We start from the raw sequence: 143813 nt of genomic DNA on the forward strand, positions 1-143813 counted from the left end.
TTCATGTTTCACTGTGGCACCGCCACGTGGTGCACGCTAGCGGGAGTGGCGTGGCCAGAGCACCTCGGGGCCCACCTAATCTCCCTCTGTGTGCAGCAAACATCCAAGCCGCAGCAGCCTGGCACCCTGCACGGTCAGGGTGAGCACAGCCCCTCGACAAAGCTTGGAATGGGGGGTGTTGTCTGTTACTGCATCATTAACCAGCCTGCGCCGACTCAGATTCTTCCCAACTTTAAGTCTTTGATATACACAGTCTTGCATGAACTTAGGCATGGAGAGAAGAATCTAACTTACCAATAGCTATAGGTCTCCCAAACACAAATTGTGCCAAAGGCAAAACATGTGTTGTGAGTGCTTCTGAACCTGGAAGTGGAGGGGCTAAGAGACACCAGACAGGCACTTTTTTCACCTAGAATCCACGGGTGCAGACCTCGCCAGGTGGTCTCCTTAGGTTCCTATTGCCTGTCTTGCACATCGTCTCGAGGGAGGAAGTGCATCCTCCTTAGCCAATTGTGCTAATGCAGCAGCCCATTCTACGTCTCCAGTGTCCAGAGAGGAGTAGACAGGCCCCCGCTGCAGGGACCCAGGAGAGGGAGTTTCCTGCTGTCATTTACTGCAGCCTGTTTGGGGCTGAAGTGTGTCCCCAAGATTCCTGTGTTGGAGGGCTCACCCCCAGCATTTCGGAATGTACCTGGAGATAAGGTTGTCCAAGACGTAATTAAGGTAAGGTAAGGCCATTAGGGTTGGCCTTGGTTCCATACAACTGGTGTCCTTAGTAAGAAGAGGCGATTAGAACACAGACACCCACAGAGGGACGACCATGTGAAGACTTGGGGAGATGACCTGCCAGGGAGAGAGGCCTCAGAACAAAGCGACCCTGCTGACTTGGCCTCCGGACGGCAGAAACAAACGGCCGTCCAGGAAATTGAAACACCGTCACGTCTTTCTTCCTAGAAGGCTGCAGTACTGGTTTCTTATTAAATCATTCTGTTGAGTTTATCACAGAAAAGCAAGGTGGTTTATAATTTAGTTCTTTTTTCTTACTTTTCAAGATTAATTTTATAGTACCAGATATTCTCTACAGTTTGCCCTCACAATAATTAAGTCAGTTATTTAAATGTCGTTCATTTATTCACTTCATCCTTTCCTTTATCCATCCACCCATTCACACGTGTACCCACGCGACCATCCATTCATTTATTCACTCATCCATGCATCCCACCCACCCGCATAGACATCCACCCATCCATCTGCCCATTCATCCACCTGCCCACTGATCCATTCACCCATCCCCCCATTCAATCATCCTTCACCTATCCATCCATTTATCACCCACCCACCCACCCATTTATTCATTATCCACCCAGGCACCCATCCATCATCCACTCACCCATTCATCCATCTGTCCATCCTCCCATTCAATGATCATTCATCTATCCATCCATCACATAATCACTCACACATTCATTCATCATCCACCTATTCATCCATACACCCACCCATCCACCTGTCCACCCATCCACCCATTCCTCATCTATCCACCCACTCATCATCCACCCGTCCACCCATCCACCCATTCCTCATCTATCCACCCAGTCATCATCGACCTGTCCACCCATCCACCCATTCCTCATCCATCCACCTACTCATCATCCACCTGTCCACCCATCCACCCATTCCTCATTCATCCACCGACTCATCCACCCGTCCACCCATCCATTCCTCATCCATCCACCCACTCATCATCCACCCATTCACCCACCCACCCACTCATCCATCCATTTATTACTCACCCACCCATCCATCCATTCTTCATCCACCCATCAATCTACCCATTCATCATCCATTCATCCATTCATCTATCGATGCATCCACCAGTTTCTCCACCCATCCATCCATTCACCCATCCATCCGTCTATCCACCCACTTACCTCCTCACCCATCCATAATCAGAACTTACCCCTCTTTCCCATCCATCCATTCACCCATCCATCCGTCTATCCACCCACTTACCTCCTCAACCATCCATAATCAGAACTTACCCCTCTTTCCCATCCATCCATTCACCCATCCATCCGTCTATCCACCCACTTACCTCCTTACCCATCATAATCAGAACTTACCCCTCTTTCCCATCCATCCATTCACCCGTCCATCCGTCTATCCACCCACTTACCTCCTCACCCACCCATAATCAGAACTTACCCCTCTTTCCCATCCATCCATTCACCTGTCCATCCGTCTATCCACCCACTTACCTCCTCACCCACCCATAATCAGAACTTACCCCTCTTTCCCATCCATCCATTCACCCGTCCATCCGTCTATTCACCCACTTACCTCCTCACCCACCCATAATCAGAACTTACCCCTCTTTCCCATCCATCCATTCACCCGTCCATCCGTCTATCCACCCACTTACCTCCTCACCCATCCATAATCAGAACTTACCCCTCTTTCCCATCCATCCATTCACCCATCCATCCGACTATCCACCCACTTACCTCCTCACCCACCCATAATCAGAACTTACCCCTCTTTCCCATCCATCCATTCACCTGTCCATCCGTCTATTCACCCACTTACCTCCTCACCCACCCATAATCAGAACTTACCCCTCTTTCCCATCCATCCATTCACCCATCCATCCGACTATCCACCCACTTACCTCCTCACCCACCCATAATCAGAACTTACCCCTCTTTCCCATCCATCCATTCACCCGTCCATCCGTCTATCCACCCACTTACCTCCTCACCCATCCATAATCAGAACTTACCCCTCTTTCCCATCCATCCATTCACCCATCCATCCGACTATCCACCCACTTACCTCCTCACCCACCCATAATCAGAACTTACCCCTCTTTCCCATCCATCCATTCACCTGTCCATCCGTCTATTCACCCACTTACCTCCTCACCCACCCATAATCAGAACTTACCCCTCTTTCCCATCCATCCATTCACCTGTCCATCCGTCTATCCACCCACTTACCTCCTCACCCACCCATAATCAGAACTTACCCCTCTTTCCCATCCATCCATTCACCCGTCCATCCGTCTATCCACCCACTTACCTCCTCACCCATCCATAATCAGAACTTACCCCTCTTTCCCATCCATCCATTCACCTGTCCATCCGACTATCCACCCACTTACCTCCTCACCCACCCATAATCAGAACTTACCCCTCTTTCCCATCCATCCATTCACCCGTCCATCCGTCTATCCACCCACTTACCTCCTCACCCATCCATAATCAGAACTTACCCCTCTTTCCCATCCATCCATTCACCCATCCATCCGTCTATCCACCCACTTACCTCCTTACCCATCATAATCAGAACTTACCCCTCTTTCCCATCCATCCATTCACCCGTCCATCCATCTATCCACCCACTTACCTCCTCACCCACCCATAATCAGAACTTACCCCTCTTTCCCATCCATCCATTCACCCATCCATCCGTCTATCCACCCACTTACCTCCTTACCCATCATAATCAGAACTTACCCCTCTTTCCCATCCATCCATTCACCCGTCCATCCGTCTATCCACCCACTTACCTCCTCACCCATCCATAATCAGAACTTACCCCTCTTTCCCATCCATCCATTCACCCATCCATCCGTCTATCCACCTACTTACCTCCTCACCCACCCACAATCAGAACTTACCCCTCTTTCCCATCCATCCATTCACCCATCCATCCGACTATCCACCCACTTACCTCCTCACCCACCCATAATCAGAACTTACCCCTCTTTCCCATCCATCCATTCACCTGTCCATCCGTCTATTCACCCACTTACCTCCTCACCCATCCATAATCAGAACTTACCCCTCTTTCCCATCCATCCATTCACCTGTCCATCCATCTATTCACCCACTTACCTCCTCACCCATCCATAATCAGAACTTACCCCTCTTTCCCATCCATCCATTCACCTGTCCATCCGTCTATCCACCCACTTACCTCCTCACCCACCCATAATCAGAACTTACCCCTCTTTCCCATCCATCCATTCACCTGTCCATCCATCTATTCACCCACTTACCTCCTCACCCATCCATAATCAGAACTTACCCCTCTTTCCCATCCATCCATTCACCTGTCCATCCATCTATTCACCCACTTACCTCCTCACCCATCCATAATCAGAACTTACCCCTCTTTCCCATCCATCCATTCACCTGTCCATCCGTCTATCCACCCACTTACCTCCTCACCCACCCATAATCAGAACTTACCCCTCTTTCCCATCCATCCATTCACCTGTCCATCCATCTATTCACCCACTTACCTCCTCACCCATCCATAATCAGAACTTACCCCTCTTTCCCATCCATCCATTCACCCATCCATCCGACTATCCACCCACTTACCTCCTCACCCACCCATAATCAGAACTTACCCCTCTTTCCCATCCATCCATTCACCCATCCATCCGTCTATCCACCCACTTACCTCCTCACCCATCCATAATCAGAACTTACCCCTCTTTCCCATCCATCCATTCACCCATCCATCCGTCTATCCACCCACTTACCTCCTTACCCATCATAATCAGAACTTACCCCTCTTTCCCATCCATCCATTCACCCGTCCATCCGTCTATCCACCCACTTACCTCCTCACCCATCCATAATCAGAACTTACCCCTCTTTCCCATCCATCCATTCACCCATCCATCCATCTATCCACCCACTTACCTCCTCACCCATCCACAATCAGAACTTACCCCTCTTTCCCATCCATCCATTCACCTGTCCATCCGTCTATCCACCCACTTACCTCCTCACCCACCCATAATCAGAACTTACCCCTCTTTCCCATTCATCCATTCACCCATCCATCCGACTATCCACCCACTTACCTCCTCACCCACCCATAATCAGAACTTACCCCTCTTTCCCATCCATCCATTCACCCATCCATCCGTCTATCCACCCACTTACCTCCTTACCCATCATAATCAGAACTTACCCCTCTTTCCCATCCATCCATTCACCCATCCATCCGACTATCCACCCACTTACCTCCTCACCCATCCACAATCAGAACTTACCCCTCTTTCCCATCCATCCATTCACCTGTCCATCCGTCTATCCACCTACTTACCTCCTCACCCACCCATAATCAGAACTTACCCCTCTTTCCCATTCATCCATTCACCCATCCATCCGTCTATCCACCCACTTACCTCCTCACCCATCCATAATCAGAACTTACCCCTCTTTCCCATCCATCCATTCACCTGTCCATCCGTCTATCCACCTACTTACCTCCTCACCCACCCATAATCAGAACTTACCCCTCTTTCCCATTCATCCATTCACCCATCCATCCGACTATCCACCCACTTACCTCCTCACCCATCCACAATCAGAACTTACCCCTCTTTCCCATCCATCCATTCACCTGTCCATCCGTCTATCCACCTACTTACCTCCTCACCCACCCATAATCAGAACTTACCCCTCTTTCCCATTCATCCATTCACCCATCCATCCGTCTATCCACCTACTTACCTCCTCACCCACCCATAATCAGAACTTACCCCTCTTTCCCATCCATCCATTCACCCATCCATCCGACTATCCACCCACTTACCTCCTCACCCATCCACAATCAGAACTTACCCCTCTTTCCCATCCATCCATTCACCTGTCCATCCGTCTATCCACCTACTTACCTCCTCACCCACCCATAATCAGAACTTACCCCTCTTTCCCATTCATCCATTCACCCATCCATCCGTCTATTCACCCACTTACCTCCTCACCCATCCATAATCAGAACTTACCCCTCTTTCCCATCCATCCATTCACCCATCCATCCGTCTATCCACCTACTTACCTCCTCACCCACCCATAATCAGAACTTACCCCTCTTTCCCATCCATCCATTCACCTGTCCATCCGTCTATCCACCCACTTACCTCCTCACCCACCCATAATCAGAACTTACCCCTCTTTCCCATCCATCCATTCACCTGTCCATCCATCTATTCACCCACTTACCTCCTCACCCATCCATAATCAGAACTTACCCCTCTTTCCCATCCATCCATTCACCCATCCATCCGACTATCCACCCACTTACCTCCTCACCCACCCATAATCAGAACTTACCCCTCTTTCCCATCCATCCATTCACCCGTCCATCCATCTATCCACCCACTTACCTCCTCACCCATCCACAATCAGAACTTACCCCTCTTTCCCATTCATCCATTCACCCATCCATCCGACTATCCACCCACTTACCTCCTCACCCACCCATAATCAGAACTTACCCCTCTTTCCCATCCATCCATTCACCTGTCCATCCGTCTATTCACCCACTTACCTCCTCACCCATCCATAATCAGAACTTACCCCTCTTTCCCATCCATCCATTCACCCGTCCATCCATTTATCCACCTACTTACCTCCTCACCCACCCATAATCAGAACTTACCCCTCTTTCCCATCCATCCATTCACCTGTCCATCCGTCTATCCACCCACTTACCTCCTCACCCATCCATAATCAGAACTTACCCCTCTTTCCCATCCATCCATTCACCCGTCCATCCATCTATCCACCCACTTACCTCCTCACCCATCCATAATCAGAACTTACCCCTCTTTCCCATCCATCCATTCACCCGTCCATCCATTTATCCACCTACTTACCTCCTCACCCACCCATAATCAGAACTTACCCCTCTTTCCCATCCATCCATTCACCCGTCCATCCGTCTATCCACCCACTTACCTCCTCACCCATCCATAATCAGAACTTACCCCTCTTTCCCATCCATCCATTCACCCGTCCATCCGTCTATCCACCCACTTACCTCCTCACCCACCCATAATCAGAACTTACCCCTCTTTCCCATCCATCCATTCACCCATCCATCCGTCTATCCACCCACTTACCTCCTCACCCACCCATAATCAGAACTTACCCCTCTTTCCCATCCATCCATTCACCCGTCCATCCGTCTATCCACCCACTTACCTCCTCACCCATCCATAATCAGAACTTACCCCTCTTTCCCATCCATCCATTCACCCATCCATCCGTCTATCCACCCACTTACCTCCTCACCCACCCATAATCAGAACTTACCCCTCTTTCCCATCCATCCATTCACCTGTCCATCCGTCTATCCACCCACTTACCTCCTCACCCACCCATAATCAGAACTTACCCCTCTTTCCCATCCATCCATTCACCCGTCCATCCATTTATCCACCTACTTACCTCCTCACCCACCCATAATCAGAACTTACCCCTCTTTCCCATCCATCCATTCACCCGTCCATCCATCTATCCACCCACTTACCTCCTCACCCATCCACAATCAGAACTTACCCCTCTTTCCCAGATTGCTTTCCACCTACCTTTTATCTCCCCCAGAACATTTCCTCATTATGTCAGTTGTCAGTTGCCCTCTTTTGTGTTCTCACAGATTCACCCCCAAGATTTTCGTGGGCACTGCACAGCCACCTGCCACTATCCTGAGACACAGCAGGTACCACTGCTGAGGACGGCTGTGCCGTGGCTCCACTGTGTCCTCACAGCTGAGCCACGGGGAGCCCAGAGCTGCTGCAGTACCTTTAATTTAAGTCTGTCTCACAATGGTGGGAGGAGGGAGAGCAGGTGGTGTCCATCTGGGCCTCTAGTGGAACAAGGGGACTGAGTCCCCCAAGCATCGCCAGACTGCCCGGGCATGGCTGGTGTCAAGCAGTGCCCCCACTGGTGCCACACTGCCCTGCCCTGCACCCAGTCACTTTCAGATAAGCTCCTGCACATCCAGAAGAAGAGCTGGGCAGCCCATCTGAGGGTTACAGAGAAACACAAAGTAAAGGCAGACACTTAAACACACCGAGATTCTGATAGGGTATGTATCTCACTCCAAAGAAGTCATTTGCTTCTTTATCTGCCTAACTCAACTGCAACTGTATAAAGTTAGGAAGAACATCTTATTCATGTTCACGCTTGTCAAGCACAGAACTTGACCCTAAAGAAGTTCTCAGTAATTACTGGGTTTATTCAAAAAGAAATAAAAGAAATACGAGTCATTTATTTTCCTTAATCAATATGAGGGATATCCACTGGGCTGTATTATCCGGCTTCTTTTTAAACCTTTGTATTGGTTTATTTTTCCATCACCACACAATACAATCCCAAATCTAGCTAGAAAGAAAACATGCGTTCTTTCCAACGTAATTGGGTCAGAACAACGTTATTCCATTGTTTGCTGAGTTTTCTTGTTGCCCTAGATTGACTGAATTAGCTACTTCGCCCTCTTGTAATCTGTCTCTAACTAAACAGGAAAGCACATTGCATCGTTTTCTGGGGAAACGTCGTTCCTGCAGGTTGGGAGCTATTTGGCAATATTCACATCGTCCTCTAGAAAACACCCAAGTGTGTTTACCGACCTTCGCCACTCAGATCAGGGAAATCCACCTGGTGACGGAAACCATGTATTCTAATGTGTATAGATCCTACAGCTTTTTATAGAAACTAGTGATTTTGAACCTAATTGAAGTATTGGGCTTAGAAACGTACCATTTTTAAAAAAAATTATTTTCCTAGGGAAACTGTGTTACATTTTGCTATCTTTTTGTGACTGCCTATTTTGAGACACAAAGAACTTAGCTTAGCAATCCTATTATCCACGTGGGTAATGTCCACCAACCAGGTCCTTCTCTACTTCCAGACGTGGTCTGGCTTGGACCTGCCATGCCTGGCTTGCAGCCCCGCCGCCCCTGAGCATGACACGGCCCTGGGCCTCTGATGTGCTCTTGCTGGCCTTGTGTTTTATACAGCTCATCAGCCTGAGGGCATCTTCCCGTCTATGAATCTCACTGGAGGGTCACAACTCTCTGTGAAACAAAGGGCCAAATGCCATTCAGAATACCCCCCCCCCGCCCCGCCAGAAACCCAGTGCAAGGACTAGAGTCATTTTCCTTTCAGTAATGTAAGTACAAGCTCCCATTCTGCCGTTAGCAGGTGGAAGGTGAACACTAGGGGAGAGGCCAAGAGTTTGGAATGAGATGAGCTGAGATGAGCTTGCACCTTAGGACATTTTCAAAGGAAGCATCTTGTTTTGACCAGATCATTACTGGAAAGATCACAGGCCTGCAGGGAACATGAGTGTGTATTTACTCCTCACCGCATTGTTTCCCGAGTGCATTATGTGCAGGACAACGAAAAATCCATTTTGCTGCAGATGGAGGTTGAGAGGCAGACACGGGCACTGGACACTGACAGAGAACTGAGGGAGGGTGAGCGATGTGGGTGCTGTGACTGCCGGCCTCGTGGGGAAGATACGGCAACACAGACGCGCGGCCTTCAGGATAACGTGTCTGCCGGGTTTTCTGTCTGGGGCTTTCGTTTCTGCTTATGTTAATATTGACGAATCGTGTGGGTACCGTGACTTTCCAAATACCCTTAGAAATACACTCAGGCCAGCAGAGCATCTTTCCAAACACCACTTAGTTCGGAAATGAACTGAGACCTGTACCTGAGGAAGGTGCTAGAACCTCACGCTCGTTCCTGGTGATTCTGGAATATTCTGTCAGAACATGGAGTAAGCCTGTGCGTTACGGGGCTTGTGGAGACAGCGGAAAACCGAGGAATCATTTTTCAGAAGTGCGGCTCTTGAATTGCTTCTCAGATTGACCAAGCAGATGGGTCCTTTGTGTATTTGTCACTTTTACAGAAGTCAAAGGTTTCGTTTTATTTCTTTTTAGAAATGGCACATTTATTTCTAACAAGTCTTCCAAACTGCCCCGTTTTCTTGTCTTTTAGCAGGTTGTGAGATGATGCGGGCATTTCAGAAAAGTCACAGTTATTTGTTCATAACTCACCAAATATCAGTATTCTTAACACACAATATAGAAGTGAAGTTAGCAGAATATTTAATCAGATGAGCACAATATCCTCTTAACAATCACTCAACTTTCAGTTATCTCTCGTGGCAATTTAAATTCCCTAAAATAAGAATACTCATATGATTATTCTTGTTGCTTACATCAAGGAAGATTTTATTTCTATGAAACCCCCACCTTCAACATTACACTGTAAAGAAAACTTGTACTAAAACTTAGGAGATTTCTACACAGATGCAAAGAATTCAGTTCTGGGACTCCATCTTTCACTGTAATGCCTACTTGATCTGGTGACATTCTGAATCCTCCTTAAAGGAGTGTGATGTGGACTGACAGGTAGTTTGGAAACTACTAGAAGGCTCTTGAGTGGAACCAGGGATTCTTCACACTTCATGGAGCAGCTGAAAGGGGCTTGAGCACGGCTTGGGCCTTCTGACGCCAGAGTCATCACGGGTGACCACTGGAGCACACGGATGTTCAGGACCCCTCGGCCCCTGGTGCAGACCGCCCTGGGGCTGGATGCCGTCTATGTGAGTTGGGCTGATAGCTGAGACCACGTGCATGCACACAGCCATTAACTAAGTTAATGACTGAGATCAGAGCTCTCAGGTCACTGCTGTGATCAGCTCCTCTCCCGGTGAAGCAGTCAGCCGTGGTCCAGATCTGCCCTCTGCACTGCCCAGTGAGTCGCACCGGCTTCCTGTTTTCATTTGGGGAGGGCATGTGCACCCTGCCTTGGAAGCACTGACGTTTGAGGAGTTCTGCGTGGCTCCTGATTAACCCTGAGCCAGTGAGCTCAGCTGCCTGGGTGGGTTGGTAATTAGCGGCACAGAGGTTTACAGGAGAATGTACTGCATAGGTCATGAAGAAACTCAAACTCAAAAAAGATGTGCAGTTAAAGCATGTGCTCCTGAAAGTGGGTGGGCACGTGCGGTCACTCTGCCTGCAATAGCAGTGGTCGAAGAGCTGCAGGGACCCCTACAATCCCTTGTGCTCAAGAAGAGCATGCGGTGGGTTGATGTCACACAGTTCAAAAGCACAGCATTAATTTTATAACATAAAAAACTTCCGGTGTTCCAGTCGTCCTATTCATACATTCCCCACAATATGGAATTAGGAGGGACATGGGGAAATGCGAGTCTAGGAAAAAGCAACTTTTCAACGCTGCATCCATCAGCAATTTAACGCCTCGCTCTGTCCAGTCTTCCTTCCTGTGAAGAGTGCAATGTTGAAGTTAGAGCCACGTCTCCACCTTTAGAAAGACGTGGCTGAAACGTCTGAAGGTCAGGAGAGTTGACCCCTGGTGAGAAGATGGCTCTTTGCCGGCACACGTCACCCCTGCTGGCGTGGGTCCCTGGTCAGACCGTTCCACGTCATTAGCTTATAGAAACGCGAGGGACAGGGGATGGGCATCGCGCCCCTCGGCAAGTTCGAGAGTCACATGGAGAAGTGACTCATTGTCAGCAGTGCCCTGGAAACCAGTCCCTTCAAGTGAAGCGCAGCTGTATGCCGGGCCGCTTCGGACCGGAGCACCCGTCTTGGCCCCACACAGCCAGCGTTTCCAGCAGTGCAGGGACTCGCCTGGTTGTTTTTAGTTGCAGCCAAGCTGAACCTGCCACACTGTGTTTAGGGGCCTCGTTGTGTGAAGAACCTGTTTCCTTAAAAAGGAGACTCCATGAACCACACGGTCTGGTGCTCACAGCCTGACAGGAGCCTCGCCAAGGGGACAGACTGCGGTCCCCAGAGCCCAGGCTCCCACTTCTACTCAGAAACAGTGGGGACGTTAAAATGGTTACTGCTATCTGGGGAGTTTATCGGGGTGTGAGAGAGATCCATGTTTATTTCTTAAATTTCAATTCACGAAATGCCTCCTATACTTGGTTTTATCTGACTTGTATAAACTGGCAAATAACCTACCTGAGTTTGAACAAAGATGGATAATTCTTCAAATTTTACAGGGGAATTTAATTAAGTTTGAATTACAGCCTTTTATTTTCAAAATGTGTTTGTTTTAAAATGACTTGAGCTCTAATAAGAGTTGGAAGGTAACACAGGGCTCCCGAACACCCTTCACCCACCTACCTGGTCAGTGTTAAGACCCTGCACGGCCACAGCACGGCCACCAGAACGAGGACAGGGACGCGGACCTGAGGCTGCTGACGACGTCTCAGGGCTCATCCCGGCGTCGCCAACTTTTCCATCTGTGCCCTTTCCTGCTCCAGGATCCAGTCCTGGCACTGTGTGTGCCCTTGGGGGTCATCAGGCCCCTGAGTCTCCTCTTCCGGTCCGTGTTGTTCTCTTAAAAAATAAACTTATAAATTTAAAAATACAAAAAGTAAACAGCACACACACACATACACACACCAGGCACCAAAAGATAAACACTTCATGATCTCCCTCCTGTATGGAATTTTTAAAATGTTGAACTCATGGAAACAGAGAGTGCATGGTGGACACCTAGGGTAGGGGGCAGGTGTGGTGGGGGAAGTGTGGTGGGGGCAGGTGCGGTGGGGGAAGCGTGGTGGGGGCAGGTGCGGTGGGGGAAGCGTGGTGGGGGCAGGTGCGGTGGGGGAAGCGTGGTGGGGGCAGGTGCGGTGGGGGAAGTGTGGTGGGGGCAGGTGCGGTGGGGGAAGTGTGGTGGGGGCAGGTGCGGTGGGGGAAGCGTGGTGGGGGCAGGTGCGGTGGGGGAAGTGTGGTGGGGGCAGGTGCGGTGGGGGAAGTGTGGTGGGGGCAGGTGCGGTGGGGGAAGTGTGGTGGGGGCAGGTTCGGTGAGGGAAGTGTGGTGGGGGAAGTGTGGTGGGGGCAGGTGCGGTGGGGGAAGTGTGGTGGGGGCAGGTGTGGTGGGGGCAGGTGTGGTGGGGGAAGTGTGGTGGGGGCAGGTGTGGTGGGGGAAGTGTGGTGGGGGAAGTGTGGTGGGGGCAGGTGTGGTGGGGGAAGTGTGGTGGGGGAAGTGTGGTGGGGGAAGTGTGGTGGGGGCAGGTGCGGTGGGGGAAGTGTGGTGGGGGAAGTGTGGTGGGGGAAGTGTGGTGGGGGAAGTGTGGTGGGGGCAGGTGTGGTGGGGGAAGTGTGGTGGGGGCAGGTGTGGTGGGGGAAGTGTGGTGGGGGCAGGTGCGGTGGGGGAAGTGTGGTGGGGGAAGTGTGGTGGGGGCAGGTGCGGTGGGGGAAGTGTGGTGGGGGAAGTGTGGTGGGGGCAGGTGTGGTGGGGGAAGTGTGGTGGGGGCAGGTGTGGTGGGGGCAGGTGCGGTGGGGGAAGTGTGGTGGGGGCAGGTGTGGTGGGGGAAGTGTGGTGGGGGAAGTGTGGTGGGGGAAGTGTGGTGGGGGCAGGTGCGGTGGGGGAAGTGTGGTGGGGGCAGGTGTGGTGGGGGAAGTGTGGTGGGGGAAGTGTGGTGGGGGAAGTGTGGTGGGGGAAGTGTGGTGGGGGCAGGTGTGGTGGGGGAAGTGTGGTGGGGGCAGGTGTGGTGGGGGAAGTGTGGTGGGGGCAGGTGCGGTGGGGGAAGTGTGGTGGGGGAAGTGTGGTGGGGGAAGTGTGGTGGGGGAAGTGTGGTGGGGGAAGTGTGGTGGGGGCAGGTGTGGTGGGGGAAGTGTGGTGGGGGCAGGTGTGGTGGGGGAAGTGTGGTGGGGGCAGGTGCGGTGGGGGAAGTGTGGTGGGGGAAGTGTGGTGGGGGAAGTGTGGTGGGGGAAGTGTGGTGGGGGAAGTGTGGTGGGGGCAGGTGTGGTGGGGGAAGTGTGGTGGGGGAAGTGTGGTGGGGGAAGTGTGGTGGGGGCAGGTGTGGTGGGGGAAGTGTGGTGGGGGCAGGTGTGGTGGGGGAAGTGTGGTGGGGGCAGGTGCGGTGGGGGAAGTGTGGTGGGGGAAGTGTGGTGGGGGCAGGTGCGGTGGGGGAAGTGTGGTGGGGGAAGTGTGGTGGGGGCAGGTGCGGTGGGGGAAGTGTGGTGGGGGCAGGTGTGGTGGGGGAAGTGTGGTGGGGGAAGTGTGGTGGGGGCAGGTGCGGTGGGGGAAGTGTGGTGGGGGCAGGTGCGGTGGGGGAAGTGTGGTGGGGGAAGTGTGGTGGGGGAAGTGTGGTGGGGGCAGGTGTGGTGGGGGAAGTGTGGTGGGGGCAGGTGTGGTGGGGGAAGTGTGGTGGGGGCAGGTGCGGTGGGGGAAGTGTGGTGGGGGCAGGTGCGGTGGGGGAAGTGTGGTGGGGGCAGGTGTGGTGGGGGAAGTGTGGTGGGGGCAGGTGTGGTGGGGGAAGTGTGGTGGGGGCAGGTGCGGTGGGGGAAGTGTGGTGGGGGAAGTGTGGTGGGGGAAGTGTGGTGGGGGAAGTGTGGTGGGGGAAGTGTGGTGGGGGCAGGTGTGGTGGGGGAAGTGTGGTGGGGGCCGGTGCGGTGGGGGAAGTGTGGTGGGGGCAGGTGCCATTGGGAGCAGGTGCTAGTGGGGGGACAGGTGCGGTTGGGGACAGATGTGGTGGGGGGGCTGGTGCACTGAGTGGGGAGGTGTCTCGGGGGCAGAAAGATGCCGGTCAAAGGTGAGGGTTTTGGTTGTAGAATAAAAACGTGGGATCTAACGTGTAGCTTGACGACAGTAGTTAACAATACTGTATTGTTTATTTGAAAATTGCTGGAATAGGTCTTAAGTGTTGGTATCACACACACAAAACGACGAGTATGTGGGTACTGTGCATGTTAATTAGCTTGATGTAATCACCCCACAGTATTTACATGTATCAAAACATCACATGAACATAAATACATGTAATTTTTATTGTTAATTATAGCTTCGTGGAGCTGGGGGTGGGGAAAACTAAAACAGAAAAGCTAATGGCGAGTGAAAAGGGCAGTATCGGGCTGTGGTTTGCAGACCACGATGCAGTCACACACTGGCCACGTGTCAGGTGAGTGGAGCGAGAGCCCACCCTGGATCCCTTTTCTGTGACGGTCACGGGGAAGGGTCCATTCCGTGGTGGTCCTGGGTCCCCGTTCGGGAGAGCCTCTTGTCTGTGGACAGAACACAGAATGCCTGCAGGGAGAAAGGTGGCATTTGTGTGGAGGCACCCAGTGACACGTGTGATTTGCTGCTGCTCGTGCACTGATCAAGGTATTCAGCTAATCAGGTTTCCCCAGGGTATCAAATAGTTCACTGGCACTTACCTTGCCAAAGAGATGGAAGCAGTCCTTGCCGGCTTCTCGGTGGGTGTGAGGCCGGACCGCAGGGCTGGTGCCACTCCTTCAAACGAGGTCTGCTTCCACGGGGCCCTGCGCTCCCCACCCTGCTACGAGTGAGTTGGCTTCATGCTGTGCGATGCATTTTCCTTGTACATTTCTGTCTTCTTCGCAGCGTCTTGATTTTTCTCATAATGGGAGAAGACGTGTATTCTTTTCTTTTCTTCTCATGGCGAAAGCTGTCCTTTCTCACCGAGTCTGTCCCTGGAATCTCTCAGCTCTGCGTTGCTGGGTGGCCACATCTTCCGAATGCTCCCACCTGACAGAGACGGGGGGCATCGCTCAGATCTCCAGATGCCTCTCTTTAATTCTTCCGTGATGTGACACCCTCAGGTTTTCCATTTCCCCTGCGGGACTCTTCCTTCCCAAGTCCCCCGGCCTCTTCCTCAGAAACGTGTGTGCCGTGCAGCGGGTCTTCTCCAAGCCAGCCCTTCTCAGAGTTTCTCCACTCACCTCTCGGCATTTCCAGCATAACTTAAGCTTCTATTTTACTTGGTGCATTATTTATATTGTTTAATTAGTATTAAACACATAATATAATCCAGCTAAAATATGTATTTCCAAATGATGGGTACATCTCTCATATTTGTGCTGGACCAAATGGTAAGAGCATCCTGGAGGAGAGGCTGGAAAACGCCCCGGAGAGGTGGTGTGGCGGCTCAGCCTCCCGGGCCGGCCATGCACGCGGTCCCCTCTCCCAGGCGCCATCAGCACCGGGCACTCAAGTGTCCCTCTGTGATGGAAGGGAACGTCCGGGCAGTGTTGAAGTCACACCTCAATCTCTCTTCTCCAGACTCTACCTTGAGTGTTTGCACCACACACTGTCCTGTCTGACTGTGGGAATTTCCCGTGAATGCCTTTAACAAATAACCACAAGCTTAGTGGCTTTAAACAACACAAATTTACTCCACGGGCTCTGGAGGTCACAGATCCAAATGAGCCCGTTTGCAGCAAGGCCAAGGGACAGGGCTGGCTTTGCCCGGAGGCCCCGGGAGACCCTGCTCCTGGCCTCCTCCAGTTTCTGGAGGCTCACAGCCACGCCCCTGGAATCTCGGCTTCCATCATCACTTCCCCCTTCCTCCCCCACAGGCTTTGCCACCTGTGTCTTGTAAGGAGCCATGTGCTAACACTGAGGCCAGTGGATAATCCAGGTTAATCTTCCCACCTCCGAATTCTTACCTGAATCCCATCCGCAGAGCCCCTTTTGCCAAGCAGGGTGCAGTCACAGGCTCCGGGGCTGCATCCCTCTTAGACGCTGGTGCTCTGAGCACGCTACTCTTAGAGTCTTTTCCATCCACATTCTCCCACGAAGAATCCCATTCACTCACATTCCGCCTCCGTATCCCCACTCAGGACTCCCAAATGTGTCTCTTTAAGCTGGACTCCACCCAACGGCTGAAAGTACATTTCCAAAAGCCCAGGGGCTCCCTGCCCGCCTGTGCCACAGAACCTCCAACAAAAGGTGCAAGCCTGAGCCTGCCGCTCCGCCTTCCATAACCAGCCTCCCTTCTCTGCCCTTCCTAGGTCAGTACATGTGATTATCACTTGCTCAGGCATCAAACCCAGGATGGCTGAGGCCTCAGAGGCTCTGTGCTCTTCTCCTGATCCCAATAATAACTCGCCATGAGCCATGGAATTCTCCTAATGAGCCTCCAAGTGTTGTCCGTGCTCCCTGTCCACACCCCACCCTCCTAGGGACCAGTCTCAGGCCTGTGGAGGGATAATTCACTGTTGACTGGTCCCCTCCAGGCTCTTCGGATCTTGAATAACTCATTCGTTACCTTCCCAGGGAACTTTTAAAGGCAAATCATCATATTCTTGGGCCTCAGAACATCTTCTAACAAACAGACTAATATTCAGAGGTCTTTGCATCGTGTTATAGAATTTAATTTCAAATTACATAAAGGAAGCATCAGTCACATTTGGAGAGGGAAAAAGAAGAGAAAGGGAAAGGACTTCCGCGGGGCGCAGAGAGGCTCCAAGTCTCAGGAGAGGGCCGTGGAGGACACGCTGTTTTTCCATTTTCATGATGAGATGCGGCCTGAAAACAGACCAACCGCGAAGACCCGTCGTCTCTCAGCTTGTGAAACGCCATGGTGGTGACCTTCGTACTGTGCGCCTCCCGGTCTTTGTGGAGACTCTTCCGATGCGGGCGTGACGAGGACTGCGGGGAGAGCGCTGCCTGCGCGCTGGCGAACACGTGCTGGACTGTGCTCATTTCTCACCTCAACACACTGGGAAAAAAGTGTATTTCATCCACCTCGTGGTGATAAGAAAACCGAGGGCTCAGGACGGAAAGGAACAGGCTCCGAGCTGCAGGCGAGTGCTCGGCGGGCCCAGGAGCTGCACCCATCCCGGTCCCCGCAAGAGTCACGTCCCTTTTCACCGGGTATTTAGCGGCAGGGTAAGAGGAAGGCAGTGTCACCAGGGCGGATTTAGTTATTCTTTCTCCCTGTGTAACTTTTCCCCCTTTTCTTCCTGACCCACACGGCCAGAGGCCGGACAGCACGTGAACCCTGAGGACACGGCACTTTGCTTCTGACCAGTCAGGACACACAAGAGGCCTGGCACGTGCACACAGAGCCCCGCGGACATTCCGTTCCTGTGAAGAGCGGAGGCCACTCCACCTGCTGGCATCTTGACCGGGTATCAGAGCGCGGAGTCGGCTTAAAGGGCGGGTAACTGAGTCCCTGGGAGGCAGCTGCGGCCACACTTCAGAGGAGTCACAGCCACGGATGAAGCGCCCAGCAGTGCAGGTGGCCGAGAAGAGAAAGGTCAGGTTGTGAGGCTTTTCATTTTCCCATTTTCTAAGAGAAATCCGTCACTGAAACGTGAACGCGGTCCGGCAGAGGCTGCCATGGGGGCCGTCGGGGCAGGTCGGGGCGGCGTCTCTTAGCAAGGCCGGCCGGCTGCCTGGTGACCTCGGCTGGAACGCGCGGGTCCCGTAGGGCCGGTTCACGGGTTAGCATCCACTGAGACACGTTCCTCCACACGGGCTCACTGGTGCCGCCTGCTGAACAAAACTACGGGCTCAAAGTAGCCACAGGACTCCTGAGATAAGAAAACAAGGATGTGAAGTAGAAATGGTGCATTTTGAATCTTAACAACTTAATTCTGAAATCATTTTATGGACATAAGAATGTTTTAAGAAATTCGACAGGCATTTAGGGGTTTTATTTATCACTTTTTAAAAGGCCAAGTTTCTAACAGTATTCACATTTTGCCACGTAGATATATCAAACAGATTTCCTTCATTCCCAACAATTATTCCTAGTAAGTTGATACTGTGTGGCATTACCAGACATTCAAATCGGCTGTTACTGAGATACTTTGGCAAGTGAAGCTACCAACTGTGAAAACTCTGCCTTTGAATCACCAGGGCCTGGGGGCCGGCTCAGCGCCGCGGCTTCTGCGCCCCTCCCGACAGGGCGGCGACGCCGGCCTCGCAGACCCCGGGTCTCTGAGAGCCGCCTGCCGCGGAGGAGCCGCCTGGAGCCTGGGGGAGCGGTCCCCACGGCCTTGCCGCGGCTCCACCGCGCTCTGTTTCCCTCCGGTAACTGCAGAATGAGAGCACTCGCTGTCCTGGCTGCCGCGCTCGCCATGGCCTGCACGGACGCCTTCTTCCCTTTCATCTCGAGAGGCAAAGAACTCCTCTGGGGTAAGCAGCTAACACGTTGTGGTCTTCGGGCCTCATACAGTTACTTTTCTCACTTACCAAAATAGAGGGCGTAACGGTAGCTCTTGAGGGTCAGTGTAGGCCCCTGCAGCGTATGTTTGTTATGCTTCAGAAAAGAATTGTGATTCTTGACTTTAGAAGATTAAAATACTGTACATTTCTTTCTTTAAAAAGGAACTGATTTTCCTTGGATGACACAATAGAAAATTTTCACTTTTACCTATTCATATCTATTTTTAAAAAATTTCTTTGGGAGTGTTTTTCTTCTGCTACGAAATTAGTTTTTATTAAACACCTTTTGGGATATGTGTTCTGGAATCAGTCTGGTACAGCGTGAAAACAGGATAAGAAAGCCACTAAGTCGCAGTGGTTAAAATAATCACACATCAAACTCTGCTTATGCTAAATAAATAAACGCTCCACTTTTGCCAAAATGAAGTCCCAACCCTGAGAACACGTGTCACTGGAGCAAAGCCTGCGGGGGCGTCTGTCTGGACGTTCCCACCCCGCAGACACCGCTGGCCCGGGAGCAGGTGACTCCTCGCTGGGCAGGTCCCTGGGCCTCTGGACACAGTCTCGGGGCCGTGGAGCAGCACTAGGACCTCTGCCCTCGACAGCCTTTCCCAGGCCTGGGGGCCTTGTCTGTGCTTCAGGGGCACAGGCTCTGGAGTCCTCGCTGCTCCCAGCCACACCCAGCCCAGCCTTTTGCGGGGGCCACATTTTCTTCCCAATTTTCTGCATCTCAGGACTTCATAGTCATATTATGAGCTGCCGTGAAGTCCCTAACAGACTCGTAGGCTCCTTAAAGAGCTCTCCCTCCACAGCCCCCAGGATGTGCTGGTCACTGCCCACTCTGAGATGGGGGAAGCCACGGGGCCTTTCCCTGCCAGCTTCCATCCATGCTGCAAGGATCCGCTACTCACCCCTGGTTCCTGCCCCTCACCTGCACATGGATAACACTGGAAAATTACCCATCACCACCGTTATTCGTGAGCAAGAATGAGATACTCCATTTAAAGCTGCAAGTGCAGTGCCCTGGCAAACACTAAAAAAAAAAAATTAAATCAGAGTCACAATATCATGAACCTCAGGAAAAAGTGATTCCGTATCTTCCCAGAATAAATCAGCCACTCCGTCACCCAGAACATGCCAGGTGCTCAGTCAGTGGTTTGTGAATCAGTTACTGTTATTTTATTTCATATGTATTAAGGATCTGGATGTATAAAACCAGAGTAAAGCATGTTAGAAGTCAGGAGCTAGTTATGATCAAGTCGTTATACCTGAGAGCTACTCAACAAAATATTTAAAACTTTGTAACATGTTTTTAATTTTAAAAATCACATTTAAAAAGCCAACAGGAATGCAGGATCCACAGCTTTTGCTAAAGCAGTTTTGTAAAATTATTTTTCCATCTCTGAGACGTTTGAGCTTTTCCTTTTGCTTACACGTTTGCGTGATACGTCCCGAGTGCACAGCATGACGGCTGACAGTTTCTCCGCACAGCGGGACGCATCCTTCTGCCCGCCCACTCCAATATTTCCAAGCTGACTTATTATTTATTTGAAATGTGAATGAGTTACTTAAAAAATGTTATGTGTCTCACAGGGTTTCAATTTTACATCCTTTAAGAGTTGTTTTGCAGTTTTAAATTCGTTTGGAAAATGCTGATGCCCAGTGATTATGTGTGTGTTTATGGCACCTGTGCTCACAGACTCTGGGAAGCAAAAGCCTCAGCCTGCTCCCCAGCCTCTGTGCGGCAGGGCCACGAGGACCCCGGTTCCCCAGGCCACGTGGTCACCTGTAAGGAGACAGCGCTCCGCAGGGGTCCTGCTTGGCAGGCGGCTTGCCCGGTATTTGTCAGGCACCCATTTTACAGATCAAAGCATAGAGGTCTGCAGTGCTCAGAAGTGGCAAGGCTGTGGTCACTCAGCCTCACGTCCCAGGTCTTCACAGAGAACCAACACTCATCCTCATACTTGAAGCGTGATGATAAGTGCTCAGTGAGAAGTATCAGGCCAGTGGGGTGGCTCACACCTGTAACCCCAACACTTTGGGGGGCCGAGGCGGGAAGATCACTTGAGGCTAGGAGTTCAAGACCGGCCTGACCAACATGGCAAAACCCCATCTCTACTCAAAATACAAAAAAAGTAACTGGACATGGTGGTGACCATCTGTCATCCCAGCTACTCAGGAGGCTGAGGCACGAGAATCGGCGGAACCCAGGAGGTGGAGGTTGCAGTGAGTGGAGATCGTGACACTGCACTCCAGCCTGGGTGACAGAGTGAGAATCTCAGAGAGAGAGAGAGAAGAAAAACATCAGTCCTGGAGAGAGTCTGTAGCTTTATCAACTTGTCTGTAAATCATGGAAGATGTGAATCAAGAGGGAAAGATCTCGGCAGGTGCTCAGACTGGGAGAGACTCTTGTTCCAGAGCAAGATCCCCCAGGGTCAAACCACAAGGAGAAATGAACTTCAGCACCTGCAAATTCTGTAACAAGAGGCTTTGAAATTCGAAAAAGTTTCATTTCCCCCCAAAATCTACTCATACCCATTGTCATCTAAGAGAAGTTTGCTCTCAACCCCCGCTCTAAAGCGCTGAATTGAGTGCTCATCACCGGAGCCCTGTGTGTTTATCACTGCACAGACCGAGCTGCAGTCCAGCATTTGTGTAAAATCAAGATTTATGTGCAATTATCTTTATGGCAAATATTCCACAAGTTACAGTGGTTAAAAGAAAATAAGACGCAAATGAGCAACGGGAAGCCGAGGCAGTGCCCGCGGACTGGGAAGACGTGGGGAGCTTGCCTAGCGAGTGAGTTTGTTTAAAAAGGAAAGTTGGAAAACCTTCCCCCAGTTTATAAATTTCGGCCAACAGCAATGATTAAAGTGAGGATCAACACACAACTCTGAACGGAAATCAAGTGCTTAGAATCATTCAGGGGCAAAGCTCTGGTCCTGGGAGCTTATGGTTTTGGTGAAGAAAGATTTTGGCTTTCATATACATATATATAATTTTTTTTTTACATGAACAGTCTTTGGAACAAGGCAACTTCCTTCTTCTTTCTGAAATACAGTGTGTTCTTGCATAATGCATCCCTGAATCCCGCCTGTTTAATAAACAATATGAAAATGCATAAAGGAGAATTGGGGGGACCCATGCCTTGCGCCTCTCAGAGCAGGAGCAATCTTGAGAAGGCGCAGGCAGGGAGCATCGGGCCACTTCTGCAGGGCGAGTAATTAAGTCCTGTGACTCCCTGGAATTCAGTGTTCAGTTCTGAAAAAAATAAAGGTCAGGTTCAAACTCCTTAAGTCTATGGTCCTGGCATCCGACTCCTCTTCCCTGGGACTGCTTGGCACAAAGAAGGACGGGCAGCTGCAGGGCTGACGATGGGAAGGGGCTCAAAGCCGGCCACCCAGCTCCCTGGTGGCGGGAGAGCTAACGTGAGCTGCTGGAAACTGAGAAGAAGCAGATGCAGGAAAAGCTGTCTGCACCCCCCGTTTGCCTAAAAGTAGAACATAAATCCACAGAAGTGTCCCCTTCCCTCTCCAGCAGAGCCCAGGCCCTCAACAGCCTGGAACCAGCCCAGAGGCATTTGTGTGGGGAGCCTGAGTGCAGCCCCAGCCTCCCTTCCCGTAGCTGCCCCAGAGCGGCCTCCTCGCAATGTGTTTCCTGGGAGCTCAAAGTCCTTCGCTTTGGTCTTGCAGCTTCTTGGAAATGGGGTGTTCTTTTGCTGAGGGGCTGTGCAGCGGAGTTCTAACTGTCCCTCCAAGTTTCCATCTCCGGGCGCTCAGGGGCTCCCTTGCGGAAGCAGGAGGCCAGGTTAGTAACCTGCCGTGGGTTTTCCTCTTGTGAATGTGCCTTTTGTCAGTCGAATTTAAAATGCCCCATAAAATTAAGATGCAGGGAGAGCGGAGGTTCCTTCCTCCCCTACAGAGGGTACCGATCATCTCTATTCAGCCGAGAAGTATTTAACCCAAACGATGAAACACTGTGGCTCCCAACAGAGACTTGAGACTATCCCATGAGAATTGTGTGTCTCTGGCAGGACGTTTTATACAGAAATGTATTTAGTTTATGAAACTTAAAAGACAATAATAATTTGTAAGCCTATAAAAATATTGTTTTAATTCTGTAAAATATTTTCCAATCAAAAGAAACCAGAGAGTAAGCAACATGTGACCGGTTAAACTGAACAATATACTAATATTGATCAATAACAGAAAATTACCTCTCTAGTAACTGCCATTTCCAAGCATAGTGGAAAAACATAAGCATTTCCTTGTATTTAATCAGTTGCTTCCTAAATAATTATCAAGTACCTGCTGAAAACCAGCCTTTGGTCTCAGTCGTGAATAGCACAGAATTTTGCAGAGCCCTCACTGAGAAAATGCACGTACACAGGTGGTGTGAGTGACAGAGCTAATTTTTTTTCTGGTTCCTAAAGATCAGCAGGATCAAAATTTCATAAAGGAAAAGCTGGGAGCTTGAGGTTGACAATTTCGTGAGACGAAGGATAATCGTCCTCAGCTCTGCAGCGTGGAGGTCAGTCTTGGCCAGGCTGTGGACGTCCTGAATTCTGAGGAGGGCCTGCGTGCAATTCCATGGGCATCCAGAGCCTTCAGATGCTTTCATCAAAGGCACAGGCAGAGGCAGGCCTTGTTCTAGAAAGGTCGCTTGGGTGACGCAGGAGGGACAGGAGGACGGGAGGTGGGGGGATCAGTGCAGGAGCCTGTGGAGAGCTCCTTCTACTAAGGCAGTGGAACGTGAGAGTCGCAGGGGCCAGGCAGGAGTGAGACGTTCTTCCAGAGGGATTGTGGGGACATCACAGCATGGTGAGTGAACGGCAGGACAGACCACGCCCGGGTTTCTTGCTGGGGGACTGGAGTTGGCAGGTGATTATTTCAGGCCATTAACTCCCCTCAGTGGGGAACAGAGGAGGATGGCGTGGCCCAGGAGAGGCGTTAAGGTTGAAAACAGGTGTTTACTGAGAGAGGACGAAAGGAGGGTGAGAGGGGAGGGTAAAGGTCAGAGGAGCCAGGAATGCACCTGGGGTGATGCCAACAGGAGGGAGACCACTGAGGGAAGAGAACCTGGGAATGCAGCTGAGAGAGAGCGGCCAGAGGCTGAAAGCAAATGGCACCAGGGTCCGGAGCACTGAGCGCTTGCCAGCCCGCGGTCAAGAGCCCTGCAAACTTCTCTCTAAAACCATCCTAAGACGTCACTCTGCGGCTAGCAGAGAAAACTGTGCAAGGTGAAGTGATCTGCTGCGTCACGCGGAGGCAGATTGGTCTCACTCCAGAGCCCATGGCCGTCACCCCCTGCCACTTAAGAATGCCAGAACATCCCAAAAGCACCAGAGTCTTGCCTGGGGGGTGAGGAGCGGAGTGGGGGCACAGCTTTGACAAATAAGCTGCCATGGCTGACCTCAGAATCCAAACTGTGAGTTGAGTCGCCTGGGAAATTGCAGCGGGTTCAGAAGGAAATAAGAAGAAAATAAATGAAAATTCCAAGTGTCTTATACCTCAAGCCTTTGTGGAATAGGTGGTTCCCTGGCTCTTGAGAGCTGAAAGGCATCTTGGTAAAGCCCCGAATGCTGCTCCTTGAGGTCGGCCTCTGCCACCGGTCCTGTGAGTCCCAGGCTGCCCTTCCTCTCTCTGCTCCTACTCACTCCCAGGGGCATCCGTCCCACCCCCTACATCTTACTTCCTGAGCTCGCCCACGCTGGTGTGAAACCGGGTCCCCTGTTCAGACTCCACACCCAGAGCCCGCAGCTCTGCTGGCTGTGCTGGGGGGCCCTGGTGGAGCTGTGAGCCCAGCTGGGTGCCCCTCCCTCCCTCCTGCCCTCGCTCCATGAAGCCCCACACCGGGGCCTCTGTGCCCAACCCTGAGGGGTCACCCTCTGCCCCGAGTGCTTAACCACGGGTAACTCATCCCAGAACCCCAAGAGAGATCCGCCATGGAGTTTTCTTAACCTGGCTGTGTCACACCAGGAGAAATTGGGTGGTCCAGGGAACAGACGGGGCGGGGCAGAGTGAGGAGGAAGAAGTGATGGGGGAGTTTGTTTGCTGCCTGGGTGGGGACCAGCATGGAAGGCGCTTGGGGCTGAAGCCTTGAAGAACCTGCAGGCGCCTCTCCTGGGCCGACCTCCTGCAGACGCCCCGCTGGGCCGGGCGGAGAGCGGGAGCCTGGTGTCCCCTCAGGGACTTGTATCTGCTTTTGGGATCCATCATTTCCCTTGATGGAGTGTTGATGCCTCACAAGTGCATTCAGCAGCGCTGTGTGATCATGACTGGAAGCACTGCCGTCTTCCTGTTACCGTCTAGAACTTCACATTTTTACCCAGAAACGTTCCAGGTTCTATAACGAGTAACATAGGAGTGAGTGTTTTCGCTGGAACATGCTGGTATAATGGAAGCATTTTATCTTTTATTAAGTACACAAATTAAGATAGGCAAATCTTATTATCAACTTTACCGCTAGTTCAGGTAACCAGTGATAAATATTCAGAATATAAGTTACTCAGAATCATTTAAGTGACTTGGGCAAGTGAGAAATTAAGGTGAGCGACTCACTCGTCCCATCCTCCAGGCAGCTCTGTGCGTGGGGAACGGACGCCCCTCTGTATGGGGAAGCAAAGGCCCTAGAGGGAAGCGACCCCCGGGACCTGGCCAACCCGCCTGCCCCGGAAGCTGTGTGGGCCTCACCACAGCAGCACGGGCTTGAGGGGCAAAGCGACAGCGTCAGGGAATTGCCGAACCGTCACTGCGCTTTGATTGTGTGACACTCTGTTTCTAGGAAAGCCTGCGGAGTCTCGCATTGCCAGCATCCTGGAGGAAAGCAAGTGCCTGGTAGACACCGCCATGTACGCCACGATGCAGAGGTGAGCCCTGCGGAGGGGCCGCCCCCCCAATGCCACCTACGGGCGCGTCCCCCCGACATCTGCACAGGCGTGGCCTGATTTTCACAATTGCAAATGGAAACCTGAAGCTTGCCAGGGCTCATTTACTTCCCCGGTGTCCCATGTAAGCAGCCGCCAGAACTGGTATTTAATCTCCAATCGTTCTTTAGCAAGGCAGAGAGGAAGAGCACCGTGATCCAGCCAACACCTGCAGACACGGTACCCTCCATCGGTCCAGGTCCCCTCTGTTGTTACGTATTTCCTGGATCGTCAAAGGACGATAGAGGCTCCTGATAGCAAAACGGGCCTCTCTCCTCAAGGATTAGGACAGATTAGGGACAAAAGCGAGACCTAGATCCGGATCTTTGGTGATGTGACTGTGACATGACCCGAGGCACATAAAAGATAATTAAATGGGGCGCGCCTCCATTCTTTAGGTACTTAGCATTTGCGATTATGTGACAGACACCACTATTAAGGATACTGTGGTCTCATGTTACCCATTTAGAAAAAGAAAAGAAAAGCAGAAAACCTGTGAAGCAGTTTGTCCTTCCACGCTTATTATTTTGTAGAAAGTTGACTCATAATTATAGAAGCTCTTGAGATACAAAGTATCAAAAGACAGCAGTTAATGTATTCCAAATTTCTATTATTTCAGCCAGAAAAATACCTTATTGTTCACATTGGTTGCAAACAAATTGTTATTTATTTCCTAAAAATTGAATCAAAGGGAAAATAAGGAAAAAAATATTTCTCATAAACTCATGCACGCTGTAATATGTGTAAAACGGGCAGGAATTACTTGGGAAGAGGTGGGAGTGGGGAGTGGGGAGGGGGGTGGGTGCCACGTGCGTAGTTAGGAGTGTGTGCTGCTCTTGTGGTGGCAAGTTGTGAACCCAAGGACTAAGACAGATCTCGATCCACTTAGAACGTTTATTTTGCCAAGGTTAGGGAAGCGTCCGTGTCACAGTGTCAGGCGGTCCTGAGGACATGCACCCACGATGGCTGGGGGAAAGCTTGCTTTTACACATCCTAGAGAGACATAAGACGCCAATCAACACGTGTCAGATGGACATGGTGGGGAGCTTCCAGGTCGTAAGCAGATGTCACATTTTTCTGATTGGCAGTTGGTTGAAACAATTATCAATAGGAAGGAATGTCTGGGTTGCGTTAAGGCTTGTGGGCACCAAGCTTTTGTGATGAAGCCTCCAGGTTAGCAGGCATCGCAGAGAATAGATCGTGAATGTTTCCTATCAGACTTAAGGTCTGTGCTGATGTTGATGCCGGTGGGTACAATGAGGCACGTCCAACCCATGACTTTCCCGTCACGGCCTGAACCAGCTTTTCCGGTTACCTTTGGAATGCTCTTGGCCGAGATGAGGAATCCACTCAGGTGTTTAGCGGAGGACATTAGAATCTTATTTTTGGTTTACAAATTGCATGTTACCAGGCCCCTTTTGAAATCAACGCCTTGATCCTAAGGATGCACTGGAGTGGGGGAAGCCAGGGAGAGGTGTCTGCTGCAGAGACTCTTGGCAAGATTTGCCTTTTGATAGCTCTCAAAAATTACCTGTATACCTATTCCAACTGTGTTTCTTTCCTTAAGAAATTCTGTTTCTGCTGAGGAACAGTCATCGTTCCAGATGCTGCGACACAGAGATGAATGAGATCATTTTATATTCCCACAGGTCCCTGCCCCTTCTGTAAAGACAGACCCCTGAGTGGTGCACTTCATTTAGGGATGGGTTTGTTACAGATCATCAGAAAACGTGATGGCTGGTGGTTAGAGAACCGGCTTTGAGTAAAAGTCTTAATAGTAATAAAATGCTTTTACCCTTCAAAACACATCTAGTTACTTTAGAGCTGAAAAGGAAAACAGAACTTTTCCCTAAATAATAATATCGGAAGCGAGAGTGTGCCGAAGTTCCCTCTTCCACGGGCTCGCGGACGGCGGTGTGGCCCGGGCGTTTGGAAAGTGTTTATGAAAAAGGAGCGCCTGAGACTCCACCCTTCGCCCTCACGCATCACGTCACTTACCTGGGTAGCGTGGGGTCGGGGACGGAGGACTTTGCTCCCAAGGTAGATGCAGCCAGAGTTTTAGTGTTTGTCCTCATTCCCTGAGACCAGCTCCCATAGAGCAATGGGAAGGAGACCAGGACAGGCTGCTCACTGGTGACGGGGGCCTGTACCTGGGGACCCGGATCTTTACAACGTGCAGTGAGCACGCCGGCCCAGGCTCTGGGGAAGAGCATCCCTGTTTGACGGGAGAGTGTGCAGTACGTTCTGGAGGAAGACACGACCTGGCAGGCACCCCTCGGACAGGGCAATGTGCATTGATCCCACCGTGGCAGAGAGCGGCCACTGCCGTGAGGAGCAAAGGCCTCTGGACTCACCCAGCTTCCTGCAAGGGCCTCACCAGGACCACACTCAGTTGGGGAACCGACCCTGAATGAGCCAAAGCTTGCACTTACTTGCCTTTAAAACAAAGTCTAAACTGCAGTCACTCTGAGCGTGCTTTTTTTTTTTTTCTCTCTCTCTCTGAGGACTGCACACACTTCCTACCTCAGATTTGGTGCCCAAGTAGGGCGGGAGCAACTCCTTCCCTTTCTCCCCTTCCTAATTGTGTGATTTGGGTGAGGGCAGAAAAGCATTAGCACGAGGAGGCTGTGGGTCCGGGGAGACCAGAGGCCAAGGAATCACATGCTCCCATCGGTCTCCGTGGCTCGCCCATGCTCTCTCCAGGATCATATTCCTTGAGCAGTAAATTCGTTCCTTCTCAGCATTCAGGGACAGTTTCCAATATTCAGAATTCACTGTGAGTTCCGGAGCGTATTCCGCCCGGAATATCTGCACTTAGATTGGTGATACCATGTGCGTCTGTTCAGTGTTCACAGTGAAACGTTCTGGGCATTGCTGGGGCAGCAGATAGACCAGCTAAAGTAGTGTTTTTACTCAATCAAATGAAGCTTCTGGATGGTGTCCACGAGCCAAGACCGATCCGGAGAATCAGTGCGAACACATGTCTGACACATGGCTCTGCCCTGGGCTCCACACACTAAGAATGCGAAATCAGCTGGAGTCACAGTTCCCCTAACTGGAGTTTGACTTTCAGACATTGTGCTGCAATTTAGAGCCTGCAAGTGTCGCCCCTTAATATCTTGCTCGTGTGCTGAAGCTGAGGTCTTACAGTAACATGTGTCTGCCTCCGGAATGACCCACGGCTGCGGCCCCTGGGAAATAGCTGCAGATGAACAGCGCAGACTGCTGTGGCTTGTGGGGTGGTTGAAGCACCTCTCCAGGCTCTCCTGAACTGAGCTCCCTGTAGGCTAAGCTCTGCAGAGCGTGGACACGACGAGACCGTGACCAGCCAGCGAGGGAGAGCCCTCTGGGCTGCACGGCAGTGACAGGGACAGGAAGGGCTGGCACGAGCAGCGTGGCCTGGGGACCCATCCAGTGGACCCACTGGGTGAGACACTGTAGGCCATGGTCAGGAGCTGAGCTCTTTCCCTGATGTAGCCCTTTTGGTGCCAGCTTGTGTTGTCCTGTGGGTGCCAGGTGAGAGAAAGGATGACACAGGTGAGCCCTGAAGTGCATGTAGGTGATGCTCTAGGAGGCACAGAAAGTGGATTTCATCAGAAGCAGTGCCCTTGGCCTTCAGATCTCAGAGATTCTCGTTCTTCCTATCAGCCAAATTTCTTGCTCAGATAGATTTTAGATAAATGTCTCCAAGGAAAGCGTGCATTTTGGGGAGGGTCTCTATCCTGTCCGCCATGCCGAGTCCTGGGGAGCCCCACAGGTGCTTATGCTCCGGCTCTGCTGCTTCTGTGACTGACAAAGTCATTTGTTCCTGGTGAGGGGGGGCCTTCAGGTGACGGGAGGCCTGCAGGTGAGGTGAGGTCTGCAGGTGAGGTGAGGGGGGCCTTCAGGTGAGGGGGGCCTGCAGGTGAGGTGAGGGGTCTGCAGGTGAGGGGGTCTGCAGGTGAGGGGGGCTGCAGGTGAGGGGGCTACAGGTCAGGTGAAGCCTGCAGGTGAGGGGCCTGCAGGTGAGGGGGGGCTGCAGGTGAGGAGGCTGTAGGTGAGGGGGGCTGCAGGTGAGGGGTCTGCAGGTGAGAGGGCTGTAGGTGAGGGGGGCTGCAGGTGAGGGGCCTGCAGGTGAGAGGGCTGTAGGTGAGGGGGTCTGTAGGTGAGGGGGGCTGCAGGTGAGAGGGCTGTAGGTGAGGGGGTCTGTAGGTGAGGGGGGCTGCAGGTGAGGGGGGCTGCAGGTGAGGGGGCTACAGGTCAGGTGAGGCCTGCAGGTGAGGGGGGCTGCAGGTGAGGGGGGCTGCAGATGAGGGGTCTGCAGGTGAGGGGGGCTGCAGGTGAGGGGGGCTGCAGGTGAGGGGGCTACAGGTCAGGTGAGGCCTGCAGGTGAGGGGCCTACAGGTGAGGGGGGCTGCAGGTGAGGGGGGCTGCAGGTGAGGAGGGGCTGCAGGTGAGGGGCCTGCAGGTGAGGGGGGCTGCAGGTGAGGGGGGCTGCAGATGAGGGGTCTGCAGGTGAGGGGGGCTGCAGGTGAGGGGTCTGCAGGTGAGGGGTCTGCAGGTGAGGGGGGCTGCAGGTGAGGGGTCTGCAGGTGAGGGGTCTGCAGGTGAGGGGGGCTGCAGGTGAGGGGGCTGCAGGTGAGGGGTCTGCAGGTGAGGGGTCTGCAGGTGAGGGGTCTGCAGGTGAGGGGGCTGCAGGTGAGGGGGGCTGCAGGTGAGGAGGGGCTGCAGGTGAGGGGCCTGCAGGTGAGGGGGGCTGCAGGTGAGGGGGGCTGCAGATGAGGGGTCTGCAGGTGAGGGGGGCTGCAGGTGAGGGGTCTGCAGATGAGGGGTCTGCAGGTGAGGGGGGCTGCAGGTGAGGGGTCTGCAGGTGAGGGGTCTGCAGGTGAGGGGGGCTGCAGGTGAGGGGGCTGCAGGTGAGGGGTCTGCAGGTGAGGGGTCTGCAGGTGAGGGGTCTGCAGGTGAGGGGTCTGCAGGTGAGGGGGGCTGCAGGTGAGGGGGCTGCAGGTGAGGGGTCTGCAGGTGAGGGGTCTGCAGGTGAGGGGTCTGCAGGTGAGGGGGCTGCAGGTGAGGGGAGGTTTCACAGGTGTCTTCTTCTATGAGGGTGTATGTAGCTCTACTGTGAACACCTTCACTGCCCCGCCCCGGGGCTGCGCTGGAGTGGGAAGGGAAGAAGTTACAGCCGGGACACAGGTGCCCTCGCCAGGCCTTGGCTCTGAGATCGGGTTGAGGCCGTGTACTCTCCAGGCTCCTGTTTCATCAGCTGGGACATAAGCAAATCATGTCTCGGTTTGGATGTGATGGTCTGTCGACGATTGTTATGAGAATCAAATTTGTTCAGATACGGCAGCTTTGGAAAGGGAAGGATGAGCCGTTCTCATCATCGTTCAATACTGATGCTCACTGACACCGTTTCTATTACGAAACCTGATGAGCCCATGGACAGCCGCTGCACGTTTCACCTTCGCATGCCCCGCAGTGCCCGTCGCACGGTCTGGGACACAGTAGTTACTCAACAAACGTCTGCTTATTTAAATAGTAATTAAGTACCAAAGCTGCCATAGACAAATGATCTATTCTATGTCTTCTTTATGTGCCATAGAAACCTCAAAAAAAGAGAAATCCTTTCCCCAGCTCAGCTTCTGTCTTTTTCCAAACTTCCTGAGCCAACGAGCGGCGCGATTGCCCGAGCAGCAGAGATAATGGAAACATCAATACAAGCGATGAAAAGAAAAGTCAGCCTGGAAACCCAGCAGTCACGGCACCCCACCGGTAATGCGCGCACCTCTCCCCCAAACCCAGCAGTCACGGCACCCCACCGGTAATGCGTGCCCGTCTCCCCAGAACCCAGCAGTCACGGCACCCCACCGGTAATGCGTGCCCGTCTCCCCACTAGAAGGGCGCTCCTGAGGGAGGACACCGTGACTTTGTCCAGGGCTTGCTTGTTCAGAGCGTGTTTTTCACTTGAGGCCGAGCAGGCTGGGACTCCGGCTCTTTCCAAGCACAAAAGCTGGAATTTAAAAAAATGCTTACCAAACAGTCTCCATATCTTATTTTTGCTATTCTGAAAAATAGCTGTTTCTCTCCTATTCAAATCAAATTTGAAAATTAGCTCGATAAGCTAAACATCCATTTTATGGTATAAAATAATTTAGGAATGCTCCCATAGCCTTCCTCCTAGTTAAAACTTGGCAAGCTCCTTCATAAACCCTCTTCGACGAGGGGCCTTGCCGTGTGAGGCAGCGTGTTGTGGGAAGCCCCGTGTTCCCACCGAGTTCCCGTTGCCTTAGCGGAGATCCCCGGGACCTTGGAGAGCCAATCCGCTCCTCTCTGCGGTGAGGACAGCAGCACTGCTCACTCTGACGGCGATCGGAAGGCCAGCGCGTAAGCCAGGAGCAAATGCCAGCATTTCCTTATCTCTTTATAAAGCACTCTATGGGCATAAGATACTGAGCTGGTAACACGGGCAGTCAGAAGGCATATTAGTGGTTCCTGTGATGGGGAGCAAGGAAGCGAAATGTCTTTTTAGTTAATTTATCAAGATTATTTTCTGTGCAGTGTCATGAGCTACTTGGCCTCTGAGTTCCTCCTTCTAACTCGCTATAAATCAATTCGCTGCTGGTTTACTTGGCTTTTAGAATAAGACAAACTTGGCTAAACCAGTACTAACCAGAATTCTCAAATCCTAAACTTAACAGTGAAGTTTAATTAATTTCATGGCAACCTAAGATTCATTTGAAAGGCCTTTTCTTTCAAATATGTGGTCAAACGATGCTTTCGAGAACTTTGGTCCACAGTCCTGTCACGGGTCCCGCCAGGCCCCCTATGGAAATGGCAGCTCCTGGCGTCAGAAGATGTGGGTCTTTCTGGTCCCTGTTTTAGAGACACTTGCCCGTTGCTGGGTCTGTAGAGACAGATGTTTAGGGGAGCAGGCTATCACGTAGAACTTAAGGACTCCATAATTTAGAATGTTTCAAAATTATTTCCATTGTAAGCATAGCCAATCCAGAAAATTTAGAATGCGAGGAAGGTAAAAAGCTTCCCCGTTACTTCTGGCTACTTCATCACCAAGCAATAACTCCATGAAATGGCAGTGCCTCTCCTTCTAGACTGTTCCTTCACGTTAGTCTCATGACGTGACTGTAACCTAGTGGCTCTTTTCCATTGCACAAGATTTGTTGTCTGCAAGCACCCGCTCAAGGACTTCCCTGTCAGGAAGAACCTGTGCTCGGCTCTTCCAGGAAGGCTGATCCTCCCCCAGCTGAACGCTCGCTGCAGCCCCAGGGTTTACCTAACTGTCCCCACAGAGCCGTTTGCACTGTGTTGCTCGTGAGCATCCATGACTGAAAGACTGGTTTGTCTCATGTCTGGAAATGTAATGCATTCCTTCCTGGCATTTTTTTTCTACTGAATATCTCACTTTCACTGGTATCTGGTTAGTCAAAGTTCTGTGGCATTATCATCATAGGTTTATATGAAGCATCTTGGAGAAGTAACGGATGATCACCTCTGCTAATGGACAGCAAAGCCACTCTCACTTTCATTCGCTGAATAGCATATAAATTATAGTGATGTAGCTGACCAAAGAAACAAAGAAACAGACAAACAAACCAGGAAATTGTTTTCTGGGCTCTCGTCTCATCTGGAAAGATTTACGAGGGAACCAAAAATCAATACAAAGGAGAAGTGAAAGGTGTGATAGATAAGTGCAGCACCTTCATCAAGACAAGGTTTCTCCACATTGGGCACGGGATAAATTCTACTCTTTGCTGTCTTCTAAAGCACTGCGGCCATTACTGGGCACATGTGCCTGACTGTGCAGTTGTGATGAATGAGCCCGGGAGACGTGCTCGTGAGAGATGATGGTAGCTGCAAAGTTATTTGCTGGCTTATGCCCCTGGGGGCTGAGAGCTCTTAGATTGCTTTTCTGAAAGATCACAGAGCAAAATAAAATTTTAAAATCCCCATGTTTCTAGCAATAAGGAAGCTCAAGGGGATTAAATGAGTGAGCACTTGATGTAAAGGGAGAAAGCAGATTTTTTTCGAAAACGGTGACCCCAGTTACATATGAATCCCAAATTCAGATGCTGGAGCCATTTTTGAGACTGCAGTAGAGTATTTGTTAGGTGGATTTGTGATTCCAAGCGCAGAATTCATGGTTCCCTGTTTTCCACAGATGCTTTATCAGAAGATCTGCTGAGCGTCGTTGCAAACATGTCCGGATGCCTGGCCTACATGCTGCCACCAAAATGCCCAAACACCTGCCTGGCCAACAAATACAGACTCATCACGGGAGCGTGCAACAACAGGTACTGTGATTTTCTTCACCTTCTCGTGAACGTTGGATCTGGACATGACTGGATGCCGTCAGGAAGGAGCCTCTCCATCCACGGGTGGGTCAGCACCCGGCCCTGAGCGCCCGACTCGTGCCCTTGGGCTCCCCGACGCCGCCCCCTGCAGGCCTGGGGGTGCCTCAGCAGCGTGCCGAGCGGCAGTCATTCCAGCCACAATGCCCCATCCACGTAGAGGCTTATAGGGCGCTCTTAACTTCCTAAACCCATAAATGCCACCGCCGTTCGCCTAAGAGCTCAAGCCACATGCTTAAGCCCATCCTTGATTCCACTAACTCCCCTACCCGTTGTCCCCAGTGCACCCCCAAGACTGTCTCTTTTACCTCCAAAATGAGTCCTCTGCACTCCTGGCCACCTTAGCTGAAGGCGAAATAATCAGCCAGCTGCCACCGTGCGGTGGTCCCCTCCCGGGTTCTCCTAATTTAACCCTTGTGTCGTGCCCCACACCATCTCAGCGTCCTTCTCTACGCCCTCCCTGGGTCCCCACTGCACTCGGAGTGAGTTCAGATCTGCCCACCTCCTTGGGTCCACTGTGGCAGCAGGTAGACAGGAGCTCTGGCCACAAACACAGGCGTGGGATTCAGGCTGGGGTTCAGAATGGTTTCTGAAGATGGTGATATGGAAGTGAGGCAAATCTTTTAAAGGATGAGTGGGGATTTCCCAAATGGCCCACGGAGTGGGGGAGACGGCTTTGCAAAGGCGGGAAAGAGCTGGACACGTTTGGGCTGAAACACACAGCCTTTGGCACACATGGGGCGGGGGGACAGCAGCCGGGGTTGTGGTGCCTGTGGGGTCTGGGGAAGCAGTGCACCCTGGGGTCACCTAGAAGCTTTGTCAGAATCTTGCGGCACCAGGGTGACTGCAGGTTTGGCGTTCACCGACGCACACAGCAAAGTTGCTTAGCATGGAAGAGCTCCTCGAGGGGACTCCCGCTCCTGGCTGCTGGGTGTGCTGAGGTCAGAAGGAAGACATCCCCCTCCCCCGAGACAGGAATCAGCAGGACCCAGGCGGAGCCCTGGCCTGGACCAGCAGTGTCCTGAGACAGAGTGCAGGGGCTTTGGGACAATGAACAGGAATCGGAGTCCTGGGTGTTTGATGGTGGTTAAGAACAGCGGCTTTGTAACTGGATGGCCCTGGATTTGAAAACTGGAGTCGCCACCTATCAGAGGGCAGTTTGTTTACAGTCTCTGAGCTGTAGGAGCTTGTGTGTAAAGACCCAAGGCAGGAACGCATAACCTGGCCACGTGTAAGGACCAGATCTTAGGACCGTGGAGCCCCAGCTGTAAGAGGCAGCCTGTGCTGAACGCGGACCACACAGGAGCCTGCTGTCCACTCCTCCTGCCCCGAAGCCTGGGAGGTCTGTGCTTACCTGGGAAAGCGGGCTCAGAGCTGGAGATGGCACGTCTTCTGTCCTCAGAGCTCAGTGGGAGACACAGGTGTAGACAAAGGATGCACAGAAGGAGGTGATGCCTGGGAGCACAGGACGCTGAGATGGCTGGTGGGATGCACGGCTGGAGAGACCAGGCCCCGGTGGAGGAGGGGTGCGGCTGGAGGGACTGGGCCGGGTGGAGGAGGGGTGGGGCTGGAGGGACTGGGCTGGGTGGAGGAGGGGTGCGGCTGGAGGGACTGGGCCGGGTGGAGGAGGGGTGCGGCTGGAGGGACTGGGCTGGGTGGAGGAGGGATGCGGCTGGAGGGACTGGGCTGGGTGGAGGAGGGGTGCGGCTGGAGGGCCAGGGTGGAGGAGGGGATGAGGCAGGTGCACTGTTGAGCCAGAGGCCAGAGTGAAGATGGCTTGGACTACACGGGGAGGAGCAAGGTCTTCAGCAGAGCAGAGCGGGCTGTAAGCTGCAGGTGCATGTTGAGGCTGGGGGACTCCTGGCGATGGTGGTGTTGAAGGTATGGGGGTGGGGCTGCTCTCTGAATGGGTTTCGGGTGTTGTTTGCTTTTCTCTTCCACATACTTCTGATTTTATTAAAGAAATATAAAACATTGAACTCTGCATTGCTAAGCACGATTATCTTAAGAATCAGGGAGTCTTCATACTTCCTGAATGTGTTCAACACCTCTGGCATGTCTTAAACAGCAGAGTTAACAAGTCTCACAGCAGATGGCATTGGCAAGTCTTGGGTGGTTCATTTTTTCTCTGCAGGCTGAGACCTGTTAGTGCCAAAACCCACCAGGACCAAGCTCAAATTTATATACATCCAACTGAGATAAAAACAGCCCAAACAAGCAGACTTTAAGCCACTTGGAGCCTACCTCTTTGTATCTTCCACGAAAGCTCTCCCAGCATTGGTAAGACGCAGCCTCCCGGTCATCAGCCCCCAGGTTGCTGCTGCCCCTGCAGTTGCCTGCCCAGAGACTCTCCCTCTACCTCACCATGTTGCCGGGTAATCAGCAGACACGGAGACCCTCTGATTCCCCACCGTGAGTTCCTCGCCACCTGTCTGGGTGGTCCTCCCTCACCTTAGCCTCTGGATGGCCCCTGCCTTGAAGAATGCCCCCTCTTCTGCACCTGTGCCCAAGAACCACCCCAAAGGTGTGTGTGCCTCTCTGCCTCCCCCAGTCCTATCTTTTGCCTTCGTCAGCCCTGAGTTCCCAGAACTTCCCCATGCTCGCTAAATTGCTAAGTTCCCCTCCAGTGGCCTCCTAAGCTTCTTCAGCGTCCCTCTCGGTGACCAGCCCCTGAGTGCCCACCCACACCTTCCCATCCTTGCCTGGGATGGTGTGACTCACTAGGACCCTTCCTGCCCCGGGGGAGGTGCCCTGGCCTCTCCGGGCACCCAGAGAGACTGTGGCCGTGCCCTTGCATGGCAGCAGCTCTCTGACCTGGGTCTGGTTGTGTTTCTATTTATCGTTTCTTGACTAGTGTGCCGGCTACCTTGGGGGAAATGTTCAGCTTCACACTCCGGGCAGGAGGTCCCCAGGCAATATTCTCAGCACATCACCACCACACAGCTGTCCTGACGGTGTGTGTCTTATAGGACAAAAGGCTACATGGGCTTCTTTACTTGATCCTAAAATTCCGAATACATTTTAGAATCGTTGCGACTTCCAGTCGACATGTTTCCCATTTGCTTTGGTCGTTCACGTATGGGATTAAAGAATTAAGGCAGATGTTGTTTCTGACACATCATTTTTAACTTAGAGAATGTATATTCCTTTTGATTAATTCTGGTGACTAAGCTTTGCTTCCGTATCGTTGCTGGGTCAGATGATGCATTTTTCTTCCAATTACGAAGGGCACATTGGTCATCTGCAGTGAGTTAGGGTGTTTATGTGTGAGGCTCATCAATGGTCACCATTCCTCAAAAGGTTTTGAATAATTAAATCTCATATTAATCATTTCCACGATTTTGTGTTTCCCTTTTATTGTCTAAAATCTCACCCATGTTTCTTTCTTGCTGCGTTTGGATTTCGTTTTGTCTCTGCCTTTCTTTTGGATCTGAGTTGGATGCACCGTGTTTTCTTTTCCTGCTCTCTTGTTCCTTCCTAAAGGTCATTCTGGTCCTGCCCCGGCCACTGCCACCGCTGTGCTGTATTTCCAAGCGACCTTTGGGTGTTGGGTACAATGACATCTTTAAGACAAATGTTACTTGGAATTAACTTTTGAAATTCTAAATGTATAAATGGTGGATTTTTAAAACTCATTCATTTCTACTGGTTTTCTTGCTTTATGATGAGATATACAAACGTCACAAATGGATGATGGGTTTCTAAGCTTGGTTCTTCCTAGTTGCCTAAGACATATCACATAAAATTACTTAATAAGTAGTGGGAAAAAATGATGTTTTTTCATCATTTCACCAGGAGTTTTTGTTTGTTTGATGTGGTCAGTGACACAGTAGCTGCCACGTTGGAAGGGAATGGGGCAGGATCCGTGTTTGTACAATGTGGTCGGTGACACAGTAGCTGCCATGTTGGAAGGGAATGGGGCAGGCTCCTTCTTGTTTGTACAATGTGGTCGATGACACAGTAGCTGCCACGTTGGAAGGGAATGGGGCAGGCTCCTAGTTTGTACAATGTGGTCGGTGACACAGTAGCTGCCATGTTGGAAGGTAATGGGGCAGGCTCCTTCTTGTTTGTACAATGTGGTCGGTGACACAGTAGCTGCCACGTTGGAAGGGAATGGGGCAGGCTCCTAGTTTGTACAATGTGGTCAGTGACACAGTAGCTGTCACGTTGGAAGGGAATGGGGCAGGCTCCTTCTTGTTTGTACAATGTGGTCGGTGACACAGTAGCTGCCATGTTGGAAGGGAATGGGGCAGGCTCCTAGTTTGTACAATGTGGTCGGTGACACAGTAGCTGCCATGTCGGAAGGGAATGGGGCAGGCTCCTTGTTTGTACAATGTGGTCGGTGACACAGTAGCTGCCATGTTGGAAGGGAATGGGGCAGGCTCCTTGTTTGTACAATGTGGTCAGTGACACAGTAGCTGCCACGTTGGAAGGGAATGAGGCAGGCTCCCTGTTTGTACAATGTGGTCGGTGACACAGTAGCTGCCATGTTGGAAGGGAATGGGGCAGGCTCCCTGTTTGTACAATGTGGTCGGTGACACAGTAGCTGCCATGTTGGAAGGGAATGGGGCAGGCTCCTTGTTTGTACAATGTGGTCAGTGACACAGTAGCTGTCACGTTGGAAGGGAATGGGGCAGGCTCCTTCTTGTTTGTACAATGTGGTCAGTGACACAGTAGCTGCCATGTTGGAAGGGAATGGGGCAGGCTCCTTCTTGTTTGTACAATGTGGTCAGTGACACAGTAGCTGCCATGTTGGAAGGGAATGGGGCAGGCTCCTTGTTTGTACAATGTGGTCGGTGACACAGTAGCTGCCATGTTGGAAGGGAATGGGGCAGGCTCCTTGTTTGTACAATGTGGTCGGTGACACAGTAGCTGCCACGTTGGAAGGGAATGAGGCAGGCTCCCTGTTTGTACAATGTGGTCGGTGACACAGTAGCTGCCATGTTGGAAGGGAATGGGGCAGGCTCCTTGTTTGTACAATGTGGTCGGTGACACAGTAGCTGCCATGTTGGAAGGGAATGGGGCAGGCTCCTTGTTTGTACAATGTGGTCGGTGACACAGTAGCTGCCATGTTGGAAGGGAATGGGGCAGGTTCCTAGTTTGTACAATGTGGTCAGTGACACAGTAGCTGCCACGTTGGAAGGGAATGGGGCAGGCTCCTTCTTGTTTGTACAATGTGGTCGGTGACACAGTAGCTGCCATGTTGGAAGAGATGGGGCAGGCTCCTTGTTTGTACAATGTGGTCGGTGACACAGTAGCTGCCATGTTGGAAGGGAATGGGGCAGGCTCCTTATAAATTTTGAGTCTTTTTTCCTTTTCACTTTGTCCAAAAAGAAATTATCAGGTCTCTGTATAAGCCCGTATTTTTTACCACATGAGTGTGTGTGCATACACAGCAATCTTGTCCTTTAAAAATTTTTTGACTCTCTAAGTATAAAGCTGAAGCTATCAGGAATGGTGTTGATAATCGTGTGTTTGGGATGAAGGTGTTTTGCTGGTATCATTTACAGGATTTCCAGCTTCTTTTTCTGTTTCTGTTACCAACCTGTGGAAACCTCTTCATCATCCTGGCCTCAGATCCGGGTTCTTGACTCTCCTGCACTCCCAGCCAGCTGAGGCTGCTGTTCCCCGCCTGTGTGTTTTTATGGATGACTGGGAGTTGAGGGCTTGGAGGTGGGTCTGGGCAGGGCTCGTGTCGCTCTCAGGTTCCCCTTGCGAGAAGCATCCAGCTGGTGTCGGCGGAGAACAGCATCCCCAGGGCCTGAGAATATCCTGCAGAAATTTGGGTTTCAGTGTGTGCTTGGCATCAGTCTAGAGATAAGATAAATTCTATTTTAAAAATCAAGTGCTCCAGGGTGGGATGTCGATATAGCTGGCTGTGTCCCCACCCAAATCTCATTTGAATTCCCATGGGTTTGTGGGAGGGACCTGGTGGGAGGTAATTGAATCATGGGGGCAGGTCTTTCCTGTGCTGTTCTCATGATAGTAAGTCTCTTGAGATCTGACAGTTTTATAAGGAGGAGTTCCCCCGCACAAGCTCTCTTTCTGCCCTCTGCCATCCATGGAAGACGTGACCTGCTCCTCTTTGCCTTCCACCATGATTGTGAGGCCTTCCCAGCCACATGCAACCATGAGTCCATTAATCCTCTTTTCTTCCCAGTCTTGGGTTCGTCTTTATCAGCAGCATGACAACAGACTAACACAGATGAAGTAGGGGAGGGCTACTGAAGAACTGAAGCCTCTTAGCTGCTGGCAACAGCTGCAGTTGGGGTGGAATCACTCCTGGCCAGTCCTCCGGAGGCAGGGGGGTCATTGTGGAGATCTGTGTGACACAACGTCTAGAAAACAAAGGGGCCACGAGCCACCGTTTGCTCTGTAGTCTAATCCAGTGGACCGTCTTATCACATGCGATGTGAGACAGTGTATTACATATGATTATGCACAAGTACAAATACATGTGATACACTGTAAGACAGTATAATATTCATACGATAAATATTAATTCACCTAGATACTTTATGTAGAATTTGCCTTCAGTTTTATGTTGATATATGTGATATTGATTATGTCTATGTGATGTATGTGATAAGAACTTCTCTGTGTGTTCTTGAGAAAGTGCTCACATTCCCGTGCATAATGGAAAAGCCATCCTATTTTGAAATAGAACACAAGATTCCGACCAGTACTCTGCCAGTTAAAAGCTGCTTAGAATTCATGTCTTTGACTCTCCAATTCTCTGCATCTGGAAAATGGCAAAGATAGTGATGCTTGTTCACAGAGTTGTCATGAGGCTGAAGTGAAATCATGGCAGCAGAAATACTTTGGGAGCAATAATGCTTTAAAGTCAGCAACTGTTTATGTAAATAATGTCTGCCTTGGAAGCCGCTTTCTTCAAAGATTCTGTGAGTCTTGATTCTTGACGAGGTGTAATTTATCTTTGAAAAATTGCACTATTTCCTGCTGGGCGTGGTGGCTCATGCCTGTAATCCCAGCACTTTGGGAGGCTGAAGTTGGGGGATCACTTGAGCCCAGGAGCTCAAGACCAGCCTGGGCAACAAGGCAAGACCTCATCTCTAAAACAAACAAACAGACAAACCAACAAACAAACAAAAATTGAGTTTTGATCTGAGGAACTACTGCAGTAAAGTTCTGTGTCTCACAAAAGTGGCACAGTGGATAGAATCCATCGCCGCCATAGTGGCTGTGAATAGACTGCTACTGTTAAATTGGGGTACAACTTACTCAGGGCTGGGGGTGAATCCGGAGGCACAGGTAGCCGAGTCTCCTAAGGGCCTGAACCCCCATATGCGGATGGAGGACTTTACACCCCAGAGGCTGCCTTCCGGCCCCTCCCAGATTTTGAGGCCTCCCCAGAGGTGACCACTGTTTTGATCTTCATCACCATAGCTGGTTTTTCCTGAGCCGGCTTTTCTAGGAAGGAAGTTAGATAGTAATTACTGGGCCTGGCTTCTCCACCTCCACTCACCGTGGGACTTTAGTTGCTCCTGGCTTGCTGAGGTAGACAGGGGAGGCATGGGCACCTCTCTGCTGAGCACTGGTCAGTGGCTGCTCCCATCTGCATTCCCAGGAGCAAAGTGTAAGAGCCCCACAGCCCTCACCAATCCCTGTCACTGTGAGCCCTTTCATTTAGCCCTTCTTGAGGGGAAGGTGGCATTTCCTGTGGTTTAACTTTACATTTCACTGGCCATTTCAAGACGCTTTTTGGGGATGTGCCAGTTCAAACATTTTTTCCATTTTTCATGGGTCTTTTTTGATTTATAGATGCTCAGATTTTCTAAATATGTCTTTAGTGAGAAATATGTTTTACAAATATCTTCTCCCAGCTGAGATTGACCTTTCCACTCTCTATGCTGTCTTTCAAAGAAAAGTTGTTTATATTTTTAATGAAGTCCCATTTATCAATTGCTTATTTCATGTCAAGAAAACTTCTTTTGTTGTGTTTAAGAATCTTGCTTTCTCTGAAGGATGTGAAGATATTTTTCTTGTGTTTTCTCTGGAAAACATTACTGTTTGCATGTCACATTTAGATCTGTGATTCATCTCATTTAATCTTTTGTGCAACATATGAGGTGGCAACAAAGATATGTGTGTCTGTGTGTGTGTGTTTGTTTGTATTGTAAACCAAAAATAAAATTCTAAGTCCCCTGATCATCTGAATTGACCTCTCATCTCAGCAAGGGCGTTCCAAAGCTAACCTGAAAAACTAATTCAGAGCATGATGTCGGAAGAGGGAGGTCAGACGTGCCTCATTACACCCCCTCCATTTGGGAATTACTGCTGAAAAGACTTGTTAACTGTGAAAACAAACATTTGCAATCGATTCTCTCTCAACCCTGCTGCCTGGAGACTTCACCTGCAAGATGAAACCTTGGTGTCCACAACAACCCCGTGTCTCCACCCACACATTCCTAAGTCCTTAGACAATAACTTAACTCTTTCAAAAAATTGCCAATTAGAAAATTTTTGAATCTACCTTTGACCTGGAAGCCCGGCTTCCAGTTGTCCCGCCTTTCTGGACTGAACCAATGTCCATCTTACATGTCTTTGATTGATGTCCCATTTCTCCCTAAAATGTATAAAACTAAGCTGTGCCTCAACCACCTTGGACACATGTTCCCAGGATCTGCTGAGGGCTGTGCCATTGGCCATTGGTCACTCATATTTGGCTCAGAGTAAATCTCTTCAACTGTGTTACAGAGCTTGACCCTTCATTGACAGTATCTATAGGTGTGTGTGTATATAGAGGCCTGTATATATAGGCAGCGGTGTGTGAGTGTGTGTGTGTGTGTGTGTGTGTGTGTATCTGTAACAAAGGCAGAGGTCTGTATTTATAGAGGCGTGTGTATATATATGTATAGATGGGTGTGTGTGAAAGCATATGTATGTGATATTTAATTTATTCAGAACCATACTTTACCCAATGAACCTCACCAGTGCCTGTCTCATGAATCGGGTAGCCATATGTGTGCGGGCAAGGACTGCCAGACTCTTACCATTGTGTTTATAATTATGAGAGGGAGGGAGAGAGCATGAGTTAGACAATCAGTCACACTCCTCTTTAAGCGACAGGGACCCAGCGGACATCAGCACGCCTCGTTGGGGCAGAACTGCCCTGGGGCGCAGGTGGCAGAAGCCACACAGGGTCCTGTCCAGCAGGAAGAGAGGCCGGCTTCAGCCCCTCCTGTCTGACAGTGCAGGGGTCCCACCTCACCTGGGAGGAGCCCGGGATTGGAGACGGGCCACTTCTGCCTCCAGAGGTTTCCAGGAGGCGGCATGCTGTGCCCTGCCTGCAGCCGTGCATTTGTGTTGTACCTGCTCACAGACGTGGACACTCATGGACTCCCTCCAGCCACGCATGGAAGCCAGGCCTGTGGTCTGCATCTTCCTGGGTCCACGCGGCTCCTGCACGCATCGGCTGGGCTCACAGACATCACACCCACCTCCTTTCCTCTTCCCTGAGCCTCTGCTGAGCCCTCCCGTGACCCGAGGGTCAGCGGCTCCCTTCCCCGCCCGAGTCACTTCCGTGACTGGCTTCATCCTCAGAGCCTTCCCCTTCCTCATCTGTAACTGGGAAGAATACCCACCTGGGAGGGTTGTTTTGGTTTGAAAGGCAGCACTTGTCAGGCTCCTTGCACGCCGCCCACAGCCGGGCATCGTAAGAGTTACGGCGACTGTCACCCTCAGCCACTCCTCAGCATCGGACTCCTGGCTCCTGGCCGTGGCATTGACCACAGAATGTCATAAACAGTCCAATGTGCTTTTTCCATGAGAGCAGTTGTTGAAGGCTCCTGCAATGTAATGGCTGGAAACGGACTGATCTGGGAATATCACTGCACCACAGAGTTAGAGCAAATGTTTTCACGGCTCAGGAAAAGCACTGAGTGAGTGGTGAGCTCTGAAGGAGCTGGCTCTGGAGGTCACTCACACCCTCGATGCCAGATGGAGCCAGGTCACTGATGAAAGTTCCATCCAGCCAGGACCGACTCCAGCCGGGACTTGGTTCCCCTGAAGCCCGGCTCGCCAAATGTGCCTCCTTCCTGGACGCACAGAGAACGTGGCACGGATGCTGTGGGCTGCAGGAAGCGATCCCACCAGGGACCACAAAGCCACCTTCATTCACAGTGGCAATCCTGCAGTAAGCCTCTTCCATGCAGCTCACGTCCTGCCCAGTACAGCCTGAAATTTCACCATGAACAGTTCTCGGGGGAAGTGGTCAAGTCTGAAGGAAAAATTTGATATATGCATGTAAGTTATTGGAAGAACCCTTAAGATTTACCTGGGTTTAATATATAATTTGCTATGTAACTTGGTATATAATTCTCTATAGTCGTTTCCCTAAAAATAATCAAAAATACACATTAAATGTTGGATCTCCCATCCAAATTCATTGCGTTAAGGACACCTACTAGTCTGACAGCCGCTTTTTTTCTACATATTTGCCTTGAAGTCACACTCACAGTCACTTTTTCCCTCTCACTTGGTTTTTCTTTCACATTTTGACCTAGTTTATGAAATGATTCCGCAGGGTGAGACCTTATGGCGTTTTACTGGAATGAAACTCCTTGACACAGTCATCTCCTTTTTAGAAGTACCTATGGACTGAAAGTTAAACTGCTTGAAACGGTTTGTTAAACAACAAATGTGTGTCTGTTAAGAGTTTAAGTTACACTTTGAAATTCATAGGTGGCACTAAGAGACCATTTAGCAATATTGACACTTGAAGTAAAAAAAAACAAGAAATACCTTTGACTCAAATAAATGTATTAGTCTTTAAGAAAAAAAGAGGTGGAGTTGACCTTGATGTCTTATGAAATTGCAGAACATACCATGGGTATAAATGACACCAGAATGAACAAGGTTTTCAAAGTTTTTGGAAAATGCTGAGCTCATGCGATATAGAAAGCATTTGCATCTTCTGAAGGGTTTTCCTCTGAGGGCTCGAATGTCCCTCAGGGACTGTGCTGGTGACAATCACAGCTCGAAAACTGACCGGTCTTAACGGCCTTCAATCAAGTAGCTCCAGCCAGAGATGTGAAAAATCACAGCTGAGTGTCCTCAGACTTCTGGCCCCGGGGCCAGCAGGACTGCAGGGTGTCGGCGGCTCCTGGGCGAGCACCCCCGATACGGATCGGCAGCTCCTGGGTGAGCGCCCCACAACAGAGAAGCAAACACCCTCGTCCCACGTCCCGCGCCGCCCAGCTGAGGAAGAGGTGTGGCCACAGAAGTGGAAAGCTGACTTCTTCGGCGGTTTCTCTCCAGGGCATCACACTGCGTGGCTGCGTGCTTCTTCTCATGGGTGACACACACCTCCGGCCTGAGCGTGTCCGTGTGAGGTTACTGGACACACCTGGAAAACACATGGACCTGTGCGTCCTCCCTGCATCCATCCACAGCTTTACTCTCAAGCGCTCTTCAAGCCGGAAGTTTAGAATTTCCTTTCTCTTTGGAATTCAGAAATCACGAAGTCTACAGTGCCCGGTGCCTGGGAGAGGGGAGCCAGGGTCCCAAAATCAGAGTGACTTGGAACCTCGGCGGGGGCACAGACCTGTCTCCCTCATAAAACTCTCCTCCAGAAGCGTTTCTCTTTGCTCATTTTGTCAGCTTTGTGAGCCTTTTTCTGATGCTGCCGTTAATCCAGATCCAATGAAGGAACATTGGGGCGCATTAGGGTCCCAAAAGGAAAGGGTTGTTCCAGCAGGAGCCAACCAGCATCTCCGAGGGACCTTCTCAGTCCTGCTGACCTGCTGACCGTCAAGGTCGGGTGACACATTTGCGGAGAGGCCACGGCAAACATCTGAGTGCTCTTGGGCTGTTGTAATGTCCTCGTGAACTGCTGGAATATAAAAGCCAATCAGCAATAAAAAAAGCAAAGCAAAGAAAATCACGGCTTAAGCAGTTAAATTAACATTTCATTGTTTTTAATTGAGTGACCTAGCACCTCCCTATGAGTCACACTTTATGGAATTTCAGTAATGACAGACCGACCATCAAGAATCCGAACACTTTATGAAAGCACTTTCCGATCTTCAGATGCTGACGTGTTGCAGCTAATTACATGCATTCCTCTCCCAAACAGTTTTGCAAAGTGAGCGCTGGAGACTGATGAAGTGTTAATAATAGAACTGTTCTCCCTTTGCGGTCCCCAGGGACACACACAACCATGTCCCCAGGCCTCGGGCCGTCGCTGACCACTCATCCTCAGATGTGCCCTAGGTGAAGCAGCAGGTACCTGACAGTAAAAGAACACAGCTCCTCTCCCCTAAGGCCAGGAGCTGCATGGCCGCCTTGGAGACTTTTGGACCGGAAGAGTCTCAGCTCTCCAGTCTACCTCAAGGACAAAACGGATCTTGCCTTCACAAACGTTGCCCAGGTTACAAACAGCTCCTGACAGAAGCTTGGTCCTTTCGTTCCTGTGCAGAACATCTAAATCAGTGAGTTTAATACGAACGACTAAGTGACGTTATAAGCATAAAGGCGATGGTAACTCAGAGACAAAACGACTGAGTTTTGAATATTTATATCCCCCAGCATGCCAAAGGTTTTAAAAGTTACTTATCTTGTCATGATCCTTGCAGACTTCACTCCTTGTGTTTTCTGAGTGTGTACACAGCGGATTCATGAAGGGATTTTAAAGCCTACATCCTAATCACGCCCGGCGCTTTCGCCACGTGCCTTGCAAAGCCTTCCACTGCCAGCTGCCATGATGCACCCTCCACCTCTGCAGACTCACGCGCAGCCACCACACACAGAACCCCAGAGCGGGTTATTTCCACACCGCCTTGACCGACGAATGCCAGTGGAACCCCGATGTCATTACCGTGTTAGACCAAACCGAACCGTAACGAAGGAGCCTACTGAATTACAACAAAAAATTCTATTTTTTTTGCTCTTTGAATTGATTTTTTATATTCTAATTCCCTCATATTTTCTTCCAAATCCAGAATAATTTATGCCTTGTAAATTGAGCCATTTTCTTCCAAATGTAAAATATTTTATCACTGAAAGTCCTTTATTTTTAATATTTTTCACATATTCTTTACATATGCTCTACAGATATTTACGTTCATGTTACATATTTGGTGCATTCATTTACATATTCACATTCATATAGTCTTATCATGCATGAATATATTTGAATTTTTACTTGTATGTTACATTTTTATATCTCATAAATTTAAATTTCATATTTAGACTCTTCAGTGAGCACAAGGGTCTCAGTGTTCATCGTTTTCTTCAAGATTGAGTTATTTTTTACACGTTGTTGGAACACTATTTAATCCGCGTGGATATATGACGAGTGTTGATAATTTTTATGCATAGAGATAAATATTAATTGGAATTAGTTTATTGATGAGATGGGTGGGGTTTCGGTTAGTCCCTTCATCAGTCTGTGACCGTCACCTGTTGGCCAAGGGGCCGTGCATCCTGGTTACCTGAGATTGTTCCTTTTTATGCCTCCTATCCCAGCAAAGTTATTAATATCTAGTCGCGCTCCTGTCTCCTCAAAAGCACTCCACTTGGGTTTGGAATTACACGGCTGCCCTGCCTGCTGTGGATGACAGAGCTCGGCAGCAACCCCGTGATGACTCCTACCTTTGCAGACAGAAGGTGCCTAGGAACCTGCGACTGGTCGCTGGGAAAAGCTTTGTCACGGGAATGCCATCTGGCCCTCAAAACTCCTTCTGAGATACAGAAGAAAATGAACAGATAATGAGCTATCATTAAAATTATTTTTATTCATGTATTGGCAAACAATTCCATAACAGTGTCCTCCAAATTTTTAAACAAAATATTGGAAAACACCTGATTTGTACAAGGATCAGTTACCAATCTCTAGTCTTTTATTTTCTCAATTTCCAGAAAATGCTCCAAGACATGTCAAGTGGCTGTCAATCGTGCCTGCACCCCTTCCACGGAGGGGGGCCTTGCTTAACGCAGCACACTCCTGAGTAGGTGTGAAATCAAAAGATTCAACACACCTTTACCTTGTAAAGTATCAAATGCATTTTTGCCAGAATGTATTTTGACCACCAGGACGAAAGTGCAGATGAGCCTGCTCACGGGAAACTTCGCCGTCCACCCTGTGGGCCGAATCCATTCTCATCCAAACCAAACAGCCAACCACAGCTTTCTCTCTCTCTCTCGGGAAAGACTTAAGTGTATTTCTAACTTATTTTACTTATTTTATTTTTATTTCAAATTCATGTATTAATGATTCCTTTGACAACCATCTCGCTTCTGAAGTCAGAGAACTCCAGCGATTCCTCAGTTCCGGCAAGTTCGTCTGGACGCTCGCACAGGGCCAGCACAGGCGGGAGACCTGGTGGCTTCATGGTGGTTTGATTAAAGGATATTTTATGCCACAGGATTTCAAATGACCTCTTTGTTTTGAGTACCAGAAGCTTCTGTCCTCCAGAGAACTGCCCCTGGTACATTCTAGAAGGGTGGGAGACCCTCCTTGGGAAAACAGGAGGAGAAACTTCCTGAAAGGGAGTGGGAAGGCGCCCTGCAGCCACATGTGCCCAGCCCAGGAGTGCGTGCCTGCGGGAACCGAGGCTCTGGGAGGAGCTCCCTTGAAGCCAGCCGTGACCTGGGCCTCCTGAGAGGCCCCGCTTACTCTCCCTGAGAATGGCACCTTGTATCCGGGACTCGCTGCTTCTGTGTTCCGCTTCCCCATCTCAAACACATCCATATGTTTGTCTCTGCAGAGACCACCCCAGCTGGGGAGCCGCCAACACAGCCCTGGCTCGATGGCTCCCTCCAGTCTACGAGGACGGCTTCAGTCAGCCCCGAGGCTGGAACCCTGGCTTCTTACACCACGGGTTCCCCTTGCCCCCGGTAGGTACTCAGATGCTGCTACCCTGGACTGACTGGGCTCTGTGATGCTGAGGGAGGGAGGCAGCCTCTTACTGGGCTCTTGCTCGTGCTGGGTGTCGCCTGCAGTTCCTTCAGATCCCCCCAGCCTCCCTTTGATGTAGCAATCGCTGTCTCTGCCCTGTGGCTTAGGAGCCAAGGCTCAGGGAGACTAAAGTCTCTTAGTGAGTGGAGCCCTGCAGATTTAAATTAGGTTTTCTCAACCCTCACATTTGTCTCCTGAAAATCACTTCAGTGCTTTCAGGTAAGTGCCTTTATTCATCACGTGGGCTAGGTACACCCAAAGATGATGATTAGTTCATCAACACACTCATTTATGTAAAGATAACCACCTTGCTCCCAGAGGTGAGTTTATTTGCTGAACAGTCATAGCCTAGTAGAACTGACTGGTCTCTTTGGTCAGAAAATGGGTCATTTTGCTTGCAATGTAACTATTCAGTTCAGTCTGTTTGCTCTTGTGCATGTTCAGTGATAAAATTATCCAGAAATACTGCAGTGGATGTTCTCTTCGGCCCAAAGAGTGCAGGCGGTAGGACTCAGGTCTGACTCAGACCAGCCGTGGACAGACACAGCAGCACAGCGTTCTCCTGTGAAAGCCAGCATAGGAATAGGGCTCAGTGTTCCCAGAAGCTGTGAGCAGCCCTGGAAAGAGCTGGAGTCTGAGTCGCTCAGGGCGGCTTGGTGCTCCCAGCAGCAGGGACGAGGGGATTGGGTTCACTGGGTTCACGCTCTGCTCGCATGGACTTTCTGCAAGTTACTTGCCTTCTTGGCCTCAGTTGGACAATCCCTAAAATGGGATAGCACTGTCTTACCCACCCCAGGCTCAGCAGTACAGCAGTCCAACCCCTGAGGCTTTTGAACTCTCAGTATTATAAGACTGTGATTCTATAAACCCATGTTTGCTAAGAGTTATTTCACTACTGAGAAAAATCAGAGTTCAAGTCCTTAAATATTGTGTTAGTTTCCTACTGAGCTGTGACAAATTACTCCAACTTTAGTGGCTGAAACCAACCTAACATCCTCTTCCAGTTTCGTGATCAGTGTCTGATGTCTCACTGGGCTCAAATCAAGGTGTCACAAGGCTGGTTCCTTCTGGGGCCTTCAGGGGAGAATCCCTTTCCTGGAGATTTCCAGCTTCTGGAAGTGCCCACATCCCCTGGCTCATGGCCCCCCCTTCAAAGCCAGCAACATTGTCTGTCTCTGTGCCTTTGTTTAGAGTCACATCTCCACCTGTTGTCAGGAGAGGGCCTCCGACTTTAAGGACCCACGTGACCAGATTGGACACTCACGGAGACCCAGGACAGTCTCCTCGTCTCACGACCTTTCATGTAATTGCAACTGCAGGCTCCAAGGATTAGCGAGTGGATGGTGGGAGGCGTTTTGCTGACCCACTGACCCCCCAAGATTCATACCTAGTCCACAGGCATCGCAAGACTCCCCCAAATCCCATCCCATTACAGCACCAACTCTAGGTCCAAAACCCAATCCAAATCTCGTCATGGAAATCATCCACATCAGATAGGAGAGGCTCAGGGTAAGATCCATCCAGAACAGATTCCTCTCCATCTGACCTGACCTGTGAGACGGGGAAGCCAGCTGTCTGCTCTCCAGAGGCCCTGGCAGAATGGCCTCAAACATGACAGCAACAGATGTGTGGGTGGAGAAGGGAAAGGGAGTCCCAGCTCCTGCCCCATGTGGAAATCCAACCAGGCAAACTCCCTCAGGTTCCAGGGCCTGTGGCTGGAGGCTCTGCCCTCTGCAACATGGAATCAACCATCCCAAAGCCTGGCTATTTTGTAAATGACTCTTCTCTTAATCCCACAACAACCCTGAAAGCTCAACCTTTCCATATTAATTTATAGATGAGGAAACGAGGGCTGAGGGAAGTTAACGCCAGGCCTTCAAGCCGCCACAAATCAGCAGGTATTCGAGCCCAGTGGCGTCTGTCTTCAAAGTTCATGCTCCTCCTGCCCTAACTCCAGAGCACAGCTCTCCTAGGAGCACCTGCAGTTCTGTGGACAAGAACCACACCAGGAAGCGCATGATCCCAAAGGGTCATCTTTCTGCTACAGTGGGGCCCTCCTAGGTCCTGACCCATGGTCTCTTCCCACCCAGGTCCGGGAGGTGACAAGACAGGTCATTCAAGTTTCAAACGAGGTTGTCACAGACGATGACCACTATTCTGACCTCCTAATAGCATGGGGACAATATATCGACCATGACATCGCGTTCACACCGCAGAGCACCAGCAAGGCTGCCTTCGCAGGAGGGGCTGACTGCCAGGTGACTTGTGAGAACCAAAACCCATGTTTCCCCATACAGGTAAGTTTTAGAAAAGGTTTTTACATTTTTTATGAAACTAAGTGCTATTTAAAATGTGAAACAGAATATTATAAAATAAAACGTGAAAGTCTGTTTCTTTTGTCCTATTCCCTGGGGTAACAGTGTGAATGTCCTGTGAATCCCACTGGAAATTATCTGAGCACACATATATATGGCATATACAGTAGTGTGTGGCAGCCGTATATACAGCATATACGGTAGCGGGTGGGCGGCTGCGCGCACAGCATATACGGTAGCGGGTGGGCGGCTGCGCGCACAGCATATACGGTAGCGGGTGGGCGGCTGCGCGCACAGCATATACGGTAGCGGGTGGGCGGCTGCGCGCACAGCATATACGGTAGCGGGTGGGCGGCTGCGCGCACAGCATATACGGTAGCGGGTGGGCGGCTGCGCGCACAGCATATACGGTAGCGGGTGGGCGGCTGCGCGCACAGCATATACGGTAGCGGGTGGGCGGCTGCGCGCACAGCATATACGGTAGCGGGTGGGCGGCTGCGCGCACAGCATATACGGTAGCGGGTGGGCGACTGCGTGCACAGCATATACGGTAGCGTGTGGGCACATGTGTATATGGCATGTAAGATGGTGTGCGGCCATGTGTGTATATATCATAAGATAGTGTGTTACCATGTGTGTTTATTGCATTTATGATAATGTGTGGGTGTGTGTGTATTTAGAGCCTGTGATCCCACATGTGCCTGTGCTTTTTCATATCCTGTGTGTCACACCATATGCATGCCCAGTACCTGGAACGGACCACTTAGCGGTGCTTCCCACGCACGTCCCGCTTAGCGGTGCTTCCCACGCACGTCCCGCTTAGCCGTGGTCCCCACGCACGTCCCGCTTAGCGGTGGTTCTTATTCATGTCTGCATAACATGAAGTGAACAGAAATGCAATCGTTTATAATTTCTTAATATGCCATTTTGTGTGCATTATAATCCATCTAACCACTTCTCTTATTAATGAGCGTGAGTTGCTTTCTGCTTGGTTGCTGTTTTCATGCTGTCACAAATAATGAAGCAGAGAGCACACTTGGCCCTCAGTGTTTGGGCCCGCGTGCACACCTGATGATCCAGGGTGGGATTGCTGAGTCACAGTGGAGGTGCAGGTGGGAGTTTGATAGAGATTGCAGACGTACTCTCCATTAATGTTGCACAAATGTTCACTCTTACTGGAAAAGAAAGGACAATACAGGCAGGATTTTAATTACTTCTCTCTGGAAACCAGCCTTGAAGGTAACAAGGGACATTTTCTAATCAGGAGCACAGATGGTTTCAGGCTCATGTCCTCTAAGATTCATTCAGTAAATCTTCACTGGCAATTATTCTGGGCCATACTGTGGTATGTACTGGACAGGCTGAGAAGGAAGACAAGCTGGTCCCTGGGGGAACTTTACCTGATGGTCAGGACAGCTACAGGAACCAGCAGTCACATAATTCCGGGCATCTGCAGAGGGGGTCCCAATGGGCAAAAACAAGGCATCCAAACAAAATATCCCAAAAGGAATAATTTTCGCGGGAAATGAGGAAAGGAGCACCATAAAAACCGTGTCAATCAAACTGAATTTCGCCAGGTCCGGCCTCTGTCCCCGGGAGGAGGTCACTCTCTCTCACATGCTGGGGCCCAGACCCTAGACGACTGAGGGTCCCTTGCTCTTCTCTGAGGAGCCTCCTCCCCAGGCATCCCCAAAGTGGCCCCCACTACATGTACCTCTGATCTGGAGTTCATTCTTTTTTTTCTTTTTTTTGAGATGGAGTCTCACTCTGTTGCCCAGGCTGGAGTGCAGTGGTGCAATCTCAGCTCACGGCAACCTCCGCCTCCCAGATTTAAGTGATTCTCCTGCCTCAGCCTCCTGAGTAGCTGGGATTACAGGCGGGCACCACCACGCCTGACTAATTTTTTTATTTTCATTAGAGACTGGGTTTCACTGTGTTGGCTAGGCTGGTCTCGATCTCCTGACCTCGTGATCCACTCGCCTCTGCCTCCCAGAGTGCTGGGATTACAAGTGTGAATCACTGTGCCCGGCCCTAGTGTTCATTCTTGACCACCCAGGACCCCAGAGGTCTCATCTGTTAACATTGGAGCTATCAGATCCTTCAGAGGTACCTGTATCTCCAGCAATGAACAGTCTGCCAAGCAGAGGCCCTCATTCCCAGCTAAGTGGCTCCCAAGTAGAATCTGCAAAAATGACTGCGTTCTGCAGCCTGGAGAAGCAGTGGAGACTGGTACCCACTCTCCATCAGGTCTTGGGTTCCAGGCTTGCCTTGTAACTTATTAGCTGCATGTGTATAGGTTTGTTGTATGTAAAAATAGTTTACGTCCCACCTAATAATGTAGCAGTTAAAATTAAATGAGCTCAAATTTGCAAAACGAGGCTTGGAGAAGGAATTCAGTGAATGTGCGTTGTTACTGCTGTTCTGCTGGAAGCCTAGATGCCTGAGAGGGATGGGGGTGATTAGGGACGCTCGGCAATGAGGGAGCACATTGGATGGGAGCTGCGCTGGGAGGACTGTCTTCGTGGGGGTGCCACCTTTGGGGCTCCCCTGGAGTTTAGCTGGTTTGGGGAAGAGCAGGTGAGAAGCAGCCTGGGAAGAAGGAGGAGAACTCGTTCCTGCAAGTCTGCAGCTGCTATTGGGGTAATTTGTGTTTGTCAAGACAGGAGGGGCAGTTGGGGGCCACTACCTGGGTGGGAAGGACCCGGTGACACTGAGGTCAGATAAGGACCCCAGGAAAAGCCCAGCCCTTCAGGGCCACGCACACCATGCGGGAGGTCAGGGGCCTCCGGCCAGGCCATCATCCAGGAAATCTTCCGCTGACATCCAGGGCCACGAGAGGGTTGCGGTGAGCCCCACACACCTGCCTCCAGGGGCTCCTTCGTCCATCCATAATATTCAAAGTTACATGGATGGCTGTGTTCATATAAAGATTAATATATTAATGTGGGTTAAGACTTTTTCTTTGGCCTAAACGTTTATTATTTTCTTCTGATTTTAAAATAAGCATTTTGTTGTCCGGGTGCGGTAGCTCATGCTTGTAATCCCAGCACTTTGGGAGGCTGAGGCAGGCAGATCACGAGGCCAGGAGATCAAGACCATCCTGGCTAACACGGTGAAACCCTGTCTCTACTAAAATTACAAAAAATTAGCGGGCATGGTGGCACGCGCCTGTAGTCCCAGCTACTTAGGAGGCTGAGGCAGAATTGCTTGAACCCGGGAGGCGGAGGTTTCAGTGAGCCAAGATTGCACCAGTGCACTACAGCCTGGGTGACAGAGGGAGACTCTGAAGATTTTGTGATCACACTTACTCCTGTGGCCCTAAGCACTATGGCTACGGTGCCTCCTGGATAAGTGGGCCCTGGGGACACTGGACTTCCACTGGCCTTAGGGGAGAGATTGGCCTGCTGTTCTAAGAAAAGCCTCCTCGGAACCCGAGCGGGAGTGAAAAGCGAGAGTGAGTTGGGCCCAGGGCCCCCCGCCCCACCAGGCATGCACACGCCCACAGGAACATGCACACACGTGACCGCCCACACACTCATGTGCACACCCTCGTGCTCCCACCCGCACCCATGCACACATGTGCGCACAGCCACATACACCTATACATGCTCATGCACGCGCACACCCATACACACACCTGCACACGCCTCACATGCACACAGTTGCTCCAGGACCCTTCTGCTGGCCTGGGGTGCTAAGAGGAGACCCCGTGTAACTCAGGTGTGTGTTGGACAAGGACGGAGGAGGCCGTGGCCAGGAGCAGGACGCCGTGATGCCTGTGGCGCCCTCCACAGAGGTTCCCGGGGGTCCGGGCGCTGGCTCCTCTGGGGACCCTTACTGGATCTCAAGGGAAAGGCAGGTGCTCTCATCAGCCACCTCGCTCTCCAGTGTCCTCTTTTCTTTTTAGGGCTCAGTTATTCTGAGCCCAGTCACACCAGGTACCATCTCTCCACTGTTTTTTTTTTTTTTTTTTTTTTTTTTGAGACAGAGTCTTGCTCTGTCGCCAGGTGCCAGGCTGGAGTGCAGTGGTGTGATCTTGGCTCACTGCAACCTCCGCCTCCCAGGTTCAGGCAATTCTCCTGCCTCAGCCTCCCGAGTGGTAGCTGGGACTACAGGCACGCGCCACCGTGCCCAGCTAATTTTTTGTATTTTTAGTAGAGATGGGGTTTCACTACGTTGACCAGGATGGTCTCGATCTCTTGACCTCGTGATCCACCCACCTCAGCCTCCCAAAGTGCTGGGATCACAGGCGTGAGCCACCGTGCCCGGCCTCCCTCCACTGTTATTCCAACTTCCGGTTCTGGCTGTTCTGGGCTAGCCTGGCTTCCCTGGTGTGGCCCTGGTGCGGGACTGGTGAGGGACTGGTGAGGGAATGCTGTGGGACTGGTGGGGGACTGGCGGGGGACTGCTGTGGGACTGGTGCGAGACTGGTGGGGGACTGGTGGGCGACTGGTGAGGGACTGGTGGGGGACTGGTGGGGGACTGGTGGGGGACCGGTGGGGGACCGGTGTGGACTGCACTTACATTCCGCATGGAACACATGCCTGTGGGGACCCTGAAGGCAGAGAGGCCGGGGCAGGTGCTGTGGGCAGCAGCAGGGAGGGAGGGGCTGAGCCAGCTCAGCCGGGGAGGCTGGAGGGCTGGTTCCGAGGAGCTGAGGAGCTGAGACTTCGGACCTAAGGGCTCTGTGCTAAGGTTTCAGTGCACGGAGAAGAGGCAGACACTCACGGGATGATGTGAAAATACGGAATCACAAAGAATTGTTATCTTCATATATAAAGAGCTCTTCAGTGAAAAAAAATAAACACCAGTGGAATAAACACGTGATGTGAACAGGAAAATTACAAGAAAACCCAAATATGTGCGTGTAGGTAAATCCACACACACACACACACACAGATACAACTGGAAGATAAATTAACAGCAGGACGCTGTTTTTAAACATACAAACCGGAAAGAAGTCATGAAAGTAGAATTTCCAGTGTTATTGGTGATATTGAGAACCGATTTGCATCCACACATTGCTATGCAAACGTAAAGTGCTAAAATCATTCAGGACACAACATGACGTAAAACATGGAGTGAAATCCAACCTATTAATACCGCTGCAAGAGTCTATCCTAGGGGCAATATCAAGGATGCCCATGAAAATGGGTGAGTGTTTGTCACGATTGTTTATATCACCAAAATATCGAAAAACTTTAAATGTTGATCACAGAATATATGAGCGTGAGAAACATAAGCAACTTTTTTTTTTCTTTGAGACGGAGTTTTGCTCTTGTTGCCCAGGCTGGAGTGCCGTGGCGCAATCTCAGCTCACCGCCACTTCTGCCTCCCAGCTTCGAGATTTTCCTGCCTCAGCCTCCCGAGTAGCTGGGATTACAGGCGTGCGCCACCACGCCCAGCTAATTTTTTGTATATTCAGTAGAGATGGGGTTTCTTCATGTTGGTCAGGCTGGTCTCGAACTCCTGACCTCAGGTGATCTGCCCGCCTCGGCCTCCCAAAGCGCGGGATTACAGGTGTGAGCCACCGTGCCCGGCTGCAACTTTAAGCAATCATGCTATACAGTGAGATTATGGAAATGGTGAAATGTTTCCCGGGTTCATAAGATTTTAGATGATATTCTCCTGGTCACTTTTCCTATTTCAAAATGTTCATCATTGAGCATATATTATCTTTGTACTTAGAGGTAAATAACAAGAAAATTATTTGTAAATGATTTAAAAAATAAAAGGCAAGACCACATCTGGCAGAGAGGACATCTGAGTGCCCGTGGGTGAGAATGTGGAGAGGCCCCAGGGCCGGTGGCACAGGCACTTTCCAGGGCTCTCGGCGTCGGGCACGGGCCTCCTGACTTGCAGTAAAGCGCGATCGTCAATTATTCAGACCCATCCATCCCAGGGCAGCCTTCGGTAGCTGAGTGATTGAGCTGACGGTCACTCCAGTGAGTTGAGAAATATATGGTCCACTCTAGGAATAGCTCCATAAACCCCATAGAGGACACATCACAAATCAGTGCTTTTAAATGTTTGATTCCTTTGCACTAAAAGCATCCAGTTTGGTCTCTGAGTATTTACGGTGGAGTGTGAGGGTGGGAGGTTCTTACTGACCTCAGAGCAAGTTGGGACTTTTGAATCCTAAAGCAAAACAGAGAATGATCCACACAATTTATCATATCGAGGTTTGCTCAATTTTCCTAAGAGAAACATGCTTCCAGCAACTACACGAGACTGTAAATTAAAGGGTTTGAGTCTCTGGCTACTGACACACTCAGCCCGAGGAGCTGGAGCGCTTCGCAGCATCCTCTCTTTTCAGACAAGGCTTCTTCATGCCCTCACTCCTGCTCTCAGCTGAGCGAGGATGTGGCCAGCCAGGTGATGTTCCCCTGTGAGCTGCAAACCCCACATCCACCGCAGAAAATCTGTAGCTATGAACGTGCCAAACACCTGAAAGCTACGCAGGCCTCCTCCTGCACACCCATGTGTATCTCCAGGTACATAACACAAAATGGAGTGAGTGGATTATGAATTATGTTCATGTTGGAATTTTTTTATGTTCATAAGTTACTGGGGAACAAGTGGTGTTCGGTTACATGAGTAAGTTTAGTGGTGATTTGTGAGATTTTGGTGCACCTGTCACTCAAGCAGGGTACACTGCACCCAGCCTGCAGCCTTTTATCCCTCACCCCTTCACGCCCTTTCCCCCGAGTCCCCAAAGGCCACCGTGTCCTTCTCATGCCCGTGGGTCCTCACAGCTCAGCTCCTGCGATGAGCGAGAACATGCGATGTTTCGGTTTCCATTCCTGAGTTCCTTCACTTAGAATAGTTTCCAGTCTCATCCAGGTCACTGCAAATGCCACTAATTCATTCCTTTTCATGGCTGAGTATTCCATCATATATATATACACCCCAGTTTCTTTATCCATCTGTTGATTGAAGGGCGTTTGGGTTGGTTCCACAGTTTGGCAATTGTGAACTGTGCTGTTATACGCATGCGTGTGCAAGTATCTTTTTCATATGATGACTTCTTTTCCTCTGGGTAGACACCCAGTACTGGGATTGCTGGATCACATGGCAGTTCTACTTTTAGTTCTTTAAGGAATCTCCACACTGTTTTCCATAGTGGCTGTACTAGTTTACATTCCCACCAGCAGTGTGGAAGATTTTTTTTTTTTTTTTTTTTTTTGAGATGGAGTTTCACTCTTATCACCCAGGCTGGAGTTCAGTGGCACAATCTCAACTCACTGCAACCTTTGCCTTCCAGGTTCAAAAGATTCTCCTGCCTCAGCCTCCCAAGTAGCTGGGACTACAGGTGCCCACCACCACGCCTGACTAATTTTTGTATTTTTAGTAGAGATGGGGTCTCACCATGTTAGCCAGGCTGGTCTAGAACTCCTGACCTTGTGATCCACCCACCTCAGCTTCCCAAAGTGCTGGGATTACAGGCGTGAGCCACCACACCCGGCCTAATTTCCATCTTTATTACATTTTTGACCCAATGGTCGTTCAGGAGCAGGTTATTTTATTTCCATGTATTTGCATGGTTTTAAAGGTTCCTTTTTGACTTGATTTCCAGTTTTATTCCATTGTGGTCTGAGAGAGTGTTTGATATAATTTCAATTTTATTAAATTTATTGAGGCTTGTTTTGAGAGCTATCACATGGTCTGTCTTGGAGGAAGTTTCATGTGGTGTTGAATAGAATGTGTATTCTTCAGTTGTTGGGTAGAATGTTCTGTAAATGCCTGTTATGTCCATTTGTTCCAGGGTATAGTTTAAATCCATTGTTTCTTTGCTGACTTTCTGTCTTGGTGACTGTCTAGTGCTGTCAGTGGAGTATTGAAGCCCCCCTCTATTATCGTGTTGCTGTCTGTCTCATTTCTCAGTTGTATTAGTAACTGTTCTATACGTTTGGGAGCCCCAGTGTTAGGTGCATGTTTATGTAGGACTGTAACATCTTCCTGTTGGACAAGGCCTTTTATCATTATATAATGACCTCTCGTCTTTCTTAACCACTGTTGCTTTAAAGTTTATTTTGACGGATGTAAGGATAGCTGCTCCTGCTCACTTTTGCTGTCCATTTGCAAGGAATGTCTTTTTCCACCACTTTGCCTTAAGCTCATGTGAGTCCTTACGAGACAGGCCCATCTCTTGGAGGCAGCGATAGTTGAATGGTGAGAGTAGAATTCTTTGGGCTATTCGTTGCTTGTATACCTTGGGCTTTTGTGACTTCGCTGGTTTATTATTATTATGTTTTTGTTTTATGGGTCCTATGAGATTTATGCTTTAAAGAGGTTGTGTTTTGATGTGTCTCCAGAACTTGCTTCAAGATTTAGAGCTGCTTTTAGCAGTCCTTGCAGTGCTGTCTTGATAGTGGTGAATTTTCTCATTATTTGTTTGCCTGAAAAAGATTGTATCTTTCCTTCATGTATGAAGTTTAGTTTCACTGGATACAACATTTTCGGCTGATAATTGTTCTGTTTGAGGAGGCTGAAGATAGGGCCTCAATCCCTTCTAGCTTGTGGGGTTCTGCTGAGAAATCTGCTGTTAATCTGACGGGTTTTTCCTCTGCAGGTTACCTGGTGTTTTTGTCTCACAGCTCTTAAGATTCTTTTCTTCAGTTTAACTTCAGGTAACCTGATGACAATGTGCCCAGGCAATGATCTTTTTGTGATGAGTTTTCCAGGTGTTCTTTGAGCTTCTTGTATTTGGCGTCTAGGTCTCTAGCGAGGCTGGGAAGGTTTTCCTTGACTGTTCCCCAAAATATGTTTTCCAAACTGTTAGCTTTCTCTTCTTCCTCAGGAACGCTAGTTATTCTTAGGGTTGGTCATTTGACATAATTCTAGATTCCTGAAGGCTTTGTTCACATTTTCTTTTTGCGTGTGTGTGTTCCAATAAAACTTTATTTACAGAAACAAACAGCGAGCTGGATTTGAACTGAAAGCTATAGTTTACAGTTCTCTGTACTAGACTATAAGTTGCAGGAAGGCAGGGACAAGACTGTTTTACCCTCACCACTCTATGTCTGTCGCCTAGAAAAGTGCCTGGCATATAGCAGTTGTACAACAAACAGTTGTTGAATTGATACAATCTGAAAGACCGTCACAATGAAATTTGTTCCATGTAGCTCTGTGGATCAGTAAGTACAAGCTGTAAAAGAGAAGATCTGTATTCATCATAAGGAAAGCTTCCGAAAGTTCTACCAACCCTACAGAATTATGATACAGATCAGTTAAGATAACGAATGTTAAAGCATTTTGTAAACCACAAATAAAATGTGTGTTATTATCATTAAGAATTAGAACTGACAAAAAATATGCACAGACTGCCTTCCAAGACAGTGGGATCCCTGGGTTATTTAGCGAGAGCCTAAAAATCCATCTTCCAGGACAAACTTTTGTATTGATAGGAGATTGAACCAGAAGATCTCCAAGAGGTCTTCCAACTTTAGGTTTCTTTTTCTTTTTGTTTTTTACTTTAAATTCTGGGGTACATGTGCAGATCTTGCAGGATTGTTGCAAAGGTACACATATGCCATGGTGGTTTGCTGCCTCCATCCCCCCATCACCTACCTTAGGTATTTCTCCTAATGTTATCCCTCCCCAATCCCCCACCCCCTGCTATCCCTCACCTAGACCCCACCCCCCAACAGACCCCAGTGTGTGATGCTCCCCTCCCTGTGTCCATGTGTTCTCATTGTTCAACACCCACTTATGAGTGAGAACATGTGGTGTTTGGTTTTCTGTTCTTGTGTCAGTTTGCTGAGCATGATGGTTTCCAGATCCATCCATGTCCCTGCAAAGGACATCAACTCATCCTTTTTTATGGCTGCATAGTATTCCATGGGGTATATGTGCCACATTTTCTTTATCCAGTCTATCTTTAATGGGCATTTGGGTTGGTTCCAAGTCTTTGCTATCGTAAACAGTGTCATAATGAACATACATGTGCAAGTGTCTTTATAATAAAATGATTTATAATCCTTTGGATATATACCCAGTAATGGGATTGCCGGATCAAATGGAATTTCTATTTCTAGATCCTTGAGGAATCGCCACACTGTCTTCCACAATGGTTGAACTAATTTACACTCCCACCAACAGTGTAAAAGTGTTCCTGTTTCTTCTTCACATTCTCTCCAGCATCTGTTGTCTCCAGATTTTTTAATGATCGCCATTCTAACTGGCGTGAGATGGTATCTCAATGTAGTTTTGATTTGCATCTAATGACCAGTGATGATGAGCATTTTTTCATATGTTTGTCGGCCGCATAAATGTCTTCTTTTGAAAAGTGTCTGTTCATGTCCTTCACTCACTTTTTGATGGGGTTGTTTTTTCTTGTGTATTTGTTTCAGTTCTTTGTAGATTCTGAATATTAGCCCTTTGTCAGATGGGTAACTTGCAAACATTTTTTCCCATTCTCTTGGTTGCCGGTTCGCTCTAATGATTGTTTCTTTTGCTGTGCAGAAGCTCCTAATTAGATCCCATTTGTCTATTTTGGCTTTTGTTGTCATTGCTTTTGGTGTTTATGTCATGAAGTCCTTGCCTAAGTCTGTGTCCTGAATGGTTTGGCCTAGGTTTTCTTCTAGGGTTTTTATGGTGTTAGGTCTTATGTTTAAATCTTTAGTCCATCTGGAGTTAATTTTTTTATAAGGTGTAAGGAAGGGGTCCAGTTTCAGCTTTCTGCACATGGCTAGCCAGTTTTCCCAGCACAGTTTATTAAACAGGGAATCCTTTCACCATTGCTTGATTTGTCAGGTTTGTCAGAGGTCAGATGGTTGTAGGTGTATGGCATTATTCCTGAGGCCTCTGTTCTGCTCTATTGGTCTATAGTTCTGTTTTGGTACCAGTAATATGCTGTTTTGATTACTGTAGCCTTATAGTATAGTTTGAAGTCAGACAGCGTGATACCTCCAGCTTTGTTCTTTTTGCTTAAGATTGTCTTGGCTATGTGGGCTCCTTTTTGGTTCCATATGAAGTTTAAAGTGTTTTTTTCTAATTCTGTGAAGAAGGTCAATGGTAGCTTGATGGGAATAGCATTGAATGTATAAATTACTTTGGGCAGTATGGCCATTTCCATGATATTGATTCTTCCTAACTGTGAGCATGGAATGTTTCTCCATCGGTGTCCTCTCTTATTTCCTTGAGCAGTGGTTTGTAGTTCTCCTTGAAGAGGTACTTTACATCCTTTGTTAGTTTTATTCCTAGGTATTTTCTTCTCTTTGTAGCAGTTATGAATGGGAGTGCGCTCTTGATTTGGCTCTCTGTCTATTATTGTTGTATAGGAATGCTTGTGATTTTTTGCACATTGATTTTGTGTTCTGAGACTTTGCTGAAGTTGCTTATCATCTTAAGGAGATTTTGGGCTGAGATGATGGGGTCTTCTAGATATATAATCATGTCATCTGCAAATAGAGACAGTTTGACTTCCTCTTTTCCTAATTGAATACCCTTTATTTCTTTTTCTTGCCTGATTGCTCTGGCTAGAATTTCCAATACTATGTTTAATAGGAGTGGTGAGAGAGGGCACCCTTGTCTAGTGCCAGTTTTCAGAGGGGATGCTTCCAGTTTTTGCCCATTCAGTATGATATGGCTGTGGGTTTGTCATAAATAGCTTTTTTATTTTGAGATACATTTCATTGATACCTAGTTTATTGAGAGTTTTTAGCATAAAGGGCAGTTGAATTTTGTCAAAGGCCTTCTCTGCATCTATTGAGATGATCATGTGGTTTTTGTCTTTGGTTTTGTTTATGTGATGGCTTATGTTTCTAGGTTTGTGTATGTTGAACCAGCCTTGCATTCCCAGAGTGAAGCCTACTTGATCGTGATAGAGAAGCTTTTTGATGTGCTGTTGCATTCAGTTTGCCAGTATTTTATTAAAGATTTTTGCATCGATATTCATCATGGAGATTGGCCTGAAGTTTTCTTGTTTGTTTTGTCTCGGCCAGGTTTTGGTGTCAGGATGATGTTGGTCTCATGAAATGAGTTAGGGAGGATTCCCTCTTTTTGTATTGTTTCGAATAGTTTCAGAAGGAATGGTACTAGCTTCTCCTTGTACATCTGGTAGAATTCAGCTGTGAACACATCTGGACCTGGACCTTTTTGGTTGGTAGGCTGTTAATTGCTGCCTCAACTTCAGACCTTATTATTGGTCTATTCAGGGATTCAATTTCTTCATGGTTTAGTCTTGGGAGGGTGTTGGTGTCCAGGAATTTATTCATTTCTTCCAGACTTGCTGGTTTATGTGCATAGAGTTGTTTGTAGTAATCTCTGATGGTAGTTTGTATTTCTGTGGGATTGGTGGTGATATCCCCTTTATCATTTTTATTGCATCTATTTGATTCTTCTCTCTTCTTTTTTATTAGTCTGGCTAGTGGTCTATCTATTTTGTTGATCTTTTCAAAAAACCAGCTCCTGGATTTACTGATTTTTTGAAGGGTTTTTTGTGTCCCTATCTCCTTCAGTTCTGCTCTGATCTTAGTTATTTCTTGTCTTCTGCTAGCTTTTGAGTTTATTTGATCTTGCTTCTCTAGCTCTTTTAATTGTAATGATAGGGTGTTGATTTTAGATACTTCCTTGCTTCTCATTTGGGCATTTAGTGCTATAAATTTTCCTCTAGACACTGCTTTAAATGTGTCCCAGAGATTCTCGTACATTGTGTCTTTGTTCTCATTGGTTTCAAAGAACATCTCTATTTCTGCCTTCATTTCATTATTTATCCAGTAGTCGTTCAGGAGCAGGTTGTTCAGTTTCCATGTACTTGTGTGGTTTTGAGTGAGTTTCTTAATCCTGAGTTCTAGTTTGATTGCCCTGTGGTCTGAGAGACTGGTCGTTATGATTTTGGTTCTTTTGCATTTGCTGAAGAATGATTTACTCCCAATTATGTGGTCAATTTTAGAGTAAGTGTGATGTGGTACTGAGAAGAATGTATATTCTGTGGATTTGGGGTGGAGAGTTCTGTAGATGTCTATTAGGTCCACTTGGTCCAGGTCTGAGTTCAAGTCCTGGATATCCTTGTTAATTTTCTGTCTGGTTGATCTGTCTCATATTGACAGTGAAGTGTTAAAGTCTCGTGTGGGAGTCTAAGTCTTTGTGTAGGTCGTTAAGAACTTGTTTTATGTATCTGGGTGCTCCTGTATTGGGTGCACATATATTTAGGATCATTAGCACTTCTTGTTGCATTGATCCTTTTACCATTATGCAATGCCCTTCGTTGTCTCTTTTGATATTTGCTGGTTTAAAGTCCATCATATCAGAGACGAGAATTGCAACCCCGGTTTTTGTTGTTGTTTGTTTGTTTGCTTTGCTTTTCATTTGCTTGGTAAATTTTCCTCTATTCCTTTATTTTGAGTCTATGTGTCTTTGCACATGAGATGAGTCTCCTGAATACAGCACACTGATGGGTCTTGATTTTTTATCCAATTTGCCAGTCTGTGTCTTTTGATTGGGGCATTTAGCCTGTTTACATTTAAGGTTAATATTATGTGTGAATTTGATCCTGACATTTTGATGCTAGCTGGTTGTTTTGCCCATTAGTTGATACAGTTTCCTCATTGTGTAGATGCTCTTTACCATTTGGTATGTTTTTGCAGTAGCTGGTGCTGGTTGTTTCTTTCCATGCTCAGTGCTTCCTTCAGGAGCTCTTGCAAGGCAGGTCTGATGGTGAGGAAATCTCTCAGCAATTACTTGTCCCTAAAGGATTTTATTTCTCCTTCACTTATTCTGGGTTGAAAGATCTTTTCTTTAAGGATGTTGAATATTGGCCCCCACTCTCTTCTGGCTTGTAGGGTTTCTGCTGAGAGATCCACTGTGAGTCTGATGGACTTCCCTTTGTGGGTAAACCCGACCTTTCTCTCTGGCTGACCTTAGCATTTTTTCCTTCATTTCAACCCTGGTGAATCTGACGATTATGTGCCTTGGGGTTGCTCTTCTTGAGGAATATCTTTGTGATGTTCTCTGTATTTCTTGGATTTGAATGTTGGGCTGCCTTGCTAGGTTGGGGAAGTTCTCCTGGATAATATCCTGAAGAGTGTTTTCCAGCTTGGATTCATTCTTCTCATCACATTCAGGTACACTGATCAAATGTAGATTAGGTTTTTTCACATAATTCCATATTTCTTGGAGGCTTTGTTCATTTCTTTTCACTCTTTCTTCTCTAATCTTGCCTTCTCATTTTATTTCATTGAGTTGATCTTTGATCTCTGATATCCTTTCTTCTGCTCGATTGAGTCGGCTGTTGAAACTTGTGTATGCTTTGTGAAGTTCTCATGCTGTGTTTTTCAACTCATCAAGTCATTTATGTTCTTCTCTAAGCTGGTTATTCTAGTTAGCATTTCATCTAACCTTTTTTGAAGGTTCTTAGTTTCTTTGCTTTGGGTTAGAACATGTTCCTTTAGCTCGGAGAAGTTTGTTATTACCCACCTTCTGAAGCCTGTTTCTGTCAATTCATCAGATTCATTCTCCATCCGGTTTTGTTCCCTTGCTGATGAGGAGTTGTGATCCCGTGGAGGAGGAGAGGCATTCTGCTTTTGGGTGTTTTCATCCTTTTCGCACTGGTTTCTTCCCATCTTTGTGGATTTATCTACCTGTGGTCTTTGTAGTTGGTGACTTTCAGATGGGATCTCTGAGTGGACATCCTTTCTGTTGATATTGAAACTATTTCTTTCTGTTTTTTAGTTTTCCTTCCAACAGTCAGGCCCCTCTGCTGCAGGACTGCTGAAGGTCCACTCCAGACCCTGCTTGCCTAAGAACCACCTGCAGGGGCTGCAGAACAGCAAGGATGGCTGCCTGTTCCTTCCTCTTGTAGCTTCTCCCCGGAAGAGTACCTGCCAGAGGTCAGCCAGAGCTCTTCTATAGGAGGTGTCTCTTTGGATATGTGGGGGTCATGGAGCCACTTGTGGAGGCAGTCTGTCTCTTGTCAGAGCTCAAGTGCTGTGCTGGGAGCTCCATTGCTCCCTTCAGAGCTGCTGGGCAGGGACATTTAAATCTGCTGCAGCGGAACTCACAACTGCCCCTTTTCCCAGGTGCTCTGTTCTGGGAAGGTGGGGCTTTTTTTTATAAGTCCCTGACGTGCTGCTGACTTTTTTCAGAGATTCCCCACCCAGCAAGGAGGGAGTCTAGTCACAGTCTGCCTGCAGAGGCATTGCTGAGCTACTGCGGGCTCCACCCAGCTGCTGTGTAGACTTCCTTGCAATGTTGTTTACACAGGTAAGGTTAGAACTGCCTTGGTAATGGCGGACTGCCTTGGTAATGGCAGACTGCCTCGGTAATGGTGGATGACCTCGGTAATAGTGGATGCCCTTCTCCCCACCAAATCAACTGTCCTGGGTTGAGCTCAAACTGCTGTGCTAGCTGCAAAACTTTCAAGCCACTGCATTTCATTTTGCTGGTCTTTGTGGGGGTGAGATCCACTGAGCCAGAACACTTGGCTCCCTGCCTTCAGCTCCCTTTTTTTCAGGGGAATGGGCAGCTCTGTCTCGCAGGCATTCCAGGTGCCAGTTAAGACGGCCGCCCAGTTTGTGCTGGAAACCTGTGGTGCCAGCTAAAACAGCCACCCAGATTTGTGCTGGAAACCCACGGCGCTTGTTGGCCCGGTGGGAATCTCCCGGTCTGTGGGCTGTAAAGACTGGGAGAAGTGCAGTATCTGAACCGGAGTGCTGGAGTGGCTGGAAGAGTCCCCAGTGGCCTCCGTTGGGTTGGGGGGAGGGGTCCTCTGGCTGTTGCTCTGCCTCGGTTTGCCCTCCTTGGGCTACACCCAATGTCCAACCAATCCCATTGACATGAACCTGGTACCTCGGTTGGAAATGTGGAGATCGCTCACCTTCTGTGTTGCTCTCCCTGGGAACTGCACTCCGGAGCTGTTTCTATTCGGCCATCTTGGCAGAAGTCCTGCTTTGTTCATATTTTCTTACTTTTTTTCTCTGTTTTTGTTGGATTGGGTTAATTCAAAAACCTTATCTTCAAGCTCTGAAGTTCTTTCTTCTGGTTGTTCAATTCTGTTGCTGAGACTTTCCAGAGCCTTTTGCATTTCTATAAGTGTGTCCAATATTTCCTGAAGTTGTGATGTTTTTTCATTCTTGATATCTATTTCATTGAATATTTCTCCCTTCACTTCTTTTGTCATTTTTCTGATTTCCTTACATGGGGCTTTGCCTTTCTCTGGTGCCTTCCTGATTAGCTTAATAACTAACCTTCTGAATTCTTCTTCAGGTAAATCAGGGATTTCTTCTTTGGACCCATTGCTGGTGAGCTAGTGTAATTTTGGAGGGCATTAAAGAACCTTGTTTTGTCGTATTACCAGAGTTGGCTTTCTGGTTCCTTCTCATTTGGGTAGGCTCTGTGAGAGGGAAGATGTGGCTGTTGCCCAGATTCTGCTGTCCCACAGGTGTTTCCTTGAGGTAGTTGGTACTACCCCTGTGTCCTAGGGACGTGGCTTCCCGAGAGCCAAGGTGTGGTGATTGTTACCTCTCTTCTGAATCTAGCTGCCCAGGTCAATTGTTAAACAGTTCAGCTGGAGCCTTCCTTCTCCCTGTGGCCTTTTCCTGGTGCCTCTGGCAGCCCTCCTCAAGGACCCCTGTGAGGCAAGGTGGAAATGGCTTGCTAGGGGACCCGGCGAGTGCAGGGGACTTCTCCCCCTGCTTCCTCTACCCCTGCATTTCACTCAGCTCTCTAACTCGACTCAGCTCCAGGTAAGGGCAGAATCTTCTCCTGTAATCTAGACCTTCAGGTTCCCCAGCTGGGGGGCATGTTTGGGGGTGGACAATCTCTGCCACTTCCACAGTTTGGGCACTCACAGTATTTGGGGTGTCTCCCAGGTCCTGCAGGAGCCATCCGCTTCCTTCAGAGGGTCTGTGGGTTCTCTTGCCTTTCCTAATGTGTTCCTGCAGTCGTTCTGGAGCGCAAGTTCGTGACGTGAACCTCCACAGGCTGCTCTGTTTGTCTGAGTGGGAGCTCAGTCTAGCCCTCCCTCTCGTCTGCCGTGATCCGTCACAAAAAAGCCTCCTCATGTTGCAATTGTAACAGGTGCTCCCAAATTTCCCTGCAGCAGTAAGATGGTAAATTATATTTTCTAACTGATTACTTCTCAGCAATAATTAATCTTATATAATTCCTATTATTTTCCAGTGCAGTGAGGAAGAAAATCTTGAATTTTACATTACTGGTGTTAAAGCCACATTCTATGTATCTTTTCTTGACCTAAACAAAGAAGCCGAGGCACAAAATATCATTTTAAATAGTTTACTTGAGCCAAGAGGACAACAGCTGCCCAGAATACATGGACCCAAATAACCCTGGATGTGAGCTTTGTTAGATCTTTGTTACAAACAAGTTTCAAAGGCAAAAAAGGAAAAGAAATCAGCCTTGGTCCTTCACTATATATGATTGCTTGGCTTTTCACTTTGTTCACAGTGCCATTATTCATAAGTTTTCAATGTGGGTCAAATATAGTCCATTTTCTTTCTTCTCTATGATCTAAATTGTTATCTTACTGAGCAGGTCTTCCTTATCTGAACGTTATATTTTTCTATATTGTATTTTAAAAATATTAAAAACTGGGTTTGATATACAACTTCGTTATATTAGGAATCTATTTTAGGTACATAAAATACTGCTTTGGGGAGTAACATTTTTAAAAGCCATGGTGAGAGCAGTATCCTGGCACTGTTCCTTAGATAAAAGGCGTGATTCTGATGTTTTTCCTCACCTATTGTGTTTACTAGGAATTTCTGCTAGACAACTTCAGTTAGAAAATGGAAAATCTTTTATTTGTAATTTCCCAAGAATTTTAAAGAGGCTTGTGGCTTACAGGTTTACTCAGTGCCTTCCCAGCAGTGGCAGAGGAGGTGACACACTTCCACTTCACTTCATTATTGTGTGAGCTAGGCTGGTAGATTTCCAGTGCACCTCCATCTTTACATGGCCTGCGTGACAGTGATGCAGATTTTCATGTATTCTTGGATTCAGTTTGCTAATATTTCATCTGAAATATGCTGCATCTCTGTTCATAAGCAGAGTTGTGTTGCAGTGCTCTTCCAGTGCTGCACCTGTTTGTGTGTTACGGACACGCCAGCATCTGACAGCGGTCAGGGGTTGCCGCCTCCTTCAGTACGCTCGGGATTACCTTGCCTGAAATCAAACTAGGGTTTTTGTTTTGAATAACTGGTAGAGCTTATTTGTGACTCTTGTCCTGATAACCTTTGGGGTGGCAGATCCTTGGTTCTGGGCTCAGTTCTGGGTGCAGTTAGTCTATTCGGGCCCACAAATCTTTCCTGTTCTTGATTTCCTGTTACTTTCCTATTACGCCTTTTTATCTACTCCACATTTCTCGCCCTCTTATGGCAAACGTGAGTTGAGTTAGGGTCACTGCGTCTTTCTTTTTGACAAATGTAGTTAAGACTATGTATTTTTGTATAAACCTCCCCCCAAAAATTCTGATAGATGGTCTTTATGTTGATGTTAGTTCAAAATAGGTTTTAATTCAAATAAATATTTCTTACATTAAACTTGAGCACCCAAATGTAAGTGTAATTTCACATAAATGTAAAACTTAAATTGTGCCTGACTCTCCTGACACATGGCTCTTCCTCTCCCTCCCTCATTGCTAGCCTCTCCCCCGCTCACTCCCACATTCTCCACTCATGCCTCTGCCCCCAAACCAGATCACCAGACTCCCAGATGTTGATATTTGAAGTGTGTGTGTAGGGGGAAGGGGACAAGATAAATGAAACTAGAATAGTAAGAAGCTGGTGTAGACAGCATAGTGGGCTCAAAGGAGTTCACAGGGCACCCCATTTTAACTGCATGCCCTTGCTGTGATCCGAGTGCTCGTGGCCTGCCTTCCCATGATCTGAATGTTCCTAGCATGCCCTTTCCATTCCTTGAGTGCTCATGGTGTGCTCTTCCTGTGATCTGAATGTTCATAGCATTCCCTCCCCATGACCTGAATGCTCACATGGCGTGTCGTTCCCATGATCTGAACGCTCATATGGCGTGTCGTTCCCATGATCTGAACGCTCATATGGCGTGTCGTTCCCATGATCTGAACGCTCATATGGCGTGTCGTTCCCATGATCTGAACGCTCATATGGCGTGTTGTTCCCATGACCTGAACGCTCATATGGCGTGTCATTCCCATGACCTGAATGCTCATATGGCGTGTCGTTCCCATGACCTGAATGCTCATATGGCGTGTCGTTCCCATGACCTGAATGCTCATATGGCGTGTCGTTCCCATGACCGGAATGCTCATATGGCGTGTCGTTCCCATGACCTGAATGCTCATATGGCGTGTCGTTCCCATGATCTGAACGCTCTTATGGCGTGTCGTTCCCATGATCTGAATGCTCATATGGCGTGTCGTTCCCATGATCTGAATGCTCATAGCATGCTCTCCCCATCTGAGTCTCACAGCCTGCTCTCCCTGTGATCTGACTGGTCAGGGTGTGCCCTTTCCGTGATATGAACAGCACGCTCAGCAACACCTAAAAAGTCATGCACAAGCATTTTCTCTTGAATGTTGTTAACAAAAACGAGACTATCCTGAGTACACGTTTTGTATCTTGGATTCTCCCTCAGTAGTGCTGCATCCTGGACATGCCCCTGTGGAGCTCCAAGCCCTCCCCGCTCACAGCTGGACTGTTCCGCGCTCTGGGTCATAGCCATGGGCGTGCCCTTCGTGTTGCAGCCTCTACCACAGCGTAGATCAGCAGAAGTGACACTGCCAGGCTGGAAGGCAGCTTTAGCACTGCTGTGCTGGTACTAAAGAATTCTGTGACCCTCACAGCAATGACTCGGCACACTCCTTACCCCACCCACACTCACAGCAGCCTTAATTGGCTTTTTCTCATTTTTTTTTTTCTGCTTGTTTGGTGGCAAAAAGCAACATTTCATTGTTACATTAGTTGCCTGAATGTTAGTGAACTTTAAACTTGTCCTTTTTTTTTGGCAATTTGTGTTTGTTCAATGAATGATCTATTCCCAGCCTTTGTCCATTTTTCTACTATTTGACTGTTACGATTGATTTTAATTGCTCCTTTTCCACTCTAGATGTTAACCCTCTGTCTCTCTTACACACATTTTTCTCCAGCCTCATCAATATAACCACTGTCAGCATGAAGCACTTTAATACTTTACAAGGCCAGGTCTACTTGTGTGTTGACGGCTTCTAAGCTCAGTGTCGGTTCAGAAATCTCCTTTGCTCCCAGGTCAGAAGTGACCTCCTGGGTGGGATTGCAGCAAGGGTCTCCATTCATCTTGCACAGAGGACAGCAGGGGTGAGTTTTACTCCCATCCAGATGCAAGACCAGCTACCCTCGTTCTCCACACAGGCCTAGATTACGCTTTGTCACAGGAGAACTGGGGTCTGCTTTGGGCTCCCTGTCTTCTTCTATTAATAGATTCGTCTATTCTTATTGACGATACTGTGTGGACTTGATCATAGCGGCCTTCTAGTGTATTCTATTATCTGTCCAGTCAATACTCCATCACCAGTCTTTTCCCTAGTTTATTAAGGAATAAATGAATAATGAAATTTGTTTCTTCACGTAAACTTTAAAATTAACTTATCCATTTCAAAATAAAAAAGCACTATCATTATTATTCTAAATGAAATTTCATTTAATTGATACATTCATTTAGAAAGAAATGATCTTTTGTCAGATTTTTTGTATATTTAATGATGTTTTACAATTTTCTTTTTGTAGATGATATGATTATTTTGTTAAATTTACACACTTGATTTTGATAAACGTTTTCATTATTATGAAATGGATTTTTTTCTTCATTATCATTCTTGGTACTTTGCTAAAGAACAAAACAGAAAGAAAAGAACAATTTTATACTTTCCACAGATTGAAGACACTTTTTAAAGAAATTTTATCAATTTTTTAGCATTTTTAGATGTTGTAGATATCTAACATAGCATTAAGAAAAAGATAATTTTATTATGTTTTAAATCTTATTATTTTATTTTCTAGACTTTGGTCTAACTGAGATGATAGTACTAAGTGTCAACAATGATAGTATTTCTGCTGGTCCTTAATTTTAAATTAAATGGTTCCGTTGTTTTACTGTTCGCGATAATATTTGTTATTGCTCCTACGTTATGTTTTAGCAATTCCAGTGTATTCTACTCTGTTTCTATTTAACCAGGAACGGCAATAGTAAATTCTATATTTGCAGTTTAAGTGCCTGTGATATATAATTTTTCTTCTTTAACTTGTCAATACCCTGGATAATATAACCCTACTCGCCAACACGGAGCCATTCTGTGAATAGATTCTCCTTGGCCGTGGTCATCACTCTTTTGATTGGCGGCTCTATCTGGCTTTTATTATTTTAGTTTGAAGGGATATTGATCAGTCTGCTCTGTCCTTGTCCTGTTGTCATTAGAGGCCAATACGAAAGTTTTGCTGACTCTGTAGAATGCAGTGGGGCCCTTTCCATCTTCCTATGGCTGAAACCGTTTAAGCAACCTTGGAGTCACCTAACCTTCTGAGATTTGATAGAAGACCGCTGTCAGTGCCATCTGATCCGTACATTTCTGATCACCTTGTCCATCTCTTCCATCCTCATTGTCCACTGGAGTTTTACATGTCTTCTTGGGAAAAGTGTGGTTATTTCTATTTTGCTAGGGAGTCGTCCACCTGCTCCTCACGTTCCAGCGTGCTGCCATGAGAGTGCACGCACAGCCGCTCCCGACTGCTCTTCTCGCCTGCGCGCCCGAGCCCTGCTCCTTTCTCATTCCGAATGCTGCCTCTGCCTCATCCCCTGCCCTTTCTTTCTCTTCCACACTGGGCTGTGGAGCAGGGCTTCGTGTTTTCCTCCCAGCAGTGTGAATTTTAACTTCTGCGTGTATAATTTTAACTTCCGCATGTATTAATTTTAACTTCCGCATGTATTAATTTTAACTTCCGCATGTATTAATTTTAACTTCCTCATGTATTAATTTTAACTTCCGCATGTATTAATTTTAACTTCCGCATGTATTAATTTTAACTTCCGCATGTATTAATTTTAACTTCCGCATGTATTAATTTTTAACTTCCGCATGTATTAATTTTAACTTCCGCATGTATTAATTTTAACTTCCGCATGTATTAATTTTAACTTCCGCATGTATTAATTTTAACTTCCGCATGTATTAATTTTAACTTCCGCATGTATTAATTTTAACTGCTGCATGTATTAATTTTTAACTTCCGCATGTATTAATTTTAACTTCCGCATGTATTAATTTTAACTTCCGCATGTATTAATTTTAACTTCCGCATGTATTAATTTTAACTTCCGCATGTATTAATTTTAACTTCCGCATGTATTAATTTTAACTTCCGCATGTATTAATTTTAACTTCCGCATGTATTAATTTTAACTGCTGCATGTATTAATTTTTAACTTCTGCATGTATTAATTTTTAACTTCCGCATGTATTAATTTTAACTTCCGCATGTATTAATTTTAACTGCTGCATGTATTAATTTTTAACTTCTGCATGTATTAATTTTTAACTTCCGCATGTATTAATTTTAACTTCCGCATGTATTAATTTTTAACTTCCGCATGTATTAATTTTAACTTCCGCATGTATTAATTTTAACTTCCGCATGTATTAATTTTTAACTTCCGCATGTATTAATTTTAACTTCCGCATGTATTAATTTTAACTTCCGCATGTATTAATTTTAACTTCCGCATGTATTAATTTTAACTTCCGCATGTATTAATTTTAACTGCTGCATGTATTAATTTTTAACTTCCGCATGTATTAATTTTAACTTCCGCATGTATTAATTTTAACTTCCGCATGTATTAATTTTAACTTCCGCATGTATTAATTTTAACTGCTGCATGTATTAATTTTTAACTGCTGCATGTATTAATTTTTAACTTCCGCATGTATTAATTTTAACTTCCGCATGTATTAATTTTAACTTCCGCATGTATTAATTTTAACTGCTGCATGTATTAATTTTTAACTGCTGCATGTATTAATTTTTAACTTCCGCATGTATTAATTTTAACTTCCGCATGTATTAATTTTAACTTCCGCATGTATTAATTTTTAACTTCCGCATGTATTAATTTTAACTTCCGCATGTATTAATTTTAACTTCCGCATGTATTAATTTTAACTTCCGCATGTATTAATTTTAACTTCCGCATGTATTAATTTTAACTGCTGCATGTATTAATTTTTAACTTCCGCATGTATTAATTTTTAACTTCCGCATGTATTAATTTTAACTTCCGCATGTATTAATTTTAACTGCTGCATGTATTAATTTTTAACTTCCGCATGTATTAATTTTAACTTCCGCATGTATTAATTTTAACTTCCGCATGTATTAATTTTTAACTTCCGCATGTATTAATTTTTAACTTCCGCATGTATTAATTTTAACTTCCGCATGTATTAATTTTAACTGCTGCATGTATTAATTTTTAACTTCCGCATGTATTAATTTTAACTTCCGCATGTATTAATTTTAACTTCCGCATGTATTAATTTTAACTTCCGCATGTATTAATTTTAACTGCCGCATGTATTAATTTTAACTTCTGCATGTATTAATTTTAACTTCCGCATGTATCAATTTTAACTGCTGCATGTATTAATTTTAACTGCCGCATGTATTAATTTTAACTGCCGCATGTATTAATTTTAACTGCCGCATGTATTAATTTTAACTTCCTCATGTATTAATTTTAACTTCTGCATGTATTAATTTTTAACTTCCGCATGTATTAATTTTAACTTCCGCATGTATTAATTTAAGTTTCTCATTTACTTTTGCTTTTGCTCTCCGTTCCTTAACTGAATTCTTAAAATAGCTACTTAATTTCTTTGTTTTTGTTATTTTGATGAAAGCAATTTAAAGAGCACAGATTTTCTTCTGAGGAAGGCTTTGCTGTTGTGCTTGAATTTTCTTAACAAGCAAGCTAACCTTTCATCAATTTCTAGAGAGGCTTTAAGCTCTAAGAACCTCTTTGAATCAGTGATTAGGAGAGTTTGTAGCTCCTTGCTATTTATTTGCAATTTTATTATTATTTGCACGCTTCAATTTAAATCCCTTATTTCCTCCTATTCTTGGGCTGCTGGGCCTGTATAACCGTGCAGCGAAGGCCCACTGTCACGGTTTTCCTGCCTTTCCTTCTCTTTTGCTGAATTTCAGCTCCTGCCTGGGTTCCCTGCCGGCCCCACATTCTCAGCTCCTCTGCTCTGACCTACAGTCGAGCCAGCAGGCCTCCGAGGGCTCTCAGTGGAAGCGCTTTTTTTAAGCGTGACCTGTAGGCCCTGTGCTGGCTCTGAGCCAGGGCTGGGGCGTCTTTGGTGCCCCGACCCTCAGCTGACCTTGGGCTCACAGCTGCAGGCCAGGGGCTGCCCAGACGGGTTCTGAGGGCATCCGCTTTGCTGCTTCACCACTAGGCCAACTCCCCCTCACCCACATTCTCTCTGCTGCACCTCCCGTGCCTGAGTCCACCCTGAGCTCCTCCCGTCTCCCTGCGCAGCTCTGCAAGGAGGGCTGACTCCAGGAGCGGTGGGCTGCAGGCTGGCTGGCTACAGGTCACCTGCTCTTCCCTAACCCTTGGGGCCTGGGCTGCACTTTGCCCTGGGAGGCGCTTTCCCCTTCTTTTCACTGGTAATAATGTCTTATGATGAGAAGGCAGAGATCTTCAGGAAGGGTGTTTCTTTCGGGGTCTGTCCAAAACCGGCGACCTGTGATTCTGGAATTGCTGTTTAACCCCTTAAATCTGATAAGGCCCAGGGTAGGCCCTGCCCCGTGGCCCTCCCCAGGAAGGAAGCCTGCCGGGAAGGCCGCCTGCTCTCGGGGTCCACAGAGCTCGCCTGCATCCCGCACCGCCGACTCTTCCCAGGAAACCTGTAAACCTGGCAAAGTGTTTTAGATCCTCATGTTACAGATGAGGGGATGGAAGCCGGTGACAGCCAGGCTGGAAGCCCCCCCGGGTCTCCTCACTCCCCTCTCGCTGTCTTCACGCTAAACAGTGACGCCCACAAAACCCTGAAGCTGTGGGCGCACCGTGCTCCTAAACCAAGCCCAGGGCACTGGAAAGAAACGGGTCAGCGCTTCCGAAAGAGAAAAACCAGACCCGGGATTCCACGGGCAGCCAGGACAGGTCTCAGCAGGAGCCAGACTTGCTCGGGCCAGGAGCATCTGAGCTTCGGGGAGGTGCGGACTCCTAGGATGGCGGCTCCACCCTCTGGGTTCAGCCCCCTCCAAGCAGGAGACACCCGGGCGGGAGGGAAGAGCTGGCGGGACCGACCCCCGCAGAGAGAGGAGCCTCGAGCTTCTAGAGTCTGAAAAGCGTTTGCGGGGACGGCTGGTGACCCCGAACCCCCTTTGCCCGCAGCTCCGCGAAGAGGCCCGGCCAGCCGCGGGCCCCGCCTGCCTGCCCTTCTACCGCTCCGCGGCCGCCTGCGGCACCGGGGAGCCGGGCGCGCCCTTCCTGGGGAACCTGTCGGAGGCGCCCCCGCGGCAGCAGGTGAACGGGCTGACCTCGTTCCTGGACGCGTCCACCGTGTACGGCGGCTCCCCGGGCCTGGAGCGGCAGCTGCGGAACTGGACCAGCGCCGAGGGGCTGCTCCGCGTCCACGCGCGACACCGCGACTCCGGCCGCGCCTACCTGCCCTTCGCGCCGCCACGCGCGCCCGCGGCCTGCGCGCCCGAACCCGGCGCCCCCGGAGCGGCCCGCGGCCCCTGCTTCCTGGCCGGGGACGGCCGCGCCAGCGAGGTCCCGGCCCTGACGGCGCTGCACACGCTGTGGCTGCGCGAACACAACCGCCTGGCCGCGGCGCTCAAGGCCCTCAACGCGCACTGGAGCGCGGACACCGTCTACCAGGAGGCGCGCAAGGTCGTGGGCGCCCTGCACCAGGTGCGTGGGGGGCGGTCCCGGGCGCCCCGGGCGGCTGCGGCAAAGCGGTGGGCGCCTCGCGTGGCTGCGCAGAGTCACGGGCTCTCTGCCCCAGGCACGTGCACAGCCATCGTGGGCACCCACCTGGGTGAGCTCAAGGTCGTGGGCGCCTTGCGTGGGCGTGGGGAGGGCCATCGTGGGCTCCTGTGCAGGCGCCTAGGGGTAACTCTGGCTCTGGCGGCTCTCCCCGGCCCCTCTGTCCCACCTGCTCACCGGCCCGCCAGCTGGTGATTATCCGACCGAGACACCAACGGCCACAGCCACCCATCAATGGCGCCAGGCCACCCCGCTTTCCCGGTCCCACGGTGGCACCAGGCCGCCCCGCTTTCCCGGTCCCACGGTGGCGCCAGGCCGCCCCGCTTTCCCGGTCCCACGGTGGCGCCAGGCCGCCCCGCTTTCCCGGTCCCACGGTGGCGCCAGGCCGCCCCGCTTTCCCGGTCCCACGGTGGCGCCAGGCCGCCCTGCTTTCCCGGTGCCCACAGCCAGGCTGCGTGCTTTGCGGATTTTAACTCATTTAATAATTCTCACGACAGCCCTTTGAGGCAGGTGGACAGTGAGGCTGGTGTGTCTGTATCTTGGAGACATTGCAGAGGATGAAGAACAGACTCTGCGGCTTCTCAATTAGCCAGTTAGTCTGTTTGAAACCTTCCTTCATTTTATGACTCTTTTAAGTATGCATGACGGTCTTGAGTGGAGACTCAAGTTGGCCTTTTATTAATTGTGTGATGGAGAAAAGCACTTACATGCCTGTGAAACGCAGCCCCTGACTGCAGGCCTCCGGGTGGTTAGGAAGAATGATGGGTTCTTTATATTGAGAGTCACCCAGGGTGTCTGCTGCCACAGGCTCTGTAGCGGTCTCGGCATGGTCTGTGCCGTCCTCACTGGGAGCCTTCGGGAAGGGCAGTCAATCCTCTTCTAAAGGAGGAGCTGGAGCCTTGTCCAAGGAGGCACGGGGGCTGTGTGTGGCCCCAGCTACCCCGCTGCGCTCCGGCCTTCGCTGCCCTTCAATCTCACAATCCCAGGCTGCTCTGTGGTGTGTCATGAAACAAGAAGGCAGTCAGGTGCTCACTCTGGCGGGAACTTTTGTGTCCTACCGTCCAGACAAGAATGAGAAAGGACACCCTTCCCAGCACAGGCGTGAGGGGCAGAGGGAAGGTGGCCAGCCCTGGGGAGTGTGGGTGGCCATCCAGGCAGCGTGGAGTTGGGCTCCACAGGGTGAAAAGATAAAGACGCCCCAAACATCTGGCTCAGATGTTCCCCATGCCCCGGTCATCAGCTAGTAGACCCAGATGCCCAGGGACCCACAGAACCTTTGCTTTGGACGTGTGTGGAGGCAGGACCAGCCCCTGGAGGAACTGCAGGCCTCCTTGGGCATCCCCATCCTAGGAGGCAGGTCCACGTCTCGGGCAGGGCCTGCATCCTTGGCCACTCGGCTGCTGACCTTCGCTGTAGCTCAGTCTTTTCCAGAGCAAAGGGGCAGATAGATAAAGCCAGGCTGGAGAAAGAGAAAGGGCGGTTTCTGGAGTGGGTGCTGTTGTGGCCCCACCCAGACCCCTTTACCTGCACGGCCCCATCCCCTAGCGGCCTCCCACGTGGGCTGACAAAATCTCCTGGTATAACACTCAGTCCAGGGATAGCTGTGGAGGCTGAACCCTGCCCTACAGGGACGGCCAGGCCCCTGCCTCACGGCTGGACCAAGCCCAGGTGCGCCATGCTGCAGGGCCTGGTTCCTGCCCCTCCTCCATAGGCACTCCTGGCTACAGAGGAGCACAAGCCAGGCTCAGCTGTATCAAGTACTTGGGGAGCTTGGTGCCCGCTCAGCCTCCTCTCTGGAGTGCCCTTGGCGAGCACATGGGAGCCCTGCCTCTTATGGACTAATGGGGCATGTGAGAGAAAACTCGGGGTGACATTGTTCTGCACAGAGCCCAGTGGGGACGTTGAGAGTGATTGGGAGTCGGGGGGTTCAGAGGAGCCTGTGCCTGGGGCTGCATGGCGGTTTCCTACCATTGGTGAGAAGAATCGCATCTCCAGGTCTCTTCGTCCTGACCTCCCTGGGTGCTGGGGTCCTGGCTTCCTGTCACCTTCACGCCCACCATTTCCCCAAGCGTGAACCTTTCGGTCATTCCTGCTGGTGGGTTGTGAAGGCAAAGCAATGGAGACTGGCCACGAGTCAGCACCTGGAGGCTTTGGCAGAGGCGGCAGGGACCCCGGAGGCTGGGGTGAGAGCAGACAGGGGGAGCAGCCTGAAGCCACGTGGGGACAAGGGGCCTCGGGAGGACACCGCCAGCAGAGGAAGATGTGGCCCACCTGGGAGGTGGAGGACAGGAGGGGCACCCGTCAGTGACGATGCCCAGTCTGACAGTATGGTACCTGCCCAAGTCCAGTAGTTCAGAGTAGCCATTTCCCCCACGTGACCAGGTAAATAAATACCAAAAGCATTTTCAGAAGAATTGCCGTGAAAATTCCAGAGAGCTGCTCACAAGATTCCAGTGTTTTCTTTTGAGATAGATCTCCTCTATCACCCAGGCTGGAGTGCAGTGGCACAATCTCAGCTCACTGCAGCCTCAACCTCCTGGCTCAAGCAATCCTCCCGCCTCAGCCTCCTGAGTAACTGAGACTACAGGTGTGCACCACCACACCTGGCTAGCATTCAATTCTTTAAAATGTTTTGTAGAAACAGAGTCTGACTGTGTTGCTGAGGCTGGTCTCAATCTCAGGCTCAAGCAATCCTCCCACCTTGGCCTCCCAAAATGCTAGGGTTACAGGCGTGAGCCACCACACCTGACTCAAGATTCAAGTTTTTAGGCCCCGTTGGTCAGAACAAAGGTGCTTCTGCCCAACCTCGACAGCTCCCGGGGAGGTTGCAGGATCTGAGCCCAGTTGCTTACTGGGGTTATGTCAGGTCAGATGAGGAGCGAGCGGGGAAGAGGAGAGAGACACCGTTCAGAGCTCTGGCAAGCTCGGACACAGGATGCGCGGCGTCCGCGAGGCCCGGCTGGAAGGGCGTGGGTTTGCTGTGTGTGAGCAGCTGGCTGGGCACGGGTGGCGCTGCTGAACCTGAGGCTCAGGCGGCAGGAGTTCTCTGCCTGCGCTTGCTGCCGTCCCTGCCTCACAAGTCAAACTTCAGGTAGGCAAGAAGGGGAAGGGGGGTCTTCCTTAAAATAGCTCTCGCTTGAATTTGAAACTGCCTCAGTCCCTGGGCTGAAAAGAGAGAGGCCTTTTCCTTTCTAGTGTAGTGAAAAGACACTGAGGAAGAATGTTCCAGGGAACGGAGGTGCTGCCTGGGTTCTGAATGGGAAGCGCACGGACCTGCTTATGCCGTTAGGAGGAACCCTCAGACGCCTGTGTGGTTCAGAAACGCCACAGACATTGCAGCTGAGGTGGAGAGGCCGTCCTGCCCAGTGAAATCCGAACTCCTTTCAAACGCTGAGCCACCACACGGTGCTTCTCACCGACGGAGGAACTAGCGCAGGGACGGAAACCCAGCTGGGAAACGTTGGGATGCAGGCTTTTCCCCTCGTTCGTCCAGGTCTCCGAGTGGAGCGGGACGGCAGGGAGCAGGTGCGCGCTCTGCGAAGGCCCAGGCCACACGGGACTCACGGCTCTCCCTGGTCTCCCTGAAGGGCCATTAGGTGCTTAGGAAACGCATTCTGTCATCTGGAGGGAACACAGTACAAGTGTGTGAATAACATTTGCTATTTTTAAACAATCCACGTGCCTTCCTAAACTGGTAAGCTAAAACACAGGATTCACACTGTAGAATAGAGATTCCTATTACGTTTCATTTCAATGTGGCTTATTGACCAAAAGACTCCCCTAAATACCAAAACAATTTGACATTGGTTTTTCTGTCTGAAAGCAACAGTGTCAAACCTGAAAGCAGGATCTTTGTACGTAATTCTCCTGGGACCACGTGTGAAATTGTAATTTCCAGACCCCATGACTGCACTGTAATTTCCCGCTGACAGAGGTCTGTGCCACACAACAGGCTTTGGTTTCATCTTCACAAAGGCTCTAGGAATTAGGTATTGTTGCTTTCTGGAAAAAGGAACTGCTCCCCGCTGTCAATCCAGCCAGGAGTCGCGCCGCCCAGCCCGGCCTGGTGACTGTTGTTGGCTGGACAGAGGCGCTGCCAGCCGCAGCACGGTCCTGGGAAGGAGGCTCCCTAGGTAGCCCTGTACACGCGCCCCCTGGATAGCCATGAAAAAATCAACAAGAAGACCTTTCTGGGAAGTCCTGCTCCCTGGGGACGCCAAGGATGGCGCTCCTCTCCCCAGCCGCTCGATGCCACCCTCCGCCGATACCCTGGGCCTCACTGAGACGCTTTTCCTCTCTGCGCAGATCGTCACCCTGAGGGACTATGTCCCCAAGATCCTGGGACCCGAGGCCTTCCGGCAGTACGTGGGCCCCTATGAAGGCTACGACCCCACCGCCAACCCCACGGTGTCCAACGTGTTCTCCACGGCCGCCTTCCGCTTCGGCCACGCCACGATCCACCCGCGGGTGAGGAGGCTGGACGCCGACTTCCAGGAGCACCCCGACCTGCCCGCGCTGTGGCTGCATGAGGCTTTCTTCAGCCCTTGGACGCTCCTCCGAGGAGGTGAGTGGGCGCAGTGCCTGCGTCTGGTCCCATGAGAGCTCCCTTCTTTCCGATGACGCTCTGCAGCCAAGCAGACCTTCCATGTGGGCACACATGCTGATCCTACACAAGGTTTGTAATATCTATGGGGAAAATAAATGTGTTTAAAGCATTTTAAAAGGCTAAACTGGGGCCAGGTGCGGTGGCTCACACCTGTAATCCCAGCACTTTGGGAGTCCAAGGGAGTGGATCACTTGAGGTCGGGAGTTTGAGACCACCTTGGCCACATGGTGAAACCCCCATCCCTACTAAAAATACAAAAAAAATTAGTTGGGCATAGTGGTGGCTGCCTGTGGTCCCAGCTACTCAGGAGGCTGAGGCAGGAGAATTGCTTGAACACGGGAGACAGAGGTTGCAGTGAGCCGAGATCTCGCCATTGTACTCCAGACTGGGTGACAGAGCAAAACTCCATTTAAAAAATAAAATATAGGCCGGGCGCGGTGGCTCACGCCTGTAATCCCAGCACTTTGGGAGGCCGAGGCGGGTGGATCACGAGGTCAAGAGATCGAGATCATCCTGGTCAACATGGTGAAACTCCATCTCTACTAAAAATACAAAAAATTAGCTGGGCATGGTGGCGCGTGCCTGTAATCCCAGCTACTCAGGAGGCTGAGGCATGAGAATTGCCTGAACCCAGGAGGCGGAGGTTGCGGTGAGCCGAGATCGCGCCATTGCACTCCAGCCTGGGTAACAAGAGCGAAACTCCATCTCAAATAAAATAAAATAAAATAAAATAAAAGGCTAAACTGTTCTATGGTTATGAAAAGCACCATCACTTTAAGACGTTAATGATGGGTTACCTTTGGAAGTTAAATATTTAGAAGCAAATGATCTGATTCCCCAATTCATGTTTTGGAAAGTTAATTTTAAGCTTCCCTCACATTTTATTTCTATTCCTTTCCCAGTACTCTATGTGTCCTTCTGGAAGCTTCTAACCTGTCTCAAAAGTTGATGGCTCCCGGTGTGGTGGGGAGTGGGGAGGGCAGAGGAGCTGCAGTGTGTCCAGCAGTACCTGCTTAGATGAGAGCTGAGCCAGGCACAGCGTGTCAGAGAGGTGGGGCACGCCTGGCCCTCCAAGGCTGCCTGGCCTCCGATGACACCCAGGTCACCCACAAAGGATGACGTGCATCATGTTTTCTGAGTCGTGCCTTTGGGCCACCCTGAGGCCACACTGATCCTTTAAAGACTCTGATGTCATGCAGTTGTGGGTTCACACGCCTTTGAGATGGAGGGTCCCTGACGGGCGGTGGGGTCTGTTTCCATATGGGGCCTTTGGAGATGACGGGAACAGGGGTCCGCAGGCACCCTGGCCACTCCCTCAGCTAAGCCGAGTCTTCCTTTCACTGTCCCGGATGTTAGAATTCAGCAAATGCTTCTCTTTTTTTGGTAATCTTTCCGTTGCTGAGAAATAAAACAAAAAGCTTTAAAAACCAGCAGGCTCCTTCTCCAGGCCCCTTTCTTTTTGAGGGTTCATCCCCCATGAGCCACGTCGTCAGTGTCAGCCCAGTGGTTCACCTGCCAGCAAGGGCAGCGTCCTGAGGACATTCAGAAAACTCTGGAGTCACACAAGCTGAGTTCATGAACTTACACGAAGATTTGCTAAGGATAAGACTGAGATATTGTTTCTCTAGAACTGAGCCGAGAACTGTCCTTGCCTTGCATGGTATTTTGCAGGTGGTTTGGACCCACTAGTACGAGGCCTTCTTGCGAGACCAGCCAAACTGCAGCTGCAGGACCAGCTGATGAACGAGGAGCTGACGGAAAGGCTCTTCATGCTGCCAAATTCCAGCACCTTGGACCTGGCGTCCATCAACCTGCAGAGGGGCCGGGACCACGGGCTGCCAGGTCTGCCAGTTCCTTCCCTTGCCCGCCTCACGCAGCTGCTGTGGGATTTGCCTGGCCAGGAACCTGCTGCTAGGGAGACTGATTGAAAGCAAAACGCATCTGCAAACCCAACGCCTTCTAAGCAACTGCTCTTAAGGGCCCCGGTGCACTCAGCTTAAGAGGCCACTTCCAGCTTTCCTTAGAGACAGAGTGGCACAGAGAGGGTGGTTCTGAGCCTCGCGGGAACCTGTGAGCTGGGGGGTGAGAAACAGCCAGGCCTAGTAGAGGGAGGAGGCGCTGCAGGAGCAGACAATGGCAGGCCTGCATCCAGTGTCCCGGGAAGCTCCTGGGATGGCTAGGGTGCCCCCCTCCCCTTCTCCTCCCCACCACGGGGTCCCAGGGCCTGCAGAGATCATTCCACCACCTCAGGACTCCTGTTAACGAACTGGTCCAAGCTGGCCCCTGGCGGGAATGGCTGCTCCTCTCAGGCCAACAGCCCCCTGTGCTCCCCACACCCCACCTGGCTCCTGCCTTTCCCAGCCCACACCCCGCAGCTTCCTCCCTGACCTGCTCAGTTCCCACACCCCTGACCTCAGGTCTGCCTCAGCCTTGCCTCCCCTGGCTCCTAGGGGTTCGGTTGTCTGGTCGACCTGCAGCCCCTGTGCAGGCCCCATCCCCTGACATTGCATACTCCCTGTGCAGCGCTGACCTTTCCACGCAGCTGGGAGCTGGAAGGTGCCCTTCTGATGTGTGGGTGACATGTGAGGGCCCCTGGGAGCTGGAAGGTGCCCTTCTGATGTGTGGGTAACAGGTGAGGCGGATGGTGCCAGCAAGTCCTGCTCATTCTGTCCCTGGGCATTCCCTATCCCTATCCTCCTCAGCAGGGCATCTGGAAGGGCTGGGGTCAGCAGCCACGCAGGCTGTGAATATCTGGGACTAAACGTGAGTTGGGAGGACGCAGAAGGGACACTCATGTGTTTCAGGGTAGTACACACAGTCCCCCTGCTCCCTGCACCCCACACGCAGCTGCTTCCTTGTTCCCAGAGCTCAGGGAGCACAGCCCGAACACACCCTCATACACCCAGCACATGCCTGGCACACACCAGCACACACCCAGTACACACCCAGCACACACCCACACACACTGGACACACCCAGCACACGCCTGGCACATGCCTGGCACATACCCAGCACATACCCAGCACACATGCCCGCAGACGCCTTTACTCTGGCTGGGGCCCCCTTTGCTGCCGGCCCTGCTCAGGCCCACAGTTTGATCTCCTCACGTTCCTGCCACTAGCTTCCCCAGCTAACGGCATCAGAGAGTGGGTGACCCCCTCTCGGCTCTAACAACCCCCACCTTCCTCTGCTTCACTTCTCACCAACTGAAATGTGGCCAAAGGCAAAAACCCACATTCCCATTGGCCTGTGGGTCCCCTGTAAAACATAAGCCCAGGAGGAAGGGCTATGTTTCAGGGCTGTGAGGCTGTGGTTGCACCCAGAACCGTTGACTGGCACAAAACAGGCACTCACAGAATGCTCACTGAGTGAGTGAATGAATGAATGATGAATGCTCACTGAGTGAGTGAATGAATGAATGATGGATGCTCACTGAGTGAGTGAATGAATGAATGATGGATGCTCACTGAGTGAGTGAATGAATGAATGATGGATGCTCACTGAGTGAGTGAATGAATGAATGATGAATGCTCACTGAGTGAGTGAATGAATGAATGAGGAATGCTCACTGAGTGAGTGAATGAATGAATGATGAATGCTCACTGAGTGAGTGAATGAATGAATGAGGAATGTTTGGGCAAATAAACACCGACAAGCAAAGATGGGCCTCGTGGGAAGGGAACAATGAGTAAGACCGGCACGCAGCCCGACTCGTGTTCAGAAGACCTGGGCTTGGGCCTGAGTTCAATTCTGGATGAACCTCTTAATTAACCTGTGTGTTCCCACTTCCTCCCCTGAGTGCCCGGACAGTAGAGTCAACCTCACGTCTGAGTGGCGTGAGCACGCAGGAGGATTGAGTGCTCGGTGTGAGCACAGGAGTCGTAATGACACAGCAGTGTACGAGCTGCCACACGTGGGTCCCCGTGGAGCTGCCATGCGTGGGTCCCTGTGGCCTGCAGTTCGAAGCCCACTGCATGTGTTAGCTCTCTGTAGAGAGACAGAAGTAACACAGAGAGGGTGCCACCGTAGAAGGCCGGGCTGCGATCACTTTTTAAAAGATGGATCGAGACACTGACGCACAGAGAGTGTAGGCAACTTCCCCACGTCTGAATTCCAGCAATTGGAGGCGTCACTGCACCAGAAAGGCCACAAACGTGGCAGCGGCTTCATTAGATTTGATCAGTTACATCTCAGGCTAAGTTGGATAAAAGAGAAAGGCTTGTGTCACAGCAAGCTAAGCTGGGATGATGATTTTCACTACGCCCTGAAATCTTCTGTTGTACTTTACAGGGAATATAAACTGTCCAACCTTCCCCAAAACTCTTTTTTGCATTCCCGTTTCTGCAGCGTCTCCCACAGGCAGGGACATCTGAGGTTGATGCTGATTCTTCCCAGCTCTGTGGGCTCTGGAGCTGCGATGAGATTGATTCACGCTTCCTGTCTCTACCTCCTGCCCAGGCCTGGCACATTTTCCCTCTAGAGGTGGAAAAAGTTGCAAATGTGTTTCCTCTTAGAGCAATAAGAAAGGAAAACACCCTCCTAACTTCGCTTTTTCTTTTAAAATTAAAATATCAATCTCCCTCAGGTATTAGAAATGATTTTATTATTTTGTTCTACTTAAAACAGTTTGACAGTGGTCTAACTTGATTATATAGAAACTTTCTCCCCTCATTTTAGAACTTTAATTCGCTCATCATTTTGGTTTTTGGCTGATCTGAAAATGAATGCATTCTTTTAACAAATATTTAATGAAATTACTGCTGTGTCCCCCAAGCCCTGTGGCAAGCAATGGGCCTCTGTGTTTTCTGTATAAACCGAGTGTCTCCAGGTGACCTGTTACTGGATCTGAGAAACGTGTGGGGTGTGTTTGGGATGGTCTGGGTAAAGCTGACTGCATGGTAAAGAGGAAATGTTGTTGAAGGTGCTGAGGTCGGAGACACAGGGGCCTCTTGGGGGAGGCATGGCACCTCCTCCCGGTGGCTTTGATGAGAGGCTGCGATGGCCCATCTGGAGACAGAAAACCAGTGTGTTTCCTGCAGATCACAGGGCGGCAGAGCCCACCACAGACAGCAGGAGCTGGGCGGAGGCAGCGCACCTTCTCAGGGGGACTCAGGGGACTGCTGGGGATGCAGCAGCACCAGGGCTGCGGGGCCAGCCGAGGGGGGTGACCTGGGAGCCCAGGAGTGAGGCGCACACTTGTTCCTCCCAACCGTGAACCAGGGAGCTGCCCTTTAAGAGACAGACTCCACAGCACCTGACAGCAGTTTCTAAAGCTCAGATTTTAAATCTCACTCCTGCTTTCCTCCTTCACTTTCTGTTCCTCCAATCGTCTTTTTCCAAGCTTTTCCCACCCCCTGGCTCTGAGAGTCTCTTTACCACATGGGCCTCCCCTCCCAAGACTCACTGGAGGATGCCTGGCTGTTTCTCCTAGTTCTGTTTCGTCTAAACATAAGACACTATGAAGCCCGACTTCTGCCCCCTGAAAGCCTCATTGCCCCTTGGGGAACCGGCCCAGTGCTCACACGTCGCTGTGCGTGCGCCTGTCCGGGACTTCCACCGGGAGCCTGTGGTGGGCCGGGTGCTGAGGGTGGAAGCAGACACGGGGCGGGCGGATGAGCGAAGACAGCAGCAGAGGCCCTGGGCGGCGCTCTCATCAGACGCCGCGGGGGGTCGCCCAGCCTGCAGGAGGGAGGGCGTCTGGAGGAGGCAGCAGCCGAACCAAGAGGAGTGGATGAGGGTCGAAGGCGGCTGTGAGGAGGGGGGCACAGCGAGGGGCACGAAAGGGGGAGCGAGTGTGTATCAGGCAAAGGTGCAGCCACAGACCTGGACCGCGGATGGGGCCTGGGCAGGGAGCGACTCAGGTGTGGGTCAGCAAGGAGGAGGCGTGATGAGAGAGGCCGGGGACTCACCAGGGTTCCCAGCAAGAAAAGATCGCCAGTCTTCAATATGGGGACGGCTGGCCAGACAGATAAAGATATTTGTGTATGTCCCTTCCCAAGGGAGGGGTGGACAGGAGGAGGGAGGGCATGCTAGCTTCTGTGTGTGCCCCTGATGTCACTGTGGGAGTAAACTCGGAGGAGGACGCGGAGCTGTCTCAGCTGCTCTGTAGAGGCAGGAACCGAGTGCGGGCTGGGCGATCGCAGGAATCCCCTTAGACGCCCTGGACTCAGCATTCTTGCTGTCTCCCGCTCCTTGATGAGCAAACCCTGCAAGAAGAGCTCTGACGCCCGAGCTGGAATATCCTAGCCTGGCAAATGGCCGGGCAGTGCCATGGCTTGGGACGGGACTCTGCCAGGCTGCACTTCCCGTCTTGTGGACCAGAGCATGAGTGAGGCGGGCTGAACGAAGGTTCAGTTCTGGAGAGAAACCCTGTAGCCTTTTCCCTGTGCAGGTTACAATGCGTGGAGGGAGTTCTGTGGCCTGCCGCGCCTGGAGACCGCAGCTGACCTGCGCGTGGCCATCGCCAGCAGGAGCGTGGCCGCCAAGATCCTGGGCTTGTACAAGCATCCTGACAACATCGACGTCTGGCTGGGAGGCTTGGCTGAAAACTTCCTCCCCGGGGCCCGGACAGGCCCCCTGTTTGCCTGTCTCATTGGGAAGCAGATGAAGGCGCTGAGGGATGGTGACTGGTAGGTACCTGTCCAGAGCTTTGTCCTTCACGTTCTACACAGAGTGGGTGGTCAGTGTGGGTTCTAAGCCAGCCAGGCCTGCATTCAAATTCTGGCTCCATAGCTCAGCTCTCATGGAGCCTTGCTCAGGTTGCCCCTCCCACCCTCAGGTTGCCCCTCCCACCCTCAGGTTGCCCCTCCCACCCTCAGGTTGCCCCTCCCACCCTCAGGTTGCCCCTCCCACCCTCAGGTTGCCCCTCCCACCCTCAGGTTGCCCTCCCACCCTCAGGTTGCCCCTCCCACCCTCAGGTTGCCCCTCCCACCCTCAGGTTGCCCCTCCCACCCTCAGGTTGCCCCTCCCACCCTCAGCTTCCAATGCAGGACAGTGTTGTTATAAAAATGCAGCAACTAGGAGGCACGCAGCCTGTGCTGAGCACTGAGGATGAGAGAGAGTGCTGATTTTTCCATACATCCACCCACAGAGCAAGCAGGCGCCTAACAGAAACAGATTGTGACACACTGGTGACGGCCTGCGGCTGCATCCCACCCCCATTCCCCTGACAATGTCTGGGGAAGCACAGACCTGGCAGTGACTCAGGCGCAGACACAGGTGGTGCCCAGGGCTCATAGATGCCCCTGGGCTGGACAGCCCTTCCTGCCCCCACCCCCGCCCACACACAGCAGCGCCTGCCAGGAGCAGAAAGCTGAGATCCCGCTACCCCGCCTTGCACCTGTCTGTTCCTTCCTAAGGTTTAACCCAGAATTTGGGGGCTTGCCCAGAGGGGGTCAGAGCCAGGTCCTGTTTCTGTCTGACACGGAGTCCGTACCCCCATCGAAGCAGGTGCACAGGATGTCAGCAGTAAGATTTTGGAATAAGAGACAAAAACAGTGGGAAAACGTTTTCTCTTGCTGTTAAAAACATCCCCAGCTATCCAGCTCCCTCTGCTTTGGGTAGTCACTGTGTCCAGGTCAGGTTTTTGCTCTAAGGGAGCTGTGCTCCTCCCAGAGAGTGCACCTGCCACAGACCAGCCTCCTTTCCTTTCCCCAGTGTGACTTTTATCTCTCATTTCTGAGATGCAGCATTTCAAGGAGCTAGGAACCCCTGGGGAGAACTCACCAGAATGTGTCTCCCTCAGCTGTGTGTTTTCAGCAGACGTGCGATTTGGAATACTCTGAGACATGGGAAGCCACTTGTTCAGGAGGGGAAAAATCTCACCAACTTGCCCCGTGTGCGTGTCTCCCATGCACGTCTCACACCTCCCGTGGCTGAAGTTCCATCTGAAGCCAGTGCAGAGGCAGCTGGCAGACTCCTGGGTGGTGCCGCAAATTTCTCATCCTGCGTATCTATGACTAAATATCTCCCCAATGCAAAAATGGGGTCAATTAACTTAGAGTGTGACCCCTTTTTTACGTTCTAAGAGGAAGTCACCCCATGATGGGAAGTGGAAGAGCTTTATATGGTTAGGGGAAATGCATGCTTTGTGGCATTCAGGCCACGATTTTCATATTTTGAGAGCAAAGTGGAACTTCATTTCTTCACATTGCAATTTTCTTGATTAATCATGGCTTGGAGGAAGAAGCTGGAGGCAGAGAGGCTGTGCAGGGCACAGTGACTTCAGCATAGAGAGCAGCAGTCTCTCAAACAGCTGAATCTGCTGTCATTATTCTTGTTTTTCACAGCACTGCACCCCAGATAACAGCAACACAGCAAATTAGATGCTCATAGACAGGCTCTGGGCACCTCTCCCCCATCTGACGCCACTCCTTCAGACAACCAGGTGCACGCTATGCTGCCCCTCCGCATTTCCTCCGGGTCCTCAGTGCCTGCACCTGTGTGGGCCCGGGTGCTGGGGCTCTGGGCAGACGCCACGGGGTCTGCTTTAGTTCCTCAGTGCCTGCACCTGCACGGCCCCGGGTCCTCAGGGTCTGGGCAGAAGCGCAGGGGAGGCTAGCGGCACACAGCAGTGGGTGCCTGGCCCTGAGCGCCTGCCCCAGGGTTCTCCAGGCACCATGATCTTACGCGCCGTCTCTGTCTCTGGAGGTTTTGGTGGGAGAACAGCCACGTCTTCACGGATGCGCAGAGGCGTGAGCTGGAGAAGCACTCCCTGTCTCGCGTCATCTGTGACAACACCGGCCTCACCAGAGTGCCCGTCGACGCCTTCCAAGTCGGAAAACTCCCCGAAGACTTCCAGCCTTGCGACAGCATCCCTGGCATGAGCCTGGAGGCCTGGAGGGAGGCCTTCCCTCCAGGTGATGCGGGGTCCCTTAGCTTGTCTTCCCAAGGAACCGATTTTACCTTTTCCCTGTTTAGAATAGTGTCAGCGCCCTGCCTTACACCCTCAGGGCAGCTCGTGGGGTGGGGCCGGGCCCTTCTCTAGTACGAAAGGAACTGGAGGCCTAGAAGTGAGCCTTTGGGGCCGACCTGGGAAACGGTGGTGTTGTGTGGGTGCCCAGCGAGTGACCACAGCAGGGCTCCCCACCTCGGCGTCAGCCCCCTCCAGGGCACAGGTGCGCCTATGACGGGGACATTGGCGTGTGGTTCTTTTCTCGCAGTTTGATGACATGTCAACCTGTCCACATTTCATAGGGGACAAGTGTGGCTTCCCAGAGAGCGTGGAGAACGGGGACTTCGTGCACTGTGAGGAGTCCGGGAGGCGTGTGCTGGTGTATACCTGCCGGCACGGATATGAGCTCCAGGGCCAGGAGCAGCTCACCTGCACCCCGGAAGGATGGGATTTCCAGCCTCCCCGCTGCAAAGGTCAGTCCTTTAACGGGGCATGTGTTCTTTCGTGACAATTACATAACATTTGCACGTTTCCAGTGTAAACTAAGAATTCAATGTCATTGAAAATTTCTTCGCCAAAGCTGGACCTGAGGCTGTTACCTTCCATGAGAAATTTGGGGATAGAATCAAGGTCTCTCCTCTTGCCTGGCCATGCTCCCAGTCGGCTTCTTTCTAGGTAGGGGGGGCTCGGGAGAAGCACGTGGAATCGTGACCAATGGGGTCACCAGTGAGGGAAGAGAGAGGAGTCGGTGAGTTCCAGGCAAGGTTGTGGTGAACTGGCAGGGCCGTTTTCTCAGAGGAAACACAACAGCCAACGCTTCCGCTTCAGAAACCCAGAGAGCAAGGCTGGCCTCCACCCCCACCTCCTACAGGCGGCTGCTTTCCAAGCTGGGCCTGGTCCTCAGCCGCTGGGTTCCTCTCCCAGCCTCCTGCATTCTAGGTGTGGACAGGTGCAGCCTCCCTGCCGTAACTTGAGAGCAGGCTGGGGAGGCACCTTTCAGGCCTCAAGGCGAGACACCCGACCACATCCACCTGCTCCTCCCGTTCGCCTGGCTTGAGCAGGCGTCAGCCCAGGGCACCTGGGAGCAGGCGTGCTGGACGACAGAGCCTCCCAGGGGAAGAGCTGTGTGCTGGGGTCACTCTTGGGGGAGCAGCAGAATGGGCGTCCCCATCCGACTGTTCTGAGAGATCTCTGGGTGAGACCCCCGTGGCTGGGGCTTCCTGTAGAAGCAGCTTGAATCCCCCAACGATTTCAGAAACACCCTGCAAGCAAACCCGGACGTCTGGCTCTGGTCTCCTGGGGCGGCGGGATCAGGGCAGGCAGGGCAGGAACGGCTGCTGTTCTCGGAAGAAGATGCCTCAGATAACACAGTGATCTTTAGAAGGCCAACAGCTACCTTCGGGGACTGCGTTTTCGTGGAGGAAAATTGTCATCAGACAGCGAGCCTGCTGTCAGCTACCTGCTCTGAGCGCCTGGACGTCAGAAGAAAGAGATGGCCTCGTGCAGGAATCTGGCTGGTTTGCAAGCAGAAATAAAAGCAAAGTCCACAACTTTCAGTTTTCTCAGAGTTTTTAGAAGGTGAAAGAGTCCTGGAGCCAGTGATTTGGGAGACCCAGGTGAGAGAATCCTTGGAGGCCAGGAGTTCAGGACCAGCCTGAGAAATGTAGTGAGACCCCATGTCTACCAAAAAAGAAGAAAAGTCCTGGAGGGGAGGGTGTGATGAGCTGCACAAGGTCAGAGTGCTTCATGCCATTGAACTGGACGTTTAGAAATGGCTGAGGTGGTAAATTTCACATTATGTATAATTTAGCACGATAACAAAATTTCAATTTCAATTTTGAAAGTCCAAAATGTTTGTCCCTGAAGGGCCTCAGTCATAAAGGGAGAGGATGCGACCCTGTGTGCACCAGGGACCCACCAGGACTCAGCGTGTGGCAGGGTCAGGACGGGTGCCGCTCCCGCCGTGTCTGAGGTCTCAGGCGCCCTCCTGGGAGCCACCTTCCCATTAGGAGGGGAGAGAAGGGATGTGGAGAGGAAGAAAGGAAGCGGCTGGGGAACGGTGCCTTGGAAATAACTTTCAGAGTCACAGGCGGCACAGGGAGCTGCCTGGGCATGAACAGGGCAGAGGCCTGCTGCGTGGGCGAGGGAGGGTGCCACCACCGAGAACAGCAGCCTGGGCTGGGCCCCCTTTGTGTGTGTGATGGAAAATACGGTTCCCAATCAGCACTGATTTGCTTCGAGAAATGGAAGCGTCTGCACTTGTGCACGCTGCGTGTGGAGCGCGGACGCCACTGCCACTCTTCCTGAAAGTCAAGGCGAAGCATCCCGAGAGCAGAGCCGGGGCCTCCGTGCAGGCTGCCCTGGTGTCCGGGGGCACTGCTAGTTTCTGACGCTGGTTTCTGCTGTTGCTGGGAGCGCTGCTCTTCAGCCAGGGCTGACTTGTCCCCTCCTTCCTGTCCATCCTCGGGAAGGGGACCCACACAGCACCGGCCCCTGACTCGGGCTTCTGGTTAGAATAAACGGACCGTGGGTAGAACATCGTGGGCCGAACTGTGCTCCCCAAAAGTCTATGCTCAAGTTCTGGCCCCTGTACCTCTGCATGTGGCCTGATGAAGAAGCAAGTTAAAATGAGGCTGTCGGGTGTGTCCCGATCCAGTGTGCGGTGTCCTCGTGGGAAGAGGAGAGGAGACACAGAGACGGGACCGTGTAAAGACCCAGGATGGAAACAAAGCATCTGCCAGCATGGGCCCCTGGGACGCTGGCACCCACCGGGAGCCGGAGCAGGCAGGAGGGACCCTCCCCCCGAGAGAGCCTTCCAAGGGAGCACCGCCCGGCCGACACCCTGACTTCAGACCTGTGGCCTCCAGAACTGTTGGAGGACGCATTGCTGGCGCACGGAGCCACCCAGTTTGTGATGGTTTTTCCCAGCAGCCAAGGGAACTCACACCTGCGAAGAGTCTGAACTCCAGGGATGGGGTGAGGCACAGGAGAGGGGCGGAAGCTGTTCCGAGGGAACTCCCCGAGGGGAATGCGGGATGTGTTGGCCGATGGGAGCAGCAGCCCCGGGCAGGGCTGCTCACAACAGCGGCTGCCGTTCCCACTCTGTGGGCCTCATCACAGGTCCCGGCCATGGGTGGTGACAGATTTTCATGCAATCATGATGGAAGCACTCCCCGACCCCAGGGGCGGCTGCAGACACCTTCGCACAGCACCAGTGCTTCACAGCTCTGCATGATGGGATGCAGGAGGGGCTGGTTCCAGGCGCAGCTTTAGCCAAGAAAGATGTTATATGTTTAACAGCCTTGACGTGGTCACCTATACTCAGCCCCCTGAGTAGCCATGATTACAGGCGCCCACCACTGCACCCGGCTAACTTTTGTATTTTCAGTAGAGACGCGGGTTTCACCACATTGGCCAGGTTGGTCTCAAACTCCTGACCTCAGATGATCCACCCACCTCGGCCTCCCAAAGTTCTGGGATTACAGGCGTGAGCCACGGTGCCCAGCTTCTTACACTCTTATGTAATGGTTGTCATTATCAGCAACATCATTATTAATGACTGTACCATTTAGAAAGCCTGTGTGATCCCAGCACCCTGATAGTTGTCATAAGCATCATTGATTCCATGCCTGTTTTTCACAGCCGACGTTATGACACCCATTCTGTATCTGAGAAAAGCAGGGTGGGCCAAGCCTCCCCCGCCCAGAGCCCTGTGTTAGGAGTGGGGAGCCCCTCACCCTGGGGAGCAGGTGGGCAGCAGACCACACCAGCCGGCCTTCGACCCTGGGTCACCTGAGCTCACTGCTCAGGATTGCAGGTTCTCCTTGTCCTGGGGTGGCCGGGTCTGGAGCTCAGTCCTGTGGTCTCTGTGGACTCCAGCTCTTCTACTCAGCGGCGGGACTGGGGAGAGTCCCTCGACCCCTCCCAGTGCCCTGTGTCTGGGGGCGTCACCAGCACCAGGGTCACAGGAGTGCCGGGAGGTTTCGGCCCCCAGCCTGGCCCTCGGTGAGGCTGCACCCAGGCCAGCTCCGTTCCCTCCGGACAGAGCAGCTCCGGGAAGAGCACGCGTCCCAGCACCGACAGCGCCTGTTCCACTTAGAGAACGCGCACCTGGGCATGGAGAGCGGCTCTTACACGCTACCCCCTGTTTTCTAAAATTGGCCAGAAAAGGAACATGATTTGAACAAAATGCACAGCAGATTATCTGGAAACACACGCCTAGGGGATGAGGTACTAGGCTGTAGGACTCGGGTGCAGGGAGAGCAGGAGGGGACGCCCCATCCTCACTGGCGGGGGCAGGTGGCCCCAGTCCTTGCTCTCAGAGGAACTGCCGGCCAGCTGGGAGCATCTGCCTGGGCAAAGCAGACCCTGCTCCACCCCACCCTGGCCCCTTCCTGCCCCTGTGTCCTGCCCTTGGCCAAAGCCCACATTCCCCTAACCCAGGCAGACCCTAATTTCCTCGAGGACGGCTCCTGTGACTACTGGGGCCTGAGTGAGCCCCGGTGTGTGGACTCCCTGCAGCCTCAGAGCCTGTGGCCAGCGAGCTTTCTGCTGCTCGTCACCTTTCAGACGTGTAGGGAGCAGGGGCGGCCACACGACAGCAGGTGCCCTGTTCCCCCTAGATCGGGTGGGGGGCAGGCGAGGGGCCAGCCTCCCCAGAGAAGCACCTCCCGGAAAGGGGCTCGCCTGGGGGAAGAGGGGCACATTGTGGCCTTTCGTGTCTGGCAGATGTGAACGAGTGTGCAAACAGTGCCCAGCCCCCCTGCCACGCCTCCGCGAGATGCAGGAACACCAAGGGAAGCTTCCGGTGCCTCTGCGAGGACCCCTACGAGTTAGGAGACGACGGGAGGACCTGCATAGGTGAGACTGCTCCCCTCCCCTCTTTCTCTGTCCGTCCATTTGCGAGTTTTTGTAAAATGAAGAAAAGTGTGTTCAAGTGAGGCAACTGTCAATCATCATCTTGACTGGGAAGGGCGGAGATGAATAAGACACGGAGCCCGAGGTGCTGGAGGATGGATTGCGTGTCTGCACCCCCTCCTGTGTCAGGTGCACCCCCTCCTGTGTCAGGTGCACCTCCCTCCTGTGTCAAGGAGACTCCCTTCCTGTGTCAGGCACACCCCTCTGTCCTGTGTTAGGGAGACCCCCCCTCCTGTGTCAGGCACACCCCCCCCATGTCAGGCACACCCCTCCCTCCTGAGATGACTTACCCACTACCGCTGTTCCTCCCGGACCTCTGAATGCCTGTGCCAGCCTGAGCCAGCAGCACGGGAGCCCGAATCACGTTGTGCACCAGGCCCAGGTCTGAGCGGTGAATACACAGGGCCCAGGGCTGCTTGCCTCCACCGAGAATTCCAGACTTAGATTTAGACATCGATACTGATTATGGGTAGAGACTTAGCTTCAGATTCAGGAACAGATGCAGATAGATAGATACACATTTGCATAATAGATGGGGCTTTAGGAATAGCTATCCCTACGTGAGTTGAGATGTGGATACAAACACGGCTTTAGGTGTCGATGTCGTCACGGAGGAGGCCCTGCCTGTGCTTGTGTTTTCTTTTGAACACTGTGGTGAACGGAGCCGTATCCCTTTCCCGGGGATGCCGCAAGGTCCTGCAGACTAAGCCCTTGATGAGAGATTCATTCTCAGAGTCCTGGAGCTGGAATCAGGTCCTGGTGGGGGCAGGGCTGGCTCCTCCTGAGGCCTCGTCCGTGGCTGTGGACGGCGCTTCTCCCTGTGTCCCCCCGGGTGCTCCCGCTATCTGTCCGCAGCCTCATCGCCTCGTCTCATAAGGACGCAGCCGCCTGGGACCACGGCCCGCAGTGGCATCCCCGTGGCACCGCAGTTACCTCCTCAAATGCTCCATCCCCAGATCCAGCCACGTTCTGAGGCCAGCGGGGCTGGGGCTTCCACATAAGAATTTGGGAAACCCAGTTCAGCTCATGGCAGGCACTCGGTCCATGGTGCCACCTTTTAATCTTCAGAATAAAACTTTACAAGAAGTTCGTACACAGGCATAGGAGTGCACAAACTGTTTTCCAATGTTTTCCTTCAAACCTCTTCGTTTAGTTTTTTTCCTGGGAGCAATTACAACAGACGTTTATCTATTTCCTACACCTTAAGGATTCTTTTCTGTAAACCCTGAAGCCAAATGTGTCTCTAGAGTTAAGACGTTCCCTCCCAGTGCCACCTCTTTGCTCAGGAGTGCCCCTGCCTGGACGCCGTCCATCCGCCTCCCCAGGTCCTGCCCCATGAAGCGTGTTGAGAGAGCCCCCGAGCCCGGCCGGGACCAGCACTCACGCGGTGCTCGTGCTCAGGGCAGCTCTGAGCTCCATGTTGCCTTCTGGTTCTGTGTGGTGGGTGCGATGCTTGCTCAGTGCTGTCCCCCTCCAGCCTGGCCCCCGCCGGGCTCCTGGCTGCCGGATGTGAAGTCAGGGTCCACCGCAGAACACTGGTCTTCCCGCTGAGCCCTGCAGCCCCTCACGCAGCTGACTGCCTCCAGCCTGCCCTGTGGCAGGACCCAGGCCGTCCGGAGGCACAGGACCAGGCTGCTGGTGGAGCCTGATGGTTGGCAAAGGTGAACGGTGACCTTCTCTTTCTAAGGAAGGGACTGAGAGAAGGAAAGGGCCCCCAGAGCATCTCAGGAGCCGGGAGGTGAACAGCAGGGGGCGCTGGCTTCTGTGCGGTTCCCCCCACCACCAGCACCCTAACACAGTGCTGCCCCTGCACGACCTTCCACGGAATATTAGGGCGCTGGGCATGACCCTACCTTTCTGCATCCCTGATGCACAAGCCTCACTGTTGTTCTGCGGAGACCACACGTGTCCCTGTTGAGAGAGCCCTGCTCCCGCACAAGCAGCCATCGGCACCGTCTCGGTATGACGGGCGCAGGCCGGCAGGACCCAGCACCGCCCCTGGACGCCCCAGCTCCGTCACTGCTGGACAGAACACCCTAAAAGGTTGGTGGACACGGCTGTCCCTCCACTTTCAGAACAACCAAGTGAAATGCATGTCTGCCTCCACAAGGAAAGACGGACACTGAGAGAGATGCAGAGGCCTCCCCCACCGGGGGACATGCGGTCGGATGCTGAGGGCCAGGAGTGACCCGGGAGCTGCGGCTGAGCCAGGTTCACAGCCCCTCATATGAGCCCTGGATGGAGGCCCGAGGGTCCAGGGAGGGTGTGCACCAGGGCCCGGGTTGGAGAGACGAAGACGCAGGTGCCACGGCTTCTCCTTCCGTCCTCACGGTGACTCACAGACAAGGAAGCTGAGGCCTGGGAAGCTGAGGCGTGGCTGTGAGAGGAGCCCACACTCCAGAGAAACAGAAGCAATCAGAGATGCAGATGTGGGGATAGACACAGTCGTAGATTAGACAGAGACAGTCTGTAGAGGTGGTTATACTGATTCAGCTATGGAGGTCGATTTAAATAGAGATGGATATACATTTACATAGATCAGACAGAGATAAATATGTGGACAGGTGCAGTTTTACCGATTTAGACTGAGATGTACATACTGATTACGGAGATAGATATAGTTTTAGACACAGGTACAGATGTGGATATAAAAACGTAGCTGTAAATGTGCGTGTACGTATAGAATAGACCGAGGTGTAGCTATCCCTGCATAAGTTTGATGTAGACACAACGTAGATTTGGTGTAGACGTGAACGTGGGGAGGCGGATCCCCGTGTAGAGATGGTCTTAGATGCGCATCCAGCTCTGTGCACGGATATGTGAAAGCATCTGTTCTGCGGAATTGGTCATGGAATTAGGCTGAGGAGTCCCTGGACCTGCTGTCTGCACACTGGAGCCCCAGGAGAGCTGGCGGGGCAGTCCCAGCCTCAGGGCAGGCGAAGCTGTGACGAGAGGGCCCAGCTCAAGCAGAGAGAGGCAGGAAAAGAGAAGCAAAGTCATTTTTCCTCCGCTGCTTGCTCTGCTGGGGCCCTCAAAGGGTGGGGCAGGGCCCACCACGTCGGGGACACCCTCTGCTTTTCTCAGACTACAGATTCCAACGCCAATCCCTTCCAGAACCTATCTCGGAAACACAGCAGGAGTAATGTCTAATCAGGGCGCCTGTGCTCTGGTCAAGCGGACACATAAAATTAACCATGCCAGTCATATTATTCTGACCTGAATTCCTCAAAATCCCGCTGCCCTCTGTCTGCCCAGGGCCTGTCCAATCCCGCTGCCCTTTCTTTCCAAAGCTCTCGTTAGCCGTCACCCAGCCTCGGGGACTCCCATCCCGCTCCACCAGGGGGCACCCACGACCATGCCCACAGCAGAGAACTCCAGGGCTTCCTGGGGCAGCACTGGAGAGGCCAGGAAGCCACCCCGGCGGCTGCTGGTGACCTTTGCGATGCCGCCGTGGGCGTGCGGGGACTTCAGGGCCCGTCTCCGTCAGGAACCTCCAGCAGCACACAGCCTTACATCTGGCTCCAAGTGGATTTATTGGCTCTTGAAACTGAAAATGCCAAGAAAATTTGGGAGCAAAGCATAAAGGAAAAGCTTCTTTTGGGTAAACACGGAGCTGCTCGCCTGCCTGCTGTGGCCTGCCGTTTGCTGGCGTGCAGGGTTGGAATTGGAGAGGCTGGGGGGTCCCAGGATCTGCTTCAGTCCGACGCTGCCACCGCCCAAGACGCCGCTGCTCCTCCAAGGCCCTGGCGTCAGGTGCTTGGCTTTGCCGGTGTTTGAGGTTCCACAGGTGGCCCCTGGAAGCCTCCAGCTCAAGCCTCAAACCAAGTCAGGCAGGAAGCATAAGTTCCCCTCCCTGAAACGTCAAACACCAGTTCCGGAATGAAACGCCATGGCTGTGCTGTCCTGACTGCCCCGAGCTGGCCTGTGCTTACCTGGACCAATTCCCATCCAGGGCTGGCCAGCTCAGCCTCCTCCACACCCCAGCCCCGGCTGCACGGGCGGAGTCCCCACCAGTAGCGTCCGTGGGGGTGAGAGTGAGTGGCAGCAGATGGAAACGTGAACCTGGCCTCCTTCCGGGTGCGGGAGGAGGGGGTCCCACGGCCCGCGAGCAGCTCGCTCTCCACGGGCTTTCAGCAAGAGGCTGGCGTGCGCAGGCTGCACTGTGGACTCTCCCGTGCTGTGACAGGTGGAAAGAAGGAGGCCTCGCAGGAGGAGGTTGCTTAGAGGAGGCCAGGAGGAAAAGTCACGAGTGCAAAGGCTGAAAGGACAGAATCGTTTGAGAGAAACACTCAGGATTTAGGATTCATTCATTCTTGTATCCAACAAATACTTGCTGAGTGTCCGAGACCGCTGCTAGGAGAACAACTGCCGGTGGGCATAGCCTGGGCCTGGGCTGGAAATGAGACACCTGCAGATCATGCCAGGCGCTAACTGGCACGGGGAACCGCAGACGCCCACGGACGCGCTCATCACCGATTTCCAACGATCCAGCGTGAGAAACCAAACCGAGCTCCCGTTCCCCAGCCACTGCCTCGTCTGGCACCCGAACGCGTTCCCTTGGACCCGGAGCCTTTCCTCAACCACGAGTGATGTTTATCCAGGGCGGCCACGTTTGTTTTAAAAACACACACACACACACTGATTGGTAGCATTTAATTTCTTTTTAAAAGTAGGTTTTCATTTCATCCTGGCTTTCTCCCCGGCTACCTTGAATGGGCACCTAAACAGAACAGTCATTAATAAAACTGTGGCCGAAGGAACTCTGAGTTCAAAGCCGCACTGGACCCAGGCTGACGTCTCCTCGCAGAAAGCATAGGAACCAAGGGCAGGAGCACAGGAGCTTGCTCAGTCTCAGCTTTTTCTGGTGAAGGCACAGGTCCGGGTGGGAGGACTTCCTCAGGCCCCTCACCAGATGCTCCGGGCTGGCTCCTGGCTGCCTCCCTCCCTCCCCTTTGGCCTTCTGTGCTTCCCTGTTCAATTCTCGCCAACCCTGTTCAGTTCCTTCCTGGAACAGGCCTATGAGACCCAGGCTGAGCTCCAAAATCTGCTGCCATCCCTTGTCCCCGTCCCCCAGGGACCCAGTTCTGCAAGCTGCAGACACCTCCCCTCGACCACAGTTTCACCTCCGGGAGGCCCCTGAGGAAAATAAAATGCAACCACGGGGGAGACCTCACAGGGCTACCCCAACCACAGGGGAGACCTCACAGGGCTACCAACCACGGGGGAGACCTCACAGGGCTGCCCCAACCACAGGGGAGACCTCACAGGGCTACCAACCACGGGGGAGATCTCACAGGGCTACCAACCACGGGGGAGACCTCACAGGGCTACCCCAACCACGGGGGAGACCTCACAGGGCTACCCTTTGCCCCTTACAGCCCACCTTGTGCCACTTTCCCACCCCATCCGGGGTCCCCCAGGGCTGCCTGGGTCTCGTGGCCCACTCAGAGGGTACTGAGAGCCCTCCCTGGTTCAGGCAGCGAGGGAAGCTTTCTGTCCTGCAGGACGGCGTCCACGCCGAGCCCAGCAGTAAGGCTGCTGGAGAGTGGGAGCCACCCTCTCTGCCCTGTGTCCTCTGCTGGCTCTCCCAACACACGTCACATTTGGGTCTACATGGCTTTTCTGGGCTGATAAATGACCCTCCCTGCTGTGGGGTGAAGGCAGCTGGCCCAGGACAGGGTGTGGCCCTGGCTCAGGCAGGACATCCTGACTTGCCCAGACCCTGGAAGCTTTTTCTAACTGGGCGTCTTTCTGTGCCCCAGACTCCAGGAGCCTCCCACGGGCGTCTTGGGTCTCCATCTCGCTGGCTGCTCTGCTGATCGGAGGCTTGGCAGGTCTCACCTGGACGGTGATTTGCAGGTGGTAAGTCCTTCATTTTCTGACTGTTACTTAGATGCAAAGCAATTTCCTTTCCTCTGGTCGTGGCTGTAATTAAGCTGCTTTATTTCCCCGAAGCTCACACAGGCTACTGGTATCTCAAAGGCATTGATCTCAGAGCTGTTTGGTATAACGTGTTAGACTCTCTGGATCTTTCATTGTGCTTTAAATAATGAAAGTGGAGGGATGAGTCGTACACCTTAGGTGGTGTCAGGTATCTGTGGGTGAAGATTCAGCAATATGACATACGATTCTGACATTAAATGATTGCACTGAAATAGTCTCTCGTTAGGAGTAAAGATTCTTACAAAGGTTTCTCAGAGAAAGAAAGGTCACTCATGGATAAAAACGTTTATTCTTCAGTTTTATCCCCTCCCTTGAGGGCAGAAATGGAAACTTGAATTTTCACGTTAAAAATAGTGCTGCTGGCGGGGTGCAGTGGCTCATGGCTGTAATCCCAGCACTTTGTGGGGCTGAGTTCGGTGGATGACAAGGTCAGGAGTTCAAGACCAGCCTGGCCAACATAGTGAAACCCCGTCTCTACTGAAAATATAAAAAAATTAGCTGGGTGTGGTGTCAGGCGCCTGTAATCCCAGCTACTTGGGAGGCTGAGACATGAGAATTGCTTGAACCCAGGAGGCGGAGGTTGCAGTGAGCAGAGATCGCACCACTGCACTCCAGCCTGGGCGACAGTGCGAGACTCCATCTCAAAAAAAAAAAACGGTGCCGTTGTTGAAAGACTAAGATGGGAACCTGAGAGGTCCTGTCTCTGAGGCTGCTCTCTGCAGAAGGAACCCCTGAGGCTTCCTTGGGTGAGGCAGCAGGTCCAGAAGGAACCTGTGAGGCTTCCTTGGGTGGGGCAGAAGGAACCCCTGAGGCTTCCTTGGGTGGGGCAGCAGGTCCAGAAGGAACCCCTGAGGCTTCCTTGGGTGGGGCAGAAGGAACCCCTGAGGCTTCCTTGGGTGGGGCAGCAGGTCCCTGTCCCCAGCCCCGAGCAACCGGCTCTGCTCCTTGCCACTCTTCAGAATCAGACTCTTAGCATCACTTCATTTTTAATGCACAGTTAGTTGTTCCTTGTATAGAGAAAGCATTTAAAATAACAGCAAACACTATAAGAAGTCATTGCAACCCCAAGCTGGGCCCCCAGGGCCATACCCAGGATACCTGCAAATAAAGGCCACACAACGGCTGGCCTCCGTTCTCCCTGGCCGCCAGGCTCAGCCCAGGAGGACACATCCTCGCTCCCGCTGCAGCCAGCCCCACCCTCCCCACCGGGATGACTGCTGAGGTCTCCTTGGACTACACCCTGGCCTGCAGAGCTCTTCGCTGGCTGAGCCTCCCGGCATCGCCCCACAGCACACATCTAATGGATTATCCGGGGCCTCTCCACCCTAAGGCTTCTTCCAGGGTGCTTCTGATCTTCCCAATAAATTCAACATTCTAGCAACCTTCATTTTTCTAGCAACTTCTTGATACACTGAGGAACATCTGCGCCTTGAACAAGAAACCTTTTTCTTACGGTTTCTATACCTCTTACAGAAACTGGTTTTTGAAACTCAAAAGTTTATCAACCAAACGTTACCCAGGGTCATGATTGTTTCCAAAGGGCCTTGTCAAGAATCCACAGTCATGGGCTCCTTTCTGTTGTATTTTGTGAGCACTCGTAAGGGAGGCCTCTGTGCCTGCGATCCGCTCCGCGTCCCGTTCCTCGGCTGCTGAGATACAGTATAAAGCCAGTTCCCCGTTTCTGTGATTCTGCAAGGCCTGTGACTACTCCAGATGCCTGCACTTGACACATGAGCTTATGATCTCTGTGAGATACGGTACTTCAGTGACGTATGTCTGAGCAGCTTCATAGCTTCTAACAGAACTAACACCGTCATACAACTGCGAGCAATTCCTCCCAGTAGAGCGGTGATGGCGGTAGCTAAGGGCGAGTGTCAGACACAATCCTAAGCCATGTTTAGCCCCTGTCTCCTCTGATTTTCCAGTCAGTCATCTGACTCAGGCACTTGCCATGGCTTAAACTGTGCAGTCCTCAAAACATATGTTTATATCCTGACTGTTAGGACCTCAGAATGGAAGCCTTATTTGGAATGAAGTCTTTGCGGATGGAATTGGCTAAAATGAGCTGATCCTGGAGTAGAGTGGCCCCTAATCAGTATAGCTGGTGTTCCTCTAGAAAGAAGAATTTGGAGAGAGTCCTGCCTAGCAGGAGAAGGCCCTTGAGATGGAAAGGTGGAGATCAGGGTGCGGTTTCCCTTAGCTGGGGCCTGGGGAGATGGCTGGCAGCCACGGAACTGGGAGGCAGGCGGGGAGCCGACCTGCAGGTACCTCGATGTGGACTCCTGCCTTCAGAGCTCGAGCTCAGAAACTTCCACTGTTTCAGCAGCCAGGCCTGTGGTTCTCTGACTACAGCCCCGGAATACTAACAGCACGCTAGGATTACGTCCATTTTCAGCGTAGCATGCAGAGGTGGCGTGAGAGTCTGTGACTTCCCCAAAGCTGCTAAGCCCAGAGCAGATCCTTGAACCCAAGACCTGTCTGGTGCTGGAGGTCATGCCAGAGCCGCCCTGCTTGTTCTCACAGGAAGAGTGTATTCCACATGCAGGGCTGCTGTTTCAAATAATCGTTACCAGTGAACATTGAACAATCACCTACAATCTCTGCAAGACACTGTGTTTGTCCGTCTTGGGAAGTTACTCCTTAAACTAACATTTAAACGGTGTCTCTAGCTTTAGATGAGGCGGTGGCAGGAAATACTCCCTATGTTTTATGAATCATTTGGTCTTTAAAGCGTAAAAGTTTTAATTACTAATAATTAAAACCCTTAGCTAACCATGAAATAGACTAAGCAATAAAAATGGAATTGGCTGTAAGCAAATAGCTTCCAATTAGCTGGGCTCTGTAATTATATCTATGAAATGTGTACATTGTAACAAAAACTGATATTACTCTAATTTCCTATTTATAAACAATTGTGCATTTGCAAACATCTCTACAAACATCTATCACATTATCACTATGAAAAATATGAGTGTCTGTAGCCCACATTCACAAGAAAAATAGCAATTTTCTTTAAGATTGACAGCCATAGATTAAATGAACATCTTTCCAAGGAAACTTGGGAGATAAATATTTGGCTATAGTTGACTATAGACTCTGGAGTTCTAAAAATATGCTACCAAGCACCGATTTACTTTGCAAAATGCCACTTAGCTGAAAGACGTGAAGAAGTGGATATTAATGTGTCAACAGGTGCTGGAGAAAAGAGGTGGTTATCGGCTCGGAGACCGTAATGGGGAAGACCCTGGGGCTTCCGGGGTGCGTCCTCCACCAAAACCACAGCACCCCAGACCCGTGATTGGGTGACTCACGCCTTCGGGAAGAGTCTTCCCAACACCTGCCCCGAGACCCTCGTGCTGCTCCCAGCAAACCGGCTCAGCTCAATCCCAGCCTCGCCTCTCTCTGTGTCTCATTCTTCAGCTTTAAAAACATGTTATTATTTCCAACTTAGGGCATCGTTGCTAGGTAAGGAGTAGGGAGGAGAACAGAGAGGGAAAATGAGAGGGAGAGACGGACACAGCGGAGAGAGACATGGGAGGGAGCGAGAACCCGGCGCAGTGTGGCACACAGCGGGCGCCCAGCAGACACGAGCGTCCTCTCCTAATGGAACAAAGTGTTTGCTTCTCTGCTCTGCCCCCCGTTTTCTACCCACCCTGCTGTTTGGGGTCTGACACTGTGTGTTTGGGTGTGATTATTATTAATGTGATAAATTATTAATGTATTTTCACTGCAACTCTATGATTCAGAGTTAACTCCATCAAGCCAACTCCTTCATCACCTGACACTGCATTTAAAATACCTCGAAGGTAGTTTACACTTTTTATTGCATTGAAATCATTTTCGTCAAGTTGAATTCTTTCTGTGCAAACTTTTACACTAAAAACGCCTCCACCAGTCAGTTCTTTGGTCCATGTCAGTTGTGCCGATTAGACCTTTTGCCGTGGAGGCGTTTTCCCGTGTGCTGTGATTCCTTCAGGTCCAGCTTTCTCAGCTCAGCATCTTGCATGTAAGTTTCGAGGCGACCGTGTCTGTCTGTCGGTTCTTACCGGTCCGGGGAAATGTTAACCCAGCAGCTTCACCCCTCCTCCACCTGCTCTTACTTCGCTCGGTTTTCCCAGCTCCACTTCCCACCATCACTTAGTTCTGCGATGTCTGAATACAAGGTTTCTTTATCTGTGGCAACCTGTGCCCTGACCTCTTTGCTGTTTCCAGCTGTATTTTGTATTGATATTCCTACTAGGAGTGTGCATTATAGACTCAAGAAAGGTGGAATCACTTGCATTAATTTCCGGTGAACCCGTGGGAGAGCTGTGAGGTCCTCCCCACTTCCTGCCTTTTGTTCAAGCCTTGATCTTCCGTAGAATGCTCTCTCCTTATCACTTCAACCCAGCCTCGAGTGTTCCAGTCTGATGCATCGCTAAGGCTCGCCCGAATGCCACCCACTGTGTGCAGCCTACCCCAACTGCCCCGCAGGGAGAGGCTTCTCCACCCTGAGACTCTCTCCTCCCTCCTTTGCCCAGAAGCATCTTGCGATTACTAAGCCTTCAATAAATATTTCTCATATTAACGAGGCGCTCTCACCTGATACAAAGGGTTGAATTCAGAGGCACAGACACACCCTGCCCCTGTTTCTAAAGTGTTTATGACGAAACAGGGTTCAGTTGGTGAAACAGCCATACACGCAATTCTATAGAAGAGTCAGGATTATTTGACAGGGATTGTTTCCCATGCTTTTACGAGATTCAGAACCTCAATGAATATAGCGAATAATTTTAAAAGACTTAAGACTACTCTAGATTGAAAGGAGCATGGTGTTTATAAAACAGCAGTGAACAGTGAATGCAAAATATTTTAATTGAAATTTCTATTATGCAGCAAATTCACAAAATAAGGAAAGTCTTTTTCTGACGTTTTCAAGACATGTTCTGTTAAATCATGGCCTCTCTTCAGGTGGGCTTTTCCTTGGGATATTGAGAGGTAAGACGTTGGCATGGCAATGGCCCAGGCTTAGGACGGTAGGGGCTGCCGTCACAGACAACCACGTTTGGTGGCTTAGAGAGCAGACATGATTCTCTCACGGTTCTGGAGGCCAGAAGACCCAAGTCGCAGTGTTGGCAGGGCCGGGCCGCTCCAAAGGCTGGTGGTACCAATACTGCCTGGCACAGCCAGCCTTTGGTACTCGCTGGCATTCCTGGGCCTGTAGACTCCAGTCCAACCTCTGCTGCTGTCCTGACCCGGCCTTCTCCCCTGTGTCTGTGCTCACATTCCCCTCCTCTTAAAAGGGCACCAGTCCTACTGGATTCCAGCTTCCGCCCTGCCCCGGTGTAGACTCATCCTAACTAATTACATGTGGAAGAACCTTATTTCCAGACAAGGTCACACTCCCAAGTTCGGGTGGATGTGACTCTGAAATGATTATCAAGTAGATCCAGTTCTGTTTACAGCAATGAGCAGAGAGCGAGTGAGAATTTAACGCACATCCGCGTGGCAGGAACACGTCTGATAGCGGCAGCCTCGGTGCTGACTCCTGGTTCACTTTACGTCGGTGGATTCTCGCTGAAGGAAGTTGCTATTTTATCCCACTTTACGAATGAGAACACAGATGTGGAGAAGTCACCAAGTCAGACTCAAGCGATAGCCCCGTCCCCCTCGGTGATCAGGCTGAAGTAATGACTAAATGCCACTTGCTCCCGATGACACCGTCACAAGCCCTGAAGCCGCCAAGGACCGCTGGGCCTGTGCAGAGGAGAGGAAGACTCAGGCGCTCCCCACCGACAGGACTGCTGTCTTCCAGGCAAACCTAGCGTCGGAGTCCGCAGGGTGGGGGGTGAGTGTGCACCGGCCTTTGTGGTCTCTGCCGACGCTGCTGGGTGGCTGTGCACAGAGTGTGTGGTGCGACGCCGCTCCCCGCGAGGACCCTGGGAACTGTGTGTAGGCATCACAGCGTCGTCCCCCGTTGCCGCGTTGACACGGGACCCCGGAAAGCCACGTCCAGGGCCCCCGGTCCTCTCAGGCAGGCAGGCAGGCGGGAAGCTCAGCACCCTCAATGATGGCGCCAGGCAGAGGTCAGGGATGATGACCACCAAGGCAAGGGAGGGAGGCCAGACACTCAGCATTTGGGGAGTTGGGGGGAGGGGCAGGTAAACACTTAGAATCAAGGCAGACAAACAGCTGGAAAACAGAGAGGCTCTTAGGTTCTGATGGGAATGCTGTTTTGTGCCTACAGTTAAATCCCACAGTATGTTTTGATGAGTTTTTGGATAACTGCCTCTTCCCTCCTCAAAAGGTCCCAGTCTCACCAGAGCTCCTTCCTGCGCCGGCCCCAGCACTCCATGCCTCCCGGAGGCCAGGGGCCTCTGCCTCGCTCCCCTGGGACAGCCCTTCCTCCCCGTCATCTCCAGGTTCTGCGCTGGGGTCTTCACGCTCAGGTGGAAGACGGTGTTGGGCCCTTTGCTGCACAGGGATGACGCCCGACCAGGAAAAGCTAAACGCTGTCTGTCACGTGAATGCATCTCCTGGCAGTGACTGGGGGGACATCCTCACTGCAGCCCGGGTCTCCTGCATGACTGTTGTAGGAAAGCCGCAGCTCAGCTGCGAGGAGACAGCGTCCTCTTGGCTGAAAAATGCTAAGATCCCTTTTCCTATGAAGAGAGCAGCGCTAGTTTCTCCAAATGCATGAGATCATGGTTGACTTGACTGAAGTGTGAAATGAAAGTGGGTGGGAGTGTTCCTGCCAAAGATAAGCACAGCTGCCATGCCCGACCCATGCCGAGTTCTCCCCCTCCACAGTCACGATGCCAGGCCCCCTCCCCCCTCCACAGTCACTATGCCAGGCTCTCCCCCGTCACAGTCACGATGCCAGGCTTCTTCCCCCCTCCACAGTCACAATGCCAGGCTCTCTCCCAACACAGTCACGATGCCAGGCTCCCCCCCCTCCACAGTCACGATGCCAGGCTCTCTCCCCCCTCCACAGTCACTATGCCAGGCTCTCCCCCCCTCACAGTCACGATGCCAGGCTTCTTCCCCCCTCCACAGTCACAATGCCAGGCTCTCTCCCAACACAGTCACGATGCCAGGCTGTCCCCCCTCCACAGTCACGATGCCAGGCTCTCCTCCCTCCACAGTCACGATGCCAGGCTCTCCCCCTCCACAGTCACGATGCCAGGCTCTCCTCCCTCCACAGTCACGATGCCAGGCTCTCCTCCCTCCACAGTCACAATGCCAGGCTCTCTCCCAACACAGTCACGATGCCAGGCTCTCCTCCCTCCACAGTCACGATGCCAGGCTTCCTCCTCCACAGTCACAATGCCAGGCCCCCTCCCCCCTCCACAGTCACTATGCCAGGCTCTCCCCCCGTCACAGTCACGATGCCAGGCTTCTTCCCCCCTCCACAGTCACAATGCCAGGCTCTCTCCCAACACAGTCACGATGCCAGGCTGTCCCCCCTCCACAGTCACGATGCCAGGCTCTCTCCCCCCTCCACAGTCACTATGCCAGGCTCTCCCCCCCTCACAGTCACGATGCCAGGCTTCTTCCCCCCTCCACAGTCACAATGCCAGGCTCTCTCCCAACACAGTCATGATGCCAGGCTGTCCCCCCTCCACAGTCACGATGCCAGGCTCTCTCCCCCCTCCACAGTCACTATGCCAGGCTCTCCCCCCCTCACAGTCACGATGCCAGGCTTCTTCCCCCCTCCACAGTCACGATGCCAGGCTCTCCTCCTCCACAGTCACGATGCCAGGCTGTCCCCCCTCCACAGTCACGATGCCAGGCTCTCTCCCTCCACAGTCACGATGCCAGGCTCTCGCCATCCACAGTCACGATGCCAGGCTCTCTCCCTCCACAGTCATGATGCCAGGCTCCTTCCCCCCTCCACAGTCACGATGCCAGGCTCTCTCCCTCCACAGTCACGATGCCAGGCTCTCTCCCTCCACAGTCACGATGCCAGGCTCTCTCCCTCCACAGTCACGATGCCAGGCTCTCTCCCTCCACAGTCACGATGCCAGGCTCTCTCCCTCCACAGTCACGATGCCAGGCTGTCCCCCCTCCACAGTCACGATGCCAGGCTCTCCTCCTCCACAGTCACGATGCCAGGCTCTCTCTCTCCACAGTCACGATGCCAGGCTCTCTCCCTCCACAGTCACGATGCCAGGCTCTCTCCCTCCACAGTCACGATGCCAGGCTCCTTCCCCCCTCCACAGTCACGATGCCAGGCTCTCTCCCTCCACAGTCACAATGCCAGGCTCTCCCCCTCCACAGTCACGATGCCAGGCTCTCCCCCTCCACAGTCACGATGCCAGGCTGTCCCCCCTCCACAGTCACGATGCCAGGCTCTCTCCCTCCACAGTCACGATGCCAGGCTCTCTCCCTCCACAGTCACGATGCCAGGCTCCTTCCCCCCTCCACAGTCACGATGCCAGGCTCTCTCCCTCCACAGTCATGATGCCAGGCTCTCTCCCTCCACAGTCACGATGCCAGGCTGTCCCCCCTCCACAGTCACGATGCCAGGCTCTCCTCCTCCACAGTCACGATGCCAGGCTCTCCCCCCTCCACAGTCACGATGCCAGGCTCTCTCCCTCCACAGTCACGATGCCAGGCTCTCTCCCTCCACAGTCACGATGCCAGGCTCTCTCCCTCCACAGTCACGATGCCAGGCTCTCTCCCTCCACAGTCACGATGCCAGGCTCTCTCCCTCCACAGTCACGATGCCAGGCTCCTTCCCCCCTCCACAGTCACGATGCCAGGCTCTCTCCCTCCATAGTCACGATGCCAGGCTCTCTCCCTCCACAGTCACGATGCCAGGCTCTCCCCCTCCACAGTCATGATGCCAGGCTCTCCCCCTCCACAGTCATGATGCCAGGCTGTCCCCCCTCCACAGTCACGATGCCAGGCTCTCCCCCTCCACAGTCACGATGCCAGGCTCCTTCCCCCCTCCACAGTCACGATGCCAGGCTCTCTCCCTCCACAGTCACGATGCCAGGCTCTCCCCCCTCCACAGTCACGATGCCAGGCTGTCCCCCCTCCACAGTCACGATGCCAGGCTCTCTCCCTCCACAGTCACGATGCCAGGCTCTCCCCCTCCACAGTCACGATGCCAGGCTCTCCCCCTCCACAGTCATGATGCCAGGCTCTCTCCCTCCACAGTCACGATGCCAGGCTCTCCCTCTCCACAGTCACGATGCCAGGCTCTCTCCCTCCACAGTCACGATGCCAGGCTCTCCCCCTCCACAGTCATGATGCCAGGGTCTCTCCCAATAGCCGCACATGTGTCTCCCACAGGACAGGTGCTGGCACTAAAGCCACACTGCCCATCGTGGAGACAGGCAGCGTGACTCCCCAGCTGAGATGCCGGAAGCGCCGGGCCATGGGGACGGCTCAGGCTCAGGACTCGGAGCAGTGGGCCATCCTGGACCTCCCTGGGCCGCACCGTGCGTGTGTTTCTGCGGCTGTGGCAGGGGCTAGGCAGGATCCGGCGCTGGGGCGGCTCTGCGGAGGCTCCAGCGTGTCTGTTTACTCTGTGGCTCTGGCGTGATCTGTACCTTCCTCCTGGAGGTTTTACTTACGAGCCAATGACAGTGAGTCAGATGTGAACCTTCTTTCCAAAAGCGCACACAGAGTGACAGGAATGAAAGTGCCTGCATTTTCCAAACCGCTTCCAAACTGAGGGCTGCCTTTCAGGCGTCTGCTTCCACTTCATCTGAGGATTGGCTGTGAGCACAGGAGAGGAGGGAGAAGCTGACACAGAATGCTGACTTTTGAATTCTGATTTTTAGTGGAATAGTTATAATCAGCGTGGAAAAAGTGTGTGTTTCCCACCTCTACCTCATACGCAGATCCCCAAGTGATGCCATATGAAAAAGTCACTTGCGTAAGTTTGACTTTTGAACTTACAGAAGCAGAGGGCAGAAGAGCGGCCTCCAGAGGGGAGGGGGAGAGGCTGGTCACAGGCACGAGGTCTCGGCAGGAGGAGGACGCCTCGGAGCTGCGCGGTGCGGGGCACATGCCTCATCATCATCGCGTATTTCAAAACTGCTAAAACCACAGGGGAGCAGTGGCACAATCACAGCTCACTGAAGCCTCGAACCCGTGCTCAAGGAATCCTCCTGCCTCAGCCTCCTGAGTGGCCGGGGCTACAGGCACTCGCCACCATGCCTGGCTAATTTGTAAACTTTTTGCAAAGCGCGATCTCACTGTTCTGCGCAGGCTGGTGCTGAGCCCTTAGGCCCAAGAGATCCAAGCGTCTGAAGTTCCCAAAGTGCTGGGACCCCGCCCAGACCCTAAAATAATAGGTTTTAAACATTCTCAGTGCCAAAAAAATATTCGAGGTGATGATATGTTAATTAACTTGATGTAGTCTCTCCACAGTGTAAACGTATTAAAACCATGTTTAAAATGTACATAGATGCAGTTATTATTTGTCAACTAAAAACACAAATTTTAATTTAAACAAAGTCACTTGCCTACAGGAGGGGGCCAGCCAACATGATCAGGCTCCCTTACAAAATCCGGTGTAAAAGAAGATCCCGTCCTCGAGACGAGCAGAGCCAGGGTCGTTCTGCTGAGAGCAGGTTCGTCTTTGCACCCGGCTCCCACGCACGGAACCAAAAATACCTGCCCTGGGAGTGAGGATCTTTGTGAATTTAATGCACCCAGGATGCCTATTACAGCCACAGCAAGGGCAATGCTTCCTCTGGGCCCCTAGTTAGCCCGAGTGACGCCAGCGGCAAGGGCGGGCATTCTGTGCGTCCGGCTGTGGCCGAGGGGATCCGTGTGCTCAGCACCGCGCCTGCCGATCCCAGATCCCGCTCTGTGGGTAGGAGCCTTTGCCACGTGGATCCTCTGTGGCAAACAAATGCTCATCCTGGAGCCAGGAACTCCCCTGCCGGCGTGACAAGGAAGAAGGATGGCCCATCTCACCAGCAGTCCTTTGTGGAAAGAGCTCCCATCCAGGCCCTTCTGTCTTGTATAAAGTGTGTGCTGTTCCTGGGGCAGTCAAAATTCAGACATTATTAATGTTTGATCTGCGTTTTTGCAGGACAGTGCCAGGAAGGAAGGCCGGGGCACTCACAGGCTGCCGAGAGCCCTCTGAGGGCAAACTGGCACCGACACCGAATCCCGCAGAACAGCTTCGTGTTCCCAGAGTCACCGGTACGACTGTTTCCCAAACACAGGCAAATTAGCGTCACGTTGTAGTTACTGTCAGGCACAGACGAATAAATACCGTCACTGCATTTGTCCAGCCTCTTCTCGTTAACATCGCCTGATCTGTTCCTTCCGGAGCCATTACAACGTACTGATAGATGACACATCTTTGCCTCATGAACCCTGAAAACGTCACTCTTGCCATCATCCTGTCTCCGCCTTCTGGCGTCTCCCACGCTGTGTTCCCCTTCACTCTGCCTCGGAGGTCCCTCCGCGACACACGCTTCCACACCTTCCTGCCCATCCCCAGGTGCCCGCATCGGGCTTCCCTCTTCTGGAAAGAGCACTCCTGGCTCCTGCAGGGCCAGTGGGAGGAGGAAAGGGATTCTGTGGGAGAGGCTGGCGCCGTAAGGACCAACGAGGCAAAGTGACTCGTCTCATCCTCCAGGGATTCACTGACACGTGGGCCTCAGACCCAAGGCTTCTGTTTCCAGCCCTGTGGCGTGTGTTCTCACTCCCTCCTCATCCCCCTCACTCACGGGGAACGCAGCCGTGATCCCGGAGGGATCCCCTCCCTGACTCTGTCCGCATTTCACATGTGAAGTGGCTGAATTCCAGAGAGCGGGGTCCCAACCCAGGCACCCCTCAGCCACACCCAGGGAAACGGGCAGGCTTCCTCCTGCACTGAAAGCAGATGCAGACACATCTACCTGGAGTTCTACCTGCACCGAGAGAAGAGGGTGGTTACTAGTTCATGGATAAAAACAGACCGTCTAGGCGACGCTTAGCGATCTCATCACGGACGACGGCAGTGGTGCGGGAGGGCTGAGTGCTCTGCCCCAGGGTGTTCTGTGCAGCTGCAGTGTTGTGTAAAGCATGGTGGCCCCAGAATACCAGATGGTTGTTTTCCCTAGGTGCTAGGCCATCCTGTTCTGTGTTCCCAAACTCTCAGTTTTGTTCACGTAAAACTCATTAATGATTTCATAATTAAAACAATATTAAAAATATCCTGGCAAATTTCACGATTGCCCTTATCACACCTGTAAGCAGCCCATCCTCACGCTGCCATGAACTACCTGAGACAGGGTAAGTTATAAAGGAAAGAGGTTCCATTGGCTCCGGGCTGCTCAGGCTGTGCGGGTGGATGGTGCTGGCCTCTGTCGGCTTCGAGGGAAACGTCTGGAAACACAATCATGACGGAAGGGGAAGGAGCAAGGAGGGAGGGGGGCACAGAAACCACCAGATCGCGGGAGACTCACTCACTGCTCAGGATCGAGAGGGACGGTGCTGGACCCTTCCTGAGAAACCCACACCGTGGTCCCATCGCCTCCCACCAGGTGCCTCCTCCAACCCTGGGAATGGCAGTTCCACATGAGGCTGGCGGGACACAGAGCCGAGCCGTATCAACTGCCAGGGGAGGGACAGGGCCCGGTGTCTGCAGAGGAGCTGCCTAGAGTTCCCATCCACGGGCGGGGAGAGACACAGGGAATCGCAGGAACACACAGCTCATCAGCACCCGCGCCGGGCGGAGAAGGGAGGCGACCACTGGCATCTGGATCATTTCCACGAAGGGAACACAGGCCTTCTGCCACTTCCAGCAGCTGCCCTGCCGCGCACCGGGCCACACTGACGGGGAGCGGTCTTCCCTTCCACCTCTGAGCCTCCTGCTGACGCCAAAGCCGGGACCCCTTGCGTGATGCGGTGCCTGCATACCTCTGCCCTCCAGGATTAGACAGAGGAGCAGTGCGGTATAGTGATGTTAACGTCAGGCCTCGACCTGGCTGGCTGCAGGGGGGTCAGCTGGCTGATGAGGGTTGGCCTCAGCCTCTGTGAGCTGTCCTGGAGGACACTGGGGTGTGAGTCAGCGGCCTGAGGGGAAAGACATGCCTGAATGTAGGGTGGGCACCATCCCATCCCGGACAGAACTAAAAGGCAGCTCTGTCTCTCTCTCAGAGCCGGGACAGCGCCTTCTCCTGCCTTTGGACATCAGCACTCTAGGCTCTCAGCCTTTAGACTTTGGGCTGAGTCATGCCATCATCTTCCCTGGCTCTGAGGCCTTGAAACTTGGGCTCTGAGCCACAGGGCCAGCATCCCAGAGTCTCTGGCTGAAAGGCAGCCTGTCATGGGACTTCTCAACCTCCGTCATCACGTGAGGCAGTTCTCCCACTGAACACCCTCTTATCCATCCATCTAGCTTTCTGTCTGTCTACACATCTACCCACCTGTCTAGCCTGTTGGTCTGTCTCACTGGAGAACCCGGACTATAGTGATACACATATGTAAGCGTCCTGGGATAATCACGCATTGATGGCTCCCAACCTTGGCAATCCCAGATCACGGGGTCAGCCTTAATTCACGTGCACCATCTTCACGGCACTGCCATCCTGACTCTCCTTGCGGTGAAAGAGTTTTAGGGTATTAGTTACTTTATGGGCTAGTGACCCTGGTTGATCTGCTGCCAGGATTTGTAATGATTTTGCCAACTCTCGATCTATTTAATGATCTAACTTAGAGGCCTGCACCTGGCTGAGTACCCGGGAAGTCAGCCAACCTCCATCCCAGGCCCTTCTGGTATCTCACAGCCGCTCACTGTCACGATTTCTGTTGGGCCATTCACAGGAGAATTCCAGGCAAACCGGCGGCGGCGTTGGCCTGTGTTGTGAGCCCTGTCGTCTACCCCAAGGTCACTCGGTACAGCCCCTTGATTTTGGAGAGGAAATAGCTGAGCCGCAGGCACTGGAGGTGAACCGCTTAGGATCATGTGACAGATTGAAGTTCAGGGTGAGATGAAAACACAGTTCACATCAACGCTCCGTAGGACCCCCTCACCCTGCCACGGCACTGACGGCTCCATCATCTCTACCCAACCAGGATGGCCCAAAACTGCGTTTGCTATTTGAGTGGCTGTTTCTTCCTTATTAAAAGTTCTGCTATTCGTAAATGACTCTGGCCAAATTAATCCGAGCCACACGGCCTGCTGATCTTGGAATAGCCATTCCTTGTGAAGGTTACACACATTGGGACACACCGATCCAGCAGTCCCCCAGGAGCCGGGGTTCTGAGTGCAGGGGGTCCCACGAGTCATGAGTATCTCACTGAGGATGTGATTTCTGAGTGAATTGGCCTTTCCTTCTTGAAAAAGAAAAAGGGAAATTTTATCCTAGCAAATGTAGGTTTCCCTGAGCGGACACTGCCACCTGCTGGGTGACTTGGGAATCGGCAGAGTCACCGTCATCCCCGACCGGCATCTTCGTTCCGCTCAAGGAGCACACGTGTCTGTTCCATTCCAGCGCTGGAAACATTTTATTTCACTTTTTGAGTTTTTCATGCTTATAGTTAAACATCACCACTTTCTCACTCAGCTGTGAATGTGAGGAGCCTTGCGCCCCGTGGGCTTACTGAGCTCTGGAACAAGGGAGGGAATCTCACGACATCCATGTCAGCAATAGCTTCACAGATGCCTTCTCAAAAGCCACAGCCCGGGACGCGCTAGGGACGTGCACTGCTCATTGCTTACGAACTCACCTGCTTACCGGAGCGCCCACGTCGGGCCGACGGACGATAGGAGCGACGAGAGGAAAGGCCGGGGAAGGAGAAAGGCTGGAAGGCGCAGCTCCTCCGCACCTGCAGGGAGCCACAAGGTTCAGTGAAGCGTGTCCGGCCCAGACGCAGCCCAGAGCCTCTGTGACCCGCAGCTCTCCTGACAAACTGTGCTCCCCGGGCAGAGAGTTTCCGTAGGATGCGAGGTGTGGCCTGGGACTCAGGGGTGTGCGTCCTCCCTGTGAACAGACGGATGAAGCAGAAACTCCAGACAGAGGAAAGCATGGCCTATGAGGAAAGCCTACCCATGACGCGGCACACATGGAGATGCCAGCACATGAGAGGGTTTGGGAGAGGGTCCTGGTCTCTTTGCTCATGACTGCCTGCAGCCAAGAATGCAATCTGCGATTAGGGCCTAGAACTGGGGGGCAAGGGAGCACTACACCTGGGGTTAGGGGAAGCATGATCCCTGGGGGCAGGGGAGCACTACACCTGGGGTTAGGGGAAGCATGATCCCTGGGGGCAGGGGGAGCACTATCCCTGGGGGGCAGGGGGAGCACTACACCTGGGGTTAGGGGAACATGATCCCTGGGGGCAGGGGAGCACTACACCTGGGGTTAGGGAGAACATGATCCCTGGGGGCAGGGGGAGCACTACACCTGGGGTTAGGGGAAGCATGATCCCTGGGGGCAGGGGAGCACTATCCCTGGGGGGCAGGGGGAGCACTACACCTGGGGTTAGGGGAAGCATGATCCCTGGGGGCAGGGGGAGCACTATCCCTGGGGGGCAGGGAGAGCACTACACCTGGGGTTAGGGGAAGCATGATCCCTGGGGGCAGGGGAGCACTACACCTGGGGTTAGGGAGAACATGATCCCTGGGGGCAGGGGAGCACTACACCTGGGGTTAGGGGAAGCATGATCCCTGGGGGCAGGGGGAGCACTATCCCTGGGGGGCAGGGGAGCACTACACCTGGGGTTAGGGGAAGCATGATCCCTGGAGGCAGGGGAAGCACTATTCTCATGGTTGGGGCAGTACTAGGCCCCAAATCCTAACTCTGCATTTGTATGATTTAAATAATCAATATTTATTGCCAAGAAGAGAGACAGCTCTCAATAACTGTGATATCCTGTGATCAGTGAAATAAGTGTGTCATGTGAGTGTATCAATAAGCATTACACACACAGAAAGACACCCAAAACTACTTACACCACCCACCACACACACACACACACACACTGCACACCCAAAACCACTCACACTACCCACCACACACACACCACAGCCAAAAATCACTCCCATCCAGCACACACACACATGCACGCACACACACAAACACACACACCGACAGCACACACTGCCGGGAACCCTTGACCAGCAAGAGGATTCTCACCTGAGTGGGGGGTGCGCAGGAAAAGCAGCAGACAGACCGACAGGGTCAGGAGGGTGAGAAGTCTGTGCTTCACCAACAACTTTATTCTCCAGAGCCTCAGTTTATATACATTTTTCAAAGAGAAAAACAAGTCAATAAATCAGACACTAATCACAATAGGGATGACAGGTGCACAATCAGTGATTTCCAAGGGTAATGACTATCTTAAAGGTATACAAAGATTCCACTTCTCAAGATGATTTCTTAAGATCCTCGTAATCTTTCCATATCCACTGTTCCTCCGGAATGCACGTCTTCTAGGCTATCTTTTAACTAGCCTCTCCGTCTGCCTCTTTTCATCTCCCAATCTCAAATTCCCTCCTCCCAGAGTCACTGTGTCTGGGCTCAACCACCCGTATCGAGTAGCTCGCCTTGCAAGCCTTCACACGGGTGGGCTCCCCACAACACACAGCCGAAAACCACTCACACCACCCACCACACAGACAAATACACCACACACAGTCAAAAAATACTCACACTACCCACTACATACACACCACACAGCTGAAAACCACTCATACTAACCACTACACCCACAAACACTGCACACACACCCAAAACCACTCACACAACCCATCACACACACACCACACACACACCCAAAACCACTCACACCACCCACCACACACACACACCACACACCTCCCCCACAGTCAAAAATCACTCACACTTCCACACACACACACACTGTACACACCACCCACATACCACATGGCACACCTGCACACACAGACATCACAGCGCCGCCCCTGTTTCTCAGACCTCTTTAGGAGCATGGAAAGGTTTCTTTCACCCGATCAGAGAAGGGAAATCAACCTTTAGGAACGCTACCAAGAAAAAATAACACCCGGCCAGTGACAGACTATTTAACAATAAACATAGTTGGTCAGTGTCTCATTTATTACATAAAAACTCAAATCATAAGACAGCATTAAATGGCTTGTTTAAAATAAACCGAGGGAACTCACCCCTTGGGAATCTTGAAAGAAAAGCACAGAATGAAACAGCGGTCAGAGCCTGACTCTTCCCTTTACCGTGAAAGGAACGGAGGCGCTTCTCCCGACTGCCATTCCTGCAGGCAGTTTCATGCTCAGTTTCTAACCCTGACAACGGAGTTCAAAACGCGATACCCCAAACGCAGCATTCCTATCGAGGTGCAAAATGATTTAAACTTCCAACAGCTTTACGTCTGAATTACTTAATGTCACAGGAACTTTATACCAAGGTTTTCCACATTTCACAAAGATCACTGCCCCCTTCAAAACCCTGTGTTATAATGAACCCCAAGTTTCTCTTCAAAGAATCAGTATGTCAGTATGTTCAGCTGTCTTATTCTTTAATTGTCTATTTTAAAGCTTGACTTCCTTGTGACTCTGCTAAGCAACCTTCTCCACCAGTTCTAATGAGTAGTTCACATCTGTTCCCCTGGCCCCCGGCTCCATCCTGATTCATCCTGGTCACCTGCTGCGGTCACCTTCTTTGACCTAGGTCACCCCTCACTACCTGCTCTGACCCGCCTATAACCATCCTTCCCCCCAAAACACCCACCCTGCCCCTCCAGCTCGTACCCCTGCTCGCTTTAAAATATCCCATCGGGATTAGTCTAGCTTGTGCGGTCTAACCCCAGCCAATAGAGGAACGAGACAGCAGTAGGGACGACCCCGTGAGGCATAAGTGCCCCTTCCCTGCTTGTCCAAGTATGTGGCCGTCACTGCTCCGTCCGTGAGCTGCACCCTTCTATAGAAGTAAATTGCCTTGCTGAGAGGATTTATTTTCGAATGCTATTTCTTTTGCGGCATCAAAATTTTACTTGTAACACCTGCTCAAGATGTCTTAGTTACTCCTTCAAAATAGGAACTAGAAGTTAAAAGCATTGAGACTATTTAGTTGAAAATTGTCCCCTTTTTTATCTTACTTCGTTAGCAGGCATTAGTCACCTTTAACCAAGCTTCTAGGCAGTTGTCAATGATGTGACTGTCATATTAAAGTGCGCGTTATATATTATAAATCACTTGCATGTTGTTTCTCCTTTATCTTACACTTACAGCATTATGTTGATTTTTAAACTATGTGGGAGGGGAAGTAACATGAGCTATAAATTCCACGTTACCTGGTGAAGCCACATCACAAAAGACTTGCTATATTAGAAGAGGGCATTGGAAAGTCTTGCTTAAAATCTTAGTGCTAAAATTCTCACTAAAATGTAAGTCACTGACAGTAGCCTCAGAATAAGCAATGATGAGAGACATAGAAATAAGAGGGGTCACTTTGGGGGGGTGGTCACACTAACATCTTTCCCAGCATCCGGGGAAGGAGTTGGGGTCATGCCAGGTGGTTTTCTGGTTATCATCACTTCTTCCTCCCAGAAGCCAGAAGGCTTTCTGTCCTTGACCCTGTCCACAAAAAGAGTTGAACTCTGCAAAATATTTGGAGAGGTTTATTCTGAACCAAATAGGAGTGACCATGGCCCGTGACACAGCCCTTGGGGTGGGGAATGGCGGTCCTGAGAACGTGTGCCCAAGGTGGTCGGGGGCAGCTTGGTTTTATACATTTTAGAGAGGGCTGAGACTTCAATCAAATAAGAAACACATTGGTTTGGTCCAGAAAGGCAGGACAACTCCAAGCGGGAGCTTCCAGGCTGTCGGTGAATTGAAAATTGGCTGAGTTTGTCTAAAGACCTGGGATTGGTAGAAAGGGGATGTTCAGGTTAAGGTAAAGATTGTGGAGACTAAGGTTCTTTTGAATCTTATAGAGGCTGTCCTTAGAGAGGATAGGTGAGAAGTGTTTCCTATTCAGATCTTAATCTCTTTAGGGTTGGGAGGGCCTGGGAGAAAAAGATCTAGCTATGTTGATAGAGATCCTTTACAGATGCAAAATTTTTCCCACAAAAAACAGCTTTGCAGGGCCATTTCAAAATATGGCAAAGAAATATGTTTTGGGGTAAAATATTTTGATTTTCTTCCTTGTCTCGTAATGTTATGCCAGTCAGGTTGGAAAATAAACCCCTTAGATAGGAATTTGGGCAAGATAAAAAAAAATCAGAGTTTAGTCTTCTACCCGGTAGGAAAACATTTACCCAGAAATCCCCTGGGAAGGGGGATTTAGAACATTCCAGGTGGAGGCACTTTTTAAAAATGGAAGGCACTACAGTACATTACTGTCACTCATTAGCATGAGAATTTGTGAGACTCCATTTCTCACATCTCAGCTTGAAAACCACATGGGTGATGATTAGGGAGGTGGGTTTGTTGATGAACTCGAAGTGCATCTCTTCTGAAGAGGATAGACTGCAGGAGGAGGCACCGGCGGCTGAGGCAGAGGAGGATTGTGTCTGAGCCCATTCCCAGTGGGGCCCTCCCAGGCCTCCCCAGGGGAGCCTGGACCTTCCTGGTCTTCCAGCTGCCCACCCAGAGCCCCTCACCCCTCTGAAGCCCCAAAGGAGGAAAGGGCTCCAGGAAGTTTCCGTGCCAGGCAGCAGGAACCGATAACCTTGCCAGGGGGTTAAATGAAAATTCCATTTAATCCACTAGTTCCTTTTAAAAACATCGTCTCTTTAGACATAATCAACCTTTTCAAGACTTTTATAAAAACTCTGGTCTTTGCCCTCTGCCACCAAAACAATATATAAATAAAAACAAATTTTAAAATCCATTGTATTGCATTACATTAAAAGTTGGTGTTTTGCTATTTTATTTAAATTTATTTATTTATGTATTTGGAGATGGAGTCTCGCTCTTGTCACCCAGGCTGGAGTGCAGCGGCGCCATCTCCGCTCAGCGCAACCTCCGCTCCTGGGTGCAAGCGATTCCCCTGCCTCAGCCTCCCCAGTAGCTGGGACTGTAGCAGGAGTGGCCATGGGAAACGGATCTCTCGGACATCAAATACAGGAGGAAGGCGTTTATTCGACCGGGAGTGAGGTGGCATAGTTGCCTAACAGCCAAGCTCCCCTAACAAAGGAAGGTTCCGTCTTTATATAGGCTTATATTTTAGATGTTACATGTGGAAGAATCTTAGGTTTATAACTTAACAAATGAAGTCCTTGCCTACGCCTATGTCCTGAATGGTTTTGCCTAGATTTTCTTCTAGGGTTTTTATGGTGTTAGGTCTTATGTTTAAGTCTTTAATCCATCTGGAGTTAATTTTAGTGTAAGGTGTCAGAAAGGGGTCCAGTTTCTGCTTTCTGCACATCGCTAGCCAGTTTTCCCAACGCCATTTATTAAACAGGGAATCCTTTCCCCATTGCTTGTTTTTGTCAGGTTTGTCAAAGATCAGATGGTTGTAGATATGTTGTGTTGCCTACAAGGCCTCTGTTCTGTTCCATTAGTCTGTATCTCTGTTTTGGTACCAGTACCATGCTGTTTTGATTACTGTAGCCTTGTAGTATAGTTTGAAGTCTGGTAGTGTGATGCCTCCCGCTTTGTTCTTTTTGCTTAGAATTGACTTGGCTATGCAGGCTCTCTTTTGGTTCCATATGAAGTTTAAGGTGGTTTTTTCGAGTTCTATGAAGAAGGTCATTGGTAGCTTGATGGGGATAGCGTTGAATCTGTAAATTACTTTGGGCAGTATGGCCATTTTCACGATATTGATTCTTCCTAACCATGAACATGGAATGTTTCTCCATCTGTTTGTGTCCTCTCTTATTTCCAAAACACCAAAAGCATTGGCAACAAAAGCCAAAATAGACAAATGGGACCTAATCAAACTCCACAGCTTCTGCACGGCAAAAGAAACAGTCATTAGAGTGAATCGGCAACCAACAGAATGGGAAAAAATTTTTGCAGCTTACCCATCTGACAAAGGGCTGATATCCAGAATTTACAAAGAACTAAAATAGATTTACAAGAAAAAAACAAACGAGCCCATTCAAAAGTGGGCAAAGGATATGAACAGACACTTTACAAAAGAAGACATACATGAGGCCAACAAACATATGAAAAAATGCTCATCATCACTGGTCATTAGAGAAATGCAAATCAAAACCACATTGAGACACCATCTCACGCCAGTTAGAATGGTGATCATTAAAAAATCGGGAGACAACAGATGCTGGAAAGGATATGGAGAAATAGGAACACTTTTACACTGTTGGTGGGAGTGTAAATTAGTTCAACCAGTGTGGAAGACAGTGTGGCGATTCCTCAAGGACCTAGAAATAGAAATTCCATTTGACCCAGCAATCCCATTACTGGGTATATATCCAAAGGATTATAAATCGTTCTACTATAAGGACACATGCACACGAATGTTCACTGCAGCACAGTTTACAACAGCAAAGACCTGGAACCAACCCAAACGCCCATTGATGATAGACTGGACAGGGAAAATGTGGCACATATACACCATGGAATACTATGCAGCCATCAAAAACGATGAGTTCGTGTCCTTTGTAGGGACATGGATGAACCTGGAAACCATCATTCTCAGCAAACTGACACAAGAACAGAAAATCAAACACCGCATGTTCTCACTCATAGGTGGGTGTTGAACAATGAGAACACATGGACACAGGGAGGGGAACATCACACACTGTGGTCTGTCGGGGGGAAATAGGGGAGGGACAGAGGTGGGTAGGGAGTTGGAGAGATAGCATGGGGAGAAATGCCAGATATAGGTGATGGGGAGGAAGGCAGCAAATCACACTGCCATGTGTGTACCTATGCAACAATCTTGCATGTTCTTCACATGTACCCCAAAACCTAAAATGCAATAAAAAAAAAAACAACATATGAAAAGGGTCTCGGTTTACAGTCTCAGAAATTACATATGAAAAGGGCTTTGGTTTACAGTCTTAGGAATGAAAAGGGGAAGTTGATTTGATATGCCTGGGTCTCCCTCTTCAGGACTACGGGCGCGCACCACCACGCCAGGCTAATTTTTGTATTTTTAGTCGAGATGGGGTTTCACCTCGTTGGTCAGGCTGGTCTCAAACTCTTGGCCTCAAATGACCTGCATGCCTCGGCCTCCCAAAGTGCTGGGATTACAGGCGTGAGCCACCGTGCTGGGTCATTTTTTTTAACACAGACATTTAAAAGTAAGAGCAACCTTGGTGAGGACACTCTTACTTTTCTCATGGAAATTTCACCGTCATTTACTGAAAAGAGCTCAGGTGCATTTTTATCACAGGCTGAAAGGAAACTCCCTGCTCAGAATTAACCTGTGCGGCGGCTCGTGCTTCTCAGTCCCGGTGACGGGTGCCGTTGGCTTGGCCTCTGCTGCCCTGACCAGCCCTCCCTCTGGCGTGAGCTCCTCCATGACGTCGGTTCCCAGGTGTCCACACGGTCCAGCACTGCAGAGACGCTGCTGCCACGAAGGTCACTCTTGCTGCAGAGCAGGCACCAGGGAGCTTTCTCTGCAAAGGGCAGATCACACACGTTAGGGCTCCGGCGATCTCTCGGCTCTGCTGTTGAAAGCAGCCGTGGGCAAATGAGGGTAGTCAAGGCAGCGGGACTGGGTTGGCCTCCGGATGTAGCTCGCCCATCCCGCTGTGGCTGTTCCCCAGGCAAGCACCAGTTAGACTTGGATTCTTATCACCAGGAGATCTGGACATGCTTCCCCTGCCCAGCTGCCCTCTATGGAAAGGCCTTCAGCAAGAGACCCAGCCCTAAACCTACAGAGGTCACTCAGCCCACGCCGGGCTCCTCTGGGAACATGTGGGATCTCCAGACGCCCGAAGCTCTGGGGACCAAGGGGAAGAACGGGAGGAAGCTGAGGCGCCCTTGGGACTGGCACAGCCGCCTGGGCCCAGCCTCTGCTCACACAGACCAGGACGGCTGAGGGTGGGTGAGCTCCCTGCAGGGGCCCTTCCTCTCTCAAATGTCTACGATGTTTACAATAAAAGGAAGAGAAGAAGGACGCATTCTCTCTCCTGCCCATGGCTTGACCACATGTTCTTCTAAGCACTGAAGATCCTCAGGTAATGGGGATTCTGTAGCTGCTCTGAAACCCCGCACGGCGTACGCGTCCATTTCCCCAGGGGAGTCCTGGCTCCCCTCTCCTGCCTCCTTCTCATCTTCTTAAACAGGTGTGAGGCTCCAGGTGAAGACGGTGGAGGCCTCGTCCCGCTTGCCCAGCTCAGCGCTCGGCCGCATCCCCCGTGGCGGGTGGAGAGCTGGACCCTACCTCGCCATAAGCCGCATCTGTGCTGTCTTCTCAAAGGCAGCAGTTCTGGGAGCTGGACGGCTTCACCCAGAAAAGAAAAAGGAAAGGCCACGTGGAAGGGTTTTGTGCAGGGAGCCACCGGCCCAGCGACCGGCCCAACCCGGGATGGGCAGGGTCAGGAGGGGACGTGAAGGGGATGGTGAGTGGGTTATGCTTCTAGCCAGACACCGTGCACGGAGCTTGAAAATCCTCTCTTCCTCTCGAAAAGCCTGGACTTCGTCCCTAAATAAGGGGATATTTTGCGGCTCATCTCCGTAGAAGGAGAACCGAGAGGAAAGGGCGCGATGGCAGCAGTGGTGCACACTGAGAGGGCTCCTTGGCGTGCCGTGAGCCGCCTGGTGGTGGGCCGTCCTTTCAAACCCCACACAGGGCCCTCACTGACAGGTCCTCGGAGCCCGCCCTGGCACACAGCGGGCTCTTCACTGGCAGGTCCTCAGAGCCCGCCCTGGCACACAGTGGGCTCTTCACTGGCAGGTCCTCAGAGCCCACCCTGGCACACAGCAGGCTCCTTTGGGAATGGACCTAGGAAAGCCAAGTAGCCCAGCCTGCAAGACGTCAGGGCAGAGCAGCCCCTTATCCTGGCCCCGCCCAGGCCGAGTTCCACCTCTCCTGCCTTCCTCATCTCCTGAAACCCCTGCTCCTCAGCCACAAAGAGTGCTCCCACCACCCTGGTGAGTGAAGGGTGACAGCGGCCGCAAGTGTGACTGGGAGGTTTGTACCAGGAGCTGTCCTGGTGCCTCACATCAGCTAAGTCATGTCATTCTCAGGACAATACATGAGAATAGAAACAGGCAGGGCTGGTATTACCCCATTTTACAGAAGAGGAAACTGAGGCATGGAGTGATCAGTGCTCATCCCCAAATCATAGACCTGCAGAGTGGTGAAGACAGAACAAAAGCCCAGCCAGCCAGAGGCCGTGCTCCGCACACTGCCCTCATTCTAGAAGGTTCTGCAGTAAACCCAGTGCCACCCACTGTGGATGAGAGCAACAGAGATTGAAGGAGGAGAGGGAGGCAGTGGGGCTGGGGCTAGCTCTGTAGATTTTACTGACTGCTAGATTTTCAGAAAATATGTGAGCTGGTTGATGTTGGGTTTGTAGCTGGAAGTCAGTCATCGGTCGAGGGAGAATTTACGCACAGAAGTCAGCTAATGCCAAACCTCAGGACCCCTCCCCACCTTGACAGCAGGTGGGGGACACTCCCACCGCTCCTGTGGGCGCCACGGACGCTCGGCACTCCAGAGCGAGGCTCGCTCATCCGCAGAGCGTGGGCAGCCGTCCCGAATGCAGGCCTGCGTGAGGTCTGGAACAGTGTGAGTGCAGCCTGCGGCCCAGCGCGAAGACGGCACGTTCACAAAGCGCAAACCACCATGTGCTCATTCCCCTAGACGCAGCGCGGGCCAGCCGGGTGGGGAACCAGACACCGTTCGAAAACACTGGCCGGGCCCATCAAACAGAAACACAGGCTGGGAAGCCTATTTTTCTAGAGGGTGGAGGAAGCGCCACAAGATTTTTCCACAGACCTACGGAAATCAGTTTTTCCAGCTTCTGGAACTCATTTCGGGGCATGCCAGAAAGGCGGCGTTTCATTCCTGGGCTGGCTCTGTGAGACTGCCTTCCTGCCGCTTCCCAGAGGCGAGGAGGTTCCCGGGGCTGGATGCCCAGCAGGGAGGGGACATCCTTCAGCTGCTCCACCAGGAGCCACATGATCCGGGAGGAAACATTGGGGCCCTCCAAGTACACAGGGACCCGAATCTCCCAAATTCCACTGGGACGGGCCAGCAGTCCCGTTGGTTGCGGACAGGAGGCTCTGGGTGGCACAGCCTTGAGGAACTGGCAGAGCGCCTCCTCAAGTCAGGCCACACCCAGACCTCACCCTGGCAAGCTTTGCCGCACACAAACCTCAAACAGCGACCCCTTCCCCTGCGAGTGTCAGGCCCCCCGCCCCCTCCCACGCCACCTGCGCCTCCACGTCCTCAGCCCAGCACCCTCCAGCTCTTTCTCACGCTGGACAGAGACCTCCCCTGTCATCTTGCTGAGGCACACATCTAAGTCGTGTGCGTTTTAGCAGCTAACCGTTGGGGGGAAAGGTTATTATTTGTGTTGACGGCTCATACCACAGAAATTAAACGAAGGTGAGTGGGCTAAGACGACAGAGATTTACAGCCGGGAAACAAATGTTTTGCATAAATATGAAAGTGGAATGCTAAGTATGGTGACAGCTCATAACAGTGACAAACAAGAATAAGCAATTTGTGAAAAGGTTTTATCGTGTGCTCCAGCCAGAATTTATTTTTATTGCTTCACAAGCTTTAGCTTTGTTCCATAAAACCATCAAGGGTCTGAATGGGTGACTCACAGTTTTCAGTTCTGTGTGATTAAATTCTAAGAGGAAAATGATGTGCAGTGATGGAATGTGAATGGGCAGCAGCTGGTGGATGTTTCAGAATGCTCCCCTCGAGAAGCCTCACGGCGTGTCCTTCAATCCACCTCGGCCACGCTGGCTCCCCGCCCCGGCCACGCTCGCTCCCCGCGCCACGCTCACTCCTGCCCTGACTCCTGTTCCTGTGTCCACATGGCACCTTCTGGATGCCACGAATGTTCCCGGGCAGAGCTGTGCCAGCACTAATGAGAGCCTGGCTCGTGTTTGCTGGTGATGACCTGGAGGAGACCCAGGTCCTCGGGGAACACTTGGGGCTGCAGAGCACAGCTCCTCACAGTGTCCTGGAGATGACAGACTTTCTAAGTGTCAAAGCGCTCTGCAAACACACACGTCACCTCTGGACCCCCTCCGGCCAAGCGCCTGCACACCCTGGTCTCACCAATTCGTGCCCCTCACTTCCACCCAAGCTGCACTCCAGGGAGAACATCTTTCAGTGAGGGCCAGTTCCGAAACAGCCGCGCAGACCTCCGTCGTGCTCAGTCTTCACAACAGCATAAAATCGACCAGAATGAAGAGAAGGCGGCCGGGCCCTCACGGAAGCAGCCCCTGGGGTTCAGGAAGCCGCTGCCCTCCTCCCGGCCCAGGTCCCTGCCCAGCCCCCTCACACCCTTGAGGGGAGCAGCTGGAAGCCACACCACTCCCGTCTGAACGTCCCGAAGCTTTCCCAAATTTATTTCTATCAGACAAACAAGAGTTCTTTTACATTATCAAAAAATACATAAGCATCATAAAATTAAAACTACAAGCCCAGATGTCCTCAGAAAAACGAGCCCTGGAGATAAGCGTGGCTGCCTGCTTACAGGTTTCTCTGGCAGCACCTTGGTTTTAATTCCTCTCTTGCACCTGCTCCTGCTCGCTAGGAGCCAGGCAGTGACAGTGACTGGGTCCACCGTGCAGCCACACACACCAAGAAGAACGCCCCAGGTGCGTGTCCAACACGTGGCCTGCCGTCACTCATGGTCTGGTCACCAGAACACCAGGAACCTACCTTCCCAGTGCAGGGATCCAAGTGCGGAGGGTCAGCCAGCCGGGGTGTGGGCTCACGGGGTGCTGCCCACAGCTCACACCTGATAGTCCCAGTCCGTAACATAGCTTGGCCCCAGGAGGCCTTTGCAACCTCGGACTTGAGTGCAAAAATGCATGTGTGCGTTTGTCGCTCTGTGAAGAGGATCCATCACCACCATAGACTCGTCAGAGGCACCCTGCTCCCCAAACAGGAGGCCAGAAGTGAAAGCCCTTTCCGGATCCAGTTAGGAGGGGGCTGCACTCCTCCAGGAACCCCTCATCTGCAGCTCGTGGGTAGCTGCGTGGTGCTCCAACTCAAAGACTAGCAGAGATCCTGCTTTAGTATTATTTTTAACAGTTTCTTGAGAGCAAAGGACCCTTCCCATAGCACGTGCTGGTCCCACTTCACTTGAACACAGGCACGCCCTGGACAATATGCTTTTTTCTTTTTTTGAGACGGAGTTTCGCTCTTGTTACCCAGGCTGGAGTGCAATGGTGCGATCTCGGCTCACCGCAACCTCTGCCTCCTGGGTTCAGGTAATTCTCCTGCCTCAGCCTCCTGACAATATGCTTTCGTGAGCATCACACGTCACACACCTTTAAAGAGAGCTCCTGGAGGAGGCACCTTTGGCCAGCAGAGAACTTTTTGTAAGTGATTCATCCAACAAACACATGGTGTCTCTTCCATCGGGCGCTGCCCCGGGTGCCGGACACTCTGGGAGCACAGACTGGGGCAGAGATCGCTGGGACAGAGGCGTGGGTGATGTGTGAAGTTCGAGGATCTGGGAGCAACGCCACTCTCAGCTGATGTTTTCGGGGACCTCTGTATGGTGTGGTGCATGCAAATCACCTGCAGCAGAGGACACGTGTGCCTGGTGGAGGCCTCTGTAGACTCGGAAGCCCCCGTGTGCTGGGCTAGGGGCTGGGGACCTGGGAATCAGGGCTGTGGCTTGCAAAGCTTGGGCAGGACTCAGCGTTGCCTCCCAGATGATTCAGAAACCTCTGGAAGATTCTGAGAAGGAACAGAGGAAATCTGGCTGATGTCTCCAAAGGACTCTTCAGGATTTGGGGTGGGGGGAGCGAAAGCATAGAGAATGGGGCAGGGTGGGCCGTCGTGCCGGCACGTGGGCCACAGGGGTAGATGTGGCAGCAAGGAGGCGGGGCACAGAAGGAAGGGACCATGCCAGGGCCCAATTTTTGAAGGGAAGGCTCAGGGCAGGCTTGCTGGAGCCCAGCTGAGGGTTGGCATCTCCGGTGAGATCGAGGAGGCCCTTGACAGGGCTTCATTGTTATGGGCTTCAGTGACATTCCAATCTCAAACCACCGCTGGCTTTCATGTGGAGATGCAATAATATCATAATACAAGTAACAGAGCCTGGGGTTCCAAAGCGATCCTGCTCACCGTGGGAGGATTCCGAACGCTGGTGACTGGTAAGGACTTCTTAGCATGACAGAAGCCTTCCATCCTGAATACACATTCATCCAGGCTCACAGGCACTGCTGTGAAACGTCCTGTGGAGAAGGTAGAGGCGTCCGGAACTGCCTTGTGAACTGGTTTTTGCTGGCAGCATTTAAATCCACTTCCCTCAACCCCCAAAATGGAAAAACAGTTTTCACTTGGAAGAGCTCTGGACGCTGTAGGTCGGTGACGGCAACCTTCTTGGAGCCTGTGGTTTACCGTGAGGAGGGCTTTCACGTACCCCAGGCCACGCAGGGACTTCTCTCCCTGAGGCAGGACATTGGTTGGGAAGTTGGGTCCCCAAACTTGAGATGTCGGTGTCCGTCGATACTCAGCAAAATGCTGGCTCCCAGAAGAACGGGGTCACTGGGTGGCTCCCATGGTCCAGAGCTCCCCTGAACGCCCGCTCATCTCTTCCACCCACAGCGGTCCTGTGCCCACGCCAGGCCACATCCCAGGGACATCCCTCTGTGCTGAAGCAGCCACAGCCGTGGTGACACCACAGAAGACTCCTTGACACAATCCTGGGAGGCGGTGTCCCTTCCTGTACCAAGTCAACCACTATAGTAAACCACCCACTACACTAAACCACCAGTAAACCAGCCACTACACAGTAAACCATACACAGTAAACCAGCCACTATGCAGTAAACCAACCACTACACAGTAAACCAGCCGCTACACAGTAAACCAGGCGCTACACATTAAACCATACACAGTAAACCATACACAGTAAACCAGTCACTACACAGTAAACCATACACAGTAAACCAGCCACTATGCAGTAAACCAACCACTACACAGTAAACCAGCCGCTACACAGTAAACCAGCTGCTACACAGTAAACCATACACAGTAAACCAGCCGCTACACAGTAAACCAGCCACTATACTAAACCACCAGTAAACCAGCCACTACACCAGTAAACCAGCCACTATACTAAACCACCAGTAAACCAGCCACTACACCAGTAAACCAGTCGCTACACAGTAAACCAGCCGCTACCCAGTAAACCAGTCGCTACCCAGTAAACCAGCCGCTACCCAGTAAACCAGCCGCTACACAGTAAACCAGCCGCTACCCAGTAAACCAGCCGCTACCCAGTAAACCAGCCGCTACACCAGTAAACCAGCCGCTACCCAGTAAACCAGCCGCTACCCAGTAAACCAGCCGCTACACCAGTAAACCAGCCGCTACACAGTAAACCAGCCGCTACACAGTAAACCAGCCGCTACCCAGTAAACCAGCCGCTACCCAGTAAACCAGCCGCTACCCAGTAAACCAGCCGCTACCCAGTAAACCAGCCGCTACACCAGTAAACCAGTCGCTACCCAGTAAACCAGCCGCTACCCAGTAAACCAGCCGCTACCCAGTAAACCAGCCGCTACCCAGTAAACCAGCCGCTACACAGTAAACCAGCCGCTACACAGTAAACCAGCCGCTACCCAGTAAACCAGCCGCTACCCAGTAAACCAGCCGCTACACAGTAAACCAGCCGCTACCCAGTAAACCAGCCGCTACCCAGTAAACCAGCCGCTACACAGTAAACCAGCCGCTACCCAGTAAACCAGCCGCTACCCAGTAAACCAGCCGCTACCCAGTAAACCAGCCGCTACCCAGTAAACCAGCCGCTACCCAGTAAACCAGCCGCTACCCAGTAAACCAGCCGCTACCCAGTAAACCAGCCGCTACCCAGTAAACCAGCCGCTACACCAGTAAACCAGCCGCTACCCAGTAAACCAGCCGCTACCCAGTAAACCAGCCGCTACACAGTAAACCAGCCGCTACACAGTAAACCAGCCGCTACCCAGTAAACCAGCCGCTACCCAGTAAACCAGCCGCTACACAGTAAACCAGCCGCTACCCAGTAAACCAGCCGCTACACCAGTAAACCAGTCGCTACCCAGTAAACCAGCCGCTACCCAGTAAACCAGCCGCTACCCAGTAAACCAGCCGCTACACAGTAAACCAGTCGCTACCCAGTAAACCAGCCGCTACCCAGTAAACCAGTCGCTACCCAGTAAACCAGCCGCTACACAGTAAACCAGCCGCTACCCAGTAAACCAGCCGCTACCCAGTAAACCAGCCGCTACACAGTAAACCAGCCGCTACCCAGTAAACCAGCCGCTACCCAGTAAACCAGCCGCTACCCAGTAAACCAGCCGCTACCCAGTAAACCAGCCGCTACCCAGTAAACCAGCCGCTACACAGTAAACCAGCCGCTACACAGTAAACCAGCCGCTACCCAGTAAACCAGCCGCTACCCAGTAAACCAGCCGCTACACCAGTAAACCAGCCGCTACCCAGTAAACCAGCCGCTACACCAGTAAACCAGCCGCTACCCAGTAAACCAGCCACTACACCAGTAAACCAGCCGCTACCCAGTAAACCAGCCGCTACACCAGTAAACCAGCCGCTACCCAGTAAACCAGCCGCTACACCAGTAAACCAGCCGCTACCCAGTAAACCAGCCGCTACACCAGTAAACCAGCCGCTACACCAGTAAACCAGCCGCTACACCAGTAAACCAGCCGCTACCCAGTAAACCAGCCGCTACACCAGTAAACCAGCCGCTACACCAGTAAACCAGCCGCTACCCAGTAAACCAGCCGCTACCCAGTAAACCAGCCGCTACCCAGTAAACCAGCCGCTACCCAGTAAACCAGCCGCTACCCAGTAAACCAACCACTACATCAGTAAACCAGCCGCTACCCAGTAAACCAGCCGCTACCCAGTAAACCAGCCGCTACACCAGTAAACCAGCCGCTACCCAGTAAACCAGCCCCTACCCAGTAAACCAGCCGCTACACAGTAAACCAGCCGCTACACAGTAAACCAGCCGCTACCCAGTAAACCAGTCGCTACACAGTAAACCAGCCGCTACCCAGTAAACCAGCCGCTACCCAGTAAACCAGCCGCTACCCAGTAAACCAGCCGCTACCCAGTAAACCAGCCGCTACACCAGTAAACCAGCCGCTACCCAGTAAACCAGCCGCTACCCAGTAAACCAACCACTACATCAGTAAACCAGTCACTAGACCAGTAAACCAGTCACTACACCAGTAAATCAACCACTATGCTGGTAAACCACTCATTACACCAGTAAACCAGCCACTATACCAGTAAACAAACCACTACACTGATACACCAACTACTATACTGGTAAACCACTCATTACACCAGTAAACAAAGCACTACACCAGCCACTCCAGTAACCAGCCACTGCACCAATAAACAAGCCATAACACTAGTAAACCCGCTATAATACTGGTAGACCAACCACTATACTGGTAAACCACTCATTTTACCAGTAAACTAGCCACTACACCAGTAAACCAGCCATAACACCAGTAAACCGACCACTATACTAGTAAACCACTCATAACACCAGTAAACCGACCACTATACTAGTAAACCACTCATTACAGAAGGAAACCAACCAATATACTGGTAAACCAACCAGTGCACTGGCAAACTACCCATTACACCAGCAAACCAGGCACTACACCAGTAAACCAGGCACCACACCAGTAAACCAGTCAGTATACTGCTAAACCAACCGCTACACTGATAAATGACCCATTACACCAGTAAACCAGCTAGTATAGTGGTAAATCAACCTCTACATCAGTAAACCAATCACATTGGTAAACTAACCACCACACCAGTGGACCAGCTACTATACTGGTAAATCAACCTCTACATCCGTAAACCAACCACTATACCAGTAAACTAACCACCACACCAGTGGACCAGTTACTACACTGGTAAACCAAGCACTACAGTAGTAAACCAGCCACTATACCAGTAAACCAACCACGACCCCAGTGTATTAGTCAGGTTCCTCAGAGGGCCAGAACTGATAGGATCTGGGCATATTTGAAAGCAAGTTTATTAAGGATGATCGGCTTACAGGATCACAAGGTAAAGTCTCACGATAGGCTGTCTGCAAGCTGAGCAAGGAAGGAAACCAGGGTGGATCAGGGAAACCCGCGGTGCAGCCTTCAGTCTGCAGCTGAAGGGCTGAGAGCCCCCGAAACCACTGGTGTAAGCACAGAAGTCCGAAGGCGAAGGACCTGGAGTCTGAGGTTCAGGGTGGGAAGCCTCCAGCACTGCCCCGGAAGACTCAGCAAGCCAGCCCACTCCACTTTCCTCAGCCCGCTTTTTCCAGCCGCATTGGCAGCCAATTGGATGGTGCCCGCCCACACTGAGGGGCCATGGACTCAAACGTGAATCTCCTCTGGCAACACCCTCACAGACACACCCAACTTTGCATCCTTCAATCCAATCAAGTTGAGGATATAAACCATGACAACCAGTAAACCAGCGACCAAATCAGTAAACCAACTACTACACCAGTAAACCAACCATTATACCAGTAAACCACCCATTACACCAGTAAACCACCCATTACCCCAGTAAGCCACCCATTACACCAGTAAACCAGCCACTATGTTGGTAAACCAACTACCACGCTCACCACTACACTGGTAAACCACCCATTACAGCAGTAAACAACCGCTATACCAGGAAACCAGACACAACACCAGTAAACCAACCGCTATGCAAGTAACTAAACCACGACACTGTTCAATGAGTAGTGTAAATGAGCAAACCAGCTACCATACCGGTAAACCAACCAGGACACCAGTAAACCAGTCACTATATCAGTAAACCATCCACTATACCAGTAAACCAATTGTTTTATGAATAAACCAACTGTTCCACTAGTAAACCCAACAACTACACTAATAAACTGGCAACAATGCCAGTGACCACCACAGGCACTGCCCACCCACCAGGACACTGGTGCCTGGCTCGTCTGAAGCCGCAGACACGGTCCCTACAGCCAGAGAGCCAGCCCCTGGCCGCAGAGGCCGGGTTGTCGGGGACCGGCTGCGTTGGTCCCGGGAGCCTTTCCAGAACTCTGCCTGGCCTGGCCCTGGGTCGATTCCAGTCCCCAGTTGGGCAGAGGAGAGGAAACCATTTTTCCTCCAGGCAGTAGTGACAGAGAGCCATTGAGGTTCTTGAGGAGGCAGGGGACTGAGGAAAAGTACATGGTCAGCAGTTTCAGACAGGGATTTGCTAAGCTTGCAGGTCTCATCATCACCACAGAATGGAAAGGGGTATTTTCCATGGTTATTTCTCAGATTGCAGCCACAGGTTTGAACGCCCTGATTGCGTTGTGTCGCTTAGCAGCCTAACGATCTCCCTTTCCCTCGACATTGTTAGACTTTAGGGTGAAGACAGTGCAGCGGGTCCAGAATAAGTGTTCGCGCGGGTTCCAGTGCTGGAGGCCGCAGTGACGGCCGTGACGCGGGGGAGCGGATGATCAGTGTGCGCCGTCCAGGCAGCAGGTTCGAAGCTGCGCTCTCCTTTTGAGACTTTGGAGATTCATTTCCTTGTCAATTTCTTACACACTGAGCTATAAACTGGAAATACAAGTGTGGACTCAACATAAATGCAAATCGATAGAAATAAAATTGTGAGTTTTAAGTACAACATTTTCCATGAGGAATAAAGAGTTGAAGGCAGCTGAGTGAGGTGCTCACACCTAGCACTTTGGGAGGCCGAGATGGGTGGATCACTTGAGCTCCGGAGTTCAAAGCCAGCCTGGTCAATATGGCGAAACCCGTCTCTTCAAAATAAAAAATTAGCCATGCGTGGTGGTGCATGCCTGTAATCCCAGCTACTTGGGAGGTGAGGCAGGAGAATCTCTTGAACCCAGGAGGCAGAGGTTGCAGTGAGCCAAGACCGCACCGCTGCACTCCAGCCTAGGTTACAGAGTGAAACTGTCTCAAAAAAACAAAAAGAGCTGGAGGAATGCCAACATGGAGGGAAAAGATGTATCTGGAAAGCCCTAATAAAGGAGCCGAGGCCACAGGACATGAAAGGCAGGTGGTGAGAAGACCCAGAGCTGGCGTCCAGGACAACGGCTTCCCTCTCCTGCAGGCGCGTCCAGGCCGTCAGCGCAGGGCAGGGTGGAAGGCACTGTGACACCACGGTCCCAATGGGGTCTGCATGGCGGCCTCTTGGAAGGGGCGAGGCAGGTGCCTATGAGAGAGCCAGGGGGGAAATGAGTCCCAGAGGGAGGGTGGCTCAAAAAGGAAAGGCCTGCAGCGTGTGACATCCTAGGGCAAGGGTGACTGGTGAGCAGTTCCAGAAGAGCTTTGCCACCCGGTCAGTGCAGCTGCTGGGCTCTGGCATGAGATGGGGCAGAGCACGCCGGGAGCGGGTCCCAGGCAGAAGCTGAGGACACGGGAGGGCACAGGACGGACTCTTTCTGCCCTGAGGGCTCTGAAGGAGAACCCTAAACCAGAACTCCAGTACACACGGTGGGGGCTGAGGGTCTGCCAGAACCCCAACCCTGAGGGGACTCGTGCTCCCTGTGCACACCTACAGCCTCCTCCCCGGGGGTCTGGGGCACAGCTCTGCCTGACGCTTGAGGCAAGACGAGGTGTCTCTAAGCAGGTGGCCCTGGGGGCATCGCCTTGACCATACCCAGGACGCTTGACCAAGCAAAGGGACTGGTCACAAGGGCTGTGATGGCCGGAGGGATTTTTTTTTAATTTTATGATGTCAATAGCTTTAGTGGGACAAGGGGTTTTTGGTTACACAGATGAAGGTGCAGTGCTGAAGTCTAGGATCTGAGTGTACCTGTCACCCAGTCGTGCTCATTGTAGCCAAGGTGTAACTTTGGGTCCTTCACTCCCCAGCCCCCATCTCCCTCCCCGCTTCGGAGTCTCTGATGCCCATGATCCCACTCTGGATGCCTTTGCGTGCCCATGACCTTGTTCCCACTTGTGAGCGAGAACATAAGGCACCCGGTTTTTATTCCTGAGTCATTTCACTCAGTGTAACGGCCTTCATCCAGCTTGCTGCAGAAGACATCGTTTTGTTCTTTTTTATGGCCGAGTAGTATTCCACGGTGTACATGCAGCACATTTTCTTCGTCCACTCGTCAGTTGATGGGCACTTAGGTAGATTCCATATCTTTGTAATTGTTAGGGGTTTTTTAAGCTGCAGCCTGAAGTCTCAGGGGTCCCACGCTTTGACAGTGGTGTCTACCTGCTGTCCTCTCTGCATTTTCTTCTATGTTGTCTCAGCCAGCTTGAACTGCAATAACAAAGCACCACAGATGGGTGGCTTAGACAGCAGACATGCATTTCTCTGAGTCTGGAGGTTGGAGGGCCACGATCCAGATGCCAGGCAATTCTGTGTCTGGTGAGGGCTCCGTTCCTGGTTTGAAGACAGCGGCGCCTCCTCACCGTGTCCTTACATGGTGGAGAGAGCGCGGCCCTGGCATCTCCTCCTCTTCCTCTAAGGACACTGGTCCTATTGGATCAAAGCTCCACCCTAAGGGACCCCTCTGACCCAATTTACTTCCTTAGAACCATGATGTCAGTGTGTGGATTCTAGGGAGACAGGATCCACACATTGGATTCATAATGGATGGACATTTTTTCTTAGACATCTTCTAAGAAAAGAAACCCCTCCCCTGCCTTCCCACTCCTAGGAGAGGAGCCAGAGGGATCAGGCCACGAAGCCCCAGCACACGTCCTGCAGAAGCTGGGGTCCCGTGGGCTCTCCCTGGGGAGACAGAGAGCTGTCCACACTTGGCAGCCCCTGTCCACACCCTAAGGATGCCGCCTCCACCCCTGAGCCACCACTGTCCTGCCCCCACCCACTGTGCCTGTTCACATGTCTCAGCCTCCCCTTTCTGGCTCTCCTCCCAGAGTCCTCCCTTAAACTAGCAATCTGCAGCTCGTCGGGGTGACGAGGTAGGAGCCAATCTCAAAAGAGACAGGGAGGGTCACATCTGCGTGGCAGTAGACCAGCACCCGCAGAGACCACGCGGCAGGTTCTGGGAGGTGCGGACGCGCCACCAGGGACTCAGGGCGTTCCACTTACAAGATTCTTAGACCCTTATTCCTGCCCGGGGTCCAGACACAGTATTTCTAAGCAATCCACACTTCTGAATTGCCACTTGTTTCTCAAATGAAAATTATTTTCAACATATATTATGTCAATTGACAAACTCAGTTGCAGGCAGACCATGACAGCAGAGGCTGAGGGGCATGTGGTGGCCACTGTGGTGTGAGGCCACCAGGCCTGGGGAGGAGCTCCTGACAGTACGTGGGTTGAGCTGACCTTCCCCCAGGCGTGCTTTACCGCTGAAAACGTGTGTGTGGTGTGTGTCTGTATGCACACAACATCACAGGCAGACACAAGCTCACAGATGATGATGGGGATGTCAGAGAACAACAGAAAACCGAGACCGACCTGCAGCCGGTCATCACGCTCATCTGCAATAATCGGGATCGTCGTGTTCACTACTTTCAGGGGTTAGCGTCAGAGTCCTTCTCACATTCGGCCTCAGTGTAGACATGGCTCATCTTCTGCCCTGACAGAGCCGCGAATCCTCCCAGCCCGTGACTTGGAGCTTTCCCTTAAGGGCTCAGAGCTGTCTTTGCCTCCAAGGCCTTTTTTCCGCTCTCAGTCTCCTCTGTGGACTGCAGTCCTGGAAGTGATGGGAGCTGGAAGGTCTAGTCTGGAGTCACCGCAGAGTATGTTGCTCATGCTTCGTAATTGCATTTGCAGTGACCAAGAAGAGGAGAAAACAACAGCTCGGGCAATTCAGGCTTCAAGAATCTCACCCCTGGGAGAGGAGTCATACCTCCACCAACGCTGGTCCACCCGGCCCCAGGGGATCTTCCTGCTGGGAAAACAGAACACTTTGCAAGTTGTTCCTTGGATACTCAAGGTCGGAGGAGGACGGTGAAGACCGTACGTAACCAGATCTCCTTAGTTCTTAGACTACCACAGTGACTCAACCGCCCCTGCCTCCTGAAGAGCCAGGCTAGGAGGCAAAACAAAACGAAAAGCATGCGGGACGCCCTGTGCAGGACCCCCACGGATGCCCCCACTGCCAAGCAGCCTCTCTGCCCAGGAAGGGACCCCCACAGATGCCCCCACTGCCAAGCAGCCTCTCTGCCCAGGAAGGGACCCCCACAGATGCCCCCACTGCCAAGCAGCCTCTCTGACCAGGAAGGGACCCCCACGGATGCCCCCACTGCCAAGCAGCCTCTCTGACCAGGAAGGGACCCCCACGGATGCCCCCGCTGCCAAGCAGCGTCTCTGCCCAGGAAGGGACCCCCACGAATGTCCCCGCTGCCAAGCAGCCTCTCTTTCCAGGAAGGGACCCCCACGGATGCCCCCGCTGCCAAGCAGCCTCTCTGCCCAGGAAGGTCCCATGACTTGCTGCCTTCTCCATCCCAATCTGCACTTTGAAATCACGGAGAGAAATACTGAGAATCCCAAGACAGATTCCACTGCCACAGTGAACGGTGCGGATGCCGGATAAGGGTAGAGGAGGCCTCCCAGCCCCGTGCCGGGACAGGGCTCTTGCTCAGGAGGCTGGTTTCCCTAAGAGTGAAACAGAAACAAGCCCTTCTGGACGACTAGCTCCACTGCTGACTCACCGGCCTCATCACTCACCCTCCCTTTCTTTTTTTTTTGAGACGGAGTTTCGCTCTTTTTACCCAGGCTGGAGTGCAATGGTGTGATCTCGGCTCACCACAACCTCCGCCTCCTGGGTTCAGGCAATTCTCCTGCCTCAGCCTCCTGAGTAGCTGGGATTACAGGCACGCGCCACCATGCCCAGCTAATTTTTTGTATTTTTAGTAGTGATGGGGTTTCATCATGTTGACCGGGATAGTCTCGACTCTTGACCTCGTGACCCACCCGCCTCGGCCTCCCAAAGTGCTGGGATTACATCACCCTCCCTTTCTAAGATCTTGACTCAACAACCAACAGCACTCCTTCCTGATGGGAGACCACTGGCCGTGGAGTAGCTCTGGCACTTGCAGAGAATGTGCAGGGAGGGTTTTCATATTCTCTGCGTCACCTTTTGAAGTCAGAGGGCCAAAAACATCACGCTCAGATCACGCTAACACCGCCAGCTTTTGATCACACGATCCACAGAGAAGCAGGACGCTCAGGTACACGTGTGCATGTTCCTCTTTTCATGAATATTCATGGTTTTTGTAGCTTATTAAGTATGTATATCGGATGTCCCATTCTGAAGAAAGTTTTGTCTTATTCTTTCCACCCATGAAGTATCTGTTTCCAACTTCTGACTGGAGGCTACACTTCCCGGCCTGTCAAAATGGCCAGTCTTGCACTCTTCACAAGAAGCAAAGCCCTTCTTTCCAAATGTATGAACCTCCTCTTTCTTCAGCTGACAATCACCAGGTCAGCTATGTATGAGTAATAACATGAACCTGAATCCCTGCAATGTGATATATTTAAAAATCATTTCCAAGTTACTATCAAACCTGGAAACAAGAGGTGAAATTGTTAAATTTCTAGAAGATTACATAGGAAAATATCTAATGTTCATTAAGCTTTCGTAAACAGGACAGAAAAGCCCGCCCACAAAGGAAAAGATTGACAAATAGGACTTGATGAAAATTAGGAACTTCTGTTCAATTGAGAGAACAAAAGGCACAAATTGAGAGAAGAAATATAATATATATATATATTTCTGAAAAATGACTCCTATGTAAAATTTAAGGATATATATTCTTACATATAAAAGGATATATATGTGATATAAAACATCACAAACCAATAACAAATTGACGAGAATTTAAGTGAGAAAGACTTAAGCAAGCACTTCACAAAAGATGTTCAAATGACCAATACGCATATCTGAATGTGCTCAGCCTCATTAATCATCAAGCAAATGCAAATTAAAGCCATGGTGAAGCACCACTCCTCACGGCCAGAACGCCTGCACCTGAACGCTGCAGCATCATAGGCTGAAAAAGACGTGGCGCAGCTGGAACTCTGATCCTTCGCTGGTGAGAATGTGAATCAGTAACGCCACGGGGGGACACTTCGATGGTGTGTTATACCACTCAGCGTGCGTGGATTCTGTCACACGCAGCAGCTTCGCTTCTAGGCAGGTAGCCGCCTGTGGCACATTCACATGCGCACCGAAAGACTTGTTCGTATCCACCTTGTTCGTCATAGGCTAAAACCAGAAACTATCCGTCAGTACTTGAATGGTTAAACAAATTGTGAGCGGGAGAGAGAAGAAACGGCCTGTGAGAAAGAGCAGTCTTTATGGTTTAGGAAACTTCTGGAGAAGCAGCAGTGGAGTAAACGTGTATTTAACATGAAACACAACACGAAACCCAAAACCACACACACCCAAAACCACGTGAACGAACCACAGACCGGACAGTAAGTGGAAAACGGCACACACGGAAAACCACTTGCTGTGTGGTTTTATTTGCATGGAGTTCGTCAAACTAGGCAAGATGCATCTGTGGTGAGGAACGTGCAGCACGCCGGGTTCTGTCTTGACTGAGTGGTGGCTGCTTGAAGGTGTTAAATTGTCAAACTTCACTGGGCTAAAAGCTAAGATTTGCGGGCCTTGCTAAGTGCTGTGTTTCAACAGAAAGTTCACCCGACATTCTTATGCATTGGAGTTTGTAGCACCGAAAATATTCTTCCTTTAGGGGGAAGAAACTTTTCTAACAAAAGAAACCAAGGAAATATCCCTCCAAAAGAGGTTTAAAATCAAAGCAAAGGGGAAGAATGAATATCAACTACCCGGAGGTCAGTTATCTGCTTGTGTGGTTTGTGAAACTATTTCACCCCAGAACACCTGACAAAGCCATGCTTTTTTGGAAATTTCCAACGGTGGCAGCTTTAGGCTTTTCCTTCCGGGATCCTGTGAGATTCCTGGTGGAGGGGCTGCGTGCGCAGCTGTGGACCCCGTTCCCACAGTGAAGCCGGCTTACTGAGGCGGCTCTCCACAGCAATCCACATAAGTGGACTGTGGTTCACCAAGAGCCACCCGACGTGCACACTCGCTCCATCACCAAGAGCCACCCGACGTGCACACACTCACTCCATCACCGAGAGCCATCCGATGTGCACACACTCGCTCCGTCACCGAGAGCCATCCGACGTGCACACACTCGCTCCGTCACCGAGAGCCATCCGACGTGCACACACTCGCTCCGTCACCGAGAGCCACCCGACGTGCACACACTCACTCCATCACCGAGAGCCATCCGATGTGCACACACTCACTCCGTCACCGAGAGCCATCCGACGTGCACACACTCGCTCCGTCACCGAGAGCCACCCGACGTGCACACACTCACTCCATCACCGAGAGCCACCCGACGTGCACACACTCACTCCATCACCGAGAGCCATCCGATGTGCACACACTCGCTCCGTCACCGAGAGCCATCCGACGTGCACACACTCGCTCCGTCACCGAGAGCCATCCGAGATGCACACACTCGCTCCGTCACCGAGAGCCACCCGACGTGCACACACTCACTCCATCACCGAGAGCCACCCGACGTGCACACACTCACTCCATCACCGAGAGCCATCCGATGTGCACACACTCGCTCCGTCACCGAGAGCCATCCGACGTGCACACACTCGCTCCGTCACCGAGAGCCATCCGAGATGCACACACTCACTCCGTCACCGAGAGCCATCCGACGTGCACACACTCACTCCATCACCGAGAGCCACCCGACGTGCACACACTCACTCCATCACCGAGAGCCATCCGATGTGCACACACTCGCTCCGTCACCGAGAGCCATCCGACGTGCACACACTCGCTCCGTCACCGAGAGCCATCCGAGATGCACACACTCGCTCCGTCACCGAGAGCCACCCGACGTGCACACACTCACTCCATCACCGAGAGCCATCCGATGTGCACACACTCGCTCCGTCACCGAGAGCCACCCGACGTGCACACACTCGCTCCGTCACCGAGAGCCACCCGACGTGCACACACTCACTCCATCACCGAGAGCCACCCGACGTGCACACACTCACTCCATCACCGAGAGCCATCCGATGTGCACACACTCGCTCCGTCACCGAGAGCCATCCGACGTGCACACACTCGCTCCGTCACCGAGAGCCATCCGACGTGCACACACTCACCGAGAGCCACCCGACGTGCACACACTCGCTCCGTCACCGAGAGCCACCCGATGTTCACACACTCACTCCATCACTGAGAACCATTCGACGTGCACACACTCCGTCACCGAGAGCCATCCGAGGTGCACACACTCACTCCGTCACCAAGAGCCATCCGAGATGCACACACTCACTCCGTCACCAAGAGCCATCTGAGATGCACACACTCACTCCGTCACCGAGAGCCATCCGACGTGCACACACTCACCGAGAGCCACCCAACGTGCACACACTCGCTCCGTCACCGAGAGCCATCCGAGGTGCACACACTCGCTCCGTCACCGAGAGCCATCCGACGTGCACACACTCGCTCCGTCACCGAGAGCCATCCGAGATGCACACACTCGCTCCGTCACCGAGAGCCATCCGACGTGCACACACTCGCTCCGTCACCGAGAGCCATCCGACGTGCACACACTCGCTCTGTCACCGAGAGCCATCCGACGTGCACACACTCACTCCGTCACCGAGAGCCATCCGAGATGCACACACTCGCTCCGTCACCGAGAGCCATCCGAGATGCACACACACGCTCTGTCACCGAGAGCCACCCGACGTGCACACACTCGCTCCATCACCGAGAGCCATCCGACGTGCACACACTCACTCCGTGGCTGCTTCTCCGTGAAGTTCGTGAACCCTACAGACTATCCTTTCTCATACCCTGTTTTCTTCTCTTTCCCTCCCACCTGCCTGCCTTCTTCACAAAACTGCCCCGCCAGTTCCCAGCAATGGAATTCCTCGCTGGTAAATTAAGTGATTGCTACAAATTTCAAGGCCGACCCCGCAGTCATCTCCTCCTCCAAACCCTGCAAACCCGTAAGACCTCAGCACAGAATCCACTTTATTAAAACCAAAAAGTTCCCGTCATCAACTCCTGACGCTCCTTGAGACAAGCAATGACACCGTAAGCTTGGACGCGTCATTCTGTAGGACTGGGTCTTCACCGTGGTCTGGGATTTCCGAGTTCTTCACAGCCATGGTTTTGTCTCCTGTTTG

At 51.4% G+C, this 143813-nt stretch overlaps 1 protein-coding gene across 4 annotated transcripts; it reads left to right on the forward strand.

The window, feature by feature from the left end:
* Window positions 1-18652: 18652 nt before the first annotated feature.
* On the forward strand, window positions 18653-112770 carry TPO (thyroid peroxidase). 4 transcript variants are annotated; one of them, XM_064363797.1, is made up of 17 exons: window positions 18653-18746; window positions 25560-25644; window positions 31283-31452; window positions 33857-33989; window positions 48776-48905; window positions 51057-51263; window positions 76650-77171; window positions 81552-81810; window positions 83524-83694; window positions 88244-88481; window positions 90502-90710; window positions 91048-91218; window positions 95474-95605; window positions 101425-101524; window positions 110885-111001; window position 111221; window positions 112641-112770. In XM_064363797.1, the coding sequence occupies exons 1-17, from the start codon at window positions 18653-18655 to the stop codon at window positions 112692-112694; spliced, it is 2793 nt and encodes a 930-aa protein (XP_064219867.1). In that variant the 3' UTR covers window positions 112695-112770. The 4 variants fall into 4 exon arrangements, with proteins under 4 accessions (XP_064219867.1, XP_064219868.1, XP_064219869.1 ...); XM_064363798.1 differs by lacking the exon at window positions 95474-95605; XM_064363799.1 differs by lacking the exon at window positions 83524-83694.
* Window positions 112771-143813: the final 31043 nt, after the last annotated feature.

The sequence above is a fragment of the Aotus nancymaae genome, unplaced genomic scaffold (genome assembly GCF_030222135.1).
Source record: "Aotus nancymaae isolate 86718 unplaced genomic scaffold, 86718_ANA_hifiasm-v0.15.2.pri h1tg000057l, whole genome shotgun sequence".
NCBI classification, from domain to species: Eukaryota; Metazoa; Chordata; class Mammalia; order Primates; family Aotidae; genus Aotus; species Aotus nancymaae.

Coding starts and splice junctions, on each gene's coding strand:
- TPO (XM_064363797.1), top strand. CDS start 18,653: ATGAGAGCACTCGCTGTCCTGGCTGCCGCGCTCGCCATGGCCTGCACG. Junction 18,747..25,559: donor AGGCAAAGAACTCCTCTGGG/GTAAGCAGCTAA, acceptor CTCTGTTTCTAG/GAAAGCCTGCGGAGTCTCGC. Junction 77,172..81,551: donor TCGTGGGCGCCCTGCACCAG/GTGCGTGGGGGG, acceptor CTCTCTGCGCAG/ATCGTCACCCTGAGGGACTA.